Raw genomic sequence first — 117,500 nt, 5'->3', positions numbered from 1 at the left:
CATGGCATACTGCAAACTGTGCCGTTTATTACATTCCAAATAACACGAAACGATTGACCGTACAGTATCACTACCTTTGCAACTGTCCTGAACTTCCTCACTTTTTGAAACCTCCCTTACATACTCATGCCACCTAACCTGAAGCACCGCGTATTTGTACCGAGGGAACTTCACCTTTTCACTATAAGAAAAAAAAAAGAAAAAAAAAATCTCTCTTGACCTTTTTATTACTACGGACAGACTGCTACAACGTTTTACCGATTCAAACTTGGTGCCACAAGAATCCAGATAAACCTTGAATGTTTCTGCCAACTCACCACAAAGTTTTTCAATTAAGAACAGCCTCCTCTCTCAGTGCGTTTCCCGAGATACATATCTTCTTTATTTTCATGAGTAAGAGCTTCTTTGCTTTAGACGCCATTTTGAACAGGTTTGCTTTGAGAGAGATTCACTCGAGGAGTTCAAGAAGAGCGTTCTATTGAGAATATCCTTATATGAGGAAAAAATAGAAGACTGATTTTTATTGGTCGGGAATAGTCGGAAGCATAGTTTGAAAGAGATAAGAAAAGTTAAACGCTTCAAGGTGATAAGCTTCTGCTAAAATCCTGTCTGAAAATATCCAAATTAATTCTTAATTGGACAGTTTTTAATAAAATTAAATAATAATGATAATAATAATAATAATAATAATAGTAATAATAATAGTAATAATAATAGCTATGCTGACAATTTCGGATTAACTACCAGCTATATCATTAAAATGGAAAATTTCTGCCAGCAGGTTCCTAAGCCACGAGATAAGATAACTACCGAGTTAGGAGCTGAGTTGAGTTTGACTTGAGTTTGACTTGAGTTTGACTTGAGTTGAATTAAGTTTGAGTTAAGTTTGAGTTACCGTTTTATATATATATATATATATATATATATATATATATATATATATATATATATATATATTTGTCACTAAAACTTAAATGAACGGTCCAAGTAATCTTTTACGGAAAATAAGCAGGTCATTTGGCGTTAGCATGTCTTTACTCCTCGCTTAATCCTTGCAACGTATTGCATTGCACATTCTGTAGTCTCTGTGGTAGTAGCTATTTTTATTTTCTCTGAAAAAGAAAAACAATTATTATTCGGGAAAATGCCTCTAAAATTCTGGAATAATGCTAAATGCTTTTGCCTCGCTAAAGTGCAGGGAAAATTATGGTAGCGTGGGGTACAAAAGCCCATATGTAAAACGTAACGTAGTACGGATTTGCCACTGTGCACGACGCCTGCAAGCTCTTGCCAAATGAACTAAGAAAAAAAAAAAAAACATCAGAAACCAAATCACGGTTCACAAAGCGTTATATATCGACAACTAGTACGTCAGTGGTAGACAACCACAGTTCACGGTTCATGTTGTAATTAAGATATACATTTCACATTCTGGAAATACATTCCCAGGACGGTTTCTGCGTACAAAAGGGTTTTCTCAGTTACGCTTCTCTCATTCCTCGTCCTACTGTTGACCCATTCGAAGTGGTACGCCGTGGTGGATAAAGAAAAATTGCAAACATTCAAACGAAAATACAGTGGAGAAATCAAAACAAATGCTATTATATTTTCGGTAACAACTGCGAACAATACAAACTGCAAAGAAAACAGTGCTCTATTCTCTCTACTTTACTCTACCATAATACGGGGAGTTCATTCTATGACTTCACACTATCTCCTCATTAATTAAAGCCTGGTATTTTTCAGGTGTTACATTTAGGTCCTCTTTCAGTGTGACAGTTATTGGAGCACGATCAAATCTGTACTTTGTTTTGGCTGTGTGTTGATACATTCTTTTCTTGAACAACGTCGAAATGTACGTTCCATCACAAAGCTCTTTCCATCAGCTGTTTCATTAGGCGGTGTATATAGAGCATCCACTGAAATACAAATCTCTCCCTCTGAAAACTGTCTTTGAAAGCCTGGTTTTGCGCACCTCGTTTTGGGGTCAGGTTCCAAATGAAATTTTAGAAACGCACGACAGAAAAAAAAAAGTGTTCGATCTCACCACGAGAAATTCGAACTACTACGTTCTCCCTACGAGAAATCCGAATGCGTAGTTTTTCAATCACACTTGGAAGGGTCTTAGCACGATGGAACCGCAGACTCATCATACAACTGTGCAGAAATAGTAGTAATGCGTCATTATTTCAGTACTTTGATAGATTTAAATTTTTCCAAGACCCCGAAACTTGTAATCGCCGAAAAATGTATTTAATGACCTTTAATCCGACGGTCATAACTTGTATACGAAACTTATATCTCTAACCCAGAACTCCGACACAATTAAACGAAACGCGTGAGCGCTCGCACAAATGAATGTCGACGCGCATAGATTATAAGAACTAAGGCATATTAGAGATATGTAAATACCTCATTATTTTTAGGAAAAAGGGATGCGAGACTTTTCTTTAAAACGTTTTGAGTCAAAAGTGTGAAAAGAAAAAAAAAGTTTGGAAGGTTGTGTAAAATCAGAGTGGAATAGTTAACCTTTTTTATGTCTTTTTGTTTTTGCCACTCGTGCTAAAAATTTCTACCAGACTCCTATCGTAAAGTCTTTATTCAGGGGACAGGTAATTGGAATCGGAAGAATTATTAACTAAGAGAAATGGGCTTGTTTTAGCATGAAATGCTCTGGACTAGCAAACAAAGAAATGTTTGGTATTACACTTAACTGGGCGAATTGACTTTCAGATCCTGGGAGTGAAAGGGTTACTTGTTATTTCACTTTAAATAAACAATTACATAATATATAGATTTAGCCCAGCCTAAAAGCGGAGCTCGTCAGTTATTTTTTGGAATGTTGTTTTTGATGAAAATAATCCAACACGTACATGTATGTGAAGTAAACTCCGAGCGATTTTATAGTTTCAGTCCGAACTAGGATTACATCAGCAGATCGAGGTGTAAGATGGTGTGATGATGAAAATAGAGCCATGATTTCAAGCATTTCAGGGGAGCCACCAAAAATGTTGATCACATAACAGAACTGTCTTCTGTGCTTTTTGGTGGCATTTCCCACTCTTTCTAAATGAGAAAGACAAGACATTGTTATTAATCATTATATTCTTTCTTAGTGAACAATTGGGACTCCTGCACAAAAGAAGTTTACACATTTTTTTGTTGTGGGGTATGACTGAAATGCAGTGGTTACAATATACTCAGTCCCCAAATTTCTATCAAATGAAATCTCACAAAAATACCAAAATAGTATCCACATGTAAAAAGTTTTGTTTTCTAACTTGATCCCCCAAAATAGTTAGCTATCTTCATTTTTGTATGGAGTCTCCTCCTGCTGAAAGGGTTTGCACCATCTCTCAAAGTATAAGTATAAGCAAAATCACTCTGGCATGAACGATAAATATGATATTTTGTTGCTGATCATGAATACTTGCATAGGCTTCTGATAATAATTTTATTATTCAATTCGAATGTGATTTGTTCTTTTTCTCGACTAAGATTGTGCACTACAGGAGCTGTTATTGGGTTCCATTAATTAATTTTGTTATGATTAAATTATACCAAGAAATATAAGTAAGCTACAAGTAAGTTATATTATGTACGCGTATTTTGTCTGCACTACACAACCAAACGCACTCAAAGATTATGAGGCATAGGCACATTTGTCAGAAAAAGCCAGCATATCAAAGATATGTTTTGACTGACACATCAGTTAAAGATAATTTACAGCAAAATGGATAAACAATACATCAATATCCTGCATCCACCAAAGCTGGACATGGGGTTATAAGGCAATGATTTAAAAAACAGATTGAAATAATTTATAAATTAGAGAACACTATTTGTACAACACTAGGGAACAGAATTAACCTTTTTCGAAGTTGCGAATGGCAAGACTGTCGGTAGAATGTCAAAAATTTCTCAACTCTTTCTTTCTACAAAAATACTAATCCTGCAACTTTGCTTAAGACCCAGTTCTCCATTTCGTGTTGGCAAAATATTAATTTATGCCATGCCCAATGCAGGTTATTACAAAATTGATTTAAGTGCAACATAAACCAAGTACAATAAATATCATTTTCAAGCCAAAAAAGCAATTATTTAACTAAACCATGACATGATGAGTAAATTATCTCAGAAAAACGGATTAATTTAACAGACACTTTAAATAATTAGTTAATACATGTATCATCATTAGATGTTTCTTAATAATGTAATACGGTTTATCAGTCACAATGTTGCTGCTACAGCTGTGTATCACCCATAAATGTAATAAAAACCATAAATGTAATACCAACCATAAATGTAATAAAAATTAACCATAAATGTAATACTAACCATAAATGTAATAACTTTTAACCACAAATGTAATAAAACCACTAACCATAAATGTAATAAAATTTACCCATAAATGTAACAAACTGAACAACCATAAATGTAATAAACTGGCTATGACTTCCAAATCAAGGGGTTACAAACTTGCCATTCTCATTCTTCGTGAAATTGACTTGAAATTTTCAATAAGACCTCTAAAGGCCTGACTCCTTAAAGAAACAAAAATACTATTTCTTCGCGTGCAGTCCTAAACGAGGCCCATACGGCGTGAAATATGGCGGTTTTTCCCGAGACACCCTAACGAGACCAAACTTACCAAAGAAATTTAGACCCCAAAGTATAGGTCCAGTAAGGTTTTGCTATAAAGAGTGACATAGTGTGTGTGGCACCTCTATAATACGGACAACGGACTCTTAATCTCGGCCCCAGAGATCAAAGAACACCTTATTCCGGACAAATCCGTCTGTCGTGTGATTTCCGGATGAAGTCCGTTTCGTTCCAGAATTCCAGAATGTATATATAGGAATTAATGAGGTACTCAAATGTGGGCGTAAATAAGGACATTTAGCTCTGTCCCTTTGGTGTACGTATGATAGAGGTTCGACTGTATTTATATATATCTATTCGGATTTGCGAAATTGTACTATCCGGTGCGAATGTTTATGTGCTTCCGCGTTTCCGTGTGTCCGTGCCGAAGTTATTCGGCCTTCAAGCCAATCTTGCCACATCAACGTTTTGTCCCACAGAGTTTAAAATGCAAACCACGCGATTATGCGTCCAGGAAACAGGCGGAAGTTTAGCCTTGACTGCGGCCCAAAAATAATTGACATGTAATCATGTCAAGTATAAATCCTCGACGCATAACTGCGTGCTTTGAAAACACAAATGTGTAGATGTGTTTTTTTTAACGAAACGTTAGAGTGTATGCAGAAATGTATGTAGGTATACTTGTTTTTATTGTAAAACTCCCTGATGACGCGTGGGCTAATCACAGCTAGAGTAATTTCACAGGCAAGTGAGAAAATTTCGGGATGTCCCAGCTTCAAGCGTGAACAAAGCTGAAACGGCCCAATATTATCTCTTCCTGTTGGAACTTTTATCGTCACTTGTTCGCCATTTGTTTATCGGTTGGTAGGTTGATTCATAGGCTAATGCTTAAAATTTTGAAATTAAACCCTCTTACTATTAGAATTTTGTTGGGTATGACAAGCTCGCATTTGCTATGCAAAGTTCGGGAAGTTGGCGAAAGTTGGCTCATTCTCGGTGTAAAGAACCTGCGAAACTTATATAAAACAAAAGAACAAAGAGCAGGAAATTATAACAAAATCTCCAAAACAAAGAAAATTTCTCACAAGTCCTAACCTTAACTTTTTAGCGAGTATTTATAGTTACTTTCGAAGGAAACTTGTAAGGGAAACAGAAAGTTGCTAGCAAGCAAGCGAGCAAATATAGGCGAGAAAGTAAAGAAAATAGTTTATGAAGTTTCCATGAATGCGATAACAGAGTGTGCTACTATATGACTACTTATGAAAAACCATTCGTCGCTTATTGAACTGCTTTTTCGCGCCTTCCAATCACACGTTCTAAATAAAAACTCTATTGTTCTCGTGTCAGTGAAACGAATAGAGAAGGCACGTTGTAACAGACTCTCAATTCATTCCACGAGTTGAGATATCAGAAGCTATCAGAACTGACTGGAGTACGTTTATGAAGATGTTTCTTGCTTTAAAGGTGGTGTGTTTGCTTATCGTGGTGTCACTTTATGCCAGTTTTACTACGGCAAATGGCGAAAATAAGCGAAATCGCCAGATGTCAGCTGTGGATGATGCCGTTTACGACACGCTCGTCCAACTTACAAAAAGCGAATTTGATGTGCCAGTCAAGCAAAGGTCTGCTCAACAAAAAGCGTCTTGCGTTAGATTTTGGAGAAACAAATCAAAGTTTAGCATCCAGAGTATAAATGGAGAGGAAAAGCTGTTTTTTGACGGGAAAGCGGTCATGAAAAAGTCCGAGCTGCGAGATGTTGTCAGAAAGGAATTTAAACATTGCAAGGGCATTGGAGCAAGGAAACTGAAGCACCGACTAAAGAAGAGGTTTGAAGGTGTTAGCGAGCCGCAGTTCCAACAAGTTTTATCAAGAAGCAAGGCTAATCAAAAGGTGAATGCACGTTTTACCAACAAGGCCATTTCACGATCAATCCGTACTCGAGCAGTGCAGGTAAGATTGCATTTTGTCATGTAAAACAAGTAATGTCAGACTGAAAACTAGTAGCTTTCCTTGATAGTAAAAGTAAAATTTTCAAACCCAGTTAAGTTGGGTATATTAATTTATTTTAGGCGGAATTGAGAACGTTGACAGGGTTTCTTTGCTTTTTTGTCGAGAGTGTCGCATCAAGGAAAAAGCGGCAAAATCATTGCGGAATTAAAACAAAAAAAGTGATCTTAAAATAATACGACTCGACGTTATTCATGACATTTATCAGAGAGACTAAGCATGACGTTCCACTTCTGCCGTCTGCCGTTTGGCGTTTCTACGCCGAAATGAGTAGATTTGTGTTTGTTGTGAATGTGTGATTATTTTCTTTTTTTTGAGAGATTTATTTCAGAATTCGATAAAAAGGCTGAAGAAAGTGAAATGCAAGCTCGCGTTTGCCGTTTGCCGTTTGCCGTATAACATCATGCTTAATCTTTCTAATAGTTCCATCGACCTGGTAACCTGTAGCCTGTCGACCACTGTGACCAAAAGATTTTTTTGGTTTCGTTTTGATTTTCATGCAAAGTCCATATAAAAAGTGGAGCGTTTTCAAAACAATACAGTTTCATTAGTCACGTAAATGGCTGTAAACGGCGAAACCGCATCGATTTCAAAACGTTTAACGGTTAAAAATTGACAAACAAAGACATTCAAACATCGCATCCTCATCTTTTGCGTCAAGGCAAAATAACTCCTGACAGCACTTTTTATTTTTCCTTTTAGCTACGCCATCAAATTGACCTTGTAGACATGCAGCGTACGGCAGCAAAATTGCACGGAAAAACATTTCGGTACATCTTGACAGTACAGGACATTTTTAGTCGGCACGTATGGCTACGCCCGCTTACTGGAAAGGGGAGCAAGCAGGTGGCAAAAGAACTTCAAGAACTTTACTGTGAGGTTGGCCCACCAAAGGTTTTGCAATGTGACAATGGAGGAGAGTTCAAGAAGGCAGTTGAACAGTTGTGTCGGAAGCTGGAAGTGAAGATTATAAGAAGCTCACCGTACCATCCCCAATCACAGGGCAAAGTAGAAAGATCACACCGCACGTTGCGCAAGAAAATTATGTATGACTTTGGACATATGTCAAAAGTTGGAGTGAACTGGGTTTCTCAACTAAGAGAGTACCAGAAAATCCTCAATGAAGAGCCGATGGATGTCCTCGGTAGTCAGTCTCCATTCGAAGTTTTTTACGGAAGAGAGACAAATGCAGTAAAACAGAGATTCCCTGGGGGCTTTTGCGGCAAAGAGAGCAGCTCATCCAAAAGTGCAAATGTTTTACCAAAGGGCAATGATTTTACAAACCAAAGTGATCTAACTACAAAAATAAGAGCCAAAGCGAAGGCAGCAGACAAGGTTTGGGATGAACGATACATCCAACGAAGAATGAAAAACAATCCTCCCTCAAAATACTCTGTTGGAGAAACTGTTCTGATCCGTTTTCCGTTTTCCAAAAAAAGTCGGACTGCGCCAAAACGTCGTTTTGTAGTAGAAGGAAAAATCATTAAAAGAAATTTACGAATTGCAAAATACAAAATATGGTTTGAGAATCCAACGACGAAAAGCCATCAGTGTACTTGGGTATCAGTGGAAGATATTACAAGTTTAACAGCCGAAAAAGAAAAACGGAAAAAAGATCTTGCTAAGGAAAGGCTAAAGAACAAGGGAAAGAATCTAAATAGAAAGGAGCACCTATCAAGTCATCGCAAAAAATTTTATATTCCTCTTGAACGCAAGGACAACCATGAAGCATTTTGGGATCAGGGCTTTGATATTTCGTTTAATCCTGCTGGAGATGGTAACTGCCAGTTTGCAGCCGTAGCTCATGCTTTGCAATATGTCGGCATCTACAGGTCAAATGAAACACTTCGGCGCGAGGTCGTTCAATATTTATCAGACAATCCCAATGCCGTGGATGGAAGTCCTCTAGAGCTATTCGCCGCAATGCCACGGTCTGAATATCTTAATACAATGGCACAAAATTCGACATACGGCGATCAGTTAACTCTTGAAGCCATGGCTAACCTTTACCTCGTAGAGATAATTGTAATTTCTAGTCTTGGTCCTGAGGGAAGAACTGTCATTAGTCCTCAGAACTGTGAACCTGTGGCTCGGATTTTCCTGGGCCATTTTTCAGAGGATGAAGGTATACACTATGTCTGCTTGGTCGCTAATAATGGAGTTAATCAAGAAAGCGACGAAGAAACAGAACAACAAGAAGAAGCACAAAAACAACAACAAGAAAAACTAGTACAACAGCAAGAAGAACAACAAGAAGAAGAAAAACAAGGCGAAGAAGTTGCGGAGGAAGTTAAACTGGAATCGCTGCCAGAGGAGATCCTTGATATGATAGTAAACCTATCCTTGACAGGACATAATCGAACAATTGTTAATACATATGATGCCCTAAGCCACACATCAACCAAATTCAAAAGATTAGTTTCTCGATACATTAGAAGACTACCGAAAATAAGCGCTAACAGAGACATGTACCCTGGTCTCCATAGCATGAGACAGATTCTTAAGCAGTATGGAAGAGGTAGCGGACTTGTGTTGGCGTTAAAAGAAATCATAAACAGTTCTCAGTGGATAAATGCTTGGATAAATGTTCTTTTCACTGGCGTTGCAACATGGATGTATGTAACAGCCATCTTTTGGAATTAAGGAAAGAAGTAGGAAAAAAAAGGAAAGAAGTAGCTATTGAAAGCTACTTGCCTTGTACTTTCCAGGACATCGAACGAAAGCACTAGGTTTTTTAGGAAATGTAAAAGACTGTTTTCCACAGATGTTAAGGTTATTTTATATATTCGCAATCAGCAATAACAGGTATAACGACAATGCAAACCTGACTCTTTACACAATATCTTTAATAATTAGTTGCCGCTATTGTGGTGACGTTGTAATAAACCGAGTTTTGTTCTATAGAATGTCGTTTAGTATTTTACCCTTGTATTTCCCATGTGCCTCAAGGGATGTCTAGCATATTTTCTCTGTTTAAAAAACATTTCAGTAATACAAAAGTATAGAACTTGGATCACCTGCTCCACCCAACCAACCTGCAAGTCAGCAGTTCTATTCCGAGAGTCCTATCTCTGTCGATTGTTCTGGCTCCAATAAGGAACATCCAACCCACTCTCCCTCCCCCTTCCCCACCCTACCACCTTGCTTGACACCGAAAAACGTCAGCAGGAAAGCATGGGCACGCGGTAACGGAGAACACAAGTTTGCAAATCCGGGTGGATATATGGGAAAGTTTGAAAAATTAAAACAGGCGTATTCCTTATAAAGTGATGTTTGACTGAATTCGTCTTGACTCAAAGAGAACCTCAATCTCTTTCAAATGGATGGAATATCATCAACCACCAACACTTCAAACGCTCTGGTATATAGACTTTCTAATCATACTTGGGTACTTCCTTAATGTTCGCAGACCATAATTATAACTTCTTCGGTTTTGGTCTCTGGGTTAATTAAAATACTAACTTGATGCAAGAGGCCCGTGTCCTGAAGTAAGAAGTGCACAAAGAGAATGACAAGTTTGTAGCCCCTTGATTTGGAAGTCATAGCCAGTTTATTACATTTATGGTTAAGCCATATTACATTTATGGTTGTTCAGTTTGTTACATTTATGGGCAAATTTTATTACATTTATGGTTAGTGGTTTTATTACATTTGTGGTTAAAAGTTATTACATTTATGGTTAGTATTACATTTATGGTTAATTTTTATTACATTTATGGTTGGTATTACATTTATGGTTTTTATTACATTTATGGGTGATACACAGCTGTATGATATCACTACACACAGTATGGGTTGCAGAACTCAACTTCCAAGTCAGTTTGTTCAATGAACTTAGTGTAGAAATTAATATGGCATCAAGTTGTCTGTGAATATAGAGAAACCAAACAAAGCATTACAATCTTAAGTAATAAATTATTGAACTCTTTTACATGTATGTGCAATGTATGTTTCATTAATATTGGGGATCTCTCAGAAGCTGCCTCTATGATGATTTAATTTGCTCCCAGTGCATTTTTTATGGAACTTTTCACACATTAATATCTCTGTCATGACAGTGGTCTCTGTGTTCTACAACAATTAGTACACAAGAAAAATACACTCAGTAAGATATTGTTTACAATAAAAGTCAATCCCTATAAGCAATCATACGGACCTTGAATTTATATTTCTTTAGAAATATCTCACCTGGCCATGGTTGCTTTGAAAATCTTTGATGTTTTAATCCAGGCTGCCCATGTGTACACTGTTCGTATATTAACTGACAGGAACAGGAATGTAATCATTCTGTATATAGCTGCTACTTGAACACCACTGAACATACAAAGACATATCAATTATAATTTACAACCAACAGATGACATTCCTTTCATTGATATACAGTGTACTTCATTGCTAGTTGTTTACTGAGTGTCTACAGTAGTGAATCAAATGCTAGGGGGATGGTACCAAAACTTTCACAGTGGCAGGCTCTGTCCTGAGGTGCAAAGCAAACATATATAACTGTTATGAACTTGGCGACTTGCTTTTGAGCGCACATGCATTTTGCTTTAAACAAGAAACTGGAACATTGCAGTACAACAATGTGCACAGTCCCAATCAAAGGGCCATCCAGGCTGTTTGGTTGTACATATAACTGAAAATCAGACTTTGTCAGGATAAATACTGATGTTCTTGCTGAATTAATCTGAGTGTGCAGTTCCAGAAGATATTCACACCCAACACCCATTCATGGCCAGTTATTAGAAATTCCAAAGTAACAGGAGGAGGGAGCTCTTAAAGAAAAAAACCTCCATGTGGGGTATTAATCTTTTCTTGAAGAAAACAATGTCTGAGAAATCATTAATTACAAAATATGCTTTAAGAAATATCCTACCTGGTAAGGCCAACTTTCAGAAAGTTTTGTAATCTAGACTGGCTGGCAAGTTCATACATTTGACAAGTTGACACCGGGCATGTTTGTAAATTTGTGCGCTTCAACATCACATTACAATGTACATGTAGTAGCATTGGTCAACTGAAAACAACATAATTTGGTTAATTAATTTACACTGTACATTATTTGGTTAAATATTGGTGTATATCGAAGCACACCAACAGATGACTATGAAAATTAATTTACAGAACATATTGGCAGCTAAATCATAACAAGTGAAAAATCGAGCATGAGCCATTTACATGTACATGTAACAGCCCTCACCTCAGAACTGTCATAGATATAATATATTTTCAAACTCGCTGAAATTTCAGATGATTCAATATTAACATGTACGTACATCTTTAACAGTGTGTTTGCTTTACATTCACTCTACACACAACCGGTATCCACCATAGGCAGACTTTTAAGTTTGCCTTTGAAAATAAATTGCGTCAACTAATGCATCTTTCATTACCTATTCTTGTGACGAAATGACACAAAATCCAAGTACAAGAAGTCATAAGCATAAAACTGACTTAATTACCTGGTAATGCTTACTGCACCTCTTACTGTCTGCTTATGCCGTCCATAAACTGGTACTGCCTGGACAATACTCATTATTTTTCTGATCACATCTTTTAAAATGTCACTGTTAAATAATTTGTCCTAAAAAGGCAAATGCATGAAATGTTATGCCTTTGGCACTCACCACATACCTTAACATGATGTATAATGTACACCAAGTCATGATCGACCTTCACAATTCTTTTTACGTTCATTGTAACTTTTTTTGTAACTTTTTGCAGTGTCATTTTCCCTCACTCGAAGACAGGACTTCCACATTAGGCGATAATTCTCTATGAATTCACAGGGAGTGTCAATTAAATGGTGACTAACTTTAGCAAAGGAGGCATTCAAATGTCAGATTTTAATGTTAAGTTCATAACTTTACATTTCTCTGTGTGTGTATATACATATATGTATATATAAAACGACTCAGTGATTGCACCTGTAGAATGCAGGTGTGCTGGTGGAAGAGACGGTCTGAACTTTCTGAACTTTTTCCCCTTACCTGTAATAGGATGACTGATATGAATTGCAATTCACAACCAACACCAAAAATCAGGCTATACTGTATACACATGTATATTTTGTTGTCTTCCGTTATCATAAAAACAAAATAATAAAGCTTTAAAACCCTCCATAAAGTTCACACTCATTATAACACTGCTACATGTAGTGCTGTTTAACTGGAAATCAATTTAACTGAAACTGTTGAAACAGCTCTGTCAAAATTGTTTCTAGCAGTTAGTAGGCAGGATGACAGAATATGCAATCATGTAATACAAAGTAAACGCCAGAGATACAACCATGTTAGTTATATGTTAGGATTTGGTGAGCTTCTGTGTCAGGTATGGTGAAAAATCATGGACTCTAGGTTGCAAAAATGAAGGTTCCTGAGACATTTTGACAGGGCTGAGAGGAATTAATATATTTACAAAAGAAGGAGAAGTTCTTGCCCTATCCAGTTCTCTGTCATAAAAATATCTTTTACATACATTTGTTATATATGGCTTGCGTTTTGAGCCAATGTAATGCACGCTCTGACTTTCTAGTGCATTATTTCCATTTACATGGTACATGTATATGTCAGTAAAATCGTAAAACATCACACGTGACAAAAATAAAAATGAAATGCCCAATTTATAATAATTTAAAAATACTTAACACTGAAATGAATCTAATTCTTTACTTGAAAATTATTCTCCCATAATGCCCATGGGCCAATTACTGGCCTGCTAAAAGGTCCTAAAACAAAGCAAAAGGAAATTAAGAAAACCACTGCTTTTTTCCTGAAAACTGTAGCGACTGAAAACGATGACTGAACACTCTGAGAGTGCATTCTATTACCCTGGCGAGATAAAATTTTTTTATGAGAATAGAGAATTCACAAAGTTATATCACAAACGATTTGGTACTGGACAGGACAAAGGAAACAGCCAGGAAGAAACTGAAGCTTTCTTCGACAAGCAAAAAAGTAAAGCACAACAAAGAAAACAGTCAGTGACATTCCGTTAATCAGTTAGTCAATCAAAAAATTAGCTTGAAGAAGAGAGCAGAGAGTGAGAGTGGAGCGAGGAATGTACTCTCACCAACTAAATTTTGAATGTATATATGTAAAAGTTATTTTTATTACCGAGAAATGGTCAGGGCAAAGACTTCTACGCCCTAAATTTTTTCTAAGTATGTAAATGTCATTTTCACTGTTCATTACCGAGTAAAGCTCTTAGCTCTTCCATAAGTGTAAATACCACACTGGGGAATAACATCTCATTAGGAAAATAGGGGCCATGTACCCCCAAACAAAAGCAGTGGCATTAATAAAATGAAATAGCAAATCAAAATCGAAGTAGAGCTTTATTTGCCGACAGGGTTTACATGCATAATCGTCTACTCGACATTTCGACTACAAGCATTTCACCAAACCGAACTAACTGGACAACAACAAAATAAAACGAGGAACTCTACAATATAAACACAATATGCATATCATTACATCTGAGTATCAAACAGCAAATCCCTTCTCAATGAAGGATGACCGAATGAAAGAAAGGATGAAGAAAATTCGTTTAAGCTTGCAGTGTTAAAGTTTAACGATTATTCACGCTTAAGCATAGATCTGAATATCACAGTGGGTATTTTTACCGACGGCTTAATTTACCTTTGCTGTCATTTTATCGGCGGTAGCTTTACCAGTCTTCAACCAAATTAACGTGGAAATTTCCCGCAAGCATTTCGCCAAACCGAATAAATTGAACTAACAAAACGAGGAAATACTTTGTAATCACAAGACGTAAATATTCACATAGGTACGTCAAAAGTAAATTTAGCAAATCCTGTTCGCTTCGGCTTAAAATGGTTTGTTGACCTATCTTGGTTTAAGAAATTTTTGTACTCTAGGAAGCGGTTGTGCCAATTAACACAGAGAAAACTTCAAAACTCGCCCGGTAGTGTTTACAAATACAGATTTTTTTTTTTTTTGAACGTGACGACGAAACTCGAGACAAAACTTGATTTGTTTACAATATGCAACTTACAACCTCCACAAATTAAAACCATTCAAGTGTTATTGTTATGAGCGAAATTAAACCTATGTAATTTACAAAATGCCTCACAGCATGGCTTCAAATAAGGAAGACTTTAAAAAAGGAGTCCTACTTAAAATAAGCTTATCTCGCCGAGGCAACTTCATAATTTCCATAGCAAACGCCACAACAAACGTCCTTACCTCAAGTTGGCAATTCACTTCGGCCAGTGCAAATCTTCCAGGCAGAAACTTGCTGCAAAAGTGGTGAAGACTGAACGGAACTGATCTAATCTTTTCGATAGATCAACGAATCAACCACTTTTTTCCGCTGTGTTTTCTGTTTTGCACTAAACACAGTTCTCTAGTTCGTCACCTGATTTTAATCATGTGACTTTTCTTGCTCGGCTGCACAGCATCTCGACGCGCGAATTAATTGAACAGTTCTACAGGCGTCGGGTATTTCGTCTCCTTTCTATAGTCCTCGTTACCTTTGCTTCACTGCATTGTTCCGTGTTATTTCATCCCCTTTCTCTAGTCCTTGACTCGCTATAATTAACGGCAGTGTTCAGTACTGTTTCACCTCCTTCCCCAGCGCTGGCCCGCTCTCTTTCACGATCTTCTTCGCTACTTCTTTGCTACTTCTTTGCCTGTTAATTCTTGCTTTCTGTTTCTGTTTTATGCTTCAGTGCAACCCCATCTTAAAAACGTTAGATCAACCTCCGCTATTATTTGTTGACATGGCAAATAGAAATGAGTTTTCTTTTCTTTAAAAATCCCGCCAAAAAAAGATGGCATTCCTCGGTTCCCCAGTTTGCGCTACCGCGAGGCTCCTCTCCCCCTCCCCCAGAGTCTGTACGGACGGCGTTCGCTCGCTCGCTCGTACGGTGACGTCATAACCAAATTTTCTCGGCTTGATGGGTTTACCAAAATTTCTAAGGAATGGGGCTCTGGTCGCGCGCCTTCGGCGCGCGGGAGCTCCGCTATTAATGGCTACTCCCACTTCCCCCTCCCCGCCCCACTAACCTTTCCAGAGGCCTCATAGTTAGTGCGCTCGTCTCCGGAACAAGCAGCCGAGGTTCGAGCCCCGGCCTGGGATAAAGTGTTGCATTCTTGGGCACGACACTGCTCTCACAGTGCCTCTCACCACCCAGGTTTATAAATGGGTACGGGCGATCTTAATTCTGGGATTATCTCTGCTATGGACTAGCATCCCATCCTGAGAGGAGTGGAAATACACCTAGTTGCTATATGCTATGGAAACCATGATAATTATCCGTCTTATGGGTCACTAGGCTACCCACTACAGCCCCCCCCCCTTCCTGTCTTGATAAATAATACAGCACAAGTGAGAGAGTGACAACTACTCAACAATCTACAAGAAATATCTTTAACCAAGAGCTCTTTGTATAATGGGCCTTAAATTAGTTCCTCAAAATTTAATTATAACTCAAAATTTATACAAAATTCAATACAAAATGGTAGTTACATAAGTGAAAATCACTGGCTCATATTTAACAATCAACGAAAAAATATGTGTGTTCTGTTAATATGAGAGCTGTTTCTAATATATATATATATATATATATATATAAACGGTTATAAAATGCCTCAAGCCAACAAAGAATGCCACTGCGTCAGGAGGATCAATGAAGATTCACAGTCCAAACCTCACCGCAAAAATGAATTTAAAAACGTTTGATAAAGCAAGGACGGACAACTTCTGACGGTAAAAAAAGTTATATTATTATATTTTTAACTTTTTAACTTTTTTTACCGTCAGAAGTTGTCCGTCCTTGCTTTATCAAACGTTTATATATATATATATATATATATATATATATATATATATATATATATATATATAGGCAATTGTGGAAAACGAGGACGGACAACTTCGAGCGAAAAAAATATATATATACAGTAAAAAATCTAAGAAATCTAAAAAAAAGTTTAAAAATTTAATAAAAATAAACGTTTCGGTCAAAGACCTTCATCAGTTGCAGTGCAAGTGAGTAATAAATTACAATAACCTTAAATAAGTTTACAGTATAAAAAATGACATCATATTACAAAGATGATTACATAACAGGGCGTGGTAACACATGAAAACGAAAAAATTAACCAATGATAAACAATCGGTGATTACTAAGCGAGATACTATGACAATGCGGTACAAAACTCAAAAGACACAAACTAAATAAGAATAAATAATCGAATATAATACAAATAAGATTAATATCAAGAAAGTAACGCGATTCGTCGAGTCAGCCGAAAGTGTGAAGGGACCCGCGTGTAAAATATTCAATGTTCAAAAAAGGCGGTCCCAAAATCCCCAAACAAAGCCCTTGAAACTATGCTGCGGCAAGGCACAACAGGCGCCCTAAACAGGGCCCTTAAACAACAATAATGTAATAAATTCCCCGATGGGGGCTCCTGAGAAAACCTAGCGCTAACAAAGCTTTGTTAGCGCTAGGTTTTCTCAGGGGCCCCCATCGGGGAATTTATTACATTATTGTTGTTTAAGGGCCCTGTTTAGGGCGCCTGTTGTGCCTTGCCGCAGCATAGTTTCAGGGCTTTGTTTGGGGATTTTGGGACCGCCTTTTTTGAACATTGAATATTTTACACGCGGGTCCCTTCACACTTTCGGCTGACTCGACGAATCGCGTTACTTTCTTGATATTAATCTTATTTGTATTATATTCGATTATTTATTCTTATTTAGTTTGTGTCTTTTGAGTTTTGTACCGCATTGTCATAGTATCTCGCTTAGTAATCACCGATTGTTTATCATTGGTTAATTTTTTCGTTTTCATGTGTTACCACGCCCTGTTATGTAATCATCTTTGTAATATGATGTCATTTTTTATACTGTAAACTTATTTAAGGTTATTGTAATTTATTATTCACTTGCACTGCAACTGATGAAGGTCTTTGACCGAAACGTTTATTTTTATTAAATTTTTAAACTTTTTTTTAGATTTCTTAGATTTTTTACTGTATATATATATTTTTTTCGCTCGAAGTTGTCCGTCCTCGTTTTCCACAATTGCCTACAAATTTCATTACTCGAGGTTTGGACTACGAATCCTTTTGGATCCTTCTGGCGCGTGGCATCCCTGTTGGCTCGAAGCATCTTAACTTTATATATATATATATATATATATATATATATATATATATATCTAAGGTTTACTACAAAATTGATAGATCCATATAACGTCTGTATTAGGCCAGTTGACAGCTGACGGCGATTACTTGTATAAATACATCGTCCCTATTCAAGAAGGTTTAGCCGTAATAAGAAGGTTTTTTTTCTCCTTACCGCTAACTGCGAAGTTTTCTCAAAGGAAATTGTACAAACATCTTTTCTCGCGCTACATTTTTCTTCAGGTATCGATCGTTTCAGCCACATGTGTGAAATCGAGATTACGGCTTCCGTTATCGAGTTACACACAGTTTAAAGTTTTTTGGGCGGAACTGAAAGACATTTCCAGTAAAAATATCATGCTGCCATGTCTTTCCTTAAAAAAATAAATAAATAAAAAAAAAAAAAAAATGTCTTAGTTCAAAGTTCTCGGTAGAATATACAAGGCCTAGGCTGGTAGCGGCCAAACAGTTGCGGCTGTACGATAAAGCATTTTATAATGATTGTTTTCCTGCACACTTGCGTAAACGAAATTCCTTGACTACAGAAACGGAGGATCAGAAAGGGCTAATTTGTCATAATTCTTTCAGAACACGGCATTTGGACAAGGACTAACGTAACTAACAAATTGGCGTTTCTATGACAACTTTCTAGTTGCGAGCAAATTTATAACCTTTCCATTTTGCTAAGAAAAAACGTTACTTTAATTTACTATCACAACAAGTTCCCTGATAAAATTTCCCAGCCACACACCCAACAATTGCAATAGAATGGACCAATTCCCTCTATGAGAGTTGCTCGCGAGGAATCATGAAATTTGTATTCATGAAAGCTAATATCCAGTCCGAGATGATGAATACAGCTACCATGATTTTCTACAGGCCCGTCTCGTAGCGGGAGTTGTTCATTGGCCGGTTAAATGTGAACGCAAGGCCTAATCTGCACCTTCAGAGATGAAAGGGTTGTCAGGCAGATTCACAGGGCCGGTTACCAAACAACTGAACACGGACTTTTCGAAACTATGAAACATGTTCCCCGTCCAATGATTCTAAGTTCTATTCTATTTCTCTCTGCAATGCAAAAATCGCCTCTGGGCAACCCACGAGACGCAGGGCGTCACACACAGTTTTAATCGTTGCTCCCTGAGGGCCTTGACTGTCCTTCCACTCTAAAAGCCCCTGGTAACACTTTTCATCAACCGAAGCGTTCTTGTAGTCTTCATCCAAATTTCTTATGATCGCCTCTTCGATGGACAGTTTTCGAAGAACGAGCTTCCACTTGACTCCAACGTAGGGGCTAATACCACAGAGAAGGTTTTCTGTTACCGGCTTGTCATCGCTTAGGCCCAGTGATGTGAAAAAGTGGTCACATTGAACGTGTCCATTTTCTCTCGGAGAATCTAAAAAAACATAATAATCAACTATTAATATGTCATGCTCACTACATCTTGGATCAGCCTGTAAAAGCGGCTAGTGTATCAGTTCCTCTCTTGTAACATTTCAATGCATTGCCACTCGGCGGTATGACCTAGAAAAAGGCATATGTCTGAAATCTTTTACTCGTGAATTTCCTTTTCTTTCCTTTTTTTTTTTTTTTCTACGCGCTCATCTCAGACAAATGGAACTACAACAACAAAAACTAAACAGCAGTCACATCACCAATGTTTTATAAAGACTGGTATGCAAATGATTTTGCGAACAAATTATAATTATATAGAAAGCTGTTTTAATTATCGTTAGCGTCTCGGTGATCTAGCTGATGTAACAGTGATTGTCCAAGTTCGTTCGTAACTCCTCATGTCTCCTCTAGTCTTGTAGATCTTGTCTCGTCTCGTTTCGTTTCCTCTCATTTTCTTTTTCATGCGTTTTTGCTTGGAAGTTCGCTCATGTCACTTGTTTGTTTGTTTGTTTGTTTGTTTTTTTACTCTATTTGTTAGGAAACAACATCACTATACTTGCATTTTCTCAAAGCTCTTTTAACTGGGATTCCTTGCCAAAGGGCTCGGGATATATCAAAAGAATGAGATATGTTTTCCGATTCTCTATAGGTGCTATTCGATAACCCATTTTCATTATGATGACAATTAAACCCTTGTTAAAAACCTGGTGATGATCGTCCTTCCTGATTGTGACTGTCACAGTCGTCATCCTCCTCTTCGGGCCCTGTCCAGGTGGAGCATCCAGCTATCGCATGGGTGTTTCTAGAAGCAGTGACGCTTAGGCCCCCTGCTGCGGACTTTCGCCGGATACTCTGCCGCTATAAAAACAAGCATAAAAATAATGCCAAGTTAGAATATAATACCAATCACCTTCGTAGAGTAGGAAGAGTTGTTTAGCACTTCTCCGGAAACAATATTACATGAAACGCCAGCCTGCGCTACCTGCTGAAGTTGTCTCAAATTTCGGCTTTACCATTTTTATTCAAGTATACTGAATTTGCGAAAGTTTTTGAACTTTATCTGAAGTTTGTTTTCAAACAAGCCGGTGTGGAATGGGAATTAGCTTGATGTTTCCATAGCATCCTTTTTTGACAGGCCTGTTTATTTATTTTCTTACTTTTGATCTTTTATTGCCATATTTTTACGTTAACGTTTGAGTTATATTTTTGTATTTTAAAGACGTTTTAGCATTGCTTAATTTGCTTAGTTGATTTGTATTTGATTTGAGTCATCTTTGGTGATGTGATTTCTTTCTCTTTATCATGTTAAAAAAGCAGGAACTTCCCAAATCGCGAATCCAAGATAGCGGCTGCTTGTCAACATGAAGTGATCACCCCGTGTTGCTTAATTGGCATTCTAGAAACTCTCTAACTTTTAATATCACTGCTAATCTATTACTAAAGTTAGTTAGGGGCCGGATTTTCCCTTCCTCCCACCCTGCTTATAAAAGATGTAGTATAGACCAAAATAACCCGGTGTTTTCGAGTTGGCTTTGACAGTAACGATTTCCCAACTTCATGGTTCAAAATGACCAATCTAACCATTTTGGAAACATAGAGTTACACTTTCTGTCATCATGCCCCTGTTTCACGAATCACAATATAACCGAATCGAATCGAATCGAATCGGTCAAATTGACTCTCGAAGGCCCAAGCTAACTCATCCCCCCACCGTGGTACAAGGAAAGGGGGTAGATGGAATCCCCCTAGGATTCTCATTCTCTTAGGGTAAAGCGAAATAAATTTACATTGATTAGATAGCCCCGAGCTTGCTCTACAAAATGATACCATTTTTGTTGGTTGTGACGTTATATGACGTTATTTGACCCCATTCTTAGATCCATTATCTTGGATTTTACTATTTTCTTTAAAAGTCACTAAATAACGGAAATTAATACAAAATTAAGAATCGGAATGTTTATGAAATGTAAAATTGGTGAATTTCTAGAATTTGATGAAGAAAACTGAAAATAAAATACATTAATATGTCCAAAAAGTTGATTTCTGGCCAAATCTACATGAAATTTGCGGTTGCGACGACAACGTATAAAATGATGGACACACAATTGACATATCAATATTTCCACGAAGGAGATAATTATTGATCATGCAGCTACTGAAAGTTTGAGCCCCTTAGAGTACATCATCTTCACAAAACTTCGGAAAACTTTATGAAGGTGGCATCCACTTCCCTCCCTTCCCCCTTGTACATCCGAGGGTGAAAGCTGGCTTCCTCTACTGTAGCAGGTAATTTCCTCTACCTTCAAAGGCGTAAACCCTGGATTCAGGTAGATTGAGTATTCTTGGTTGTAGCCCTCCTGTTGAAACTCCACCATACAAGAAAACCCGTTTACATCTCGACCATCCTCTGGTTTCACAGCAAAATCGCAGGCATTGTTAGAGCGAAATCCATTCCCACTGCCTTTCTCGTATTGGTATATCTACAAACGATAAGATATAACCAGCTGCTGAGTAATAACAACGTTTTTAGATTAAAGGAAGGTATCAATTTGGCTGATGTTAAAAATTGAGAGGAAGTCGATATCAAAGAGACGAACAAATCAATGGCTTTTGCTGTTTTTCGCGGCTGTTAGGGGCTTTAAACTCCACGGGAGATTTGTTATGGGACAATTGAGTTAAGAAGAGAGCCAGGAGCCCAGTATTCCCTCGATTGCAATTGAATGGAACGTGTATTAAAAGGTGTCAAAGAAACGCAAAAGCCGAAAGATTTGGCCACCGTTACACCAACTTACTTCCCTTTTTCCAGCCAATAAACAGTGTATGCATTAAGACAAAGGTAATATGTAAAATTCGTGACACAACGCCTTTGGTACTAGAAGCTGATTAACAACGAGTAAAACCAAAAGGAACCATAAGAAAATTTTTTTTGCCATCTTTGCCAGTTGTTCGCAGTGTTAACATGGGCTGTTTTAGCAAAAAAAACAAAAATACTAACCCAGATGAACTGATGATCACGTGGTCGTAAATTAAAGTGGCTACTATTCTATTGTTGTGGGCCGACTTAATTGCCCACGTGTGAGGCCAAGGAATCCTCCAGATAAATACCACATCGACTGTGAGTCTTAACATGATCACGTTTTGGATTAAAAGACATAGTAAATTACCTGCGTATCGTTGGTCTTGTCAAATTCCCATCCTTCTTCAAGCTTAGTGAGTTTTACTGTGATCACTTTGCTGTCACTGTACATTCTAAAGGGCTGCTCTCTGGCTACCCTCGAGTCAGGAAACCGTTCTCTATCTTTCAACTCCACGCGCTTGTGAAAAGAATAAGTAAATGAAAAAGATATTTAAGTACGATACCAAATAAGTAAAGCCATTGAATGTCCTACAAAAAACATCTTGTACAAATAAGATCTGCAATTCTTTCTAGAGTATTACCTTTTTATGCTCTTGTCATTTACTATCTTTGTTCAGAGCCGACTAATCCATCCATCCATCCATCCATCTATCTATCCACCCATCTATTCACCCTATCTTATGTTATGCCTATCGTTCAATCGATCTCTTACCTTCTTAGAATCCTCGTTATCACTGTACACGTAGAATCGTAAGTAGATAAGGTCGCTTTTGGGGTCCGGTCAGCTGGAAAAAACTGTCGCTCTCTTTCTCCTTGGCCCGCCACAAGCAAATATGCTCCAGAGTGAAAAAGTCTCGGTTTTTATGCGAACACAGTCTTTTCCCACTGTAAACCAAGACTTGCACTGACTGTTTTTCTCCGATTTACTAGGCACTCTCTCCCAGCTTAATCGACCTGGTACAAACATTAGATGGACTATGATTTCCTGTTAACAACGATCAACTACAAGCCATGGTAATGTGGCTGTGCCCACGCCTAATCCCTATAACAATGCCTATGTCGTTGTATGGTGCCTAAACATAACTCATAACTTAAAACTTTTATGCCCCCATGTTTATACTTATGTCTACACCTATGCCTTTCCCTGTGCAAGTAATCTCTAGGTCTGCGTTTGGTATCAAGGGAGGTTATTCTCTTTGTGAGAGGTATCACTTCTCGTGTCTAATTAAGAAACGAAGACCCCCGGGGAAAAAACAAAAAAACAAACTACCATTACCTTCGAATTCAGCAGCCAAATTGCCACATCTGTAGACAGTTATCGCTTCCTTTTTAGCTTCCCTTAAGCAGAGGCAATGCGGAACGATAATTTCGACTGGCTTTGACAGCTGGATGTCATGAGGCCCGCATTCAACCACGGGAGAAATAAGAGTCTTATCGGGTGCTTCCGGGAAACCCTGTAACAATGGTGTGTCGTCTGAGAACACTCCAAAGAAGACCTGTTGGTTTATTCCAGCGGGAATCGCACCTCTAGGAACGATTATGCGTACGTTTGAGTCCAATGGTGCACTCAACTCTCCACCAGTACTAGTGAATGTGGCCTCTAATTTTGTAATGTATTTGGGAACTGACGTGGGAAGGTGACTGTGCAGAGTTTCGTTTTTGCAGCTTGGTGAATCCTGACCCGCATCATTTTCTATCTGAGAAAATAAAGAAAAAAGTAACCTCCTAACTAACTTTGGGCAAAATGTCATGTTCAAGCCATGCGAAGGCTGATAAGGGTGTTTAGGCCTTATAGCTGGTAGATATATTAATGTATTCTTTTCTCGTGCACACAAATGATATCATACGTTCTACAACGGTGTTGTCTATATCGCACTCTACTGCAAGCTCTGTGGTTTATAGTCCGTCTCATTATTTCCCAATTTGAACCATACTTACCTTTTCATTTGTTGGTTTATTAATTTATACATGGTTGGTGTTTCGATACCTCACTAGACTACCATTCTGGGGTAGTTTTACACTTTGAAACGGAATAAAACACGTAAACGTGCTGGTTACGTTTGATCACTCAGACAAGAAAGCCACTTTACACCCGCTTTCAGTGTTACGTGCATAGCAACTATCTTTCGACATGGCCTACCTCAAAAATGTAAGCACAACTGACTTCTTTAGGGTCAAACTCGACTTTTAGTTATGAAAGATGGATTTATTTTACATCATACTAAGGCTATGTGTAGCAAGAAGTCATTCTGTGAGAGGTAAATCGACTGTTTTGAATGTTCACATCTTTCAAATATTAACTGAGCGGTAGCGGTCATATTCTACCTGAAGTCACTATTGAGAGCCGATTGACTACGCTAATATCGTTTGAATTATCCCGTAAATCGGTAGTCCACAATCTTCTTCATTCATTTGAGCTCAGTAACTATCATATACTTGTCATTTGTTCCGCTAATAATCGGAAAAATTGCCAGTTTCACAGATAAACGATCTTTTAGCCGTTTACATAGCATGTCGAAAGATGGAATGTCGAGAAATAATCGAAAGATGTCGCCTATGCATGTAACACTGAAAGCGGGTGTAAATGGATTTCGCTCTAAGAATGCCCGTGATTTCGCTCTGAAACCAGACGACGGTCAAGGTTGAGCTTTTTATTATTACCATTATCATTATCATTATCATTATCATTATCATTATCATTATCATTATCATTATCATTATCATTATCATTATCATTATCATTATCATTATCATTATCATTATCATTATCATTATCATTATCATTATCATTATCATTATCATTATCATTATCATTATCATTATCATTATCATTATCATTATCATTATCATTATCATTATCATTATCATTATCATTATCATTATCATTATCATTATCATTATCATTATCATTATCATTATCATTATCATTATCATTATCATTATCATTATCATTATCATTATCATTATCATTATCATTATCATTATCATTATCATTATCATTATCATTATCATTATTATTATTATTATTATTTTGCATGGTACATTTTCTACAAGAAGACGAAGGTCAAGGATATTTGATACTTAACCTACCTGAACCAAGGTTTCACTCATTTTAAGGGAGAGAAGAGGAGACCTTGAAGAAAAAACTGGATCGGATGTCATTCTTTTATCACGGCTGCAAAAGTAATATATCAAGTACACCTAGTGAGAAAACGAATACTTGAATACACGAACCGGATTGGAAATAAGCCGTTATCTATATTTTATTAATTAACCAAGTGAAAGAGACATACTAATAAAGTAAACGTCATGAATCTTGACAGTACGGAATAACCCACGTCATCGGCCGTACAGAAGACCTCAATGGACATTTTCCAAGTACATTTCCAAGCAAGTTTGGCAAATTACTAAACTAACAGCAAGTCTAGTAAGACGTTTTAAATCAAAATCTCGTCACTATTCCGCTTCCCCACTCTGCTTTGCTGTCTTCCATTGTATTTCCATTATGCTACGCTATTCTGTGCCATGTTTTGCTATGCTTTACTACGCTACGCTGTGCTATACCGATGCTGCGCTATGCCATAGTACGTTATGTTAAGGTGATGCTACGTTTTATGCTGTTAAGCGTGCGCTAAGCTAATTTCTGCTATGGCATGCTATGTTATGTTCTTCTTTGCTAAGCTCTAGGTCAAGCTAATTTTTGCTTTGCTATTATATATTGTTCATATGGAAGAAGAACTTACAGATAGCGATTCCGCACGAAAACCATAACAATCAGAGCAATAATAATAACAATAAGGGTTAGGAATCCTGCGACGGTGCCTGATGCCCTTTTAATTTGATTAGACCTCGCTGTTTTTCTTGTCTCTGTGATAAAATAATAAAAGCAAAATTATTTAAAAAATAATAGCAAGTCATAACAGGCGCGACAAACAGGGAGTGCAGAAATTCACGCTCAGCGTGATCGTGACGATACAACTGTATCTTGTACCTCTTGGGAACGTTTGCGGACAATAATTCAAAGCTTTGAATGACAGACTGTTCATAAAACAAAACCTTGAATAAGAAGTTTATGGGGTAGGGGGCCTAGGAGGTATTGACATACCCATAATTCGCCTATGCAAAATTAGAAAACAGCCCTAAGAAATTACGCGCGCTAACTGTTTAGAGCTGGGGATTGCTATGAGGTGATAGTTTATGAAGCCGAAAGCCGAATTAACTATCAACTCACAGAAATCTCGAGCGAAAAATCTAATTGTTTTAGTAGAATTTTAACTGAAATTAACGCAAATAATGGTTTTCAATTATCTTTTGACGTATTATTGAACTTTACGCTTTAACAAAATTGCACTTTTTGAATTGTCCTTGGGATATTTGCAGTTGATTACACGCGCGCACCCGTTTTTCAATAATTTCAAGTTTTTAAAGTCAAGAAACCGTTTATGTACGTCTGTCAGTCTTTTCAGGAATTTACTTATCAATTTACGTCTAAACTTTCTTCTAAAACTTCAGAAAAACGATGAAAACGTCGCATTTCATGAACGACCGACAGCCACTGCACTCTAATAAACAATTAGATTATGAGCTCGAGATTTCTATCACGCACAGAAATCGAGAGCGAATGATCTAATTGTTTTAATATAAATCTGCTAATCGTTCAAAATTCTAGTTACCTCCTCTACACAGACCCTTCAAAAACGCCAAGAAGCGGAAGTCATTTTGTTCACGAGGGCACACTGCTACGGCACTCACTATCTATCACAGATTATATAATAACCCAAATTATTCTCACGCTTTGATTGGTTCTCGCCTATAATCTATTAGAGGACAGACGCACAATTGACGTCATCATTTTAAAGTTTTTCCCCTCTGTGCTTTAAAATGGCGGAAAGTTTTGAGAATTTATTTAATATTTTATGTGACAAAGAGAAAGATAAGATCCAAAGTCGAGGCATTGAAGAGGTACGAGAAGCAGGAAGAGAAAAAAAGCCGTTTCCTTTTTAAGAAAATGACTCAGAAAAAATACTCGAGCAGTCTCAGTCGGCAGTCGAGCGAGGATCAACCAAACGCAAAATTTGTCGTCAGTTAACTTTAAGGTAAGAAACCATTGTTTTGTCTCGAATATAACAAGTCCAACAAACAAAATGTTTATGACATCAATTTATTTAAACAATTCTTAAAATAATTGTTGACACAGATTGATGTCAGGAATGAAACATCAAAACATTGCTTTCTAAAATTAGTTAAGCTTAAAATAAACACATAACCTTGCTTTCCGACGCGAATTTTCTAGTCCGTTTCAGGGCACAGCAGAGAATAAAGTATCGCTCGCTACAGCTCACGGCCAACTGTATTGTAGCTATAAGGTATCTCCGACAATATATCAAACTGATTTGAGAATCTCCAACCACAAAGGACACAAACTTCCACCGTCACAAACGCTCCTTTCATTCAAAACTCGAATCGAACGGCCTCCAGTGTCGACCGAAACCGCAAGTTTTCCGAGCGTATTTTTTCAACTCCTGCAATATTCAAGAAAACGGCCAAGCTTTCCGGCTAACAGGGCTGCTCTCACGACAAAAGCTGACTTGACTTTTCCAGCATCTTCTTTAAGATTTTGTAGATTTCGCAGTTCAATTCTGCTTTCGCTGTAACTTTTCAATTTCACTCAACGATAAGCGATCGGTCGATTCAAGTGTGACTGGACCAATCACGATTATTTGTTACGCATAGCAACCAATGAGTTATGTTGAAAGATTTTGAAATTAAAAAAAAAAAGCTTTTTCTGTAGTAGTTTGTTTCTTTATTATGTAAAACAAATAGATTCCATGTTGCCGTGCGTCTGTTCAGTAATAGATCACAGAGACGTCAAAATGTGGTAAGAACATCAGTGACACACTCGGCTATCACCTCGTGAGCCACTTTTTTTGTTCTTACCACATTTTGACGTCATCTCTGATCTATTACTGAACAGACGCACGGCATTATGGAATCTATTTGTTAAATAGATAGTGAGTAGCGTAGCCAATCAGAGAACGGCAATCGTGATGGAACGCTAGTAGATTTATACTAATGGCTGATAGTATACGAGTAGCTTAGCCAATCAGATTTCAGCATTTACATTAGTACACTAGTAGAATTCCACTAAAGATCAATAGAAGCACAGGACTAGCACGAGCTGTTAACGTAATGATGGCGCGAGCAAAGATAATTTACACTATGATGATCAAAGTAAACAAGTGTTTATTATTATTATTATTATTATTATTATTATTATTATTATTTTCGTCGCTGTGTTCTCGAGTTATAGAAACACTCGTGAAAGTTTGGGGGAGCTCAAAAAAAGCTGTAGAAACATTCGCCTGCGGCTTCTGCTCCCACAGGATTTTTCGTTCTCCCAAACTTCCACTCGTGTTCCTTTTACTCGATAGAAACACGGTACATGTTTCCTATTTCTTAAATAATACATAACTCAATGTACTACTCCCCATCGTCAGAAAATAATACTGAATGCACATTATTTTTTTGCAGAAGAAACCCGACACTTGCTGTCCCGTACCTCTAAACAAACACATGCTTACCCATACGGCACTTATTTTATAAGTACCGTATGTCTATTGGTGTTGCTTTTTTTTTTTTACCAGTGTCCCCAATGTCTATGTAGGCTTCAGAGGATTTGCTTCTTACCATGACAGAAAAGTGGAAACTAGCTATGGATAAAGGTTTATCTGTTGGACCTATCTTTATTGACTTCCAGAAAGCATTTGACACTGTGTCACATGAAATTCTACCCTTAAAGCTAAATGCTGTTGGTATCTCTGGCCTGAAGTAAACAACCAAAGATCTGCTCTTCTCCCTATTAAATTTGGTGTCCCTCAAGGATCCTTACTTGGCCCAAGACTGTTCACTATCTACTATTACTATCAAGATGGCTCCATCTTGATGTATGCTGATGACACCACAATTTATACAATTGGCTCAAGTGTTGACCAAGTCATCTTATCTCTAAACGGCCTTATGGCACAGATATCTATGTGGAGCACTTTAAATAAATTGACAATCCACCCTGTAAAAACTGAAGCTATGATTAAAAAAAAAACGAGAGTTTTTTGGTCCTTCGCAGCAATTACACTTTGGCTCTGGCTTTGTGAAATTTGTTAATTCTACCACTTGCCTAGGTGTTACGATTGATAAAAATCTCTCTTGGCATGCCCATGTAGATATAGTTAAGACCTCTTTTTCCAAAAAAGTCCACTGGAAAAGTTGAAAATTTACATGGGCATGTCAATTTTAATTTACAGTATGTAAATCTTGATTTACATTCTTTAGTAAATTACAATTTACATGTTAGGGTTTTGTAAAATAAAATTACAGGAAATTTACAGCTTTTAGTACAACATGTAAATGTTCTGTAAATAATGATTTACATTGTCTTTGTCTGCAATGATCATTTGAAGAACATGTAAAAACCTGTAAAATGTTTTACGCACTTTTACAGTATCTGCCTTTGTAAAAAACATGTAAATTGCTTTGCTAAACCATGTGAGAAACGTGTAAATAATTCAAGCGAATGCTGTAAAAAGTCTGGAAATGCTATGTTTGTAACCCAGTGAAAACCATGTAAATGAAAAAAGGGGGCCTGAAAGAAACATGTAAAAGCCATGTAAATGAAAAAAAGGGGCCTGTAAGAAACATGTAAAAGTCGTGTAAATGAAAAAAGGGGGCCTGTAAGAACATCATGTAAAAACCATGTAAATGAAAAAAGGGGGCGTGTAAGAAACATGTAAAAGCCATGTAAATGAAAAAAGGGGGCCTGTAAGAAACATGTAAAAAGCATGTAAATGAAAAAAGGGGGTCTGTAAGAAACACGTAAAAACAATGCAAATGAAAGAAAGAGAGCCTGTAAGAAACATGTAAAAACCATGTAAATGGGAAACTTAGAAGTTGCACGGGTGCGGTGGGGGGCTGTAAATAGCCTGTTAAAAACATGTAAATTAAAAAGGGGGACCTTGCAAAGGCTGTGAAAACAATTTAAATGAGATAATGAGTGCTTTTCGAAAAAGTGTAAAGACCATGTTAATGTAAAATGGAGACTCTTAGAAAAAAAAAGATCTAAATTTAAGAGAAGGCCTGCCTAAACCCTGCAAAAACCCTGTAATGGAAAAAAGGGCTTATTTAATATAACTCTGGTGTAACGGTTCAATCAACGGAGACCGTTCAAATGATGCAAATTCCAAGTTACCGACAGGTTTGCGATCCTCCTGTAAACGGTTGGTTGGATTTTGCAAAGAAATAAATGAAAAGTTACCCAGGCCAGGGTAAACTTGGGGGGGGGGGGGTGGGGGGAGAGGAAGGGTTGTCTCGGGTAACCGAGAACATATAAATGGCACCTTTCAAAGGCCCGCCATGCAGGCGTCCCAAGCTTACGTCTCTAGAAAAGAGAAAAATTAATTCTCGGACACGTACGTGTTTATTCATGAAGGACCATGAAAGCGTCACGTGTTGTGTGAGTTCAAAACGGAAAGAGCCTTGGTGACCGAGTTTGAACTGACGCGGAGTTAGGTTAGGCAGGGAACCATAAGGGACACCCAGCGACCGTTTTCTCTCGAATGCTTTTAAACGCTGTTTTAGGCTATCTGGTGTACTTTCAAAGCTCTGTAGGCTAATTTTAGGTTGCGCAAAAAAAAAAAAAAGTATCTGTTCGGTTATTCTAGAGGAGCTTGAGTATTCTCGAACTTATTAGGGCTTTTTTGTCCATTTCCCGAAAACGTTAGGTCTTATCGCCTTTCCGAAAATGATAGCTGACTTTTTTTCGGTACCCAAAATGACATTTTTAACAATCCGAAAACAACAGACATTAAATTTCTCATATCGCGAAAGTTCGAGGTCACAATTGTGCCCCTGAACCGTTGACAATGAATGAAATATCATCGATTTAGAGCGTTAAATATTTCCAATCATGAACATTCTACAAGTAAGATTAATACAGCTAAGTCTGCCCTTGCATGTTCACTGCTTTTTTTGGTTTTTGTTTTTGGTGATTTCTACCGTTTTGTGCTTTCATTGCCATCACTGTTATCCCAGTCCTTTATAAAAGCATACCAGCCTTGTGAGTGCCCGATCTCCAACAAGCAGCAATCAGCGGTCTTCATGTTAGGTACCAGGTTCTCTCGGTTCTCCTGCCATGTTTAGCAGTTCGTTGGAACTTACATCGAACTCGAGCTCTGTTTTAGCGGGCCAAAATCCACTCTACCTTCGCTTCGTCACCGTGCACGGTTTCAAGGCAAAGTTTTCCGTTACCCAGAAGCTGAAAACAGCGATTACAGGCAACAACAACAACAACAGGTAAGCAAGTTTTGCATAAATTGAACGAGTAGAGTAAAGTAACGTCAAGATACGTATACATTTCGTTTTGCCTTTGGTTGTGAATGTGTCATTATCAAGGAGAAGTTACATTGCTTGTGGTATCGACTTTGGTGATGTTTGCCTGCCGTGCATAAAGAGCTTTATTATCTGTTATTATCTGTTCTCGATAACTGAGTAAGAGCATGCGACATTTGTTATTGGCTTATATGCACCTTATGATTCCTTCTGATGCATGCTCTTGTAAGGTTATGTTGCCCTCAGATGTGAATGCTAGTAAGCTAAAATGTGATATGCCATCTTCAGCAGAGAAATTTCTGTTATGCTAGTGTAAGTATTCTGAAGTTACTCAAGTGTCTACAGTTGTACCTACAAACAAGTTACAATATGCTGTTATACAAAACTGTACATGGACATTGCACCCACTGGTGCTGATAGTAAGTTAAATGTTGTGGAATTTTCTTTCACAAAAAAAAAAAAAAAAAAAAAAAAAAAAAAAAAAAAAAAAAAAAAAAAACACTACGATACTTTATAAAGAGGTATACATGTACCTCAAACTGTCATGAAAACTACACAGGACTTGAAAAAAAAAGGAAGAGTAACTTGCCCAGGCAGGAAAATCTACTTGTTTTGGACGACACAGTATAGTCAATCGATTATTTCATAACAATCAATAGAAATTAGTCAATGAAAGAAATCAATAAAAGGATTTGTCATGAGTAATCGATTGTGATCAAATTTTCAATAAGCATTATCAATTTTGCTGATACTAGCTTATCTTTTAAGCAACATTAATAAGGAAGAAATGAACAAAAGATATAAAGTGAAATATGGAATCATGAATACAATTGCATAAAAACAACATTGTATCTTGTAGACAGAATATTTTGCTGGCATACATGTATCGGGGACTATGTTTTGGGGGGTCTTTGGTAGTGCCTTTGAAATCTACATAAAAAAAGTTACAATCAAACATTGTGTTGAGGGACACAATTATTCTACAGTTTATGTGAACTAACAAAGAGAGATCAACTTTCAATTGATTCTCTAATGACTGATAAATTAGGTAAAATCAAATCGATAACTTGAAACTTCTGTATCCTGTGAGTATGAATTTCTTTCAATTGATAGCACTGATAACACTTACATTAATTTCAATTTATTGACTTATATCAATTTATGGATCGATTTCAATCGATTGCCTTACCCTGGGATGACCAGACAGCACTTTAGAGCCCTGTTACAGCTGTATATTTTACTTGTACGAAATTGGGCTCTTATCAAATACATGTAGGTTTCATGTGTCATGCATCTGTTCATGCATCTGTAGCAGGGCAGGAAAAAAAATTGTAAGTCACTTGCCCAGTGGGCCAGTCAATTTCAGTTTTCACTTGCCCCCACTTAAATATTAGTTGCCAGTGTAGTGGCCGGTAAGGAAATCAGAGGACAAATGCAAATGAAGTACGCTTGGATTCCTAACTAATTCTTGCTTTCAACCTAATAATTAACTAATCTTTAGGTCTTAAGTTTTGAAATGGAATGACTGGAAATTATCATTTACCAAGTTGGCATTTTTAGTCAGACTCACAAGACTACTGAGGCTACATTGTAATTTCACTTGCCCACGGGGCCACTGAACTTCTATTTTCACTTGCCCAAGAGCAAAATTTACTTGGCTGAGGAAATCAGACCTGGGTTTTTTCCTGCCTTGAGTAGATCACAGATAACATCAAAATGTGGTAAAAACAAAAAATATTCACATAAGCCATTACCAGAGTGTGTCACAGAATCTGTGAATTTTTCAGGCATGTGTCACTGATGTTCTTACCACATTTTGATGTCTTCTGTGATCTATTACTGAACAGATGCACGACAACATAGAATCTATCTGCTTCGTAATACATAACAAAGAAACAAAAACAAACATTTATGGCATCATCTGTACCTTTGTCCACCAATAGAGCATAAGTCCACGTAAGAAACAATCAAATTGTGCCTGCAAATAACTTGACTTATTATTTAAACATTGTTTGATAGGAGTTTGATTTATTGTGCACGAATATTACAATGTAGAAGATAGTGAATATTGAATATTTGCTGTCACAGATTTTGAGTTTAGTTCTTCTACATCCTCTGACATTCAGTTTTTGTCACACAATAGCTACAGATGTAGATGTAAGATCTGTTTGATTGATTAATATTCAGGGCTTAAAATAATGGCCGGTCAACAGGCAATGTCTGGCCAGAATGGTGACTTGACCGGCCAAAAACTTCACTTGCCGGTCATGTTGACCAGTCATGTCATGTTGAGACAGTCACGTTGTTCATTCTTGAATAAACAATCAAATCCCCAGCTGTAAATCTGAGAGTTTTAATCTCTTTTTTATTATGACCTCTAACGAAACAATACACCAATGCATACATGTATCTGTTCGAACGGCTAAAGACCATTTGCTTGCTGTATGTCATGCGTTCAAGATCTATAGGAATGCCATTCGAGTGACTGGGGTTAAATCCGTTCAGAAAAATATTAAGCCAATTTTTAAATGGTCTAGCAGTGACCGGAACAAACAAACTATATTGTGGGTTTAATTTGGCTCACATTACGTGTACTTGATTTTTTCGTAAATATCTTGACCGGTCAGAAACGAGAGGTGACCGAGCTAAAATTACTTTGGCCGGTCAACATGACGGGCTACAGTCCGACTTCAAAGGTCACAGTATAAATTGGAATGATAAGAAACAAAATAATAACTCCAGTGTAATATTCGCTGATTGATATACAGAATTTGCTGATTCATACTCAGACATAACTTATCTGATTTAACGAAATGTTTTATGTTACTTGTAGGATGAAGTAAAATTGAGAGTGGTCAATACATGCATACTCCTTGGCATTGATGCTTGATCAGGAAAAAATCAGCCACTGAGAATTCTACAGTAATTATGACTCTATAAGGGGTCCAAGGCCCATTTCTTGAAGGCCCTGGAAACGTTTCGGACCCACAAAGCCATCTTTAATTGAGCTGTGTCTAAAAACTAAGAGCTGTATATGCCTGAAACTTCTTGTGTGAAGGAAACCTCTGTTCATATTGAGAATAAGCGAATAAAACAGCTCTGTAAGCATAAGATTTCAGATTTTGGTATGGCTTTCTGGGTGCGAAAACTTTTTGGGACCTTTGAGAAATGGGCCCCTGGTGCATTACAGTCTAACATGGTGACCTTCAACACTTCGATATGCTCTGGCAGCTTTCTGGCATAAATTCAACCACTTTAAGCATTATTTTTAATGCTTTGAAGTATCACCTACTCTGTACCTGTGTTGGTGAATTAGCATTAAAGTTAAATATCATAGATTGCTAGGTTGATACTTATTGTTCAATACAGCAGCTATAAGATTTCATCATAAAAAGCAAAGGCTATGTTTACATACATGTAGTACCACAACAATAATTTATTAACTTATGATATGTTATGGGAACTATGGTACTAGATAGGCCTTTCAATTTCAACACGCTCCTATGAATGTTTTTTTTTTACAGCTCAGTTTTTTTATCACAAAAAGAAAAAGTAAAATTTTGAATATTGTTTACAGTGAATGTTTTGTCAGGGGTCCAAAATGCTTGTACTGGTTGGATTCCGTACAGTTTTGGAAAAAGAAAGAAACTGTGACTTTGTAAACATAGCCTAAAGATGTCAGAAGCCTTGTTTTATGTTATGAAATGTAGTATTCCTTTGGCATGAATGTTTTTATGATGAATTTAAAATGTCAATCTCTATCTTGTGGTAAATGTTTTTTCTCCCTATTTTCTTTTATTTCAAAAGAACAATTCACTTTATGAAAAAAGTTGATCAATACTTCACACTTACATTGCAGTAATTTTCATAATAAGGTAAAGGTAAAGTCTGCATACGAGCCATGTGGCCCAACAAGCTGGAGCGTATCCCACTTTCTGTAGCAGGAAGTGACTAAGACTATTTCTACTCCCCCTGGATGAGATGCCAGTCCATTGCAGGGTTACCCCAGCATTAAATTCGCTGGTACCCATTTATACACCTAGGTGGAGAGGCACTGTGAGTAAAGTGTGTTGCCCAACAACACAACAGAATGTACCCGCCTAGAGCTTGAACCCTGACCGCTCGATCAGGAATTGAGCGCACCACATGTAACTATGAGGCCAACGTGCCTCCCACATTTTTCATAATAATTATTAAGGCTAATTTAATCCTACATTAATTACTTAGTAAGAAAAAAAAACGGTTTATTCATTCATTTTATGACAAAGGTGTTATCATTCTGTTACATTTGACTTTGTGAATTTAGTATATATTTAAGACAGGTATCCATTTGCAAACAATTTTAATTTAGTAATACACCTAAATTGCAAAATTTTTACTAGTTGTAGCTGACAACAGTATGCTTCTTAATCATTTTATTATTTATGAATTAAATAGAGCTGAATATGACATGGTTTTGCACAATCTTGAAAAGGTCTTGAATGTTAGTAGTCTTCTTGAAAAGTGCTTGAATTCGGTTAAAGGAGCTCAGTCATGGTATTTTAAAATATTTTGGCCATGCACAAAATTACATTTAAGTCGTCTTGTTATGGATAGAAAGAAAAGAAAACATGTTTTATTTGTTGCAATGTATACATTGTAAACCTTATTCATGGCATATAAAAACTATTTGAATTTTACTGAGTTTGTTCTGATTGCAATAAATTTCTGACTGTCTAAATTTACATATTTTCTACTATTATAATTAAGGTCAACAGATTTGATTGCAATAAAACAGTACATTCCATGCATTTTTCTTCAAGTTATTATTTACAAGTTATTTATCGTACAGGGTTTCTGCCTCCCTTTTTTGATTTCCATGTTATTTACAGGCTCCCTGTTTCCATTTCCAGGTTATTTACAGGCTCCCTTTTTTGATTTACATGTTATTTACAGGCTCCCTTTTTCGATTTACATGTTTTTTACAGGCTCCCTTTTTCGATTTACATGTTATTTACACGCCCCCTTCTTCGATTTACATGTTATTTACAGGCTCCCTTTTTCGATTTACATGTTCTTTATGGGCTCTTTTTTGATTTACATGTTATTTACAGACTCCCTTTTTCGATTTACACGTTATTTACTGGCTCCCTTTTTTGATTTACATGTTATTTACAGGCTCTATTTTTTGATTTACACGTTATTTACAGGCTCCTGTTTTCATTTCCATGTTATTTACGGCCTCCCTTTTTTATTTACATGTTGTTTACAGCCTCCCCTTTTTTATTTACATGTTATTTGCTGTATTATGGCAGCCTCCCTGTATTAAATTTACATGTTATTTACGGGTTTCCAGGTTGAATCACAAGAAATTTACAGGCTATTTACAGTATTTGCAGGAACAGTTCACATGTTATTTACATGATCTTAGCCCTTTGCTTTGAAACATTTACAGTGTTTTCTTCATCATTTACATGTTTCACTTGAAATATTTACATGTTTTTTTTACATGAAACCTCCAAAACATGTAAAATGGGGAAAAATCATGTAAATTATTCTTTACAGTCTCTTTTTGATTATTTACATGTTAATTACATGTTATTTACATACTCTGTAAATTTTCAACTTTTCCAGTGGTCGGTGCTTTAAGAAGAATGTTGTATTTACCCAAGTCAGTTCTAGTAGAAATATACTTTAAAACAATTATACCTAGTGTGACCTACGGATTATCAATATGGGGAAATTGTTCCCAATCATTACTTAACGAATTAGATCATATTCATGCCCGAGCATGCCGAATTATTAATCATCTTCCGTCTTCATTAGAAGGTAGTTTATGCCTGTCTCAATGTAGGTGGCTTCCTATTAACTATTTATATAAGAGACGCATATGACTTAAGATGCATCAAGTCTTCACAGGGTCTGCTCCTATACAAATTTTAGATTTCTTTTCTAAATCAAAAAGATCTAAAAGACTCAGTAACCAATTTAATATTATTAGGGTGAAAACAGAATTAGGAAGAAGTTCCTTACAATACAGGGGACCAACTATTTGGAATTTTCTGAATAGAATAGTCAAATTTTCTAATATTAGTAAAGAAGGCTTTAAATCAATTTTAGGAAAATGTTCTAAAGACATCCTCCAATTTTCTTTTAATAAAGAAGCCATTTTGATTTCAAACAAGACATAATTTTATTTATTATTAAGTTAATAAGGTATTTTAATTCGAATTATTGTTTTATTTTTATCTTAGTTATTTTACTATTATAAGCAGGTCCACATCAGCATTTTGGCTGCCGATTCAATATTGTTCATTCAATCTTGTAATTATAAACCTGCTCAAACAAATAAAGGATTGATTGATTGATTGATTGACACATTGACACTTAAATAAAGGTTTTCTTCACTCACTCACTCACTCATTCACACACTCACATGTTTAGTATGCAAAGAAAATTGCATAGAGCATGAACAACATTTCTTGATGTATTGTCGGGGGTATATCACATTAAGACGTGAGCTGCACTCACATATTGCAAACGCTGACACCCATTACCCCAGTTTAAGTGATAACGAAAAGACAAAATATTTACTTAGAGCAGAAAACACGGGTACATCTAGAGTTTATAGGAAAATGTATCCATCCAATGTTTCAAAAAAGGAAGGAGATTCTTGGTTCACAAATGTAATGAACGCTATGAATTATTTTAATTAATTGTATAACGATATGGTAAATGTTATTTTGTATTTTTGTTAGTTAATGTTCAAACCTTTGTTGTATTTTGACCAATACCTCCCTTTGGAGAGTAAGGCACAATAAAGAGTAATATATAGATTTAACCAAGCCTAAAAGCGGAGCTCCCGATTGCAATAACTGACGATAAAGGAAAAAGAGAATTATTTTTTCTTGGATCAGAAACTCAAAAAATGATCGATTGTGAGCATGCAGTTGTTCAGCGTGTGGTTTTGCTATTCCTTCCAGTCAAATTTTAACAAACTATACCCAACAAGCCTAACCAAGATTGTAGAAATTACGTACGCAATATATCAGGGACTTTCCAAGAGACGATTGTAGAAGGAATATGTCAGAAGAACAGTCAACAACGTACCAGGGGTTAATTTGCGCTGAAATTTTGCCTTTGCGAGTACTCCTTCCTTCTCCTCCGGAGAAATAACGTGACTTGAGCCCGCGGTCCAGGCGTTAAACCAGTAACTGGTCAGCGGTCAACTTAAAAAGATGCAACCCCGATGAGCTCTAAACCTGAGCCCGCGATATAGTCACATAATACTGGTCAGCGGATAGCTTGTAGTGACAGCTGTCAATTAACAATAGCGTGGACGCCTAAAATCAAAGATGTAGCTATGGTAATGGTGCTACTCTCTAAGTTTTCAAGGTATTGACGCACGGACAGACGTACGTACGTACGTACGGACAGTCACGTGACAACCAAAATTTTTCAGATCGATGGGTTACCAAATTTTCTAAGGTATGGGGCTCTGCTCGCCCGCCTTCGGCGCGCAGGAACTCCGCTACAATTATTACCACTCACACACTCACTCTCTCACTCATTCACTTACCCAGAACCCTCTTTCTTAACAATCAAAATAGCGTAATGGCATCGCACATGGGCACGCATTTTAAAAGCTCTTACTGACCGAGCAGGGGATATGTATGGAAGAAACTTGACCCGAGGTTGTGAGTACAGACCGAACACAGTTCGGTGTGTACACACCACCGAAGTCAAGATTCTTCCATACAGATAGACTAAGCTTGCCAAAATTTTCAAACTCTCAAACCTTCCCAAGGAAAGTCATTCACTGGTGTTTTAGAGCAAACAACAACAACAAAAAAATGTTTAATGTAACTGTGGCTTATACTAGCTGACTAATTTTGCTTGCGAACGGCGATGAGCTAAACTTAAATCTACCAAAGTTTTTTCGTTCTCTTTACCTTTATTCCTCATTAGGCTTTTTGGCACCTCCACTGATATTTTTAGAAGAAAATTGTCAATATTCTTGTATTTTAGTTTGCAACTTTTTCACCGCAATATATTACCGGTCTTCATGCCGGTCTAAATGGGAAAATCTAGCTAGACCGCGATAAAAGTCAATTTCAACCACTCAAATTCAAGTATATAGTAGTTCCCAGTCCTTGTGAGACACCACCATATAATAAATATGAAGAAAAGTGCGACTCTTAAGTGATATACCGTAGGGGGAAGCGAAATCTTCCCTTAATTCAAACCTCCAGTCTCCCTGATCGCAACTGCAAGAATATGAACTAATTTCAAAGGTGTAAGGGATCTTCAGGTCGTCATCCCAAGATAAGGCGTGTACTAAAATCTTGGATCTTATATTTGAACGTAATAGGATAAAAAAAAAACAAGAGTTTTAGTTGCTTATATTCAGGTCTTACCGCAATTTGTTCCCTTAAGAACTTGCCCTTTGTCACAGACAAGACCAACTATTCGTACCACCGGTGGTTTTGATGGGTTATATTCCAACACAACTCCACTAATGTTCAAAGTCAGGTTTGTTTCATTCAGGGGTGCTAGAACGTTACTGGATATCTGTTGAGTTGCCTGGTTCTGACCAACCACGGATGTATTGCTTGGCAGTGGGACTCTTAAAGCGAATTTCACCGTAACGGGAACTTTAGAAGCCTGTTCGATACCAAATATGTCCGTACGGCGAAGAGTAACGCTCCGTTCTTCGCATTCCACTTGTACATTTTCAATGGCGCATTTTTCACTTCCATCACAACCTCCAATAGTACCCAAGAGTTTTGTAAAAAGTTCCATGAAGTCGCTGGCAACGAAGGCGTGCTTTTCTTCCGTACATTGCTTGGCTAGATAGTGAAGTTCTAAAGTAAGTAAAGCTTTTGCTTTGCGTTTCCCTATAAAGACAAATCAGACAAATTAACTCTTCAGTTAATAACCGGCTAACGGGTGAAACTAACCATATACTGACAAGAAGCTGGCATAATTCCAAAATTTTGCCTAAAGTTAAACAACGTTTCATTAATCACGCTAAACACGGGAACATTTCATTAGCAAAAATTCGTCCTTAAATTAAAAGTTATTTTTCTCTTTCCCCTCCCCGAAGTCTACTGAAAAAAAATAAGTGTCTAAAGTGTCTGAATCACGCATCATTTCGTTTATTATTTTCATCATTACCAGCATCATTGCCATCGTCATCATCATCATCATCATCATCATTATTTTGTCATTAAGGGTAGTCTTTCTTAACTTCCCGTTGGTCATGAATTTGTTACATCCTTTGTCAATTTACCTTTATTGATGGTTATAATTTCCATGTTAACAAGCGCCAGGAAAAACAGCAAACAAATCCAGCACCACATGGGACTCATGGCTATATCGGGAATCGTCTTCCTGCCTATGATAAAAAGTAAAACAATGTTAACAAATGCCAGGCTCTTAAGGAAGTAAGAAAAGTTGCACGGCGTTTTCACACAAAAGTATCAATTTCACCAAAAAGAAACAGAACAAAGTAGTCTTTTGCAAGAATCTTAGCTACATGGCAAATGTAATATCTATCTATTCTAGCTAACTATCTCACCTACAAGTCACAGCTGGATTTCGCTAATAAACGTGTTCTAAATTTAAAAGACGAAAGATCGCAAAACTCTTGTTCTACGCTTGTCGCCTAAAATTACAAATGGCTTCGACTATCTCAGCAATGAGTGCACGTCGAAAATGTTAATCGGAGGTTAATTAAGAGGCATAGCCGTTAGTCACCTTTCAGTTAGAATAAGTTGGGGCAAAAGGATTGTTCATTGTTTCGTCGCTTGATAGTGACACCCTCGTTCGCACGTTTATCTCTAGGTTCTTACTACTGCGAACGATGATCTGAAAAGATTGAAAACCTAAAAAAAAAAAAAAAAAAAAAAAAAAATATATATATATATATATATATATATATATATATATATAATGTGGGAGGAAAAACACAAATAAACTACACGTTCATCCCTACAAGCCTGTTTCGTGGTTGCCCACTCATCAGGGGATTTAATAAGAACAATCTTTACCACCGTTTATAAGATCACAAGCTAAGATCACAAGCTAAGAAAGATCTTTAACCGAAACACCATTAAGATCAGCTACAGCTGCATGAACAACACAAAACAAATAATCGACAACCATAACAAACGCATCCTAACTGCATCTATGCCGACTGATGACACCGCCGCCGCCGCTACCATCAACAACAAAAAGTCATGTAACTGCCGACAAAAGAACGCATGCCCGCTCGACGGAAACTGCCTACAATCATCTGTAATATACCAAGCCACCGTAACACGCAAAGACAACAACACGGCAGAAACGTACATTGGACTCACAGAGAGCGACTTCAAAACTAGATACAGAAACCACACCGCATCATTCCGCCACGCTAAACACAGAAACTCGACCGAACTCAGCAAGCACATCTGGACCCTCAAAGACAATAACATCGAACACTTTATTTCCTGGCGCATTCTCTCATCACACTCGCCGTATAACAGCTCAAGCAAAAGATGTAACCTTTGCCTTAAAGAAAAATTCCTTATCATCTGCCAACCCGAGCTATCAACACTTAACAAAGGTAATGGACTCGTATCATCTTGCCGCCACAGAAACAAAGCCCTCCTACGAAACAATTAACCCGTTAAATTTCGCGCTGCATATATTATGTAAATTATATTGTATATAAACGGTGGTAAAGATTGTTCTTATTAAATCCCCTGATGAGTGGGCAACCACGAAACAGGCTTGTAGGGATGAACGTGTAGTTTATTTGTGTTTTTCCTCCCACATTATATACTTCGCTTTACTCTGATGTATTGAGCACTGTTTTACGAAAATCAAATTTAACACTTTATATATATCTTTTGATCCTTCTACTGGAAGTCACCGTTTGGAAAACCATATTATTCTGCCTATATATATATATATATATATATATATATATATATATATAGATAGATAGATAGATAGATACCGTGCTTCAATGTGAATTTTAGTTAAGTGTAAGATGAGGCGTCATGAAGCAAACTTCTAACTGTTCCGGCTTTTAATCACATTAAAAGCCGGAGCAGTTAGAAGTTTGCTTCATGACGCCTCATCTTACACTTAACTATATATATATATATATATATATATATATATAACTGCAGACAGTACTATTTTTATATATATATATCATAAAACGATGATTACTCGTGAGACCTGAACTTCTCTGAAGTTATAGTTGATGCTCCTCAATCGATTGAGTTGAGCGCTCTACGAAATACGTTCTACTCACAAAAAAAGAATTTATATATATATGTGTGTGTGTGTGAAAAAATCTTATCATGTAGATTAATGTTCTAAAAATGCATTCTGTTTGTTATACAAAATGTTTTAGAGCATTATAAGATGTGTTTATATTTATAAGCAAGCGAATTCCATACGCGCGGAACTTTTTACTTGAAAGTTTTGCTAATTTATCTTTTCACATTCCAAGTACTATAAATATGCCTCGCCGTTATTTTTATTTTTAACTTATTCATTCGACAATGATGACACGGAGTCGTCGAAGCGTCATGTCACTCTATTTACGTTAATTTCCCTGCTTAAATATTTTCACGTCGCTTAAGAATGTTACCACATTAACTTGTAAAGAACTGCTAATCACTTTGTTCTGGTGTGTCATCTATTGCACTTTCCACCCTAAACAGTCGCTCTTGCTGCTTGGAGCATTAAAGGCCTTCTGCCCCGCTCAAAAACGACTCCTGACTAAATAAAGTTCTTATTAGAACGGTTAAATGACGCTCCCGACATGTGGCAAATTGACCCTGACTCAAAGGACGATAGTTTCGAAGTCAGTGGTTGCGTGAGTTGACAATGCAGGCTTCATTCGCCTCATAGAAGAACGACGGGCAAACAACCGTGATACTATCACAAGGATGTTGGTTAGTACAGAGCTACTAAGCCTTGTGCATTGAGTGGGAGGCTCATGCTAACGAATTTAGCGCTCCACTATTCTGCCGGATTCTGCCGGATTCTTCCTAGACCAGTTGTGGAAATATCAACTCAAGAAGAGCTCTGCATGAAGAGGTATCCACACAGTCTACGAGCGAGTGTCTCGTTTAAAACCATACAATTACTGAACTAAATTATCATATCCAGCCCTTTTCAAGTTGAAATTAGCTAGAAACGAACCTGCAGTCGCTGAAGTCCAAAGCCGTCAGAAGACAGTGCTACGCCGGCATATTAGTTCAAAACGAAACAGAAAGTTAGAAATTGTAGACGGTGGCGTGTTGATATTATGACGTCATTTCAAAGCTAATGTCTCTTTTGATATGTCACGACACGTTTTGCTTTCTATCCTGGCCCAATAAGGATATTGTGTGTCGTTAGGAGTAGGACTCCTGGTAACATACTGTTATTGCAAAGTTCATTTAGTAGCGATGAAATCTATTGGCTGTTAGCAAATCCCAAAATTAGCGTAACTTGACTCAAGTAACCAATAATCATTGACAAGATCGCTTTTTACTGATTCCTCTAAGTTTGAAAAAGAGAAGGTTTTCAAATTTTCACTAATCGAGTTCCAATATTTTCGAATATTCCATAAATTGTTCTTACTTTAGGTAAAGTATAGAACATATTAGGAGCACTTCTTGTATTATAGTTATGTCTTTTATTGACTTGAGTAGAAAGTATCAAACACAGATGGTAGACGTCTATTATGAAATTTATACAATATTAAGAAAGACAAGGTGAGGCAGTTTAACAATATTTAAGTGTTTGAAAATTGGACTAGAATGCTCATGAAATTTAGAGAAAGTCATCACTCTCATTGCTCTCTTCTGTAAAATAAACAAAGGCAGGGTGGTTGAAGAATAGGTGTTACACAAAACAAAATTAAACCATGGGTTAAGAAGTGATATATTTTTAGGCATAATATAGTTTAACCAGAATATCTGAATTTACATATAACAAAGTTTAAAAGAATCCCAATAATTCGCTCAATCTTATAGCAATGTAGCTTATTTGACTTTTCCATGATAAATTAGAATATATTATAATATAACCTAGATATTTTTTGAATACTCTTGGTTTATGTTTGTGCCACTTAAAGAGAGTGTGGCATGAAAAAGTAACTTTCTTTGTGGAGGGTAGACAATGACAAAGTTTGACTTATCAATATTAAGTGAAAGTTTGTTGGCACTTGACCAAGTATGAATATTTACTAGTTCATTGTTTACTTTGCATTCAAGGACTTTAAGATTTTTGTGTTTATAAAAGAGATTGGCATCATCTGCAAATAGATGAAAATCTAGTATTTCAGAGCAGTTACTAAAATCATTGCACTGTTTGCAATAAATTATTTTATTCTTCTCTAAAAATTGTAATATTCTCTTATGCAATAGCTTTTCTGACAGCTCACTGAATATTGAGAGAATAGAAACGGGACGATAATAATTTAGATTTGCTTGTTCACCCTTTTTAAAAAACAGGGTTAACCTTGGCTATTTTGAATAAATCTGGGACAATTCCAGTAGAAAAGGACGCATTGAATATAATTTTTAGAGGTGCAGATATAACATGTTTGGTAGCTTTTAAAATAGCAACTGGTATGCTGTAAGGTCCTGTAGACTAGCCCAATAATTTCATTTTCAATTTCAACTGCCGTGTTGTGGGAAATAGAAAGAAACTATCTTGGGATGGAACTGTGAGCTACTGAAGGGGGGATTTATTTACACTAGGAATATTCTTTGTCAAATTATATCCAATATTAGCAAAGAAATTGTTAAAAGCATCTGCAGCCATTGAACTAGGATCGTTTATTTCAAGATCCTCGACAAGTAATTTAGTGGGAGTAGAGTCAGATCTGAGATTAACAAGTTGTCTTATCCCCTTCCACACTTTCTTAGAATCAAGCATATTTACATGGAAATAATTATGAAAATAACTGTTTTTATTCAATTTTAGTAAGTGATTAATTTCATTTCTATAAAGTTTGAATTTAGTGTGACAATATACAGAATTAGTTGAAATATACATGTATTTCTTGAAACGTTTGTTTTTTGTTTTGAACGAGACCCTTAAAGACTGAGGTGGTTATCCATGGCTTGGATTTCATTCTTAATTCACGTTTAGAGAGTTGTATGAGAGGGATATGGACATCAATTATGTCAGAGATTCTGGTGTAAAAAGAATCAAACATCAATCTCAGTAAGACCCACTATTGAGAAAGGCAAATATAATTCAGAGAGCATAAATGTTGCAAATTATCAAGGTTGAATGACAAGCTCCCAATATTGCAGTGCGTGCAAAGCAAAAAAGCATTTGTCAGAAAAATATTCATTTATGTAATGATTATCATGAAATTTATGAGAATTATAGTACTGAAAACTCATATGAAATCTTCGAGGCAGAATCGAGTTACAAACAGTGACAGAAATTTCGAATGGATGGAAGAGGGCGGGCGTATGTAACTGATGTTGTTAGTGGCTTAAAGACTTCCTCTAGAAGGTCCCTTTTCGTGCTGAATACCTGGATGTTTAGGAACATTGCGAACTGCAGGAAGATATTTACTTGTTCCATGCAGTCTGTTTTGAAAGGTTTAATGACGTCCAGGTTTATTTTAGAAAAAAAAAATGCTGTCGATATCGCTTTCGCGAAATTTAATGCCCTTTTCTTCACTTTCCCCAAACGGATTCGTTAAATACCGTTTCGTCAAAATCGTTTCGCGAAATCATGTCACCTACATGCAGTTTTGACTAGACACCGTCCATTGCGTTGCCTTCGTCAGTGCTCTGAAACTCGTCTCATTTGCTCAGTGATACACGCTGAGGTAGATTTTTAGAATTCTAACATGTATGTGGGCTAATCTAGTTACTTGTGTATAAGTTACGTACTCACAATTCTTTGGAACAGCTTCAAGATTCCTCCAGCTTCGACAGCCTCTTGCCTACGCGTTTGGACCGGAAGATGGAAAAGCGAAAATCTTCCTCCTTACTTGTATAAAAATAAGAAAAGGGGTTTTTCCCGTTCTTGTGAAACTAATGGACCACAGTTAATTGCGGTCGTAGTCGTAGTTCCTTCTCATACTAGGAAGCTTTTTCGCCAAGCTACAACAGCTGTTGGAGCCAGCCAGAATTATGTCCATGCAGTCTTTGTGAGTATCCCTGTTAGTCTTCCAGTTGAGTAGTTTGCTGACTGGATTTGTTCTGTGCGTTTGATTATTGAATCCAAAATTATCTAGAAGCAACTATTCGGCGATGATTGATTGTCGGAATTGATTATACGATAACGTTTCCGCTTTCTGATTAGGGACAAAACCCTTTGAAAGGGATAAATCCCTGTGCCCTGAAAGGTCATTTCTCTTAAATGCAAGATCCCTTTACAGCTTACAAGACACCATAGTCTAACATCTTATCTCAGTGTCACTTGTTTAGTGCGCAGAAATACACTGGCAAACCAAACAAGTGTAACGCAAGGGACACGCTAGATCAAATTGGCAGTATACTTTTTCACTTACTTTTTTTTTATGAATACAATTTGATCTGACGCAATCTAGCCCGATTTGACCCTTATTAACAAAGCTTTTTGTTTTCTTGATTTTAATTGCCATGTTTGCTTATTCTCGGAAAGTGCGCATTATATGATAGTTGTTTGTTTGTTTGTTTGTTTGTTTTTGTCGGCTCATCGTTTCGCTCTGTATTTAAGCCAATGTTTAGCTTTAATCTGTTGTTTGTTGCTTTATTTCAGTGATTGTAATGATAATGATATCAGAGGAATCGAAAAACAGTCAGCAATTTTTCAGCACAAAAATTATACTCTTCAAAATATCGGAAATTTTAACCTCGCAGAGTGTAAAGAGTGTGTAGAATACAAGCGTTACCTGTGGTAGCATTACGTTACTACAAAATTGGCAGTTATATATAAGGACATTTGACGAGTGTCCAAAATCACCATTAATGAGATTCAGCGGCGCATATCCAACAATCTTCGAACGACTAACTTTTTTAAGAGTTGTTTATATAAAAGGCCTCTGAAATATCGAAAGTAATAATTCCACCTAGTTTACTTCAAAATTGACAGGTTAATGTAAGGCTTAGGCCAATTGACAGCTGACGGTCACAGAAGAAACGTTAACGCTATAATCGATATTGGTCGATCGGGAACACATGATAAATGTACTATACCTTATTCTGAACTTTTCCGAGAAAGAAATTGTAACCCTTCTTTGTGGTAGTTTTTTTTTGGTTACCTTATCAGCTATGAAATTCTGAATTATTCGCATGTCATCGCTTGCGTTATCGAGGTACAGTTGTACAAACAGTTGAATATTTGTGCCTTAAGTGAAAAATAGATTTCTTGTGAAAATCATGCACTCATAAGTTTGTTAACTTATACACCTTGGCTATTAAACCGGGATGCTTTACCAAGGAGCCTTAACTCTACCTTAATTAATCGACGACGTCACTTACAAAAAAAAAAATATTCTCTGAAAATTCATCGATCCAGGTATCTTGTACGCAAACAGCACAAAAGGCAAGAAGTAGGCTGATGCAACGAGCAGGTGGTGCACTTCACATGCTTGCGTCAAAACAAGACAAAATGGAAGGACTAGGCTGACAACCACCCAACGTTTGCTGTTGTATGATCAAGGAGAAAATTATAATATTGATCTCTTTAGCTTAAACGGTTTGTTTTACCGTTTCAGACCGCGTGATATTCTGTAGATAATTTGTCTTTGATGCATTTAAAAATGATTCATTTATATACACGCCACAACCTGTATCATCACATGGTCTAAAATGGGGCAACAAACCGTCCCAACTAAAGAGGGTCTGTATTATCTTTTACGTGCAAGTTCCAAAAGTTCTAAATTCTAATTTAAACTTAAGGGGGGTCTTATACTCTCAGATAGAAATTTTTCTCCAGAAAAACATTTTTTTGGAACATGAATATTCAACATCCCTGTCCATTTGAAGATCGCGTTTTGAAACGATTTTCCTGTAATTACTTCTTGATTTACGTTTGAATAAAGAAATCTGCACACTGGTAGCTATATTCCAGCATAGCAACACCCATAGCAACCATTGTTTACAGTCTAAAATAAAAGTACTCACAAAATGGATTTAATTCAGTACATTTTAATGACACTTTACAGAAACGCTTTAAAGATGTGTACTTATGAGAATTTTGCATCATAGTCCTGAACATTTGTTTCCTGTACCATCGTATACGCTCCTTATACTTGGTTAGCATTTCTATGACTGGTGTTTATTCGGGTATTCAATGGACAATTTTTGTGAAAACTTTCGATACTCCCCCTCTCCTTTCCTCTAGCCCCCCCCCCCCCCCCATCCCTCTCCCCGCCCTCCCCGCTCGCAGAGCTAGTTTCGGCTCTCGGATACAGAAGCCTTATTTCTCAAAATGACCAAATAGACGAATCACCAATATCTCGCACACGATATCTCCACTGGGTTTTAACCGAATGTTGTCAATTTTAAGCATCGGTAAAGTGCACTATTATCTAGGTCTTAAACCTCCAAAATTTGCAATTTATGAAATTTCTTTCCTTGTTATTAGTTATATTAGTTAATATTAGTACAGTTGTTCAAAATTTCCCGAGAAAAACCCCCTCAAAACAATGTTTTCTGACGTTTGTCTCCTGGACAACTTGCTTATGGACAGGATGAACTTAATGCCATGCTTCTCGAACCATTCATTGTTACGTTGTTGTGTTTATAATGAACACTACTCTTTAACACTTAGGAGCTAGTTATTTATTAACTATCGTGGCATGTGAAAAGGAAAACTCATTTTTTCAAGTCAGAGTGCTATGTCTTTTGACGTGGTACCAAAACTGTTCCACAGAGCTGTTTTGCCAAAAAATTTATATATTTTTTTAAGGTATTAGACCCCTTAAGAGTCATTGATGTTTGATTGATCATTTATACTTTTCCGCAACGTTTGAAGCGCATCGAAGCAACCCACGTGACGGAGAGCAATAGCTAGTGTTTTAATCGTTGCTAACTGAGGGTCAAGCTCTTTCCACTGTAAGAGGCCCTGAATACACTTTTCGGCAATTTTTTCATGCTTGTGATCCTCGCTCAGATTTTCAATGACCTTTGCCTTCATGGACAGGCTTCGCAGAAGGTCTTTCCAGTCGCGTCCAACATCGGGACTGATTTGATAGATGAGTTCTTCTGTTACAGGCTCGCTTCCCAATGACGAGACATAGTGATCCCAGTCTACCGAGCCTTCGTATTGCGAAGTCCCTAGGAAAAAGCGTTAGTCAACAAAACGATTAGTACGGCATGCTATATTTACCTTGTGAATCAGCAAGCAAAAGCAACTAATGCATCGATTTTTCTGTCAGTAAACCCTTCGGTTGACTGCGAGCAGTCTCTCTTTTGCTCAAATATTCGTATGGAAGAACGCAATCAAGAACAAAACACAAGTGAACAGTCGTAAGCGTGCAAGCGTTATATGCAAAGCCGCGAGTTCGCACGCAACTCCCAGCTCGCGGCATCGCCGCTTCGCACGTCACGCTCACAGCTAGTCATGTTCGCAAGCTCACCTGTTTTGCGTTCTTTCCCACTGATTGTCGAGGAAAAGAGAGACTGCTCGCAGTCTACCCTCTCGGCGTTTCAAGATCACGTACAGTTGGATTAAAGTGCATCTAAAGTGCATCATGACCCGACTGATCTTGGTTCTTTGCCTTCTCGACGAGCTCTTTCCAACGGAACACATCCTTATTTTTTGCGATTTTTTCTTTCGGTCTGCATGCTTGTCTGTCTCTTTAGATCTCTCACCAGAAGGCTCAGAAAATATCAAGAAATTAAAACTATTTCCGAGTCGCTCTAAGTGTTATTTGAAATCCCACTTACTAGAGAAAGTGTCGCCTCCAAGGCCTTCTTCGGAGCTTCGTTGGATGCTCTGTCGCTATACAAACATGAAAATAATGCCAAGTCAGATAATAACGCCAAATCAACTTTGAAAAGTTCGAAGACTTGTTTATAGCTTGCCCTAAATAAGTTTTACATGAGAGTAGACTGCTTTGCTTGATGCAGATTGCCCAATTTACTAGTAGGGAAAATAGGAAAAGGGGAAGGAGAAAGGGAAGGGTGGGCTATGGTATTCAAGTAAAATTAGCCAAATTCGGAGACTTAATCTGAAATTTAAGTCAGTCCACGAAGCGATCATTACGTGACATAACGTTATCATTTTATGTGGCTTTCCTCTGACGCTTAGGGAATGTTGTTTGACGTTCCACGCATCTTTCACTCGATCAAATTATCATTGCTTGGAAAGCTTTGAGGTTATGGAGGGGGTGAGATTCCCTACCTCCCCTCATTCTCCTCATAGAAGATGTAGCAAATCAAAACATTCTGATGTCATAAAGTTAGTTTTGATTGAGACGATTTTCTGACCTAAAAGACCAAACTTGAAACTCAAGGTGACTGTTACCACCATTTCGGAGACAAAGAAGCTGGACTTACTGTCCATTGTACTTCTGTCCCGTGAATCACAAAAAAAAAATAGAAATAAATAAATAAATGATAAATAAATAAATAAATAAAAGTTATAGGCTTCCCCTATTGCAGCAAATATTTCTCTCTACCTTTAAAGGCGTACAGCCTGGATACACGGAAAATGAATGTTCTTGGTCGTCATCTTCCTGTTGAAACTTTACTTCACAAGAAAAAGCTCTAACATATAGACCGTCTTCTGGTTTAACAGCAAAATCGCAGGTATCTTTAGACCGATATCCACTTCCTCTAGCTTTCTCGTATTTGTATATCTACAAGTGATGAAACACAACAGATTAGGCAGTGATTGAAGCATTTTTAGGGGAAAGATTCAACTTTGTTGAAGTTGAAGACTGAGGTGATAACGATCTTAATGACACAATACCTGATGCGTTCTTTTTGGGTGTGAGAGACGTTGGCAGAGTTTTTGAACGCGAGATATTTGTTATTGGACATGTGAGTTCAAAAGAAAGGAATCCGAGGACTCGCTCGAATATAATGGAATGGAATGTGTATGATAGGATAGCCAAGAAACCCAAAACCAAAAGATTGGGACTCCTTTAGTCACTATGCAGTGTAGGTTAAAACATGGGTGATAAGTTAACTGGTCGTTTAACGTTTATATATATATATATATATATATATATATATATATATATATATATGTATATAAAAACGTTTGATAAAGCAAGGACGGACAACTTCTGACGGTAAAAAAAGTTAAAAAGTTAAAAATTTAATAGAAAAACGTTTCGGTCTTAGACCTTCATCAGTTACAAGAGAAAAAGGACGAAAACTAAGTTTAAATACGGTTACAGTGTGAGTGATTACGTAACGAAATGAAAAATACAATATTGTGCTATTAATACCTCGTGATTAATACAATACAGGAAGAAAATGCAAAACGGGAAATACAATGCTGTACTATAAATTGCGTCATACAGGGTGATAATTAATAGACCAAACGAAAAGAATACAATACTGTGCATAAATTATAGATTATAAATTAAATTAATAGAGCGTGATAATTAAATTATAGAGCGTGATAATTGCAGAACTAGGTTAAATTCAACCTAAAAACTAAAAGAGTTAAAATAGATAAAACGGACTCTTGCAATGCGGTAAATATAACGGGAAAAATAGTTTGCAAAGATAAGCAGAAGAAACCTACGTTTACGCTGGGCAAGGTTAATAACAAAATCCCAAATCGAGGCCTTTGGAGCATTAAAGGGTTGACAAACAACAAAATCCCTGGAGGGGCCCTTAAACAATAAGCTGTAATAAGATCCCAGGCAGGGCCTTTGAGCATACCTAACACCCAAAAAGCTGACAAAATCCAAGGAAGGGCCTTTGAACTGCCTTATGGCGCGAACGCATATTTACACAAGAGAAAGTTAATTATAACAAATTCTGTTTTTGGAGTGAAATTCTTTTCTTTTATTTAAGCCATGGGGAGCCAAAGAGAACAGTTAAGCACTCCAATAAGCCTCTTTCGTAATTAAAAACCTATCGATCTCGTCTGAGTCATTAGGGGCCTGCACCTGATCAATGCATTGGAATTCAAAATCATCCAAGGAGTGTGGAATTTTATTGAGATGTACTGCTACCTCACAAGTGGTTTTGTTTGTGAGCATAGCAGACTTGTGGTCACGAAACCTAACCCGAAAATCGGTGGTAGTTGATCCTATGTACTGTAAACGACATTTCTTGCAGGAAACTAAATAGATCACGTTTTTAGAATCACAAGAAAGCCTTGAATGAATGGTGTATTTTCTGCCCGTTTTAAAAACGTTTGATATATAAAAACGTTTTATATATAAAAACGTTTGATAAAGCAAGGACGGACAACTTCTGACGGTAAAAAAAGTTAAAATACACCAGGACAAAGGTTCCCGTTTTGTTTTAATTGATGATAAAGAGTACGAAGAAAAAATGCTTGGTCAGCTCAACAACCAGCTGCACTACAAATCTTTGCAATCAGATCCTACCTCGAAGCATTTAGCGTTAGTAAGTAGTTGGTGTTCCAAATGGCTTGGAAAGGGTGAGATTTCCCCCGAAATAGCTAAGTGGGTTTTAAATAAGGAAGCGAAACCAGGAGTTGCCCTTGGGAACATTAAAACGCACAAAACGGGCAACCCATTAAGACTCATTACCTCTTGTTGTGGTACGGCAATTGAGAACTTGTCGGCCTTTACCGAATTCTATTTGCAACCACTTGCTCGTAAATTACCATCATTTATTAAGGACACCACGGATTTGCTTAACAAAATAGGAGATCTTAACACGAGTGGTCCTTTTCCAACTGGCACCTTACTGGTTTCGTGGGATGTGGTTTCAATGTTCCCCAACATCGATAACAAACTTGGTCTTACTGTAGTTAGGAAAGCTTTGAATGCTAGGGAAAACAAAATTCCGTCTACATCTTGCATATTAGAATCCGTAAAAATCTGTTTGAAAAGCAACCGTTCTGTTTTTAAGGAGAATTTCTTTCTTCAGATTCATGGCACGGCCATGGGTCCAAAAAATGCATGTAGTTATGCCGATCTAGCCATGGGTGAAATTGATCTTAAAGCTAAGTTTTCCGGTCCGATAAAGCCGTCCTTGTGGTGGCGTTATCGTGACGATGTCTTTGATCTTTGGCAGCAAGGCCTTCCTGCCTTACATCAATTTACTGATTACATTAATTCTCTATACCCTACTATTAAATTCGAGTTAGTTTTTTCTGAACGTGAGCTTCACGTACTTGATCTTACTTTACATCTTGTGGATGGATTTATTAGAACTGATGTTTATTCTAAACCTACAGATAGTCATTTATATCTTCCACCTTCTAGCTGCCATCCCAAGCATGTCTTCAAGGCTATTCCTTTTGGAGTAGCGACTAGATTGAAGAGAAATTGCTCTGAAGAAACTTTCCTTGCCGAGAGAACAGTTGAGTACAAGGGTTATCTTGTTAATCAGGGTTATCCCTCCAAATTAGTTGACGATCAATTCTCCAAAGCCTCCACCATTTCTAGGAATGATTTACAACGGCAACGCGGAAACCAATCGAAGAAATTATTTCCATTTGTTCTCACATTTAATCCTAATTTGCCTAATGTGAGTAGCATAATTAGAAAGCATTTGTTGATTTTGCAATCCAACCCTAAATTGAAAGAACTTTTCCCTCAAGGCTCTATCATACCATCTTTTCGTAGAACAAAAAACCTGAAAGAATTATTAGCACCATCTCGTTTTAAGACCGCCGATGAGGGACAAACAATTCAGCCAAATAATGGCTGCTTTAAATGTGAAAGAAATAGATGCGATCTCTGTCGAAATTTCTTTGTTGAATCTAAATCATTTCTAAGTTTTAAAACGGGCAGAAAATACACCATTCATTCAAGGCTTTCTTGTGATTCTAAAAACGTGATCTATTTAGTTTCCTGCAAGAAATGTCGTTTACAGTACATAGGATCAACTACCACCGATTTTCGGGTTAGGTTTCGTGACCACAAGTCTGCTATGCTCACAAACAAAACCACTTGTGAGGTAGCAGTACATCTCAATAAAATTCCACACTCCTTGGATGATTTTGAATTCCAATGCATTGATCAGGTGCAGGCCCCTAATGACTCAGACGAGATCGATAGGTTTTTAATTACGAAAGAGGCTTATTGGAGTGCTTAACTGTTCTCTTTGGCTCCCCATGGCTTAAATAAAAGAAAAGAATTTCACTCCAAAAACAGAATTTGTTATAATTAACTTTCTCTTGTGTAAATATGCGTTCGCGCCATAAGGCAGTTCAAAGGCCCTTCCTTGGATTTTGTCAGCTTTTTGGGTGTTAGGTATGCTCAAAGGCCCTGCCTGGGATCTTATTACAGCTTATTGTTTAAGGGCCCCTCCAGGGATTTTGTTGTTTGTCAACCCTTTAATGCTCCAAAGGCCTCGATTTGGGATTTTGTTATTAACCTTGTCCAGCGTAAACGTAGGTTTCTTCTGCTTATCTTTGCAAACTATTTTTCCCGTTATATTTACCGCATTGCAAGAGTCCGTTTTATCTATTTTAACTCTTTTAGTTTTTAGGTTGAATTTAACCTAGTTCTGCAATTATCACGCTCTATAATTTAATTATCACGCTCTATTAATTTAATTTATAATCTATAATTTATGCACAGTATTGTATTCTTTTCGTTTGGTCTATTAATTATCACCCTGTATGACGCAATTTATAGTACAGCATTGTATTTCTCGTTTTGCATTTTCTTCCTGTATTGTATTAATCACGATGTATTAATAGCACAATATTGTATTTTTCATTTCGTTACGTAATCTCCCACACTGTAACCGTATTTAAACTTAGTTTTCGTCCTTTTTCTCTTGTAACTGATGAAGGTCTAAGACCGAAACGTTTTTCTATTAAATTTTTAACTTTTTAACTTTTTTTACCGTCAGAAGTTGTCCGTCCTTGCTTTATCAAACGTTTTTAAATTCATTTTTGCGGTGAGGCTTGGACTGTGAATCTTCATTGATCCTCCTGACGCAGTGGCATTCTTTGTTGGCTTGAGGCATTTTATAACCGTTATATATATATATATATATATATATATATATATAGTTAAGTGTAAGATGAGGCGTCATGAAGCAAACTTCTAACTGTTCCGGCTTTTAATGTGACGTTTCGGCCTTCGGCCTTCTTCAGATTGGAACAATATTTACAAGTTAAAAAATAAAAGGTTAAAAATCCTAGTAAGTTTACAGATTTGCATGTATATATATAAGATCAGAAAAATGTAAATATAATTACATAATGCTTTACAACCTGAAATAATAGATTACATAACAAGCTAATGTCAACTTACAAGAACGCGCCGGTTGATAAGATTACAACAATGTACTAAGTGTATAAGTGTATAATAGTCAGTCTAATTATGTATTGTAACGGGCGCGATTTTTGGATCTAAATTCCCGTCTTTTATTAAGACCATGAGGGCTGAGTGTAAATAGCTGGGAGGTCCAATAGGCCTCTCTGGTCAATAACAACTTATCAATATACGCAGCAACCCCCTGGCTAGTAATTTGTTCGATGACGATAAAATTAATTTCGGAAATTTCGTGCCTAGTACAATTAAAATGGACTGCAAGCTCACACGTCTTTTTGTTGGTGAGCATAGATGATTTGTGATTGCGAAAACGTACTTTAAATTCTGTTGTGGTGGAACCTACATACTGCAATTTGCATTTACTGCACTAGGCCAAGTAAACAACGTTTTTGGAAGAGCAAGACAATTTTTGCTTTATCTTGTAGACTCGGCCTGTGGAAAAGCTTTTAAATTTGGAATCTTGAATTAAAAAATTTTTGCAAAGATCACAACGAGTACAACATTTGAAGCACCCTCCCATTTCGTTCTCTGCCTGGTTTGTCCCGTTGTCGCCACGAAATTTAGATGGTGCTAAAATATCTTTGAGATTTTTGGTACGGCGATATGCTGGAAAAATCGATTTAGATGGAAAAATTTCAAGTAATTCGGGCGACGATCTCAGAAGATGAGCATGTTTCTTGATAACTCTCTGAATATCAGGCAGGATAGGATTGTAGTCAAGAACTAACGGGAAAACTCTCTTGACAGGCTTGGCTTTTTTCTTAAGCAATTCTGATCTCTCAATACTAAGCGCTTTGTCGAATTGTTTGTCTACTAAAGCTGCATTATAGCCCTGGGACTTAAGATACCCTTTGTAGGCCGAAACGTCACATTAAAAGCCGGAACAGTTAGAAGTTTGTTTCATGAGGCCTCATCTTACACTTAACTAAAATTCACATTGAAGCACGGTATCTTTTGATCCTTCTACTGGAAGTCACCGTTTGGAAAACCATATTATTCTGCCTATATATATATATATATATATATATATATATATATATATATTTAGTTCTCGTATTTGTGAAAAACAAGCAATATTATAGCTGAAAACCAATGGAAAAGATGACCCAAATATCTCCTTTTGGCCTCAGTTTTTTCAATTTTTCTTCTTCAATTCTGGTTTTATTTGTCGTTAACCACCAGCTTTTGGGTCTCGATGGAGATGTTTTACACATTTGATTTGCTCTTATTTGAGGTTAAGAAATCCTCAAAATAGTTTACCTGTGCATCGTCAGTCTTGTCGAATTTCCAGCCTTCTTCAAGATCAGTTAGTCTCACTGTGATCATTCTGTTGTCTTTGCACATTGTGAAGGGCTTCTCCCTTGCTGGCCTCGAGTCAGGAAACCGTTCCTTTTCTGCCAACTCCACGCGTTTATAAGAAGGAAGACACATAACAGAGGTAAATGCAAAAGGTGCTTAAGTGAAACCAAATGAGTAGATACTCATAAAATATCCTCTTAAAAAAAAAAAATCCTGGGAGTCACTCTCGTGTAGTTACATGCTCCAACCTGAATTTACCTTTTTTGTTCCCACCTAACAAAGAGGACCATCGATATTCAAGCCCCATTGATCCATCCATCCATCCGTCCATCTATCCATGAATTAAATAACGTTTTCTATCTATTTTCCAGCTTTATTCAAGCTACTATTGATCCCAGACGTCTGTTGAGACGGCTTTTTCTTTCAAGCCTTGCTCGCACTGTTGGTTTCATTCACGGATTAAAAAAAGGATATTATCACGTGAACACGAATTTCATAATCGTGCCATAACTGAATCTCCTGCGGTCGGGAAGGTCCTTTCCAGTTTGCTGGCAAAATTGTTGAGTTTTGGACTTTCTAGCAAGATTTAATTTCAAATACATATACAGAGAAGAGTTGACGGATGCAAAATTCATCCCATGGATAAGATTTGAATCGAACATTCTACTATCGAGGGATCTGTAACAGCTGTGCTGTAAACTGTAGCCTTGCAAGAAATGTTTGTCATCAAGTAATCACATATTTGAATCCGCGGTTGAAACCAACCGTGGATATAAAGGCCTTAAAAAGGCCATTTCAACAGACGACCGGGATGATACTAGCTATCCATCCATCCATCCATCCATCCACCCATTCATTCTATACGTGTATGCAGATGAACGGCTCGATGGATTCACAATCACAGACATAATGCATATTTTACCACTCTGCCCTTAGTCCTGTCACTCACTTGATCACTTACCCTCTTAGAATCTATATTATTACTGTAGACGTAAAACCGTAGATAAATAAGGTCGCTTCTGGGATCCGGTCTCCTGGCAAAAACTGTCGCTATTTTTCTCCTTGGCCCGCCACAGGCAAATATGCTCCAGAGTGAAAAATTATTAGTTCTGATGTGGATAGCATCCTCTTTAACCGCGAAGACCGCCTGGGGTTGACTTACTTTCTCCGATTCGTTGGGTACTCTCTCCCAGTTTGAACAACCTATACAAATAATAGTGGCGTTTGCGTTATTATCTATTTTCTTTCTTTTCTGTTAAGTTTAGTTGACGTAGTCATGGCCATGTCTACATCTATGGTTTTGCCTATATCTATTCCTAGATGCCATATTTATGCCTGTGCTTATCACGCCCGCGACCATGTCCATGTCCGTGCCCGTGACCGGTCACGTACCCTTACCCGTACCCGTACCCGTGCCTTTGTCGGTGCCCATGCTCGTGGCCATACTATACTGGTTTGAATTACATTCACACTTGTTGCACGAGCACTGGTGGCTGAGTACCACTTCAAAACAGTACTGCATTCAGATACTGGTATTTCAAGTACCCAGGTACCATCTAGTGGCCGAGTACAAGTTCGAGACCTTGTAGCTGGGCGCGCGCACTGTGTCCGACTTCTGGTCTTAGTTCTTGGGAAAAAAAGGTGTGTTAACATTGGAAGCCAGAGAGAATTGTACTCAAGCACCTTGCTTGTGCGTCCAGTGTGAACACAGCCTTAACCTACGTTCACACTTGGTGCCCAAGTACGGTACCCGAGTACGTTTCACACCGTTTTTCCCAAGTCGAAGTACTCACTCCAGAATTTAATTTAGGGCCCATACCCAAGTATAAGGACTCGACCTTGTACTCAAGCATGACTAAATGCTACTTGAGTACTTGGAGCAGCCGGTGTCTAAAGGCAACACTTTTTTGTTCGTTGTCCAGAAAACAGAGCTCGGGCAGGAAGTATAACCAAAGCCTTAGATTTTTGCATTCTACCCTCAAAATTTTTTGAACTTTTTGGAATCGACGACATCCGAGGCCCCATGAGAGACAAGCATGACCTTTCAAACTAAAGTGTAAAACAACAACAACAACAACAACTGTTACCTTCAGCAGAAAACTGCCCACATCTGTAAACAATTATCCGTTCCTCTTTAGCTTTGATCAAATCTAGGCAGTGTGGAACGATGATTTCTACTGGTTCTAACAGGTGAATGTCATGCGGCCCGCATTCAATCACGGGGGAAATAAGAGTCCTATCGCTTGTCTCTGGGATATCCCTCAACAATGTTGTTTCATCCAAGAACACTCCAAAAAAGACAGACTGGTTTATTCCAGCGAAAATTGCACAACCAGGAACGATGATGCGGACGTCAGACTCCAAAGGTGCGCTCAATTCTCCACCAGCACTAGTGAATGTGGCTTCTAATCTTGTGATGTATTTTGCAAATGACGTGGGAAGGTGATTGTGTAGAGTTTCGTTGCTACAACTAGGTGAATCCACCGAAATCCCCTCGTTTTCAATCTGAGAAAATAAAATAGTAACTTTTTGTTACAACAACTAGTTAGAAGCCGTGTGTGTACTTCCTTTCTTTTATATTTAGAGCTACATATATCGCGATTTAATTAGAAATCAAATATTACCAATGTTTGAAATCTAATGACGCAACACAGCTGAACGAGAGAAGTATACGTTGAGTCTATTTTCAAATGCTAAAAGTCCGCCGTGGTACATGACGTTTTCCAAAACGACTCGTTTCGTCTGAAAGAAAATTGTTTCTTCTTTAAATCAGTGAAATAAAATTTTGGGCAAATAAAATCTTAAACGCCGAGGCAGTAAACTAAATGGAGCTCTACTTGATCCTGAAACGCGACCTTTGACCTCAGCGTAACAAGAGAGGATAAAAAAGCTTCGTTAGTTTTTAATATTTCTCACTGATATCTCTCCGACATAGTTATATAGCAAGAAAATATTTTTAAGCATGAAATCTTTCAGGGTCAAGGAAGGAGGTAAAAGTTACATTTTGACTCATTAACTTTGTTCATTGAAAACTAAGGTTGTTAGAATGTAACGAATTCCATGGAAGGGGAGAGACGGAGGGAGGATCATTTAACAGCCTCCCTCTCCATGACCTGGGAGGATGATTCTACACCTACTCCTAAGGGTAACATCATTTTCAAATATACTAGGTATGATAACAGTGATTGCTTAGACTAGCCTTCTACTTAGCCCTACGTTCCCCTGCCAAGGATCAGTCACGAGAAAAAATGAAAAGGAGTTCCTAGAAAACTATTTCTATAGATTCTATACCGCTGACTGACTTTTAGTGGCACCACTGAAACGAAGGTCTGGGTAGAAATTATCAGATACCCCATTTGTCTTATCCAGTGTTTGAAAATGACCTCCACGGTCAATATGGGGGTTACGAAAACCAACGTCGGGTTGTGGTACGGGCTTCGGTGATACCATGACTTTCAGTCTCCCTGCGTCGTTTGGAAGTCTCCTTGGCTGCCCATATGCAAGATTGTCGTGTCCCATAGTTTCCTCCATATTTTCCTCCGTGCCCATGCCCCGTGACAGAACATTGGTTATCAACCGTCTTCTGACATTGCAAAAACAAACATAAAATGCTTTGATATTTGTGAGGTAAACAACTGATAAGAATTATAGAAAAATGTTATCTACTTGTTCAGGACCAGAACTTGATATAAATTAGCCCGTATCGTAGACCAGAGCATTGTTTTCAGTTACCGTATGTGTCTGTAACGTTTGCTGCATTTAGATTAATGATAATAATAATAATAATAATAATAATAATACACACATATATAGTGAGCGTTCTGGCACAGCACTCACGCAACACAGTGCAAGCGTAACGCTACTCCGAATCTTTAGATGGGGAGTAGCGTTACGCTTGCACTGTGTGGCGTTCGCTTGTGTCCAGAACCCTCACTATACATGTGTGTGTGTGTGTTACGCAACAGCACAGCAGTAAAATTGGGCGAAATAGCGGGTCCAGCGAAGCTGCAACGTCTGTAATCAATATGCGCGGATGTGCCCTTCACTAGTATATACAAAAAATGTGCCAGAGTTTTTTCCCTATTGGAGAAGTGTATGCACAGTGTATACGCCGACATGGCTGCCGCAAGATATTCGTCCGATGTTCTGAGAATGTTCTACGGCCCAATACCGAGGGAGGAAAAAACAAACCTTCCCGAACCGTTAAAACCTGATCTTACCACACTATTTGACGGGTTCCAAATATCCCAAAACAATTTCCAAGAATGGCTCCGTGTGTGGAGAATGGATATATCCGAAAGGAACCCAAGCAAGAAAAATCTTTTGAAGTTCGCAAGAGGAAACAAAGAAAAGATCACCGATTTGGTTGGACAAGAAACCCGAAGGTTAAATAGCGCCAAAGTTAGTTTTGGGTTACAAGTAAAGTTTTCAATAGAAAGAAACGGCGAAACGCAATTCATGGAGGACTATTTCGAAGACGGCAAACCGCACGTTTTCGAAAGGAACGATGAGGAACAGATAAAACAAAAATTCGATGGATTCATTGAAACCGGAAAAGGAGAAATAGAGCACTGGTCTGAGAAAGGATCAGGATGGGTGGTTGAAAAGATACAGATCGCGTACGTGAATGTTGCATGCTATCAGCCGTTTCGCGGAGGGAGCTATTTGCCTCTTCCAGCCAAACTGGCAAAAAAGAAAGCAATAATCAACGTGCAAAACAAAGACAACGAATGCCTGAAGTGGGCGATCAGAGCCGCTTTATTCCCTCCGAAAGACGGAAAGAACCCGCAAAGACCAAGCAAATATCCGGCTAAGGACGGTATCAACTACGTAGGCATCGATTTCCCCACACCGGTAAAACAGATAGAAAAGCTCGAGGCACAAAACCCGAAACTCGCAATTAACGTATTTGGCTGGGAAAACGATTGTGTGATTGTGCACCGGATAAGCCCAAAACAAGCGAATGTGCTGCGGATAAACCTGATGTTAATCGAGTCAGGGGAAATTCAGCACTATTGTTACGTAAAAAGAGAAAGCGCTTTGCTTTTCGATCAGAATAAGAACAGAAACGCAAAGCACTTTTGTATGCTGTGCTTGACCGGTTTCTCAAAAGCAGACTTGCTCGTGAATCACAAAAAATATTGCAAAGGTGTGAATGGCAGGCCGACAAGGATCGAGATGGCAGAAGACGGGAAAAACATCCTTTCCTTCCAAAACTTCAAAAAACAGATGAAGATGCCTTTCATTATTTACTCGGACTTTGAGGCAATTATAAGAGAGATTCTGGGCTGTGAGCGCGAGAGAATGCAAACAAGCCACACAGAGAAGACCGAAAGGCACGAAGCATGCGGTTACTCTTACCTTGTGAGAAGCGATGGTAAAGTGGTAGGTTCGAATACTTACAGGGGCGAAAACGCGGTGGGGACGTTTTTAAGTGACGTTCTGCGGGAAGAGGAGAAAATAAGAGAGAGTTTGGCCACCCCGGAACCGATTGTTATGACGTGGAAGGACTGGGAAAATTTCAAAAAAGCAACTGATTGCCACATTTGCAACAAAACTCTGATAAAAGACGAATTCGTGGATTCTTTGCCTGTCTGCAAAGTTGAAGAAGCGGGTGAAGAAGGTGAAGGTAAAAAATGGAGTTATTGGGGCCAAGGACACAAAAAAATGTTTCTACATGGCACAGAAAGAGCAGAAATGGGGCGTTCAAAGGTTAAAAAGACTGGAAGACGAAAAAGACCACTTGGAAGCAAAATCACAGGAAAACTGTAAGTACTGTGGAAACTCTTTACTTCAGAAAAACTTCAGAGACGCAGTAAAGGACCATTACCACATAACGGGCAGGTACCGCGGAGCCGCGCACAGCGAATGTAATAAGAAGCACAGGCGGCCCAAGCTCTCAATGTTATCCTTTTTTTTTTCCTTTTCATGCGAACGTTCAGGCTAACGTGACATATGGCATGTACTATTACATAACGACCGAATTTGACCACGCGAAACATGACTCACGCCTTGCAGTATATGGAGGTGTTGTGTTACAACGGTTTGAATTTATAAAGGTTTGTATGGGAATGCAACGGCTTTGCTTGAAAAGCCAATTATTCTTATATTTTGTGAATAAAACCTACTTACCCTGTTGCTGTGTTGTATTCTTTGTTGTTTGCCAGCTCCTCGGGCCGATCTAACGCGATTTCGGCGAGTTATGGTTCTGTGGGTTTCCACTATTAAAAGAAAGACAAGGCCGGACACTGATTTCCGGAGTGCCCGCCGCTCGAAGCGAATAAATCCACTGAAAATAACCCTGCCGGCTCAATTCCTCCGTAGAATCGAAGAAGAAATGTTGAAGTTCCATGTCAGTTTACTCGCTACGCGATTCCGTCCACAACGCCTTCGCAACGATACATTTATTTCGAGATTGCTTCGCTCGCAAACTCGACAACAGCCGCGTCACAAAAGTTAGGACACTTTCGCGGCGTTGGGTAACTATAATTAGCCCGACCGGGGGTAGTCAGCAACGATTTGTCAACGGTCAAACCAAAATGCTCCCCGGGTAACCGGGCACTCCCTTTATGGGTTTGACAACTAAAGCACGAGGGTACCCGGGGAGCATTTTGGTTTGACCGTTGACAAATCGTTGCTGACTACCCCCGGTCGGGCTAATTATAGTTACCCAACGCCGCGAAAGTGTCCTAACTTTTGTGACGCGGCTGTTGTCGAGTTTGCGAGCGAAGCAATCTCGAAATAAATGTATCGTTGCGAAGGCGTTGTGGACGGAATCGCGTAGCGAGTAAACTGACATGGAACTTCAACATTTCTTCTTCGATTCTACGGAGGAATTGAGCCGGCAGGGTTATTTTCAGTGGATTTATTCGCTTCGAGCGGCGGGCACTCCGGAAATCAGTGTCCGGCCTTGTCTTTCTTTTAATAGTGGAAACCCACAGAACCATAACTCGCCGAAATCGCGTTAGATCGGCCCGAGGAGCTGGCAAACAACAAAGAATACAACACAGCAACAGGGTAAGTAGGTTTTATTCACAAAATATAAGAATAATTGGCTTTTCAAGCAAAGCCGTTGCATTCCCATACAAACCTTTATAAATTCAAACCGTTGTAACACAACACCTCCATATGCTGCAAGGCGGGAGTCATGTTTCGCGTGGTCAAATTCGGTCGTTATGTAATAGTACATGCCATATGTCACGTTAGCCTGAACGTTCGCATAAAAAGGAAAACAAAGGGATAACATTGAGAGCTTGGGCCGCCTGTGTAAGAAGGTGCGAATTAACCCCAAGACGGACCCAATACCAGTTGTATTCCACAACCTGAGGGGCTACGACGCACACCACTTGATGCAAGCGATGTCGCAACTGCAGAAAGAGGTGAAATGCGCCGCCAACAACATGGAGAAATACATCACATTCTCGGTCGGAGGCCTGCGTTTCATCGACAGCTTGAACTTTTTGCAAGGAAGCCTTGATTCACTTGTAAGAGCTACACCGAAGAAGTTATTGAAAATAACATCAACGATTTCAAAAGGCAGCGACCTGCTTTACAAAAAAGGGATCTACCCTTACGAGTACATGGACTCAGGGGAAAGATTTAGCGAGACAAGGCTTCCTGACAAAGAGAAGTTTTACACCAAGCTGAACGACGATCACATAACAGACGAAGAGTACGCGCACGCGCTGGCTGTCTGGGAGTATTTGGAATGCAAAACGCTGGGAGATTACCACGATCTTTACTTGAAAACGGATGTCGCGCTGCTGGCGGATGTTTTTGAGAACTTCCGAAACCTATGCCTTGAGCAGTACGGGTTGGATCCGGCGCATTATTACACGTCGCCAGCCTCTCTTGGGACGCGCTCCTGAAAAAGACGGGGGTCGAGCTTGAGCTCTTCACAGACTACGAAATGCACCTCTTCGTGGAAAGGGGAATGCGGGGCGGAATCTCCATGGTGAGCAATAGGTACGCCAAGGCAAACAACCCGCTAGTACCAGGATACGACCCCAGCAAGCCAAAAAAATACTTCATGTATCTGGACGAAAACAACCTTTACGGATGGGCGATGTGCAAGCCCCTCCCGATAAGAGGTTCTAAGTGGAAAAGCGTCATGCCCACAGAGGAGGAGATTCTTAGTATGAAAGAAAACGCGAAGAAGGGGTGCATTCTCGAGCTCGATCTCGAATATCCGCAAGAACTGCACGAGGAGCACAACAGCTATCCCCTGGCGCCGGAGAAAAAGTCCGTAAAAAAGGAGTGGATGTCGGACTACCAAAGGGGGTTGATGAAAGACCTGGACCTGAAACCCCCGGACAGCAAGAAGCTGCTGCTAACGTTTCATGACAAAAAGAACTACGTCGTGCATTACAAAAACTTGCAGTTTTATCTGAAGCAAGGCATGAAACTGAAGCGTGTGCACAGGGTGCTGGAGTTCGAACAAGAACGCTGGATGGAGCCTTACATCCGGATGAACACAGAGTTCAGGAAGAAAGCGAAGAGCGACTTCGAAAAGAACTTTTACAAGCTCATGAACAACTCCGTTTTCGGCAAAACCATGGAAAACCTGCGTAACCGCGTCGACATAAAAATAGTGCGCAGCAACGAGACGGACAAAATAAGGAAATTGATCGCCAGCCCTTTGTACTCAAGGCATGTTTTATTTTCAAACGACATGGCGGGGATAGACATGCGAAAAAGCAAGCTGCTTCTCAACAAGCCGGTCTACACGGGGATGACGATCCTCGACAACAGCAAGATCCTGATGTACGACTTCTTTTACAACGAGCTTAAAAAGCAGTACGGCTCAAAGTGCGAGCTGCTATACACGGACACCGACAGCCTTCTTGTCGTGATCGAAACAGAAGACGTATACGAAGACATGAAAAACAACATGGACCTTTACGACACGAGCGTCTACCCGAAGGATCATCCACTTCACTCAAACACCAACAAAAAGGTCTTAGGCAAAATGAGAGACGAATGTGCAGGAACCCCTATCGCAGAGTATGTTGGTCTGAGACCGAAAATGTACTCAATCATGATGGCGGACGAAAAAAATATCAAAAAAGCGAAGGGCGTAAAAAAGAACGTTGTCAAGAAACAAATAACGCATGAAAATTACAAGGAAACGCTTTTCGGTGCGAAGCAGCAATGGCATGGAATGAACATTCTTCGAAGCGAGGGACACGAGATCTACGGCATGCATCTTAACAAAATTTCGCTTTCGCCATTTGATTCAAAGCGATGGATAGGTGACGATGGTATCCATACAAAAGCTCACGGGTACACCAACATGGATATATTGTCAACATTAACAGATGATGAACTAAGAGGGTTGGAAGCCGAAGTTTCAAAGTTTCTCTGGGGGTAACTGTGTGTTTGGAGGGACAACGAGCAGCTCTTCACGCACAAAGCCGCGCTTGGGGCCGTCGCGCAGATAGAAGAGAACGGGTTGATCAGGTTTGGAAAAAGATCTTTCAATGCTGTAAACTTTCAAAGACCAGATTGGGTCTGTGGCCCTTTTCATGCCCCCTTCAAGCTCGCCCGGCTAGTAGAGATAACGAACTTGGACAAGAGAGGGGAGTAGTTTTTTCGTTTTTCCCAACCGGCCTCGAATAAGGTGTCGACGGCCTCGCATAAACAGATTTTTCATTGATGGCAACAGCGGGTTTCTTGCCGATAAGGCTTGTGACCTCGTTGTTCAAAGCCGAAACAACTTCTGGAAGTCTTTTCACCCAGGCAATGGACCGCTGGCCCTCAGGGAGAAGCATTTCAACGGCGTACTGGTGCCCGAACAACCGCTCAGTCAGGGTGCGGTTGGAAAGTTCCACAATGGCCTGGTCGCGGTGAATGTCAAGGCGCCCGCGCCGGATATATGTTTTCTGCTTGCCATCTCTTTTGTGACAGCTCCCATGAATTGGCGCCCGGGGTCAACCTGCAGTATTTCAGGCCATTTGAGAAGCCCGCGCTTGTAAATCTTCTAAAAGGCCTGGGCGGCCTCACCAGAATTCCTCGAAGTCAGGGGTTCGGCCTCTTTGTAGCGGCTGGCCACGTCGACAACGGTCAGCGCGTATTTGAAAACTTTGTGGCCGCGCGGGAGCTTGTCGTGCGGCAGAAAAAGAAGGTCCGCCTGGTGGACCTTGTTGGGTGTGGGAACGTCGAATTTCGGCCGAGGAATTCGCTTCGGCGCAGGGAGGTATATCTGCCAGAGCGCTTGCCTGATCAGCCACTTTTTGGCGGTTTCTTCAGTTACCTTGCCGGTCTCGGCTAATTTTTTGATCGCGGCAATTCCTTTCCAGTAGCCCCCGGGGCCGTAGTATATCTCTGCGAGTTTGGCGTCCATATAAGTAAGGTGTAAAAAAGTTTAAAGGAACCGGAAGGCGCGTAGCCCAGAGCGAGCGCCCCGGCGCCAACGAACATGAGTTCACCCGTTTTCTGCTGCTCGCTTGGCTGATAGAAATCTGAGAACTTGGGCTCCTTGCGGGGCTGTCATTTGTTCGTCAGGATGCGCCTGGTTGTAGAGTTTGAAGGCACAGTCGGTGTTGGTGAAGTTCTGCTTGGCCTCCGCCTTCGTTTGCGCGTTAGTCGCGATCCAGTCGAGAAGTTGTGTTCGGTCGCGCGTGTATTTGGCGTACGCCGCTTGATAATCTTCGAGAGCTTTGTCGTGGCGCTTTTTTTCTTCAAGCGCAGCTTTGTCGCCCCCGCCAAACGCCCTCGCCAGATAATTGCCTCCGATAAAAGCCGTGGCGTTCAACACAGCCCCGCCAATCATGATCGCGATGCTCGCCATGGCTATATATTATCGGAAGCTTTTTTCAAATCATTATTCAAACGCTATCGGGGAGGATTTTCTGGTCCTCGAGGTACTTTTTGAGCGCCACGACGGCGGTGAACTTCACATAATTCATCGGCCTGCTGCTGGGATTATCAGTGAAATCCTCTTTCACAACATTTTTTGCGGCCCAGCCGATGCCCGCAGCTAATCCCGTGAGAGTTGCGGCCTCAATGACGGTCTTGACAAGCTTGTTGTCGGACATGGTGAGTTCGATATAAGTAAAGAACGAAAGTTTAAAACAGCGGCTTCTTCTTCTTCTTCTTCTTCTTCTGCTTCTTCTCTTCTTATTATTATTTCTGATAGTCTTCTTCTTACTTCTTCTTGTATTTCTCTTTGTCTTTTTCTTTCTTCTGCGCCCTTATCAGCAAACATTTCGTTTGCAAGATGCGCCACCTTTTTGGCAGCAATTGCGGTAAATTGGAGCCAGAATAGCGAAATTCCGCCAATTCCGACTGAAGAGATGAGAAGACGCGCAATGGTTTGGTCCGACATCGTGGATATACATTACATTACACGCAAAAGTTCAATACATTTTTTTTTATCCTTTTGGCTGTGTCGCGCGAGCAGGTTCTGGCTCAACACGCACGGGCACCGGCGTTTTTATTTTGTCAAATGCGGCATTGGCCATACCCTTGAGCTCTTCACGTTTGTAATGAATCCCGACCAGTGAAACGACTATACTGGAAAGAGCGAGCCATTGGGTGGTGGTGAGGCCGCTGCTCTTTGGGCTTTCGCCTTCTGTGGTGGGGGCTGGCTCAGAGGGCTCTGTGGCGGCTTTCGCCTTATTATCCCCGAGAGCCCTATAAGCCTCGGCATCTTTCTTCTGTTGTTCCCGTGCCAGCCGCCTTCTTTCAGATGTCGCTTTGCCAGCAGCCACACGCTTTGGATTTTTCACGCGTTGCGTGGTTGGATTTGTGTTTGTCGCTTGCTGTGTGATATCGCCGCCAGATGATGTCTGGGTCTCGACCTGAGGCGCCTTGACGGCAGGCACGCTCTCGGATTGCTCGGTTGACATTCTGAAGCAAGCCGTATTCTAAGCAAATGAAAAAAGTTTAATTGTTAACAATTTGTCAGCAAGCCCTCAGCAGTTGTTAGTGAATGCTGACCAGTTATTCTGAAGTTGCTGAGCCGGGTACTTCATCAACGCCCTCAAGCGGATAGCCATGTTGATCATGAGAAGGGTGGCTCTGCTCCGGCAACTGTGGACTGAAATCAACATGTTTAGTGGCGATGAACACCCGCGTTGGCCGCGGCAAGAAACCGGCCGCACTTCAAAGCAAGGTTGCCGGCCAGATAGGAGAGCTCTTTGTTCAAGATGTAGTCGTTTCTGAGCTCTTTCTGATAAGCGTCCATGTCTTTGATTTTGACAGTCATTCCGACCACTTTGGTTGCAAGAAAAATAAAGCTGTCGATCAGGCTTTCCGTTGTCTTTGAGCCCACGTACGTCTCGTAGCGTTTGGTGTATTTCTCGACCTCTTTGTCGCTCAGGCGCTTCACCTGCTCGTGGGTTAGCTGCACTCAGATGGCCTCTTTGGCTTTGCCTGTGGACACCAGCACGGCCAGCTGCTCGCGAAGAGCGGGAATGTCAGGTCCGGAGGAGGTTGGAACAAGGCCACCTTCGGGATATTGATTAGCGGCAGTGCACGGCGAAGGACGTACATTTTTGAGCTCTGTGTAATTTCGAAAAAAAATATGTGATTTTGAAAGGTTTTCAGTTCTCCGTCTGCAGTTATTATGAACGAAGACCAAGGAAATGATGTTTCAAGCGAAAGAAGGCCATTGCGCAAAAGATAACGCGAAAATGGCTCTCAAACTGACGAAGAAACCCTCGCGGAGTGCGGCCATTGCTGTGAAGCTTCGGCAAACATGCAGAGAATGGAGGCCAAAATTGACCAACTTTTAGCCGTGTTGCCTAAATTAGATGCCCTAAAAACACGCTTAACACAGGTGGAAGAGGAAAATAAGAATTTAAGAATTACGGTGGCTTCCAATCAAGAAGAGTTAACCGAACTCAAGGTTAGCATGGTCAACACGTGTTCCCTGGCAGCCGACAACGATAATGAACTCAGAAAGCTGAAAGCGGACATCCAACAGCTTAGATGCAGGAACATTAAGCTGGAGGCTTACACCCGCAGAGAGAATATAAAGATATTCAACTTGCCGGAGATAAGAGGTGAGACGCCCAGTGATACTGAGGAGTTAGTTAAATCTATGTTTGAAGAAAAAATGAATATCCGAAAAGAGGATGTTGATGATATTCGGTTCGAGCGGGTCCATCGTTTGCCAACTCGACGCAACCAAAACAATCCTGATCAGCCACGACCTGTTATTGCAAAATTCAGTTTCTACCAGGACAAATAATTTGTTTGGTCTTCAGTCAAAAACTTGAAAGACACCGGAATTGGACTTGCACATGATTATCCTAAAGAAATAGATGATATCCATGCAAAACTATACCCAGTTCTGAAGAAAGCTAAGCGAGACAAACAACAAGCCTTCTTTAAGGTCGACAAACTGATAATAAATGGTCAAGTTTACAGAGGAAAGGAAACAGAAAATCTTCCATATTATGGTGTAATTATGAGCAGTAATACCTAAGCAGATGGAGAGCTGTAGCTCTCAAATGCACGTCGGATGGACAATTGATGTATTTGTGTTTTTACTTTATGTAGTTCAACTTATATTTTTCGTATTGTACTATGTATTATTAATTGTACTCATTTCTGTTCAGTGGAAACCGTTCTATTTAGTCTTTAGATCACCTTGCATTCGTGAAGTAACTTGCTTTGTACCATATTTATTTTTGTTAACTAAGTTATACTTGTTTATTTTCGACTTTGGATTTGCATTTACAGTTGTCATTTCAAATACTTCATCATCACTTTTTGCTTTGTTTCAATCTTTCTTCTGCAGTCACATTAGCGACAATTGTGATCTCAAAAGATGACCGAGGTGCTAAAACTATTATCGCTTAATGTAAAGGGAATAAGCAATTTTAAAAAAAGGAGGGCTATTTTTAATTGGTGCTGGAAACGCGCAAACATTTCATTTTTGCAAGAAACTCACTCCACGAAAGAAGCGGAAAATCAGTGGAGAAATGAATGGGGTGCGGAGCTTATAACTTGCCATGGCAGCTCTAATTCTCGCGGCGTTGCAATTCTAATTAAGAAAGGTGTTGACTGCACCATACATAAAAAAATTCTAGATCCTTTGGGACGTTACATTATTTTGAAAACTGAAATCAATGGTAAGTTATATGTTCTAGTAAACATATACGCACCAAATAAAGATAAAGAAATTGTAACTTTCTTAAACAAATTAGTTATAACGCTGCAAAACGAGGATCTGGATTCCGAAAACAACATCGTAATCGGAGGCGATTTTAATTGTCCAGTTAATCCTACTATTGACAAGAAAGGTGGTACTCTTATTCAACGAAAATCTGTCACATCTCGCATCGTTTGCTTGCAAAGCCAACTTGATTTAGTAGATATTTGGAGAATTAAAAACCCAGACGTTAAAAGTTTCACATGGAGTAAAAAATCTCCTCGAATTTTTTGTCGCCTGGATTATTGGCTAATCTCGAACAACTTAAATGATTCTGTACAACTGACGGATATAATTCCAGCTATAAGAACCGATCACGACGCGATCTATCTAGAATTTTGCGGAGAACCATATAACGAGTGTAGAGGACCAAATTACTGGAAGATGAATTGCTCTTTGTTAGATGATGAAGAATATGTCAACAGTATTACTGAAATGATCCCAATGTGGATTACGGAAGGACGGGAAGAACTTTCTGATGATCGATGTGTGTGGGATTGGATCAAATATAACATAAGAGCTCACGCTATCCGTCACTCCAAAAGAAGATCAAAGCAAAAAAATGAAACAGAAACAAAACTCCAAAATAAACTTAATGTAGCGAAAGAAGCTGCTGAAACCAACCCTAGCGACAACAATGCAACCCTGTTGGATATAGCTCAGAAACAATTAGAATCATTTTACGAAGAGAAAACAAAAGGAATTATTATGCGTGCACGCGCCAGATGGCACGAACAAGGCGAGAAGAGTACAAAATACTTCTTAAACTTAGAAAAAAGAAATCACGTTAAAAAGCACATACGAAAACTGCATATAAACGGGGCAAGCAAAACGGATCCATTCTGTATACTAAAGGAAGTAGAACAATTCTACTGTGATTTGAACAAGACTTATAATATTCTTCCGGACATTGAACTTAAAATTGATTCCTTTTTAAATGATTTAAATATTCCTACATTAACTGAAGAGCAAAAAAAAATCATGTGAAGGTAAAATCTCTTCGGAGGAATGTTTACGTCTTCTCGATACTTTTCAAGACAACAAAACTCCAGGGAACGATGGAATTCCGATCGAGTTCTACAAAAAATTTTGGCTTTTAATCAGCGATTGCTTTATTAGATGTGTTAATGATTGTTTCGAAAAAGGAGAGATGTCCCAATCTCAAAAGCAAGCGTTTATCACACTTATAGAAAAAAGAGGTAAAGATCGTTCTCTCATTGAAAATTGGCGCCAAATTTCTCTTGTTAACGTGGATGCGAAAATTATGTCTAAGGTAATAGCCTCGAGAATTAAAAATGTCTTACCTTATATCATTCATCATAATCAAACAGGGTATATTAAAGTTCGTTTTATCGGCGAAACCATTCGCTCCATCTATGATATTATGGATTCGACTGTTAAAGAAAACATCCCTGGTTTAATGATTTTCATTGATTTTCAAAAGGCATTCGATAGTATTGAATGGGATTTCTTTTTTAAATGCCTTGAAGCTTTTAATTTTGGTTCCGACTTTCTCCGCTGGGTAAAACTGTTCTACAAAAACATACAAAGCTGCATAATTAACAACGGCATGATTTCAAAACCTTTTAAACTTGAACGAGGCGTTAGACAGGGAGATCCACTTTCTCCTTATCTTTTCATTGTAGCTGTAGACACGTTAGCAATTGGCATTCGTCAAAATCCAGCTATAAAGGGTATCTCTATTGGCAAGGAAGAGACAAAACTATTACAATACGCTGATGACACAACAGCAATGCTCGCCAACACTAGCTCGGCCAAAGTACTATTTCAAGTATTAGACCTTTTTAAGAATATCTCAGGCCTCAAGATCAATAACACAAAAACCGAGGGTATGTGGATTGGTTCATCAAAAGGAAACAAAGCACAACCGTTTGGCATTAAATGGCCTAACGAGCCAATTAAAGCACTAGGGGTGTATTTCACGTACGACCCAAAACTATTAAAAGAAAAGAATTTCATTGAACGTTTGGATAGTATTAAAAAACTTATCAACATCTGGTCCTCTAGAGGATTATCTGTGTACGGTAAGGTTACAATCATCAAATCATTTCTTATTCCAAAGTTTGTTTATGTCTGCTCGGTACTGCCTACACCTAAAGAATTAGTGAGAGAATTGAATCAACTGTTATTCAAATTTTTATGGAATGGGACGGATAAGGTCACTCAAGTTTCGGCTATAAATAAATACGAGGAAGGTGGTTTAAAAATGATTGATGTAAATTGCATGATTAAGTCTTTAAGGCTGGCATGGATAAAACGTATATTTGATGTCAACAACGGAACATGGAAATCATATCTAAAACACTTGCTGGATCCCATGGGAGGGTTTTTCTTTTTAAATTGTAACTATGATATAAAGGATTACAACATCTTCTCTCAGTTCTACAGTGAAATGCTCTCATGGTGGTCGGAGTTTCGTGATTCCTTTGCCTCTGAACGAGATTGGCAAAATATTATTTGGAATAATAAGGAAATTCGTATCGAAAAAAGACCAGTCTTCTACAAAAAGTATTTTGAGGCGGGAGTGATTCGTATCCAAGACCTACATTTTGATTTAACTATAAATGACGCACTCAGCCACTGGTCTGACAAGATAGCCAATATTAGTTATTTGCAATGGGCTGGCCTTCGCCATTCTATACCGTCCTTTTTAAAGAATATCATTTCCTGTCCATCTTTAGCTCCTCCATCCTTCTTTATTGACGACAACATCTTCGACGTCAGAAAAAAGAAATCAAGACTATTACTCACTTCTTGTTCGCAAAATAGCACAATTGCCTAATATCATAAACAAACTGCAGAACGATTTTAACTTTTCTATCGATCAGCTGAGACAAGTCTTCAGTCTGCCACACTCTGTTGTTCTTGAGTCTTATGTCAAAGGATTTCAATTCAAAGTGCTCAACTCTATTCTGTACACTAATTCAAAATTACACAAAATAGGCTTTAAAACAGACGATCTATGTTCATTTTGCAAGGCAGAACCGGAAACTTTATACCACCTACTTTATCATTGCTCCTTTGTTAAACGATTCTGGAGTGAGTTTCAAGGTTACTGGCACCAAATCTCAAATCAGCAGGTTCATCTTTCCCTCCAAGATGTTTTATTTGGAATATTATCCAAACCATGCCCTTTACTCAACTTACTGAACTATTTTATAATCATTGGTAAACTACTTATATGGGACTGCAGAAGATGCCAAATTCAACCCACAATTCAAGGATTTCGTACTAAAATTGCCATCAAATACGAAACGGAAAGTAAGATCAAAAAGAAAGATTATTTTAAAAAAAAGTGGGTACTAATCCTAAATTAATTTATGTATTATTTCATTTTTTTTGTTAATCACGTAGATGGCGTTATTATTATTTGAACTTTTTGAACAGCATGACAACTGTAACTGTTTTTTTTTTCTCTTTTTCTTTCTTCTTTTCGCATTGTTAAAGGCACAAAGCTAATTAAAATATTCTCCCTTCTGTTGTATCTCTTAATTTTCAAGCTTTGTAGTATTGTTAGTATTAATTTTTGTGAGCAATGTAATCGCGTTTGTATATTTCATGTGAATAATCTATTAGTAAATAATCTCGGTACTGTTAGTTAACATATAACTGTGTTCCTCATCATTGTATATTGTAGAGTTGTTATCGTAAGCTAATTATATATTTATTTTTGATTGTAAGTTAATTGAAGATAATTTATTCTTCTGTAAGTAACTTTAATGTAAATAACGTATGTCATTGGTAAATAAAAAAAAATAAAAAAAACAAAGGCCACCTTCGGGACCACTCGACGGCTCGGGCACGGTTTCAAGAACTTCTGCTAACGCGACCTCTTCACCAGCCATTGTGCAAGGCTATACACAGCTTTCATTTTTTATTCAAATAACTTTACCCCATAGGGGTGGCGAAGCGAGAACACAAGATAAGAGAACTTGCGCTCTTTTAGCTTTGAAACCAGACCTTTGTACTCATCCGGGGAGAGTTCGCCGGCGTAATAATTGAAGATGGCTTTCGTTGTCCTGGCCGAGGGGTGTAAAAGAGGACGATCGCCGCCACGTTCTCCCGGAAGGAAGATGTTATGCCGGTCAACTTCTGGGTTAACGCCCAAACGCTGATGCCCATATGTCGGGCAGAAAAGGCGAGATTCACCAGCTCGCCTGTACGCCCTTTCACATCTTTGGAGCCTGCGCAGTCATCGAGGATTATGAGCGTGTTGGTGCCCGCGGAAAGCCATCTCACGAGCTTCAACCACTTTTCCACGGCGTGCTGCTCGCAGACTATCACATCCATTCTTGGATCGTTTTCGCCAAGCCGGTGGTAGGTCTTGTTGTGCGTCAACGTCGGGCAGATGAGCACGATGTAGTCGAACTTGAAGCGGAAAGGGCCGTAGAGCTGGTCCACCACGAACCTCGATTTGCCAGAATTAGTCGGCCCCACGATGAGAGCGTTGAAGGGTATCTTGCTCGGGTCCATGTTCATATTCAATCTTGTACAGATTCCAGCTGTCTGTCCATAAGGTTGAACTGGGAGTCGGAGATGACGAATACGTGGCATTTCACATCGCCTGAGCCTTCGGCTTTCCGCTCAATTTCCAGCTGGACCCCGTCCGTAGTGTTCACAATCCGCGTGCCGCTGCCGTGCATGTCTTGGTCCGTCATGGAGCGCATATCAATCACAAGTCCGAACTTATCACCGGTGTAAAACTTCGTCATATCCATGTGCTCCGTTTTATTTTTTTCTTTCACAAACAGGTTGCGGGCCTCTTCCCACATGTCCTTGCCTTCGATGCCGTCGTTGTAAAGCTTGTTGGGCGCGCCGTTGACCATGACTTTGACTTTCGTCAGATCGGGGAAGATGAATTTTTCTGAATCTCTGGCGCCCGCGGTATACGGCTCTACAAACAGGAGGAGGATGGCTTTTAGCGGCCTTCTCGGGACGTTGACTTTGATGTTCATCCTCGTTTTAGTGTCTTTTTTAAAGGCCACCTCTTTGTCATGCAGCACGTTGTCGTAACTGAACTCTTTGCCGCTGGTGTAAACGCTCCGCGCCTCGTCTGCCAGAGTCTTGCTGCGGATCATTTTGTACTCGAGCTGGATGTTTTTCAGCATGTATTTCAGCTGGGTTGTTTGGGAGCCTTTGACCACGTGTATAGCTTCGGCAAGTTTTACGTCGAACGTGAGGTCGTTGTAAAGGGCCTGGGGGTAGAAAACGCCATGGTCGGTTAAGATCTGATGGTCCAGCCTGATCCGGTACTTTTTTCCGTAAACCTCGTTCAGCTTGTTTTCAGCGTCGACGCCCGAGGTTTTCTTGTCTCCCGCGTCTGAGCGGATCTTGCATAGATCCTCGCTCTGAATCCCTTTAAGAATCCTGTTGTCACGCTCTTCCTGCGAAAGAAAAAGGTCTTCGAAAGTTTCGTATATGTCGTACCCAACCGTGTCTTGCAGGGTTGTTCTCGCAAACTTCACGACCAGCCTGTCAACGAGCGCCCGCGTGACGTTCTGGACGAGGAAGTTGTTGGCGTGCCCTCCAGAAAGGTCGATGTCAAAGACAAGCGCTAGCGAGCCCGGCACCAGAACCTCGTTCTCGTTCAGTTTGGGCACGGAAACATACAGCGTATTGCCGGCTTGGCTTCAGCGGGGGTAAAGGTGATTCGATTGACCACGCGCTCGGCCTTCATGGCGTGTACTGTCTTTTCGCTGTACGTTGCGCGAAGGTTCTCTGGAACAACTGACATTGTGTATAAAACATCGGCGATAATTGTCTAATTTAAAAAAAATAACAGGCTTGAAATATATCGCTATGGCGGAAGGCGGCGAATTCGGTTACGAAGACACGGGCCTTGACAACCGGATTGACCACGACGATGATGGTGATGAAGAACAAGAGGTTGACACAACCCATCCTTTTCAGCCAGGCGCGGCGTCCACTCCCTGCCAACCTGGCGACCCCTACCACGGGGGCGAACAAACGGAAATCCGTACAATGCAGCACGAGCAGTCCGGCCTGCTTGACACTTCTTATGAAGAAACCCCTTTGTTAGGCCCGGAAGGTGAACAGCAAAGATCATGGGACAGTTTAACGAGAGTTTTTCCGAATGCAAGCGCAATAAATCTAGAAACTGAATACAACAAGGGCGAACCGTATGTCAAAATGAAGGGCTATAACAAAAAACTTTATAAACTCTTCACCATAGAAAAGAATACAGGCAAGCAACAGCTAAACCCAAAACTTTCAAAAGAGATCAAAGACTCTCTTGGCCCGATGGCACAAGAAGTTATTGATCGACAAAATGAGACCATAAGAACTGTCCGATAGACTCTGAAAAGCAATTAAAAGAGGCAGAAAAGCTCGCCGCGGAAAGGGAAAAAGCGTCACAAGAGGTGCAGGAGCTTAGGCAACGAATAGATAGAAACCAAGCAAAGATTGATGCAATTCATGATGAGCAGGGGTCCAATTTTGAAAGTGAAGCAGAACTGCGCAGGCTGAAGCAGCTGCAAAAGAATTTACAAACAGATTTAGAAAACGCAAAAAAAGAGGCGGCTGCGCTTGAAAAGCAAGCGAAAAACAAAGAAAAAGAACAAGAAAAGGTCGACAGACTCAGAGCAAGACTCGCGGCAGAAGAAAGCAAAAGAAATGCCGTCGAAGAAAGGCTAAACCAAACAAAACCGTTGGACGACCTGAAAAAGCAGGAAAGCGAGCTGCAGCGCCAAAACAAGGAAGACCAGGCGATCATCCAAGATGAGAATGCCTCGCCCTCCGACAAAGAAGATGCGAGCGAGAGGGTGGCAGAGAGAAACGAGGAGCTCGCGCGTTTGCAAACTCAGATTGCGGAAAGGGAAAGGGGGCGGCCTCTCTTGGAAAGGGTCAAAGAGATCTTCAAAAAACATGGCGTGACATTGGCCGCTATTCTTATCACCGCCGGGACTACAATCGGAGCTGTCATCGGGGTCCTCACCAGAGGTTTGAAAGCCACCGGCAAAGCTTTGGGGAACGGCCTCAAAGATATTGCCGCGAAACCTGGTTCTCTACTGCCTGGGCTGATTGGCTCGGTTGTGAGCTTTCTTTTCAAAGCCGCCGGCCAAGTCGTCGGGTTTCTGGCCGAGCACACCTGGCTGCTCATTCTTGCCGCGGTGGCCTTTTTGTTCGAACAATATTTTAAGAAGCAGAGTTAGCTTACCGCCAAGCCATGAATAGCAAAGCCGATAATCCTACTACACCGACAATGACAGCCGTTTTGTTAATTTCGTGTTGCGGTGTTTTATCTGGAACCGTGGGCTCTATTTTTTCCGCCGTTGGCTGTGCTTGTTGAGTTTCGGACGAAGCTGGTTTCCTTGATTCGGCTGTTGCGGCTTTGTGTATCGGGTTGGACGGGTGGCTGTTGGATGGGTTAATCTTTGACGGGCCGCCTGCCATGAGTTTGAGCCCAGCTTTTTTTGTGTCTGGATTTACCTCGTTGTTCACTCCCAGTTTCATCCCAGAGACCGCCTGTTTCAGCTTGTTGTTGTAACCGATCGTGCTTGCGGTGTTGATTATCATTTGCGCGGGCATTAGCCAGGCCATGGGGGCTACAGCGAGATTGAGCCTCACCTTCGCTTGATCCACCGCGAGCTGGTACCTTTGCACGCTCGCGGCCAGGTCGCGCTGTGTGATCGCGCTTTCCATCAGCACCAGGAACTCGCTTTGGGCTTCTCTCGCCCGGCCACCTGAGCCGAGAATGCTGCTGCGGACGTTGACTTGCACGCCCAGGATGCAGTAAACGAAAGCCTCGATTGACTGGTTGATTCGCGCCAAGCCCGCCTGCGTCAAACCTGATGCTGTGTTTGGCGCGAACCAGTCCGATTGGGTATCAGAAGCGGCACCCGGCTCGATGTAATAAATCAAGTCCCCATTTATAGCTTTCCCGCCTTCATCGCTGAATTTGTTCCATCCCGGGTATTTATAGTCAGTTTTAGTCGCGCCCGCGCCTGACGCGTACACGTAAATGCTACCCAGACCGTGGTTTTCCCCATGCGTGAAGCGAAAATCGCTCGAGGAGTCAATGCCGAACTCGTTGCATAGCCTTTTGTACGAAGCGATGTCGTAATGATTATTGTATTGGTTGAAAGGCGGGTCTCCGGGAAAAGCGCTCATGCTCTGTATACCTCCAAGCAGGTACAAAATTCGCCTGACCGTGAAATACGCGTGGAATTTGTAGAAAACTCTTATCTGCGGGGGAAGATTCACCCCGTTGTCAAAGATTTCGCGAGAAACTCCACACCCCTGCGTCGCGCAGAAAACCGCGAAGTTGAGCTGTTGCGGCCAATATTTCATGTCGGGCCCTCCTAACCAGTGTTTTGATTCGGTTTCAGAAGTGTGCCTGAGTTTGGTGTCTTGAAATATTTCTCTGAATTTTGTTGTGAAATATTGGTCAGGCGTGACGTAGATTTGGATTGCGTCGTTGAATACTTTCTTCAAGCTTGGCGCTTTGCCGTCGAAAGGTACCGCAGGGATGGGCAAGGAAACTTTTGAGCCAAGCGGCGCCAGCTGGTAAGGAAAACCCCCGCTGTCTCCCAAACCAAGCGCTTCTTTCATTTCAGCACTCCAGTATTTTCTGTCTGAGCCGAAGACGCTTTGAAACGAACCTTCGCTTTCTTTGAAAAACACCTCTGAGGTTACGTTTTTTTTCTCGTCGATCATTGCTTGTGAAATGAACCTGCTTATGTCCGCTTTTGGAAAGCGGTTTAAAAAGTTTGTCCACGCCTTTTTCTTCGCAGCATCTTCTTTTTTCAAAAACTTGGGATCATCAAACCCGGGATCTTGAACGATATCGTCCCACTACTTCGGCATTGTATTTGAATATAATTATTGTTTGTTAAATATAAAAATGGTTGTTCTCACTATTTTCACGCAACAGAACGGAGGTACAATATCTTTTGAAAAACCGATACCGAAAGTACATTTCATGAAACTAATTTCTTGCAGTTTGTACAACAGCTGGGACAATTTGAAAAGAGAAGGTTCCGCAACCTTGGGGGATAAAAGCAAAGATATAGCTTTGTCAGTTGGTAAATTACTCCCAGGTCATTACAGTTTAGAAAGAATTGCAATGGAAATAGACAGTCTGTTCGCCAAATATAACTATAAGTTGGAAACAGCGATAAACCAACCTCTTGGCCAGCTTGTAATAAAAAATTCTGGGTTAAGACCGATAGAACTTGATCGTGATTTAGCCGGTTTGCTTGGTATTGGGCGAAAGCTGCAGGTTATAACCTTCGCAAAAAGGCTTAGATCTCCAACGACATATTTTATTCATTGTAATTTGATCGACACAGAACGGAATCTGTTCAATAGCAAAAGGTCAGATGTATTAGCCCTGTTTGATGTGAGAGGGAAGCCTTATGAAAAGGTGAGCTACCAGGCTTCTCCGCAACAGGTTTTGCGAGACTGTTCTACAGACGAGTTCATAAATAGCATCATCATTAGCGTCAAAGATGAAAATGGTGAACTCTTTGATTTCAAGGGCTTCCCGCTTCTTTTTGAATTAGAGTTAAATTAAATTTCTATATATACTCAATGTCTTCGGCAAATCTGTTGCCACCAAGCGCGCCGCCTGTCGAGAATGAAAGAAGACTCTATCCAAGCATTCCCGAAATGACAAATGCCGAGAATTTCCGGCTAACCGAGATAAGTAAAATCGAAAAAGAAATATCTGCTGAGGTTGAGCATTACAGGCTTGTGTTGAAAAAATATAAAAAAGTCCGGAAAGCGCTTTACTATTCCGTGGTTGGCCTTGGCGCTGTCACGGCAGCTCTGTCTTCTGGGGCTGTTGCAACATCACTTACCGGTATTGGAATTGTTGTCGGCGCGCCTGTTGCCGGGATAGCCGCTTTATCTGGCGCAGTTTCCACTGGCCTGTCCGTTGCCAACAAGAAGCTTGAACGCAAGGTTAATAAACACTCGAGAATCCATTCTCTGGCTATCGGGAAACATGACTCGATGAACCTCGCCGTCTCACAGGCTCTTAATGATAATCGCGTTTCTGACATGAAGTTTCAACTGATCACACGTGAAATGCAGAAATATCGCCAGCTTAAAGAGGCTTTACGCTCGAACTTCGCGTGAATACAAACAAACCCAATCCAGCCAGATATCGAAAAAATAAGAAACCAGGTTCGGGACCACGTTCGGGAAGAATATAGAAAAAAACTTGCGGATTAAACAGCAGATTTGAACTAAATTTTGAGCGAAAGAACACGAAACTTTCTCTTAGTCTTATTAAAAACAGATGATTGTGTTACACTGCGTTACCTTCACGCGTGACGTTGCGTTACTGGGTAACGTTACTATCACGCGTGACGTTGTCGGGGGGTGCTCGTTGGCTGTTCTTTTGCCTAGCCCCGGGCTAGGACTTTTTCGCGCCGCTGACAAGGCGGCTGTCCCGTTTTACCTCCCGACGAGGTTTGAGGTCCCGAGGGCCCTCTGAGCACCCCCCAGTCACCACTGGAACGGGGCGGGTTCACCCGGGGTTGTCACCGTGGACGGTTTCACCCCATACCCCTGACAAGTGCCTGTACGTGCCGTATTAGGAATCAGAGGTGGCCACCCTCACATCCAAAAGCACCATCATTTGCTCGCTGATAAACAGTAAAATTATTCAGGCTATATACATTGATCCAGTCGCCTCTCCTATCACTTGTGGTGTTGCTTTTCTGTCCTTTGCCTAAATTTCGCAGGTTTTCACACATACGCATGCGCTTTTGGGTGGCGAGATGATATCATGCTTGAGCTATATTTAGAGATTGGATGAATAAATTATATCACAACAGCAGTTCTGAAGGCCAAAATGATTGTGCTGTTCCACGCTATTTGCTTTATTTTCACGGAACTTTCTACACCCGTTTGGCAGAAAGAGATCAGACAGATAACATATCAAGTCGTTGAAGCCATTCGAGAAGCAGAGAAGACTTAAATAGGCTTGATCGAGGCCCTTGTTCAAGGAATAACACATGTTACGAGCGATATAACGCTGCGATCAAATCTTACTATTTTCTCGTTTCCTCCTGTTCGCTTCACTTCGGCAGATTCTGTGGTAAAAAAAATAACTTACAGCACGTTGACTGAGCGTATTTTTTTGGTAAATTCTGTTCTGGTTCGCTATTTTTTTCTGCCCAAACAAAAAAGTCAAGGGCCTGGGGGAATATTTGGTTCCAGTCTTTCTGATAAAAAATGTCACGCAACTCGCAGATTTCAAAACAAAGCTTTGCTTCGAACGAAGGTAAGTCGCCGCCTTTTTCGCTAACACTCCCTGCCAAAAAGGAACCACTCGTGCCAGTCATAAACTTCCCAGGAGCATACTTTCAAAAAATTCTTGTGCTTTGGGCTGGCTTTTATTAACTCCATTGGCCGGCTTAGCGATACTTTATGAAGATTTCCCTCCCTTTCGAAACGGGGGAAACAACAACCCTCAAAATAGCAGTTCGCATATTCAAAGCAAATAACCATCGGCACAATCTGCTGCCTGTATTGAAAGGCAGTTTTAAAATATTCTCGTGTACCTCGTCCCACCCCATTTCCTTTTTTTCCTTAATTTTCATCGCGATGTACTCCTTGAGAATCATCTCACGAAGCTCTGGAGGGAGGTTTTGGATTGCCTCGGAAAGTTGACAGTTGCTTGTTTGCAGAACATCGGACGAATATCTTGCGGCAGCCATGTCGGCGTATACACTGTGCATACACTTGTTCAATACGAAAAAAAATCTGACACATCTTTTGTTTATACTAGTGAAGGTGGCACATCCGCGCATATTGATTACAGACGTTGCAGCTTCGCTGGACCCGCTATTTCGCCCAATTTTACTGCTGTGCATTTGCGTAACACACACACATATGTATAGTGAGGGTTCTGGACACAGGCGAACGCAACACAGTGCAAGCGTAACGCTACTCCGAATCTAAAGATTCGGAGTAGCGTTACGCTTGCACTGTGTTGCGTGAGTGCGGTGCCAGAGCCCTCACTATACATGTGTGTATAATAATAATAATAATAATAATAATTCAGTCACGATTTTGTAAACGAGGACAATTCTCGATAACATTTAAGAATGAAGATCAGAAAAAAATCGAGGAAAATTCCAAAAATGTGCCCATGGTCGAGAATCGATTTTGCTCATATTTTGCCAGTTTGAAGGCCTATGTAAGTAACTGAAGGATATCAAGCTAGTTCTTTGAAATATTCAATATAACGGCAGAAATTCACGAAAAACGGTCATCTTATCGAAAGCTCAGAGTTCATTTACACTATTCAGCTTCTTGCTACTCAGACGTTCGCATGTATACATTGATTCTTCCTCAATCAGGATAATGTGATTTCTAGTGTTTTCTGAGCGAATTAGGCCCTGATTGAGTAGACACGTTTTTCTAATTAAATAAAACTAAAAAAATATGGAGGTTTATAGAGGACAAAGGCTGACCGCTACTGCTTTGACTCGTCTAATATTCAAGTCACTGAATTTTAGGTTTACAATTTCATTTTCGCGGGATCTACTAGGAATTTTGCATGAACGCCGATCAAAATTCGAGAAAATCGCGATTCAGCCCCTTTGAAATTTGTAATATAACACAACACGCCAAAATATATCAAAATGTTGTCTTTGCTTGAGACAGCACAATAAAAACAGATCAACGTCTTTACCGTTTGAAACGCTTTAAAAATAGTATGTAACTTGAACATCTCCTGGCAAAGTAAGAGCGACCGTGACCACGATATCTTTGATTTTTAGCGACAAGTACTCTTAAAACTTTCTCTACATAACTCAAACGTTACTACGAGGTTAAATGATGCTAGGTTGAACGCAAAGCTTTTTCGTGGACAAATTCAAAATGGCATATTGTGAGCATTTCCTCAAGTATTTCTGGCCTCTTGGAATCAAAATACTAGTTTCAGTAAAGTTTAAATTTGGAAATAAACAATGCATTGGAATACTAAACCGGCGGTGAGATGTACGTCAAGTTCTTAAGAGCAATAAAGCGATGTTTAAAAGTGTAGAGTTTCCATTAATAAAGTTGAATGATTGATACTGTCTGCATTCCTAACTGGCCGCCCACCCGCTTGCTTGTTTGCTTGCGTAACTGCCGGCCTGACGGACTGCCTGCCCGCCTGACGGACTGTCTGCCTACCTGCCGGCCTGCCTGCCTGCCTGCCTGCCTCACGGACTCACGGACTGACGAACTGTCGGGCTGACGGACTGACGGACTGAAGGACTGACGGACTGATGGACTGGCGGACTGACTAACCACGGTCGGACTAACTGACTTACTAATTGATCTATCCATCCATCCATCCATCCATTGATTGATTGCTTGATTGATTGACTTTTTGAATAATTTATTGATTGACTGTTTAATCGATTGATTCATTGTTTGTTTGATTGATTGATTGATTGATTGATCGATTGATCGATTGATCGATTGATTGACTGATTGCCTTACTGACTGACTGATTGATTGATTGATTGATGGATTGATTGATTGATTGATTGGCTGGTTGGTTGGTTGATTGGTTGATTGATTGATTGATAGAGGGAAACGAAAAAATACCCACAGCTATTAAAAGCTTGTTAACATCCGTTCCTTTTTATCTCTGCTCAGATCTGCGCATTGTAGAACAATAATTTCTACTGGCTTTGGCAGGTGAGTCCTATACTCCTTAGCTAATTTTTTGATGTGCGGTGGAAATGACCTGGAAAAGTGATTGTATAAAGTTCCAATGCATTTGGGCAGTTTGGTGAATCCCGCTTCACCAAGACACTTCTCAAGGTAAAATCATGATGGAGCTTGTACATGCCATGCCATGCTATGCTATGCTATGCTATGCTATGCTATATTATGTTATGTTATGTTATGTTATGTTATGCCATGCCATGCCATGCCATGCCACGCCATGCTATGCTATGTTATGCTGTGCTGTGCTATGCTATGCTATACTACTCTATCCTACGTTATACGCTAAGTTTTGTTATGGAATGCTATATGATGCTATTCTATGGTATGCCATGTTGTGCTGTGCTAATCTAGGGTATGATAAAATTTGCCACTTTACACCATTCCATTTGCTGTTTAAGAACTTACCGCACAAGAATGGTGGCGACAGCAGTCAGTAATATGAGAATTATTAATCCTATGACGATTTTGGCTGGTAGAGAGATTTTTTCACTCGTTCGAGGTTTCGTCGTTGGTTTTATTCCCTCTGCGGTAAAATATCAAAACATCAGTAACCTCCAAGGCAACTACAGGAAAATCAGAAACATTAGATTCTTAGGCAGTCACAACAAATGAGGACTGGAGAAGTTCACGCTCCCTGTGATCATGACAATATTTCGTTTCTCGTTAATTAGATCCTGTCTGGACAATATTTCAAATCTCTGAATGATAGTTTGTTTACATAAAAATCCTCAACCTAGGGAAAGGGTGTGTTTATGGGCGGGGACGGGGGCGGGGTCAGGAGGGCGGCTTCGGTTTTGCATAATTCGCTCATGAAACTGAATAGATCGGGAGAAAAAGAAATACTGCATAACTCAACGGATTAGTCTCCATCCTCCGCCTTAAACAGATTTGTGTTTGACAAACAGAAATGAAATGAAATACAATGCTGAAAGCACATTGTAACGGCAAAAAAGTATGAGATTGTGACGTGTCGCCTAACAATGACACACTGAGTTCAACCAGAACTCCCTTCTTTAACATTAATAATCAAAGCGGCGGAGTGGCATCGTAGAACCTTAGACCTTATTCAGACGACGATCGAATAGTATCCCATGATGCAATTTTCTATGTACGTGACGCAACATCGAAGTTATCATGGATTTCAGCGTGAAATAACGTGGTTTTCTCCGCGGTCCATTTCTTATATTTATTGAAGAAAAAGGTTAGAAAAGTGCATTATTTAAATCTTTGACACGATTATAATGGTTTGTAAGTGTTTAGGAGCGCGGCCTTATTATAGTATTCTTGTCTTTGATTTTGTTATGTGATTATTTGCATCACAAAGTGTTCGTTGACCCGTAACAAGGTCATGAATATTCGCTTTTCTTTGCACAGTATGTTGATGTCTTCGATTTTTGGGCATCACGCCACAAAATATAGACATAATAATGATTTTTGGCAAAGAAGTACCGAGAAGTACCCGCATTTTTATGACCTTTAAAGCGATCGAAGTGGACTGAAATTTCGTAACATACCAGTGTTGCGTGTGTGAATGTCTGCTTCAAGTCTCAGTTCGTTTGGCGCTTTATTCCCGAGCTTGGTCATCTTTTAGAGTCAAAATGATTATTTTCGAAGGTGTTTTGGTTACTATTCTTTCCGAAACTGCGAAATGCTCAGTAGTGATAACTAGCCTTAGTAATGATTGTTTAACTTCGTAAATTTCAATAGTTCAATGGAGCCGTAATCAAAAGATGTCATGCAGCAAACGGCACAACACGAAACAAGCCTGCTAAGAAGCGGACAAGAGATATCAAAAGAAAAATCAGAAAACCCCTTTACATCTCTTCGGAGAATGTACCTGTTGTAACTTATTCGTATCAGCACGGGGCTTTTACCCCAGCGAATTATTCGTCCGTAGGCGAATTCACAACAATCACAGGGGCGAGAGCTCTTCTTCGTTCGTCCATGCTTTCCACATAGCTTATAAGTATTTCTCGACAGACCAACGAAACACAAGTAAAACCCTTCACTGTAACGGCAAAATTCTCCTTTGAAAAGCAGTGAATATAAACTAACTCGGTACTCTTAAAAGCAGAAGCCACGGAATCCAGACAAGTGTGAAAGCACGCCATAGTTTCATCGCGAGAGCGTGGAATAAATGATGACGTCACGTACGCAGTGATAATATAAGTCTAAACCAGATGCATCATGGGATACTATTCGATCGTCGTCTGGACCTTATTAAATTCCGCACATGGAAAGTTATTTTTATGGAAACCATGCTAGGAAGACTTGCGTTACAGCGTATCTAAATTTGCGGAATGAATCATAAAGGTACGAAAAATTGGGCGATTTCTCAGAAAAGAAAAAATAGTTATGGTTTACATCGACCTCGCAGTGTTAGAACAGTGTCGATGTGCGAAAAGCATCATTGCGTGTTTGTGGATTCGACGAGATGAATGAGAAAGGAGCGATAATATATTTAAACAAAACTATAATCCCGCGGTGATACATCAGCGGTTTGGAGAATCAAAGATTCAAGTTGTGTTGCTTCCACTGAAGCCACATGGCAAACCAGACAAAGTAGTAATTTCAAGGTGTTAGGCAAGAGAGTGCGAGAAAATGGCAAGCTCCTAACAGATGAGCCCAGAAACAGGTTCAGAAACTTTCCTAAAAGCACAAATAGCAGTGTCTGAGATTCTCGGCCGACAACGTTTTAACACAGCAGTTAGGATCTCATGCAATTGTGACTTGTACCAAGCGCGAGCTAAAGGCAGCCATCTTCAAAACAGACGAAGATCGATCTAGTGGCTAGAACAGTTAAAAGACTTCAAAGAAGACCAGTTTCTTTTAGGACAATCACAAAATTACTTGTGTCACTTTGTTTGTTTTAAGTTTTTTGTTGTAAAACGTCGATACAGAACAGTTTTGTCCTGCGAACTAAATATGACGAAAAGCACTGACCACTAAGTCAGACACTACAATTAAAACAATGGCTTAAGAGGTATTTAAAAGGATTTTGCCATCTTTTTAGCTCTTGATATAATCATACTGAAAAATCCAGAGTGGAGTTCAAATTAAGGTGAAACCGAACGAGCAAAAACAAACAGTGAGCTAACGTTAACCTACTGAAACCAGGCTGATTTTAGTTTTCTGCGACCGGAGAGTGAAGCAGAATCCCCCTTTCCTATTACCAATGACGAGGAAGTTAAGTTTACTCTTCGATCATTTCCATAGCCCCAAACAGTTACTGACTGTTGCAAATGTGGCGAGAACCAATCAACGAAAACGCAAACCATTGCGTAAAAGTTAAAACTTGCCATTAAAATAAGTTTAAACGTAGCAGTAAGATTATGGTGTTTCAAATATCTCGTAGATTTCGTACATTTACTGTAACATTGCAGTTACAGATATTTGAAATTGTGACAAAAGATTCTATGTCTTGCTTACAAATAGTACCTGTACATTTGATTGGGTTTCCACTCCATTGTCCAGACTGTAAGCACGTTCTAGTCGCATTTCCTTCTTTCCCTTCTTTCCTGATCATGACAAATCCATCTTGACAGACAAACACGCACTTTGATCCATACGTGTTGCTGCAAGAACGGTTTTTAAGAATGGCTCCTGGCGGAACCTCCAAGCGCGGACAGGTATCAGGTTTAGTAATAACAACAGCTAATGATAATAAAAGTAAATAATTAGCATTTAGATTATGAGCTAGTGATTTCTGTCATGAAGTGGAAGTACTGTTGAAGAGAAAATATTTTATACTGTAAAAAATCACATATTACGCGCAGAGAAGAAAACAATATTTTCTCCACTATATTGTTCATTACTAAGTTTTCCCGTTCAATATATTTTTTTTTTCGGGCGTTCATATCCATAACTGTATCTACTTTGAGTGAAACTGAATTTACACGTCCACAAACAATCTGTTATGCCAACTATTGACTTACAAAGTCTCTGAAAACGAGAAATTTTAACTTCTGGTTTTAAAAAAGCTGGCTTTTCTCGACAGTCTCGAGACTTCTCTGCCCACTAGCCCTTTAGCCCTCTAAAAACTACTTGTTGGTAATAAATTTTAACTGAAATCCATATGAGAGGATTAACTCAATTCATCTTCACCTAAAAGTGTAAGAGGAAGCTACTTCCCTACACTTCCCATTCTTTTTAAACAATAGAGTGTTTCTGTCAAGGACCTATCGACTGATAGTTGCCCAGCGGAAATTTGATGTTCTTAAAACAAATATTTGCCCGAGAAGCGAAGCTTCGAGGGAAAATATGCTAGTTCTGGGAACAGCAAATTTCCAAGGAGCAACTATCAGACTGATAGTTCAAATAAAAAAAAAACGAAACAAAAAACAAAACAAACGAACAAATAATTGCCCGTGACGCGAAGCTTTAAGGGAAAACATGCCAGTTTTAAGAACATCCAATTTTCAACTACCAGACCGACAGTTCCAAGACATAAACACTATTTTTATTATTATTATTATTATTATTATTATTGTTCACCACTAAATTTTATCCCGCGCGCCAGTTCAAAAATCAAATTGAATTATTTTCAACTTTCTTAGAAGAAAGACGTGAAAGCCAAATGAAAAATTTAAAAAGCGACGGGAGTTGCCATTCTTATTACAACAAATTGCGTTTCATTTTTTTTTCCTATAAGCCGTAATGTTTACAGAAAAAAGTTCACGACGAGTACTATTCATTCGGGTATTTTTCTCGAACGGTCACTATTTAAACAATACAGTGTTTGTGTCGAGGAACTATCGGCTGATTGTTGGCCCGGTGGAAATTTGATGTTCTTAAAAGAAATATTTACCCGAAAAGCGAAGCTTCGAGGGAAAATATGCTAGTTTTAAGAACGTCAAATTTCCAAGGGGGCAACTATCAAACCAATAGTTCCGAGACATAAACACTGTATTGTTTTTATTTTTCACCACTAAATTTTCTTCCGCGCGCCAGTTCAGATACCATATTGAATTATTTTCAACATTTTTAGATGAAAGCCGTGAAAGCCACATGTAAAATTTGAAAAAGAAAACAGACAAAACCCACTTAATACAATTTCAATTGTTTATTTTCTATTAGCCGGTTTGTTGACAGAAAAAAATTTAACGGACGAGTACTATCCATCCGGGTATTTTCTTCAGGCAGGCACTATGGGCGGATAAGTGGTAAATAATAACGCCTGATAGTGCCCGCGCGAGATCGTACCACGTGATCTGATTTGGCCATAAAGACAAAAGAAAATTTAGTGGTGAACTATAGTGGCTGATACGGCAGGAAAACAAATTGGCCCATCTGAATAAGTGTACACGCGAAATTCTTCTATAATGACACTTGAATTGCAGCGCGCAATTTATTTTCTTTTGCATCATGTTTGCCATCTAATAATTGGCAATGAGGAACTTTAACGAGAGTTCACTGATCACTGATCACTTATTATGGTAATGCAAAACCGTAGGAGCCTGTGAATTAATTGAATTAATGATGTCCTGATTGTTATGACATTTTGGGCAAACGAATGGCTCACCAGGAAAGCACGCGGTGGTGATGAAGTCATGCGATGAAGTTATGCGATGAAGTCTGTGGCCCTCTACTCATTTCTTAACGTACCTGCATAAACTCTCATAAATTGCATCTGAATCAGTATTAGCACTACAGACAGCGTGCAAATCCACAAAGAGCCTCTCATGGTAATCGCAATTGGCACCTGACCATACATTAAGATGAAACAACGGCATTAATATAAGTAATATAACGAGAAACATTTCACAGCCTTTTCAGTGAAACAGAATCGATACAGAGCTTACTATACCGAGCCACACGACAATGCAAAATAGTATACCTTGCAGGTAGTACGTCGATCTTAGAGGATTTTTGTTACATTTCCACCAATTAATATGAGTCCTTTAATGAGTCGCATAAATTCCAAATCGTAAACGAAAGCGTTGAACTGCCTTCCAGCAGGAAAATTTAATATGGCAGACGGTCTTCTTGAAACAACAATGTACTTACCCGAAAGGGAACTGGCAGACTTCAAGTATATGACAAGATTGTTTGATTTGCAGCAAATTGAGACCCAGCTTCAATCATATGTGAAAGACAAAGTTTGTTTGGCTTATTTCCACCCAACAATCAATTTTACACTTTCGGTTTCGAATGAAGCTTGTGATTTCCATATCAGTTACATAGGGACTTTCCCTTATTACGATGTATCAGTTTAAACTTTGATAATAGGTACCTTAAGCAACAGACGTCGCCGGCCTGACGACGGCAACCGCGCATGTACAACACGTTGTGACCTGACGTTGCCCTGAGGTCGAGAACGTGAGAACGTGGAGTTTCACGTCGCGACGAAAACGTGAGTACTTAATCTTTTGTTTTGATCCCTTTTAGCTTACTTTTGTGCTATTTTGGTGCCGAACCAAGGTAAAGCTGCATAATGATTGCCTTTATGCTTAAAACAATGTTCTGGAAGTATTCCTGGACTCATTTTTTCTTAACTGAAAAATTGTTTTTGGCATGTCAAACTAGCCTTCAGCGAAGAGGTTGCTTTCATCCAACGTAATGCCGCTCAGTATAATTAGTTTTTTCAGATTTTCTCAACGTATAATCGGTAGATTGCTATAGCTTGAAATAACATTGGTTTTATTTTGGCAATCCCCTCGTCTTGATGTTTCGTTTAACGGAGAGGCTTCTTTAATCGACTCGATGAATTTTGTATTCGAACAGTGTGTACAGGTAAATTTTTAATGTTTACAAGAGCTGGAAAACTTCGCGCTACCAAATTGTCTCGCCTGAATTTTATTTCTTGTAAATACAAGATTATTGCATCCTTCGCAGAATGCTGTTTACGATTCTTTATCAAAAGAGCTGGCGAAACTCCTGTATTTGAGCGGCAGATCAGTGTGTCGAATGAAAAACGCAGTGAGCTAAGATTTTGTTCAAACATAACGAGCCAGACGTTCTTAGCAACCAAAAAACGGACCTGGGATCCCGTGGAGATGTAGAACTTTTAGTCCTACATCTCCACGGGATATCCAGTGGCTTACAACATTCCAGTGTAATCATATCCCTGTCGGTGATCGTTTATGTTCCACAAAACGTGTCAAGTTTTGCACGAATGTGTCATAATCCTAAAGTGTGAAATGTCAGAAAGATACAAAACATTTTAATAGTCGGCGATTCCGGAAATCGCGCGACTGACGAAGAATTTGGATTAAAAGAATAAATAACGTTGAAACAATGTGTTTTCTAGCTTGGGGCGCAAACGCCAGTTTAAAACTTAGACTTTTTGATACATTTCTTACTCTTGTAAAGCTACGGAGCACGTATAGGTGAAACGTTTTCGCTAATCTCAGTTATCACTGTTATTCAGTAAGCGAAGTGACTATGCCCAGCAGCCCAGAAATGCCCGAGAGTCAGAAATGTTCTCAGATTTTCCGCGGAAAGCCTGATTGAAACCTGTTTAGGGTATTCTCCGTATACATGTTTGTTGCTTAGCGATTCCAAAAATAATCTGAATTTTCTAGTATTCGAATTCGAAGATCATGTGCACCGACACTTTGAAAATCAGTTAATCTCAAAAATTATGTCAAAGCTCTCAAGAGCGATAGAAATCTCGAGTACATGATGTAATTCTTTACGAGAAATGCCGAGCTATTCTGGAAACAGCACGACGGAAAAATAACTATCACGATTTTTTTACATATCCCGAAGCACTCAGCAACTGTATTACATGGACTTCAGCCTGGATGAACCAGAAACGGATATGTAACATGTTCCTATAATGTCACACACGACGGAAAAATCACTATGACGATTTTGTTACATATCCCGAAGTACTCAGCAACTGTATTGCATGGACTTCAGCCTGGATGAACCAGAAAGGATATGTAACATGTTCCTATAATTTCACGCACGACGGAAAAATAACTATGGCGATTTTGTTACATACCCCGAAGCACTCAGCAACTGTATTGCATGGACTTCAGCCCGGGTGAGCCAGAAAAGGATATGTAACATTTTCCTATAATGTCACGCACGACGGAAAAATAACTATGACGATTTTGTTACATATCCCGAAGCGCTCAGCAACTGTATTGCATGGACTTCAGCCTGGGTGAACCAGACAAGGATATGTCACATGTTCGTATGATATGAACGAGCGAGGGAAAAATGACGATTTTGTTGTTGTTTTTGTTTCCTATAGTGTCACGCATCACTGAAAAATTATGTGGTTTTTGTAAAATATCCTGTAGCACTCGGTAACGTAGAAATACTGCGAGAACGTTTACGTGGGAAAACCAGAGCGGATTTATAATATGTGGCTACATGGTGATTTTACTATATATCTGGATTTGTCTTTCAGAAAACTGGTGTACCATGGACTTCAGTCTAGGGTCTAACCCACGAATGAAAATAGTGATTTAACATTTTAGTAGCTATCTAGTCCCCATACAATCTAAAAGCATGACAATGGGTGTAAGTTATGGTGTAAATAAAATATTAATCGGAAGACTTAACTTTGTGCGTTTGACTTGTTGAGTTTTGAAGCTGTTGTCTTGATTCGATGCTCTGGGAGGTTGATCATGGGCAGCGCAAGCTGAAAACACTTTCTCGTTCTCTCCGTCGTTCTTAGGTGAATGAAGTCATGTATAAATCAATCGTGGCTGGCGGTTTCGTTTAGTTTTCAACAACTGTTTTATGGTTTAAGCGAAAACCAATCCAAATGTATAGTCAGGGCAGCTCCTTTGTTTCCCTTCCCGTGAAAAGAAAACCCACGCGCCTTCTTTAACTCCTCAAGGCAAATTCGATTGGAAACTGGCTCAATTTCGCACAAATGCGCCAGAAAGACACCATATCTTCTAACTCAGAGGCACATCTCGTTTTGTGTCCGTTTTCAACGACCGATGACGGGTTCATTCGAAGTCGAAGTCTTTTTTCTATATATATGACCGCGCAATATTCCCGCGTTATGAAAATTTATTATAAAATATCAATTATGTGGCCAGATCATATCTGAAAATAACCAGGTTACTTTTGTACACAATTGCTCTCACTGAAAGCAATTATCGCTAACCACAATAGAACCGCAAAAGTCTTGCGATGACAGCAACCTAACAGCTAAATGACATCACCCCATAGCAACCGGACCTGGCGAATTTTTGAGCTTCCGTTTGCTCTGGCTCGTGATGCTACCTGTGTGTAATCTTGGCAGTCTAAAAATACACCTTTTTTTTTTCAATGAGCGGTGATAGAAACTTTGGTTAAGACTCGCAATTAATTACTTTAGCAATACACGTTTTACAAGTAAAATAATTTTTGCTCTTTACGTTTGACATTTCAAAGCAGGCAAAGTTTATAAACTTAAATTGTTTCGTTATTTTTTGGCAATGATTTTACATCTCTTAGTAAAACATGAATAGTATAAGGTTTAATTCCATCGAGTTATTTTTGGACAAAACAATAAGATGTGACGCTAGCCCGAGAAATCCTTCTTTAAGGATGGTAACTTGCTGTCGCGACCGCAACCTGAAGCCGTTCTAGCCCCAGTTTCTTATCGGTCGTCACGTCGCCGTCGTCAACGAAAACGTCTGTTGCTTAAGGTGCCTAATGGCGGACGTAGCGCGAGGCCTGGTGAGAATAGCATGAAAACGACTCGGAGGTCACAAAGGCCTCAAAGCATCGCATTTATTAACCGCGCGGCCATGGGCCGAGCGCGGTTCATGGTTTAGCCGTTTTTTTTTTTTTTAGATTTGTCGGCGACCAGACCCAAGCTTCCACTCGGCCAAATTTTGAGTCACGCAAACTGTGATGTTTACTCGCCAAAAGCTGTTGAAACATTAATAAATCTTATCTCCGATACTGACTTTGGCGGGAAAAAATTAAAAACCCAGCGCTCGTCAAAAATTATATTTTTTCACCAGAAATTTAGCTCTGAACATATACATATTTATATTCGTTTGAATCGTCGATGAAATGACCTTTTTCGGATATTTTTTCCTTCGGGGTCAACAAAAACTTCCGATTACAAAACCATGTAGAACCCACACGCTGCAAAAAAAAACTCTCTTCAAAACCCTGACTTCGAAGCGATATATCACTATAGCGTTAATAGCTACCACACATCGGCAGGCAATAAATCTATTCCTTAACAATCCAGCTTTATCGCGTTAAAATTTCAGCGAAATCGAACAAAACCAGAATTAATTAGAATTTGTTGTGACCTCACTCCCCAGACTTGACCTAAGAAAGGAAGCCACGGTCGCCCATAGCAACCGAAAAACACGGACATAACAAAGCCGACGTTTCGGCCAAAAAACTCCAGAATTGTCGCCTGAGAGCTTAAACTTGAATGGGAACATCTTTTTCGAACTTTTTTCAAGTGATTTAGACGAAAGACTGGCCTCGGCGGGCTACAAAAAAGACCAAGAGAAAAAACAGAACACGACGGCAGAACAAGCCGATAATATTTCATCGCGTGGCTTTCTGCAGCAAAACGAAAATACAGCCTACTTCTGGATTAATTCAGCCTTAGAAGCAAGCAACTGGTCCCAAATTATTTTCTGTATCCTTAAGAATGTCCTGACTTCCATCTCCGAAAGATTTTGCCCTAATTTTGAGCAAATTAACATTTCGCCGACGGCGACCGCGATTACGGTGGCTTGCATACTAAATTAGCTAACTTGACAAAATTCTCCCGAGGGGGAGATATGACGAAAAGGGCTGAAAAATGGCCTGTCATTGGCTAATGACGAGATCATCCCACTTTCCAAATTTGGTGAGAATCGAAACTAACACCAATTTTCTGTCACGTTTTCAATCTGTGGTCACTGGAGTGACCAAAATCGATACATCGGTCGGGATAGAGGTTTATTATTAAATTAGATGACTTTGCTAGCCCTTTACTCGTGGAAAACACCAATTAAATTTAATCATGACTTTTAAGAAAGAAAGCTGTTGTTAATAGTGTTATTATCGTGTCGTTCATATCGTTCATGCTCATATATATCTCGAAGAAAGTTCTAGATTAAGACCATTAAATCATCGGAGATTTGTCAACGGCTACCAATGATGGTGCAATAATAGCGGAGCTCCGATGGCCCGAAGGGGCGCCAAGCGCAGCCCCATACCCATATAGGGAAGAAAAGGAAACCCATGAATTGATTTTCTGATGGTTATCATGGCTAGCGGTATTGCTCGTGGGCGCGTACGCACGACGGCGACGACGACGACGACGACGACGACGGAGTCGCGCAAGATGGCGGCCATACTCCAGCTAATAGGTTGACAGAGACATGTACCCTCGGTTTGTAGCGGGAGAATGCCATTTTTCTTGGCGGCATTTTTAAAGAAGAACGATAGCGGAGGTTGATCTAATATTTTTAAGACAGGGTTGCACTGAAGCAAAAAAAAAAACAGAAAGCAAGAATTAACAGGCAAAGAAGTAGCGAAGAAGATCGCGAAAAACACTGAGCGGGCCAGCGCTGGGGAAGGAGGCGAGACAATACTGAACAATGCCGTGAATTATAGCTAGTCAAGGGCTAGAGAAAGGAGGTGAAATAATACCGAACAATGCCGTGAACCAAAGCTAACGAGGGCTATAGAAAGGAGGCGAAAGTACCCGACAAATTGATTCAGAAGACTGCCGAACTCCCCATGGCCAAGTTCAAAATTCGCGCGAACGTGATGCTGTGCAGCCGTGCAAGAAAATTCAAAAGTCACCTGATTTGGTCAGGTGATGAGCAAGAGAAATCAAACGTGCCCGAGTGTTTTAGGGAAATTACAAAACAGTAAACGTAGCGGAAAGAAGTAGTTGAGTCGTTGATCTATCGAAAATATAACTTCAGTTCAGTCTTCACAACTTTTGCTGCAAGTTTCTGCCCGGAAGATTTACACTGGCCGAACTGAATTGCCAACCTGCGGTAAGTGACTTTTGTTGTTGCGTTTGCTATGAAAATTAACGAGTTGCCTCGGCGATAGAAGCTTATTTTCAATTGGAATCCATTAAAAGTCTTCCTTATTTGAAGCCCGGCTGTAAGAGATTTTAAAAATTGCATCGTTTTAATTTCGCTCGTCTCTAAACAATAACACGTGGGTCGCTTTGGAGGTTGCTGTAAGTTGTAAACAAATTAAGTTTTCTGTCGATTTTCGTCGTCAACTTAAGCTTATAACCTCACGTCTAAAAATAAGCTTAGCCAAAACCGTACTTGTAAACACGGCCGGGCCAGTTTTGAAGTTTTCTCTGAGTTAGTTAGCACTGCCGCTTCGTAGACTGCTAAAATTTCTTCTTCTGTTGTTGAAAACCAAGGAAGGTCTAAAAACCATTTTAAGCCGAAGCGAACAGGATTTGCTAAATTTAATTTTGTTCCTATGTGAATATTTGCATATTGTGGTTACAAAGTAGGGAGATTTCCTCGTTTTGTTAGTTCAATTTATTCGGTTTGGCGAAATGCTTTTGTGAATTCCGAGGTTAATTTGGTTGAAGACTGGTAAAGCTACTGCCAATAAAATGACTGCAAAGCTAAATTAAGCCGTCGGCAAAAATACAGACTCTCAGTAATATTCAAATTTAAGTGTGAATAATTTTTAAACTTTAACACCGCAAGCTTAAACGAATTTTCTTTATCCTCTCGTTTATTCGGTCACCTTTCATTGAGAAGGGATTTGCTGTTGATACTCCAGCTCAGATGTAGTGATATCTTGTGTTTATAATGTAGATTTCCTCGTTTTATTTTGTTGTCTGTCCAATTAGTTCGGTTTGGTGAAATGCTTATATAGTCCAAAATGTCGAGTAGACGATTCTGCATGGCAATCCTGTCTGCAAATAAAGCTCTGCTTTGATTTTGATTGGCTATTTCATTTTATTTGTACCACTGCTTTTGGTGGGCGTACATAGACCCTATTTTCGTAATAAGAGGTTATTCCCCAATGCGGTATTAATTTACACTTAATATGGAAATGTTCCTAAAAAGTGAGATGGTACTAATTAACTCGGTAAATTGAACAGTGTAATAGAAGTTCTTGCCCTGACCATTTCTCGGTAATAAGAATAACTTTTACATACATATATACACAATTTAGTTTGAGAGAGCATTCTCCTATCTCCACTCTCTCTCTCTGCTCTCTTTTTCACACTAATTTTTTTATTAACTAACTTATTAAATGAATGTCACTGACTGTTTTCTTTGTTGTGCATGCATACTGTTTTGCTCGTCGAAGAAAGTTTCAGTTTCTTCCTGGCTGTACAGTTTCCTTTCTCCTGTCCTGAACCAATTCGTTTGTGACATAAATTTGTGAATTCTGTATTCTCCTTAAATTTTATCTCATCAGGTTGATAGAATGCACTCTCAGAGTGTTCCATCATTGTCTTCAGTCACTACAATTTTCCGGAAAAAAGCAATAGTTTTCTTAATTTCCTTTTACTTTGTGTTAGGACTTTTTAGCATGCCTGTAATTGGCCCATGGGCATTACGGGAGAATAATTTTCAAGTAAAGAATTACATTCATTTTAGTGTTGAATATTTTAAATTGTTATGAATTAGGCATTTCTTTTCATTTTTTATTTTTTATTTTTTATATTTTTTTAGTCGCACGCAATGTTTTATGATTTTACCGAGGTATACCATGTAAATGTAAATAATGCACTGGAATTGGCCAACAGAGTGTGCATTATATCGGCTTCAAACACAAACCATGTATAATAAATGACTTGTATCTGAATGATATTTTTATTACAGAGAACTGGACAGGGCAAGAACTTCTCCTTCTTTTGTGAATTTATATATTAATTCCTCTCAGTGCTGTCAAAATGTCTCAGGAACCTTCATTTCTGATAATCTATTATTTTCCACCATACCTACAGCACAGAAGCTCACCAAATCCTAACTGATAACTGACATGTATGTATCTCTAGCCTTTTCTGTGTGCTACATGTATATTCTGTTATCCTGCCTTCTGCTACAAACAATTTTGACAGAGCTGTTGCAACAGTCTCACTTAAATTGAATTCCAGTAACAGCACTACATGTACAGTAGCAGTGTTATTGAGTATGAACTTTGTGGAGGATTTTAAATTTTTATTTTTGAATGATTACAGACGACAACAAAACATACATGTGTATACATAACCTGATGTTGGTGTTGGTTACAAACCGTAGTTCATAATAGTCATCCTATTACAGGTAAGGGGGAAAAGTTCAGAGAGTTTAGAACATTTCTTCCCCCAGCACACCCTCTGTCTATGGGTGCAATAATTGAGAGGTTATATATATATACGAAGGGTAATGTAGAGTTACTGTATAAACTTAGCATTAAAATCTGACATTTGAACGCCTACTTTGCTAAAATTTGTCACGATTTAATTGTTATCACTCCCTGTGAATTCATAGAGATTCCAGAGGCAAATTATCACCTAATGTGGAAGTCCAGTCTTCAAGTGAGGGAAAATGACACAAAATATTTACAATGAAAGTTAAAAGAATTGTGAATGTTGATATGGTGTACATTATACATCATGTAAAGGTATTTGGTGAGTGCCAAAGGCATAACATTTCATGTATTGCTTTTTCAGAGCAAATTATATAACAGTGACGTTTTAAAAGGTGTGATCAGAAAAATAATGTACATTGTCCAGGCAGCACCAGTTTATGGACAGCATATGCAGACAGTAAGAGGAACTGTAAACACTACCACGTAAGTTAGTTTTATGCTTATGACTTCTTGTTCTTGGATTTTGCATCATTTCATCACAAGAATAGGTAATGAAAGATGCAACAGTTGTTGCAATATATTTTTGACGGAAAACTTATAAGTCTGCCTACACTGGATAACAGCCATGTGTAAACTGAATGTGAAGCAAACACTCTGTTAAAGATGGGGCAACCCTAAAACCCAGAAACTGGAATCCGGAATCTGGAACCAAAAACCGGAATCCAGAAACTGGAAACCGGAATCCGGAAATCAAAGAATATAAGTTCTTCAAATACACGAAAATTGTTTTGCTTAGCTTTTCGACTGTAAAAAGTAAGCTGCCAAGTAAAAAGGACTTCAAACTTAACCTTTTTTGAAACAAAAATTCCCCGTCTGTTGAAATCATGCAACCGTTATTTTTAGTGAGGGCTATGATTATGAGAATCTAGTAAAGTGCGTCTTAATTTTATTCCAAGCACCTCGAGAGTGTCTAAAATAAGCTTGCTGGTAATAGCCATTTTGTTTAATAAGTGATCTTCAATTTACCGGGAGTATAAATTTATCCTTTATGTCTAGTAGATACTGAACAAGATAGAAAATGTCATAGAGAACAGGATATCCGTCAGTGGCAGCCCCCTGTACATTGACGGTCACGCCCCCCACTTTCGAAGTCCAAAGGCTAACCCATCTGGCCTAAATATGAAATTTGATTTTTCCAACCGATACGAGACCAATTCCAGATTAACACAATTTCCACACTGATACTGTGACAAATCAGCCTTTCATATTCTTGGCGGCCATCATATTAAAACAATCTGTAGAAATGCTGCACACTTACTTCCGTCTGCTTCTCACTTGCTAACAGATCAGACCACATGTTGTTAAAAGATGCTAAAAGACTGCCAGAAACTCACCGCAATAGCGTATAATAGCTTGTTGTTAATGTGCTGCTCACCAGTCTTCTCAGAGCAATTTGATCTAGACAAGAAGCGGGCTCTCACCAGGGCATGAGTGGCAAAGCCGCATGAAGGCTCTTGGTGACATGCCAATGCAGAAAAACACTATACACCTATTCATCCTGCTCAGATACTAAAGACAGATACTAGAACCTGCTCGCAGGCTATGAGTAACTCTATCCACCCAAAAAATCAGTAACCCTGACTGGATAGTGATGTACCCAGTGGATAGCTTTATGCAGCTTTTGAACAACCAGGCCAGATATATAGCTAAGGGTTGTTCAGAACTAGTCAATAATTTTTTAGCAATTACAATATGTGGCTGAAGTAAAGCCAAGAAAATAAGTAACAACAAAATAATTTTTGCTCATATTTATTTATAAGACATTGCTGAAGTGAATTATTTCTATCATCATTCATAATATCTGGATTCCAGATTCTGGTTTTTGGTTCCAGATTCCGGATTCCAGATTCTGGATTCCGGATTTTGGTTTCCAAATTCAGTGTTTTAGGGTTGCCCCAGATGATGTATGTGCATATGTTAATCTTGAATAATCTGAAATTTCAGAGAGTTTAAAAATATCATATCATATCTGTGATGGTTCTGAGGTGGAGGGCTGTTACATGTACATGTAAATGTCTCGTGCACGATTTTTCACTCGTTATGATTCAGGTCCAAATAGTTTCTCTATCTGTTGATGTGCAACAATCTACACCAATATTTCAACCTAATAATGTACAGTGTATATTAATTAACCAAATTATGCTGTTTTTAGTTGACCAGTCCTACTACATAGTAATGTGATGTTGAAGGGCACAAATTTAAAAACACGCCCAGTGTCAACTTGTCAAATATGTGAACTGGCCAGACAGTGTAGATTACAAAATTCTCTGAAAGGTAAGATGTTTCTTAAACATTATGTTGTAATTAATGATTTCTCAGACATTGTTTTCTTCAAGAAAAGATTCATACCCCACATGGAGGTTTTTTCTCTATTAGAGCTCTTGATTCCTGATACTTTAATTTGGAATTTCTAAAGACTGGCCATAAATGGGTGTTGGGTGTGAATATCTTCTGGAACTGCACATTCATTCATTGACTAAGCAAGAACATCAGTATTTATCCTGACAAACTCTGATTTTCTTCTGGAAGCTGAACTCATATACAGTTGTGCAGTTATATCTACAACCAAACAGCCTGGATGACCCTGTGATTGGGACCGTGCACATTGTTGTAACCCTCAATGTTCCAGTTTCTTGTTTGAAGCAAATTGCATTTGCTCTCGAAAGCAAGTGGCAAAGTTCATAACAGTTATGTAAATTTGCTTTGTATTTTAGGGCAGAGCCTGCCACAGTGAAAGTTGGAGTACCAACCCCTAGCATTTGATTCACTACTAACACTCAGTAAACAACTAACATTGAAGTACACTGTATATCAAAGAAAGGAATTACATGCCTGTTCCTGTCAGTCAATATATGAACAGTTTACAGATGGGGAGCCTGTATTAAAACATCAAAGATTTTGAAAGCAACTATGTCCTGGTGAGATATTTCTGAGGAAATATAAATTTAAGGTCCTTATGATTGCTTATATTAATGGAACATACACTGTTCATACATGTAAAAGAGTTCAGTAATTCATTACTTATGATTGTAATGCTTTGTTTGGTTTCTCTGTATTTACAGACAACTTGATGGGATTATAGATTCTGCACCAAGTGCATTGAATAAACTGACTTGGAGGTTCAGTTCTGCAACCCATCCTGTTTGTAGTAATATCATAGCTGCAACATTGTGACAGATACAGTGCATTACATTATTAAGAAACACATACTAACTAATTATTTTTAAGTGCCTTTTAAATTAATCAGTTTTTCTTAGAGATAATTTACTCATGGTTTAAATAATTGGCTTTTTGGCTTTAAAATGATATTTATTGAGCTTTTAAATCAATTTTGTGATAATCTGCATTGGACATGGCATAAATTGATATTTTGCCAACACGAAATGGAGAACTGGGTCTTAAGCAAAGTTGCAGGATTAGCATTTTTGCAGAAAGAAAAGGTTGAGAAATTTGTGACATTCTACAGACAGCCTTGTCATTCGCAATGTCCGATAAGATTAATTTGTTCCATTCTGTTGTAGAAATAGTGTTCTCTAATTTATAAATTATTTCAATCTGTTGTTTAAATGATTGCCTTATAACCCCATGTCTGGCTTTGGTGCATGTAGGATATTGATGGATTTTTTAGCCATTTTGCTGTAAATGATATTAATTGATGTGTCAATCAAAACATATCTTGGATATGCTGGGCTCTTCTGACAAATGTACCTATGCCTGATAACCTTGGAGTGCATTTGGTTGTGTAGTGCAGACAAAATACATGTACATAACATAACTTCCTTTTAGCTTATTGATAATTCTTGGTATAATTTAATCATAGCAAAATGAATTAATGGCACCCAATAACAGCTCTTGTAGTCCACAATGCCAGTCGAGAAAAAGAACAAATCACATTGAAATTGAATAATGAAATTATTATTAGAAGCCTATGCAAGTATTCATGATCAGCAAAAAAAAATATATATATCGTAATTACCATTCATGCGAGGGTGATTTTGCTTATTGCAAACCCTTCCAGCAGGAGGAGACTCCATACAATAGTGAAGATGGCTAAATGTATCTTTGGGGACAAGTTAGAAAACAAAACTTTCCACCTTTTCACATATGTATACTGTTTTGGTATTTTTGTGACATTTCATTTGGTAGAGATTCAGGGACTGAGTATATTGTAACCACTGCATTTCAATCAGTCCCCATAACAAAAAAATGTGTAAACCTCTTTTGTGTGGGAGTCCCCATGTTAACTAAGGAAGAATTTAATGATTAACAACTATGCCTTGTCTTTCTGAATAAGATAGGAAAGAACAAGAAATGGCACCGAAAAGCACAGAAGACAGTTCTGTTCTGTGATCAAGATTTTTGGTGCCTTCCAAGAAATCCTTGAAATCATGGCTCTATATTTTATAATCACACCATCTTACACCTCGATCTGCTGATGTAATACTAGTTCCGGCTGAAGCTATTAAATCATTCGCAATTTACCTCATGTTGGATTATTTTCATTAGTAACAACATTCCGAAAAATACCTGAGGAGCTCCGCTTTTAGGCTGGCCTAAATCTATATATTACAGTTTGTGTTGATCAAGTGATGTGATGTCTACAGTAAGAAAAGAATCATCAATGACTGCTTTGGAATGTGCACTGCGTTCCGACGGTAGTGCCAAGCAAACAGTTAAAGTTTAAAAGCGCGGTTATAAGATCTAACAGATCTTCTTGTTTATTACAGTATGGCGTCCTCTTCAAGTAGCTTGCATAATGATTCTTCAAATACGATTTTTCTTACGGAAAATGATATTACCGGTGCTTCCCTCCTTGGAAGAAAGCCTGAAGAGCTTAAAACCACGGAACTGCGATTCTGGCTGAAGTGCCAAGGTGATTCGAGAAATGGTCTAAAGACAAAAGCGGAGCTTGTGAAACGAGACACGAGTACATCAGAGCTGGTAAAGATAAGAATATTGTCGACGATGATCCGGACAAAATTTACAGTCGTAAAAAAGAACGAGCGAGTACTATCACTAATATTGGCAGCGAAGATGGTGTTCTGGTTCAGTTTCCCGACGATCGTTAATGTACTTCATTAGAGAAGATGCCAATGTTTGCTAGAGTTGAAATGAATCGCCATATTATATATGAAATCGGGGAAATCCATGCCAAAATAAACAACCACTCAGTCCGAACAGGCCTAATCAAAGCCAAACAATTCCTGGATGACGAGGACATTTAGTGTAACAGCGATCAAAGGTATCACAGCTTTTAGATGAGCGACCCGCCACATACTTTAAAGATTGCCCTTTGTGTCGCAACTGGCGAAGTAAAGAATTCGCCTTGTTCATGCGTAGCAGGCAAGGTGGGATTCTGTAATCATGTGTTGGCCCTAATGTTTAAGTTGTGTAAGTTCTCCTTGTTTAACTGTTCCTCTACCAAAGACCTATTTGAAGAGGACGATGAGCATGCTCCCTTGGCCTGCACATCTCAACTGAAGCAATGGCACAAGAAATGTGGGGGCTCAAACATTGTCCCACAGCCAGTTATGGAAGTTGAAGTTACCAAAACAAAAGATAAGGATTCAAGGTCACGATCAGGGCTGAGGTGCCTCTTGTATGATGCAAGAAGGAAAACTACTCATTACAAGAATGCAGAAGAGGTCCTTAAAAATGCACTCAAGAACATTGATCCTAATATGGGTCTGTCACAATTGGCATCCATGGAAACAGGGAATACTGACTGGGGGAATAGTAAATTTGGACCCTGTCAGGTTGGATCCTATTTATCCTACCAGACTGCAGTAACTGAGTCAAACTTCATAGCCGCTGCATCAATTGATTGTATCCTCAGATCAGACTACAAGCCCCAAATAATGAAGGCTTGAAGTATCCACGTTTCCCTTTCAGGAACATTGAGGACATGGTACTTCCCGGAAATTTGACTGATCAGGAAATAGAACTTATTGATACCCTGAGGCTGGATGAAGAGGAAGTAAATACAATGGAACGACAAACAAGACAACAAGCAGAGTGTGAGAAATGGAAAGAAGTGCGATGTTTGAGATTCACAGCGTCAAAGTTCCACCTTATTTCCAAACCCCAGCGAAATCATGGAAACTTTGCTGAAACACTTTTGAACCCCCAGCCAGTGTCATCAAAATGTTTGGAGCATGGAAAAAAAAAGTAAAAACCAGTAGCTCTAGTGGAGTATGAGAAATTTATGAGCAGCAGGAGAACACCTGTCAAGGTTTTGCCAAGTGGATTTGTTGTATCACAGGGCATTCCAATTATTAGAGCAACTCCAGATGCAAGAGTAATTGATTTTGGATGTGTGGATCATTTTGGTTTAGCTGGGGTGAAATGCTCATACACTAAATACCATGTAACTCCCTTGGATGCTTGCTCTGACCCTAAATTTTTTATGGAGAAAACAAGTGACACTGACTGCAAGTTAAAAGAAGACCACCCCTATTATGCGCAAGTGCAGGGGCAGATGGTAGCAACTGGAGCAAGGTGGTGCGATTTTATAATATACACCAGCAAGGGCCTTTATGTCCAAATAATTCTATTTGACCCCATGTTTTGGGAAAACCTTAAGCAAAAATTAGTGATGTACTATTTTACTCATTTTATTAAATTTGCATCTCCAAAAAGGTATCATGGAAACTGTAAGGAAGCCAGTGATAGCAGTTGCCTGGTGTTACAAAATGTGCATGCAACTACAAGTGCAAATTGATAATTCAGATTTTCAGTGCACAGAACATTATGCACACCCCCAGTAATGAGAACATATTGATAACCACTGCGCCTTTGTTACAGTTAGTGACATCATTGGTAGTATGTTATTCAAGAAAATTTTCATACCTCTCCTACGGAAGTAATTCTTTAGGCTTGCACTTTCGATAATTTTGGGTAAGCCCCTAAAAACCCACACCCAACCCCATCAGAATTTTTAATGGCCTTCCATGGGGTGGATATTGATATATTCTAGACTATTTTCTTCATCTACTACTCAAGAGCGTATAAGAAGTCAACAAGCTTAGAGTAGTAATGTCCTGTGATCCTCAGAATTTTATTTAACTATGATATTATACCAGGCACAGTCAATCGATAAACCGATAATTAATATTAATCGATAGCAATCGATATCAATCAAAGATTGATATATATTGCCGAGAGCAATCAATGATAATCGATAAAGGAAAAATGCTGTGATTTATCGATTGATATCGATTGAATCGATTGATTTCCAATATTGATTTTTATCGATTGACTACGCCTGGTATTATAGGAAACGCTTCTGTGAACAGTGGCTAGTGGACACAGGCCATGATGCACCTGGTTTACCTGGCAATAGTGTAAACAATATCAAAGCAAGGGTCATTATTATACCTTGTTCTTATCAAAGGTAGCAATAATTTTCTTGAGAAGTGGTTGGATGATTTGAAATAGTTTTCTTTCTAATTTCTATCACCTTTGTATACAATGAACCGAAAAAATATGAACACATTTTATTCTAATCACAAAATAAGAATTATCTTGGGACTCTGGCAATTAATCTTAATCTTTGATCGAAATGAACCACATGCCAAGTATTGTTACCAGGGATAAATTGGATGGAATTACTGGAAGATTAATTAAAGGTAATTTGAAAAACATCTTGGGTCTTTCATTCTGTTTGATCATATATCTCTAAGCAGTGGCATTAATTTCCGTGGTGAAATAACCAAAAAAAAAAAAAAAAATTGAACACAAGAGTAAAGATAAACAGTTTTCATATTTGCAATTACTGATTTCAGTGTAACCATTACATCACAGTGATATTATATTGGGCTGTGCATTACACAAGAATGCACACACTGCCCACATTTGGTTTACAGCACCTATTCGGTTAAGGGGTTCTGTTCTGTCCCAAATATGAAGTTCTTTATCTTATTGATAGCCTGTTCAATGTGAATTATGAGACTAGCAATTTACTGGATATTTACCACATCTTCAGCAGGCATTCGATTTGATCCTCCCAGAAAAGGTGGCAAGTTCAGTGAAACCCCTATAGGTAACAAATCAGAAATAGTAAAACATTTATCTGCCATTACAGAGTCCTTGTCTTGAAAGGGCAGATCCAAAAGGCCACTTCTTCTGACTATCTCTCTGTCAAAGATGCTTCCAGTATATAACGGACTCATAAATGTAATTGCTCCTCCAGGACCCTTAGCTTAAGTGTTTTGTGGTGTTTATAGCTACTGAAGAGCTCTCCATTCAGTTGTAGGCTGCTAGGCATTTGAAATTTTACCTCTGCGCAATCAATTACAACTCGAGTGCAGCCATATTTTTTCTTGAATGCTTCAGGCATTGTTTTGTCTATGGCTTCCCTTGAAGGCCAAATGTTGTTGTTACCAATTTTAAAGTACATAAAGTTTATCCAAGTTATGACTATCCTACTTTCAGTTGGAGTTGACACGTTGAACAAGTGTGCAGGATGCTCTTCATGAAACCCTTGTATTAGTCTCCACATTACAATAAAAAATTCGTCCATTAGCCTGAGAGACCTAGTTCTCCCCTTTTTTTGTGAAAGATTCCTCTGACTGATCCTGGTAATAATCGAAAGAAACCTCAGCATTTACACACCGCCAGTACACAATATTTTTTCCTCGCTCGCCAGGCTCAAGATAATTGTACACGATCTCAAAAGTATCCCAGATATTAAAACCGGTGTAAAAAGGTGCTGTATTATTGATGGATTTCAAATTTCCAAGCGTAAATTGTTTCTTGATAAGGTTTGTAATTTGATGCTGAGCTTTTTGTAGTTGTGACTTGAGGTAATTGACTTCCTATTCTAATTATTCCATTCTTTTGCCTTTGCGTGCGATGATTTCCATCAAATCACAATGTTCGTTTTCTTTCACGTTTACATTCTGGATTTCAACATCTCTAGATGTTATACCGACACATACTTCCTCTTGTTCTTCCAAATCTAACTCGACGACATTCTCAGCAGAAGCACGCGACCTGCTTGGACTTGAAGCAGGTGGCAGTCGATGCCACTGGTTCGCACATGTTCCTTTCTGTTGGTGTCTTTCTCTTAAGAGGCGACGTACGAATCCGAGAAAATATCGAAGGCACGGATCCAGGTTTTAGGCAGATTTTCCCTGCCAGATTTTTCCCACTTGACCTTTCCACTACACGATGGTTTTGTTTACGACCGAGCGTGAGGCCTTTCTGGCCTCGTTTTCATGCATAATCATTACCAGGTCCGCGCGCCGTCGGACATTATGAAAGTCGTGTATGAGCTCCGATGATAACTCTCAAATATCTAGCGATCCCTAGACTCGTGCCATTTGTAAATTATAAGAAATGCTCATCAATTAACAAAGAACCACCGAATTTTACGCTTAAAGGACTACTTTTGTCGCTATCAACTCAGTAAATTCAATCGAACTGTTGAGAAAAAAAAACAACAAAAAACAAAAAAATCAAAAAAACAAAAAAACCTTTCGGCGAACCCTTGACCCTGTTTACGTTTCGTAGAAACGCATAACAATAATAAGTGCTTAAACACGGAGCGATCCTCTATAACGAGTCTGAGGTGTTCAGCCAGCCAATAGAGACCTTAAGCACCAAGACGGGGGATGGCGACGGCGACGGCACATCCACGTAAATGCTGGGGCGAGACTGGCGTCGCGTTCTTCTCGCCTGAACATGTTAAGCAACACTGCGACGGCAACTTCGAATGGATCTAGAGCAAGAATCTCACGGCGCATCAAATTGTCATGCTCTTCGGTCCAGTACATTGCAGAGCTGCTGAATTATCACAATAAAACGGATATTTCAAGCTGCTTGTCTTAACTTTCTCGTTCAAAGCATTTCAATCAAGAGAGGTGAAGAGGAATAGAAGTTTTGGTGGGAATTTTCTAGTTTCAGTTTTAGAAGCGCTTTCTGGTGGCAAAAAAGTTTAAACGGCGTTAAAATGTAAACAATAAGGTGCATTTATTTTGCCTAGGAGTAAAAGATAAGTTGCCCTAGTTTCGCTGGCCATATTAAATTGGATCAGTGATAACTAAAGCACAGAAGATATAAATGCAATAGATCTTAACGAATGGACTTTTTCGAGCTTGTGTTATTCTGTGAATTTGCCGACTGGCGACTTGGGCCAGCGCATGTGCATGTTTCTGCTTCAGGGATGTTCATCATAGAATTTCTCCTCAAAAAACTATAACAGCAAACAACAGAAAGGTACTTCTTTATCTGTCGTAAGAAAAAATACGGTAAATCAAAGAAAAGGACTTAAAACTTTGCGATGAACTATCACGTTGTCCGCACTGCGTCAGAACAGTGAATGTGGCGTCGCCAAAGTCAGGACGACGGCAGATTGCAATCAGCTTTTCAGGTTCTGCGCATGACTGGGAGAAAAAATAAACTTCCGGTATGCCGTCGGCGTGGCTCCCGTCCTGGTGCTTAAGGTCTCTAATCACAAACCCCAATGGACGACCAATGTTTCCCTTTGATTGGCTCATTCACTCGGGTCTAATTTTCGCGCGTTGCGACAAAATTCAGGAGAGCAACGGGTGTAATTTTCTGTTTTATTTTACAACTAAACAATGCCTTTTGAATTGATTGAACTATGTCATCAGGAGAAGAGTTTACAAAGAAAATTGACTTTTTAATTTCAACTGCATAATTTTGTTCTTCTACTTGCGAAAGCCTATCATACGAATTCGAGCTGTTCACTCAGATTTATAAAATGCCATGTCTAGTTCTTTTGATACCAAAGTGTCCTTGCTCCTTCGAGGACTAACGCGGTTTACAAATAAGTTTGGAAACTAAAACTCGTAAAAAAAACGCAGATGCAAGCAGAATGCGGAGGTAATATATTATATCTGCGTTAATATGGTCATGTTCTTCAGCCAGTTGTATAAAAGAGATTCCATAAGGTGAAAATTGGCTGCTTTTGTACTCTTGCCGCAAAAATTCAGTCGGCCTTTTACGAACTCAATTTTTGTTTTTATTACATTCAGTCATGAGTCTTCCTTCTCCTCTCTAACATCAATATTTAGGTGAAATCTCACTTTGCCATTTTTCAAGTTCTCTTGTTTCTTCATAGTACTTTTTTTCCAATTTCTTTGCTCTGAATATGAAACAGTTTGAGGAACAACTCAGCGTTGTTTAATTTGCATTTTGTTTGCACCATCATAACGCTCATAAATCTGTGTTCACAGGCCAACCAAAATCACCTCTTACGAGATTTACTTTCGTTTTCGGCATGATGAAATTAATGGAAACAGATAGCTCATTGATCGCAGGCATCAGCTTTATTAGTTTAGTTAGCGGCGAAATTTGGATGTTCCATGAAGTGACGAAGATAATTCATAGGTTTTGTTCTGCCAAACACATTCTCTTAAGTGTTGATATAAGTTTTCTTTTCACTGTATTTTTAGTATTTACCTTATATGCTATTCTACGTAAATGACTCCGTTGTTTTAACGAAAAAAAAAAAACGCTATTTCTCCACGATGTCTATATTATGCGACCGTTATTTCAGCTTTCCACCATTGCACAAAAAGCCAACAAAGTACTTCAAAGGTGGCGTGTCCGTGCCTTTTAGAGGATCGCTCCGTGTTTAAGAGTGAATAAGGTATTTCTGTCCGTTGCGAATAAAGAAAGAAATTCTGTTGAACTTGAATTAATTAAATAATTCGTAAATGAAGGTAGTGTTGCTATTATATCAATCGATCAAACGACTAAAAGTAGTAGTAACAATCTTTTATTAGGAAGCTCCGTCATTAAAAGTGGTTTACATAGAGGTCCTAATACTATATATATACTACATAATGATACAATTAAAATCTATAAATAGAGCTACAACCGAAATAAATAAAATTGTAAATGCATGTTAATTACTCAGTTCATTTCTTCCATTCGTCGTGCATGCTTGAAAATCATTCAAATCTTCAACCATGCAAAACAAAGGATGCCCGGCTTTTCTGTACGTTTATTTCATTCATTCATTCATTCAATTTTTTTTTTCTTTTTCATTCGAACAACAAAATAAACCACACCGCTCTATTTATCATGCCGGGTTTAGTGAATATGTGAAGTTTCATTAAAATGAGTTTCAAACTCATAAAAAGATATGGGACTTCTAGCTTGCCAATTTTTACAAAGAGATGTATACCAGGGGGCAACGCTTGCGCTTTGATACACATTTCTTTGTAAGTTTGCGACTCCTTATCTTTACGAGTTTGCAACGGATTCTTATGAAACTTCATAGAATTGCTACATACGCACGCGGAGGCGCGTTTTCTATATTTAAAAGAAAAAAAAAACACATACGAACAATTGTTGACATTGCGTGACATTGGTAAAAAGGCTCAATTACATACATATAATAACTATTTTAAACAGGCGGAACTTCGCTTATATTTATGTTATCCTTATAAAAACTGTTATTTTTCGTATCAACATATAAAAAGGCTGCCATCTAGAGTCTGATAAATGCGGGGTACAGACAACGTCCCACGCCTAAGACTAAAGACTAAAAAGGAAGAAGCTTTATCTTTGGGAGGAGAAACTTGAGCGATTCAATTGCCCTTTTTTTTTGGACGACGGCGTAAATCAATCGTCTAATGCTGTTGACCTTTGGTACAGAAATCATAGAGACCCGGATAAACATTTCGCGACTTTTTATATAAAGTAACAATGGATAAGGCCAGGTTAGTTCCCTATATATATGGTTAACACTTCTCCGGTTTGCTTGCGGTTAGCTGTCAATTTGTGGTTTGCGTGACACTGAATTACATATATTAAGGTTTGCAGTACGTGTAGTTAACAAATTCGGCGTCTTTCAGATGGTGTAGTGGGTAAGTGAATGTACCTTGAATAAATTTCCCCGGGCTCAACTCCCGATGTCTGCATTCTAATATTTCTTTCTTCTTCTTTGTTTGAATTAAAAATAATAATAATAATAATAATAATAATAATAATAATAATAATAACAAAAACTAAATTTCGAGTAAACTCTATGTAAAAATAAGTAAGTGAATATTGGTGCACTCATTGAGAACGAAGGTCTTCCCTTCAGGACGGGTAGTTTACGATTTCTCTGAATCAAGCCGAGGAGCACTGGGAACTAGACATTGCTTCTCTGCAATCCGCTATCTTGCATGCTGTGGCAAGTGTAACGCATTGAGGTTCTTTCACCCAAAGTGCGTTTCGCTCGGAACCGTTGCGTGATTGTTGCGCTTTATCAGGCATCGGAAAAATTCGTGCTCAGTTAAAAACACGTCGGATCTTTTTGTACATAAGCAACGGAGTACATGAAAGGCGTAAACACAACCTGAATAATTTCAACGCCATAATTGTTGACATAAGAAAGCAACCAATAGGCACTTCCTCTCTTGTCATCTTAGTAACACTGCAGATTGTGTGAGATATATAAAGATTGCAAAAAAATGTTAATTTGTGTTTTGTTAGTTCATGTTGCGTCGTTTAAACCAAAACCAGTAGATTTTTCAGCGGGTAGCAGGAACCTACTCTTAGCACAAGGACCATATACGTACGTACGCACGAGCGACCCTCGGAAAATCGAAGAAAAGTTTCACAATGATGCTGTTACAGTGAAACTTGGTCTAAAGCGTTTTCTGTTTGTTTTCGCAAAAAACCAAAGTAGGCGATATATCAATTCAAAGGAATGTCAGTTCTTTCTTTGACCTCCATTTTGTTACATTTTTTTTCTTTTTTTCTTTTTTTCTTTTCTTTTTCTTTTCTTTTTTATTTTTTATTACTACTCTATCTTCGTTATCTCTTTGAGTAATTGCCAGGCATTTAGGTGTTGTAAAATCAAGGTCCGTAGCTCACTTCCTGCTTAGGAAGGAACTTTTCATTGATTGATGCATGGTGTCCGTAATAAATGAAACGGTTGGTTTGACAGAGTTCTTCTCATTATGTCGCTGGATTTTACGATATGAAATACAGGTTAAACGCAGTCTGCGAACAGATTAAAAACGTTATTCAGTTCAATGCTGAAGATCAAAACCCAACTTAACGCCGATTGCGTGTAACGTTGCTATCAATCACCACTACGAGAAAACAAAATGAGAAAACAAACAAACAAATAAACAAACCTTCAAACAAGACAAAATAGATCGAAGCTCACCAAACGCATAACACGAACTTGACCTTTAGAAAACTGTGCCGTGTAAGCTTCATTGTTCTGTGAAGAGGCGTTTTCCACAAATTTGTTTATAACAGTGTCAATGGAGTATACTTGAAACAGAAATAGTTAAATTCTCCTTCAGATTTTCTCACTTCAGATCTTTACCATTTGGAAGATCATTGTGGAAAAAAGTGGCAGGATTTTGGAGCCACTTGCACCAGTTCAATTTGTTTTCCTTGCATTTTTTTGTGGTCGCCAAATGCATGGGGCACTATAGTTACAAGTGAATTTCTCATTTTTTTCTGGATCCCCTTTGTTTTAGCTTAAACAGTAACTAAAGCATTTCTGCAAATAATCAAAGTCTCCAGGGAAATTGCTTTTTTTGTTTGTTTTGTTTTGTGTTTTCGGATCTTATCTTGTGGAGGTGACTCACAAGTGTTCTGGTCGCATAAGTACTGTCAGACCATTTTTCTACATTGTATGCCACTTCCTCGCGAATGTTAGCAATTGTGGAGCTGTCGTCATCTCCAATGAAAACAGAATACATTACACCATGCTTAGGACCATCACTAAGTAATCTAACTCCTACTTCAGGTTCCATTGATTTTGACGAACCTTTGTGATTTTGGTGGCAGTCACGATGAGCTGGCTCTTGACCTTTTGATCGAGCACTTTCACAGATACGACATAACTTATTTGCACAAGAGTAGTCAATGAATTTTGGTTTTGGAGCCCAGGGTTGCTCCATGTCCTGTTAGTGAATCATTGGCCCTCCCTCGTTTTAACCATTGCATATCATATGAAATAGAAAGAGGTGCCCAGCCACCAGGGTCAGGGAGATTTTTCTATATCAATTTCATTTTCCATAGGCATTTTGCAAGAACTGGCAGCAACCTCTTCAAAGGCAAGACCAATTTCCCTCTCACTTCGCTTGTATGCACTCCGATTTATTGTGGGGACATTTAATGCAGTTAAAGGCTGCTGATGTGTGTATATCCTATTCCACTGTCAATGGCACCAAGAGTGACTCGTGTGTTAATGTCATAAGCTCCAGGACCTCTTTTGCCACTGTGGTGCTGTCTGGAAGTACAAATTTCAATTGTTCTGCCACATTTATGGCATACAACAGAAATGAGGCTCACACATCCTTTCTTTATTTCCGTCACTGCTTCAGAAATAGAAAGGGACCGTAGGAAAAATGGATAGGATCGAAATTTAAATTATATACCTCACTCAAAACATTGTTGTGAAAGCTTGCTTTGGACAATTTGATTATATTGCATAAGGCATGTAATCTTATTTTACCAGATTTGCAGTGTTGACATGACTTTAAAGATTGTTGAAAGAAACCCAGATCAATGATTCTGTATCCAGAAAGTTTCCGTGGGTTTGTTATCACTGACTAAATCAGAAAGCTGTTGAAATAAACAAAATTTTATGAACCCCTTAAAGTGTTTATTTACCCACAACCTAAAGTAAAGATGCAAATAACTTACCCCTTGCTTACATTTCTTCACCAGTATTCTTTGGGTGATGGCTGTTTTTGCGAAGAATGCGTGGTTCAGCAGATGTAGATGTTTTGTTTTCCTTGTTTTCGTTTGGAGGAAATAAACGACGTTTGCAAAGTTCAGCCCTGGCCGTTTCGGTCTTTCCCTTGCGCTTTGCGGCTTTGACCTCGCGCGAACAATAAAACGAACGTTTTATTTTTCCGCTGTGACTGAGGAGTGACTAAATGGCTTTTATTAGCTGTTAACTGACTAAAGCTATACCCCACTGACAATCTATAATAGAAAATACTTGTAGGCAGGTATGGATTTGAAACCTGCAATATACATTGATAGTTTCACAATGAAAATACACCTGAACGCTGCATTTAAACCTGTTAAGTCCAACAGCCCCTTACCCTTGAATAAACTTGTTACATATCCTGCTATAAACAATATTTCAATCTTTTTTTACATGTTCATGTGTATAGAACTTTATTGTCAAGGCAGCAGTGGTATTGGAGATATTGGAGATATTGGGACATTGTGTTATTTTTTTGGTAAGATACTTGAGTCACACAGTACCTCTCTCTACCCAGGTGTATAAAATAATCTGCGGGCACCAGTGAATTAAACGTTCAGGGTTATGTAATAGACTAGCATCCTTTCCAAGGAGAAGTAGAAAAACTCCTGGTTGTTTCATGCGACACAGAAACCAGAGAGAAAAATTACACCTAAATATTTCTGTCTGATTATTTCGCTTTATTTAAGCAGTTCAGTTAAGCAATGGAATTTTCTTTTTTCTGCCGAATACACGTATGGTAGCCATTTTGAATTCTATTGTTTCAAATAGCTATATGGAATGCTTAGGGGGAAAAGACATACTAATCTCCCCCCCCCCCTCCTGAGCTTCCCAAAATAGCTATTTGAAATAGAATTCAAAATGGACATTGTCTACATGAGAAAAGTTGAACACAGTGCAAATTTAATAACTTGTTGTTTTTCTGCTCAATCTTACAATCTTACTTACAAAAAGACATAATTAAAGCAGAAAATTTGGTAAATTTACCCAGATTCTCTTGTTGAGGGAAATTAAATAGTATTTATGTCAGGACGTTGATTGGCAGTAAATCTCGGGGGGAGGGGCAGTAAGGAGACAAAATAAGAAAAAAGAAACAAACAAACAAAAAAAGAAACAAAAAAAAAATCAATAAGCAGAATAAATCAGTAAATCACTAATATTAAATCACTAAGCATTCCATTTGGGAGCCGGTAGGAAGGTTGCGTAAGGTCAGTGTTACCCCTGCTAAAAATCTCTAATAGACTCCTAAGGTGAAGTCTTCATTCAGGGGACAGTAATGAGACTCAGTAGAATTATCAACGTAGAGACATTAGCTTGTTTTAACATAATATGCTCAGGACTAGCAAATAAAGAAATGTGTGGTATTACACGTAGTCAGCAGAATTGACTCTCAGATCCTGGGAGTGAAAGGGCTACTAGTTAGTTCACTTTAATCAAAAAAGTGTACATTAATGACCACTCCCATGTCCTAGTCCCACTCCCAATACTCCTAGTCGCTTTTTGCCATGGAAACCGTGATAAGCACCGGTCGTATAGGCCACTAGGCTGTCATGAAGACTTAACCTACCTACTACACCTCCCCCGTCCCCCCTCCCCCCCCGCCTTTGTCTCGCTAAATAAATCAAAGGCTCCTTCGAGCTACCTCATGGTATGTGGTAATTATTCTATGAAGTACTGTCCTTTGCCTCTTTTGGAACTAAGAAGTGTTGCATTTGTAAGGTGTTAAGTTGAAAAGTGCATCATGTTAATAAGCAGCCATTAGTTGAGCATGTTTATAGAAATAAGGTCTTCATCCAATATATATAACATTTTGACAGGAAACACTGGTAATCCTTTTAGTGTCTTTCTCTCTGTCTGGATTATGAACATCAGCAGTGAAATATTGTTTTAACAATTTTTGAAGATTTCATTAGTTTGCACATCAGCACTGGATGCGTTAGAGTTTTGAACAAACTCACCCCACTCTTCATGGGTTGCGAAGTTATGCCATCTAGCCATGCATTTTGCACTTTTATGCCTTCAGTTTTAAATAATTCACTAGTGTCTACAAGATATTTGGCTGCATCTAATACTTTCTTAGGTCTGACAATCTGAAACTGATAGTGATGCTTGTAACCAAGTCGCCTTTTAAGTTTTATTGGAATGGTCTGTGATTTGCTTCTTGGCCTTGGTAGACAATCAACAGTCGAATTTACATCACTTGGCACATTGACAATGTTTCCACGAATAGACAATTGACCAACCCTAGATAGTTCACAGAGTTGCATTAAAGGTATACGAGGTGATATTAGTCACTCTTCTAGTGATGTGAAATTCAATACATTAGGCTTACAAGGAAAAACCATCTTATTGGCTTTAGAACAGATGGGCAACCTGCCTTGTTTTAGACCTTTTGTATTGCAAGTTAGACAATTGCTTTTTCAGACTTTTTTTAGACTTTTTTTATTGCAAGTCCTGCAGATCCATTCAGTGTCACTGACACTTTAAAAACCAGTAAGGCAGGACTCAACAATGTCTAGTGAACGCGCCCTATATTTGTTTCGATCACATTTCACTACAGAGCACTTGAACCACA

General features: G+C 39.0%; 4 protein-coding genes, 1 long non-coding RNA gene and 2 pseudogenes across 9 annotated transcripts; 2 read left to right on the top strand and 5 right to left on the bottom strand.

The window, feature by feature from the left end:
* Positions 1-10,304: 10,304 nt before the first annotated feature.
* LOC145502452 (uncharacterized) lies at positions 10,305-15,925 on the bottom strand. Of its 4 annotated transcripts, none has more exons than XM_081481781.1 (4): positions 12,244-15,925; positions 11,486-11,626; positions 10,798-10,923; positions 10,305-10,475 (listed from the first exon to the last, which is right to left on the bottom strand). In XM_081481781.1, exons 2-4 carry the CDS (start codon positions 11,617-11,619, stop codon positions 10,307-10,309), a joined length of 429 nt encoding a protein of 142 aa, XP_081337907.1. In that variant the 5' UTR covers positions 11,620-11,626; positions 12,244-15,925; the 3' UTR covers positions 10,305-10,306. The 4 variants fall into 4 exon arrangements, with proteins under 4 accessions (XP_081337907.1, XP_081337908.1, XP_081337905.1 ...); XM_081481782.1 differs by having other exon boundaries at positions 14,817-15,925; XM_081481779.1 differs by lacking the exon at positions 12,244-15,925 and adding an exon at positions 12,072-12,104.
* A 1,855-nt stretch (positions 15,926-17,780) lies between these two features.
* On the bottom strand, positions 17,781-46,708 carry LOC145502269 (uncharacterized; annotated as a pseudogene). The gene is made up of 11 exons (XR_014051301.1): positions 46,285-46,708; positions 40,668-40,772; positions 39,793-40,272; positions 25,759-25,882; positions 25,106-25,190; positions 23,292-23,712; positions 22,728-22,969; positions 22,323-22,472; positions 21,459-21,638; positions 19,863-20,016; positions 17,781-19,159 (listed from the first exon to the last, which is right to left on the bottom strand). The product of XR_014051301.1 is annotated as an uncharacterized LOC145502269 (transcript).
* LOC145502270 (uncharacterized) lies at positions 30,427-37,640 on the top strand. Its single transcript, XR_014051302.1, has 2 exons — positions 30,427-31,360; positions 34,230-37,640. It is a non-coding gene; the product is annotated as an uncharacterized LOC145502270 (long non-coding RNA).
* Positions 46,709-49,260: 2,552 nt separating the features above from the next.
* Positions 49,261-57,573, bottom strand: LOC145502431 (uncharacterized). Its single transcript, XM_081481760.1, has 4 exons — positions 57,036-57,573; positions 51,006-51,185; positions 50,272-50,326; positions 49,261-49,659 (listed from the first exon to the last, which is right to left on the bottom strand). Exons 1-4 carry the CDS (start codon positions 57,204-57,206, stop codon positions 49,304-49,306), a joined length of 762 nt encoding a protein of 253 aa, XP_081337886.1. The 5' UTR covers positions 57,207-57,573; the 3' UTR covers positions 49,261-49,303.
* A 177-nt stretch (positions 57,574-57,750) lies between these two features.
* LOC145502418 (netrin receptor UNC5C-like) lies at positions 57,751-88,607 on the bottom strand. The gene is made up of 4 exons (XM_081481747.1): positions 88,396-88,607; positions 60,426-60,657; positions 59,162-59,579; positions 57,751-58,277 (listed from the first exon to the last, which is right to left on the bottom strand). The coding sequence occupies exons 1-4, from the start codon at positions 88,422-88,424 to the stop codon at positions 57,973-57,975; spliced, it is 984 nt and encodes a 327-aa protein (XP_081337873.1). The 5' UTR covers positions 88,425-88,607; the 3' UTR covers positions 57,751-57,972.
* Positions 68,172-75,070, bottom strand: LOC145502449 (uncharacterized). Its single transcript, XM_081481776.1, has 2 exons — positions 75,032-75,070; positions 68,172-69,524 (listed from the first exon to the last, which is right to left on the bottom strand). Exon 2 carries the CDS (start codon positions 68,921-68,923, stop codon positions 68,447-68,449), a length of 477 nt encoding a protein of 158 aa, XP_081337902.1. The 5' UTR covers positions 68,924-69,524; positions 75,032-75,070; the 3' UTR covers positions 68,172-68,446.
* Positions 88,608-103,950: 15,343 nt separating the features above from the next.
* Positions 103,951-105,943, top strand: LOC145502051 (uncharacterized; annotated as a pseudogene).
* Positions 105,944-117,500: the final 11,557 nt, after the last annotated feature.

Source organism: Orbicella franksi, chromosome 11 (genome assembly GCF_964199315.1).
Source record: "Orbicella franksi chromosome 11, jaOrbFran1.1, whole genome shotgun sequence".
NCBI classification, from domain to species: Eukaryota; Metazoa; Cnidaria; class Anthozoa; order Scleractinia; family Merulinidae; genus Orbicella; species Orbicella franksi.
This window is presented reverse-complemented; position numbering and strand designations above follow the sequence as displayed.

Bases quoted from the DNA above. Each gene is read 5' to 3' on its own strand.
- LOC145502452 (XM_081481781.1), bottom strand. From the start codon at position 11,619: ATGCTACTACATGTACATTGTAATGTGATGTTGAAGCGCACAAATTTA. The intron at 10,924-11,485 runs GTAGGATATTTC...TTGTATGTTCAG, and splicing joins CTGAAAGTTGGCCTTACCAG to TGGTGTTCAAGTAGCAGCTA. The intron at 10,476-10,797 runs GTGAGATATTTC...CTATATTCACAG, and splicing joins TTCAAAGCAACCATGGCCAG to ACAACTTGATGCCATATTAA.
- LOC145502431 (XM_081481760.1), bottom strand. From the start codon at position 57,206: ATGTGTCTTCCTTCTTATAAACGCGTGGAGTTGGCAGAAAAGGAACGG. The intron at 51,186-57,035 runs GTAAACTATTTT...CATCACTTGTAG, and splicing joins ACAAGACTGACGATGCACAG to ATATACAAATACGAGAAAGC. The intron at 49,660-50,271 runs GTAAGTGGGATT...GCTTTTTCCTAG, and splicing joins TGGAGGCGACACTTTCTCTA to GGACTTCGCAATACGAAGGC.
- LOC145502449 (XM_081481776.1), bottom strand. From the start codon at position 68,923: ATGTCAACCGAGCAATCCGAGAGCGTGCCTGCCGTCAAGGCGCCTCAG.
- LOC145502418 (XM_081481747.1), bottom strand. From the start codon at position 88,424: ATGGAGTGGAAACCCAATCAAATGTACAG. The intron at 60,658-88,395 runs GTACTATTTGTA...TTGCAATGTCAG, and splicing joins AAACCCAATCAAATGTACAG to AAGACGGTTGATAACCAATG. The intron at 58,278-59,161 runs GTAACAGTTGTT...TTATTTGTATAG, and splicing joins TGGGCAGTTTTCTGCTGAAG to GTTGTTCAAACTGGGAGAGA.